General features: G+C 42.3%; 4 protein-coding genes, 1 long non-coding RNA gene and 1 pseudogene across 17 annotated transcripts in view; 3 read left to right on the top strand and 3 right to left on the bottom strand.

Annotated features, from left to right (window-relative positions):
* The window catches only part of LOC106599503 (partitioning defective 3 homolog), a 250,032-nt gene extending 222,961 nt beyond the window's left edge, over window positions 1–27,071 (bottom strand). For 4 of the 6 annotated variants that reach the window (XM_082973353.1, XM_082973352.1, XM_082973350.1 and 1 more), the window contains exon 1: window positions 26,697–27,071. In XM_082973353.1, the coding sequence (XP_082829479.1) occupies window positions 26,697–26,816 (120 nt within the window). In that variant the 5' untranslated portion in view covers window positions 26,817–27,071. The remainder of the gene's footprint in view (window positions 1–26,696) is intronic. The other 2 variants (XM_082973351.1, XM_082973348.1) reach the window with 1 other exon arrangement.
* A 12,948-nt stretch (window positions 27,072–40,019) lies between these two features.
* LOC106599501 (cAMP-responsive element modulator) lies at window positions 40,020–52,040 on the top strand. Of its 4 annotated transcripts, none has more exons than XM_014190769.3 (8): window positions 40,020–40,167; window positions 41,761–41,903; window positions 42,191–42,322; window positions 43,042–43,133; window positions 43,329–43,471; window positions 46,156–46,335; window positions 49,632–49,797; window positions 50,159–52,040. In XM_014190769.3, the coding sequence occupies exons 2-8, from the start codon at window positions 41,787–41,789 to the stop codon at window positions 50,301–50,303; spliced, it is 975 nt and encodes a 324-aa protein (XP_014046244.1). In that variant the 5' UTR covers window positions 40,020–40,167; window positions 41,761–41,786; the 3' UTR covers window positions 50,304–52,040. The 4 variants fall into 4 exon arrangements, with proteins under 4 accessions (XP_014046244.1, XP_014046245.1, XP_045570586.1 ...); XM_014190770.3 differs by having other exon boundaries at window positions 41,766–41,903; XM_045714630.2 differs by having other exon boundaries at window positions 41,783–41,903.
* A 6,409-nt stretch (window positions 52,041–58,449) lies between these two features.
* On the top strand, window positions 58,450–98,997 carry LOC106599493 (cyclin-Y). Of its 4 annotated transcripts, XM_014190761.3 has the most exons (13): window positions 58,450–58,767; window positions 58,958–59,141; window positions 90,539–90,613; window positions 91,036–91,056; window positions 91,792–91,826; window positions 91,960–91,983; window positions 92,345–92,439; window positions 92,543–92,578; window positions 92,695–92,752; window positions 92,897–93,016; window positions 95,042–95,208; window positions 95,540–95,702; window positions 96,044–98,997. In XM_014190761.3, the coding sequence occupies exons 2-13, from the start codon at window positions 58,988–58,990 to the stop codon at window positions 96,158–96,160; spliced, it is 1,065 nt and encodes a 354-aa protein (XP_014046236.1). In that variant the 5' UTR covers window positions 58,450–58,767; window positions 58,958–58,987; the 3' UTR covers window positions 96,161–98,997. The 4 variants fall into 4 exon arrangements, with proteins under 4 accessions (XP_014046236.1, XP_014046238.1, XP_045570587.1 ...); XM_014190763.3 differs by lacking the exon at window positions 91,036–91,056 and having other exon boundaries at window positions 58,452–58,767; XM_045714631.2 differs by lacking the exon at window positions 91,960–91,983 and having other exon boundaries at window positions 58,453–58,767.
* Window positions 98,998–99,229: 232 nt separating this feature from the next.
* On the top strand, window positions 99,230–103,193 carry LOC123741619 (gap junction Cx32.2 protein). Its single transcript, XM_045714633.2, has 2 exons — window positions 99,230–100,093; window positions 100,387–103,193. Exons 1-2 carry the CDS (start codon window positions 100,030–100,032, stop codon window positions 101,568–101,570), a joined length of 1,248 nt encoding a protein of 415 aa, XP_045570589.2. The 5' UTR covers window positions 99,230–100,029; the 3' UTR covers window positions 101,571–103,193.
* Window positions 103,194–104,284: 1,091 nt separating this feature from the next.
* LOC145877554 (uncharacterized) lies at window positions 104,285–106,153 on the bottom strand. Its single transcript, XR_014391861.1, has 2 exons — window positions 105,529–106,153; window positions 104,285–105,332 (listed from the first exon to the last, which is right to left on the bottom strand). It is a non-coding gene; the product is annotated as an uncharacterized LOC145877554 (long non-coding RNA).
* A 2,369-nt stretch (window positions 106,154–108,522) lies between these two features.
* Window positions 108,523–111,005, bottom strand: LOC106599491 (frizzled-8 pseudogene; annotated as a pseudogene). Its single transcript, XR_006769085.2, has one exon. The product of XR_006769085.2 is annotated as a frizzled-8 pseudogene (transcript).
* Window positions 111,006–135,893: the final 24,888 nt, after the last annotated feature.

Below are 135,893 nucleotides of genomic sequence, written 5' to 3' on the forward strand. Positions count from 1 at the left end.
AGCGAGCCCGTTGATGCCTGGGCTATGTACTTAGAATATTGCAAAATGTGCTTTCACCAAAAAGCTATTTTAAAAAATCGGACATTTCGAGTGCATAGAGGAGGTCTGTATCTATAATTCTTAAAATAATTGTTATGCTTTTTGTGAACGTTTATCGTGAGTAATTTAGTAAATTCACCGGAAGTGTTCGGTGGGAATGCTAGTTACATGCTAGTCACGTGCTAATGTAAAAAGCTGGGTTTTGACATAAATATGAACTTGATTGAACAAAACATGCATGTATTGTATAACATAATGTCCTAGGTGTGTCATCTGATGAAGATCAAAGGTTAGTGCTGCATTTAGCTGTGGTTTTGGTTTTTGTGACATTATATGCTAGCTTGAAAAATGGGTGTCTGAATATTTCTGGCTGGGTACTCTGCTGACATAATCTAAATGTTTTGCTTTCGTTGTAAAGCCTTTTTGAAATCGGACAGTGTGGTTAGATTAACGAGAGTCTTGTCTTTAAAATGGTGTAAAATAGTCATATGTTTGAGAAATTGAAGTAATAGCATTTCTAAGGTATTTGAATAACGCGCCACGGGATTCCACTGGCTGTTGAGCAAGCGTCCCACCTAGCCCATAGAGGTTAACTGGTTGTGGAATGTTGATGGTAGCCTAGCATTGGTCAAACAATCGGCACGAGCCTGAACGATGCAAGAAGACTTGATGTCTGTGCAAAGGGTCTTGAAATGAAACAATTAAATATCATGAGTCGATGCATTTTTGCGGAGTGGAGTCGTTCGTACAGTACATCTGAGCCACGGAAAGTTGCTTATTTAATGGCCAGACATTCCTCTGAAACAATCCTCTCCCTGTGCTCAGTGTTCCACACACAGGCCTTGACATTTCAGTGTTCAGTTATGGAGAGCTCTGAACAGGCCAGCCTCCCCACAGAAACGTGCTTCTGAGGACAAGAACACATTTACGGAGCTGGGGAAACAAAACCAAAAGATGGGTTCCATCCCAAATGCCATCCTATTCCCTATACATATTGTACTACTTTTGACCAGGGCCCATAGGATGATAGTCAAAAGAAGTGCAATATATAGGGAATAGGGTGCCATTGGGACACAGTCATGGAACTGGGGAACAAAACCAGAGACGGAGAATGAAACATGTATCAAATTTGATTCAATTTATTTGATTAAAATGAGCCTACATAGTACTGTTAGTGTGGCGCAGCCTTCTAACATTAGAGGACTACACACGAAGACCCATGGCTTATCTCAAATGTGGTCTTCAATATACATGTTCATGAGGGTCCTATGCTGCAACAAGCCAAACTGACACCTGTTTTAATTAGAGTAAACTGGCTTAATGTTACCACAGATACAAGTAAAGTCCAACCGTGTGCATTGTTCATAAGAATGGCCTCATAGATACAATATTTAACCAAGTTTCTGGTGAATTCTGGAAAAACTGTTCATGCTAAATGGCACCCTGTTCCCTACATAGTGCACTACTTTTAACCAGAGCCTAATGGGTATAGGGTGCCATTTGGGACACAGCCTGGATACTGCTGCTATCCAGTTATACTTGGCTACCTCACAATAAATAACTGTTCCAGAACAATTTGAATATTCATGAGGCTTAAACCACAATGATCCTCTATTAAGAAACTCAAACTAAGGCTACATTTCTGAAGACTGTCAGCAAGGAGACCGGCTCCAACACCAATGGCCAATCCTAGATATTGATAAAGAAATAAGAACACTAGAAAAAAAACACCACTGCTAATGCTTCAAGGAGAACAAATAACCCTGCAGGGAAGCCACATTTGGGAGTTTCTTCAGCATCTACAATGGTCATATTCTGCTTGCCAGGGTTAGGCCAAACAGACCACCAGCTTCAGGAACACACCCATGACTTACCACAAACACAATTCTGTGGAGGCAACCGAAGAACCTTATAAATAAACTCAGGTCAGAGGATCTGAGGCCGAGCACCCAACCATGTATAAGAAAGTTCTGCAGACTGACAAAGGTGGACAAAGACGTGCAATAAACTCAGAGCAAAGCAGGGAGCGGATATCATAAAAGCTAAAAAAAAAAATAATAATAATAATAATAATAATAATAATGGCTGCCTCACCCGGTCATGACCAGTTTATATGCAGGCGCGTCCTCAGTTTATGGAAGAAGACCTAAAGCTAGAGCTTCTCAGCAGATGCAAAACTGAGACTTCAAACCAAAAACTAGGCCTACATCCCATCCCAAGACCTCAGCAAAGCCTTGTAAAGTGTCCCAAACTGGTGGCTAGTGAGGGGAGGAAGGCTCATAGTAATAGCTGGAATGTAATGAATGCAACAGTATCGAACTCTTGGAAACATGGGAATAGTATCCCATTTATACACTTCCAGCCATTACCATGAGCCGAAGATCCAATTTTAAATGTGCCACCAGCCACCTCTGGTGTCCCTTCAGCTAGACATAGGCACACATGAAAAGATATGTCACTCATTGACCTGTTTTCTCATGGGAGCATGGACCATATGTAGCTATGCAACTAGGCTTGATTCACATATGGCGACCATGGATGTTGCTAGTTCTGGGCAATATGGCCTAAATATCATATCACAATATTTTTCACATTTGACGATTTCAGGTTTTTTAATAAAAGTTCTAAATATGTTTTATGAGTAGTGTATGACCTTAGAACATATGTGTTGCTACCCTAGGTGTTTTTTGGGTGCTTTCATTCTAAATGATTGAACAGTATAAAACAAACTTGGAATATAGTGGGCACTTTGAATAGAGTTGTTTGACATGTCAATGAATGGAAAAAAACAGGGAGGGGTTATTGTGACAGGGCAGGAACCAAAGTGTTGGTCAGTGTTTCCCAGTGGACCCTAATTAGATGTTAGATTAAATGTTCTTACTTGTGCTGCAGTCCAGAAACATTACCCCCTCACATTTACCCCCTCAACCTTTAAGCTAGCCACTTTCCCTCCGGGGGAATCCCTGTCGAAACCGGATGCAGTTTGATTGCCATCTTAAGTGGAGGTCAAATTTACTAACGTTGTCCCATCGACACTCGATTTGGCGTGAGGGAGCGAGTGAACAACTTTGGTCACTTACGAGGTTGATATGACCCACAATTCAATGCAAACTGTAGTCATGTCAAACTCTGGTGGCCGCGAAGTGTCAAATTAAATCAACAAGGCTGCATTTCCAGCATGTCAGTAAAAAGTATGAAGCTAGCTTGCTAAAAAACACTTTTTTTACCATTGGCAAATTGGCTTAATGTTTTAGTGAGGAGCCAATAAAACTTAACTAGATAAACATATTTTGGGGAATTCAGAAATGTATTGGAATAAAAAACAGCTAAACTATAAAACTAGCTAGCTATGCGTAACTGTAGCTAGCTACCTGACAGGAGTGCTAGCTAGATATGTTAGCTTACTAGGTACATTAATAGCTTTAGGTTGGCTGTTTTTAAGCTCAACTGCAAGATTTCCACCAAGGACATTGCCACTCCGGCATTTAAAGTACACCTGGATGTGACGATATAAAATGTAATTCAAGGGCTGAGGGTTTAGGGGCCTGTCTGCTTTGAGTTTGAAACGCAGCCTTGATGTAGATAAAATATTCATGCCTAACCTATCCCTTTACGATTTAGAATATGCAATTGCACAAAAAAAAAAACATTCTGATCTAGGCTTACACCAGCACTGGTATCAGGCTGTTTTAGCTAGCGACATTTTCTCTGACTAAGAACATTTAGCTAGCTAGCTTGCCAGCTAACTCACGATTAGCATTAGTGTCTAACACAATTTATTTTAGCCACAACATGCTAAATGTTTGCAGACAGTAAGATAGTGTTATTAATATAAATCCACAAGATTTCTATAAAGAAGCAAAGTGGAAAGCAGCATCGTTGTCACCAACATCTTGTTGCATCTGCAGCATTGACCATGCAGACTCCAAGTGGTTGTGACTCATGGTAGAGCCCAAAAACTGCTCTGAGTGACAGTGGGCGGGGCTGTGTGGAAGGAGAGAGACCACAAGTAGCAAACGGAGTAAACCATTTTTTTTAACTGACATTACACGCAGCGGAGTGGCATAACATTTAACAAACACTGTTATACAAGGTACTGTATTACAAGGTATACTGTTATACAAGGTAAAGTAAAAACACAAACCTGTCCATGCATTAATATATAGTGAAATACAGTAGATGTAGGAAACACTCAGCTGACTGGATCTTTGCCAGGGTGCAAGTAATCTGTTTGCATAGCACTCTGTAAACCACTTAAGCAGTCCATGTCATGAAGTGTTATGATTTAACTTCCCGTTAACTCGGTTCCAAGAGGCCACTAGTGCTGCCCTTAGAGATGCCATCCCCTGGAGTAGACCTACTTATCCCTACTACTGTGTCACTTCCTGTAACATGCCTATAAATGGCAGTCAGAAATTGTTTAAAATCAGGGCCTGTATTCATAAATAGTCTCAGTGTGGTGGATCTTGGATGAGTTTTGCATTTTAAATCATAATCAATAAGAACGGAAACCTGATCCTAGCTCAGCACTCCAACAGATGCTTTATGATTATGGCTGCACAAGAACACATTTATGCAAGGTAGTTAACTCCCAACAACTGCTCCCGGGGCACTGATGACATGAGGGGTTGGGTTAACTTCCCTAGGGTAGGGGGCAGTATATTGACGTCCGGATGAAAGGTGTGCCCGTAGTAAACTGCCTGCTACTCAGGCTCAGAAGGTAGGATATGCATATTATTCGTAGATTTGGATAGAAAACACACTGAAGTTTCTAAAACTGTTTGAATGATGTCTGTGAGTATAACAGAACTCATATGGCAGGCAAAAACCTGAGAAAAATCCAACCAGGATGTGTGGAAATCTGAGGTTTGAAGTTTTTCAAGTGATTGCCTATAAAGTGACTTAGGGTTAATTTTGCACTTCCTACGGCTTCCACTAGCTGTCAGTCTTTAGAACGTTGTTTCATGCTTCTACTGTGAATAGGGGGAGAATAAGAGCTCCTCACGTGAGAGTTAACTGTGTTCCTTTTCTTTTTTGAAGAGAAAGGTCTTGTCCAGTTGGAATATTATGGAAAATTTATGATAAAAACATCCTAACAATTGATTTTATACATCGTTTGACATGTTTTTACGAACTGTAATATAACTTTGACTTTCGTCTGAAATTAATTCGCGAGCACAGCGCATTTGGAGTGCTCGACCGAACGCGATGAAGATCAAAGGTAAGTGAATATTTATAATATTATTTCTGAGTTTTGTTGACTCCACAAAATGGCTGGTTTGGTTTCGTGTCTGAACGCTGTATTCAGATTATTGCAAAGTGTGCTTTCGCCGTAAAGCTTTTTTGAAATCTGACACAGCGGTTGCATTAAGGAGAAGTGTATCTATAATTCTTTGAATAACCGTTTAATATTTTATCAACGTTTATGATGAGTATTTCTGTAAATTGATGTGCTCATTCACCGGAAGTTTTGGGAGGCAAAACATTTCACGTCAATGTAAAATGGGGTTTTTGAATATAAATATGAACTTTATCGAGCAAAACATACATGTATTGTGTAACATGAAGTCCTATGAGTGTCATCTGATGAAGATCAAAGGTTAGTGATTCATTTTAGCTGTATTTCTGGTTTTTGTGACGCCTCTCCTTGCTTGGAAAATGGCTGTGTGGTTTTTCTTGTCTAGGTGCTGTCCTAACATAATCTAATGCTATGCTTTCGCCGTAAAGCCTTTTTGAAATCGGACAATGTGGTTGGATTAACGAGACGTTCATCTTTAAAATGGTGTAAAATAGTTGTATGTTTGAGAAATTTGAATTATGAGATTGTTGTTTTGAATTTGGCGCCCTGCTATTTCACTGGCTGTTGGCAGTGTGTCCCGCCGGTGGGATGCTAGCGTCCCACATATCCCAGACAGGTTTTAAAGCTGCAAGACACATTTCGATTGAATGCATTCAGTTGTGAAACTGACCAGGTATCCCCTTCATTATAATGTCAACACTGGAAACTCAAATCTGACGGCTTATGCAAGGACGTTGCATGCAGCTGGGAAACGGTGTAAATCAGTATGGATGCAAAACCCAAAAGGGCTCTGGTCAAAAGCAGTCCACTAAATAGTGTATATGGTGCCATTTGGGACTCAGCCAAGGTCCCAGTCATTGCCAGAGGGATCATCACACATGATCAAATTAGCTCTTAATCCAGCATTGGAGCACGAAGCCAAGCCACTGTCTCACACAGCCCTGTGACAGGATCAAACACTGTTCAGCAGCAAAAGGTGCAATATTATAGCCTGGTTACCAGTGTTAGTGCTATCATGCCACATCCTTGCATGTTTGTTTGGCATGGCAAATAGTGGCATGATAAACAGACTGGTACCAAGGCTAGTGACATTCTATAGACTCATTCTATGATTACATTCTGCATGTACTGTAGGAAGTGAAGACCATAGTCCTTTTGAACATAACAAGAAATTGGACAAGTCCATAACTGAGCCATTGCCTTGGAAAGTCTTGTTTGAGTGGTAATTGGAATGACCACAGACTCTGATCATAAATTTTAAAAAAAGTGGTGCTGAGCAGTAGCCCGCACGTGTGATGCACTGCGCCATACTAACAACCATAGCATCAACACTTTCTTCTCACATGCCCATCCTGAGGCATTGCAGATCAGAGCAAAGGCAGTTTCACATTAATTAAAATAGTAATTTGTGTAATGAAATTATATATACCTGGGCAATACCATCACTTTTGGTGGGTGAAATAATTACGCTGTTATCAGTTTAACCCAAAATAAATTAGAATTAAATTCACCATTGTAAATACCAAGTAGCCCATGTATGTTTTATTAATCACAAAACATTCCAAGTTGTTTTCCTCAGGGTCCTTAATCCATCCTTTTCTATCTGAACTTAAGTAACCAGAATTGTCAGTAACTAACACCAACAATCACTCAGATGAATATGCAACAAAGTGGCGTGCCGCTAGCTGCCGTCTGGTGTGAGCTCTGGAGCTTGGCCACCTGAAGTCCCAGGGGAGGCCGGGATTCAGCCTTTAACATCCGTTACAGACAATGAAAAAGAAACGCGGTCAACGAGTGGTTGGAGCGCTTTTCCTGTACTTTAATACTAAGCCTACATGTCACATCAGGATTTTTTAAATGTATTTAACTAGGCAAGTCAGTTAACCTGTTGGGGATAGGGGGCAGTATTTGCACGGCCGGATAAAAAACGTACCCGATTTAATCTGGTTACTACTTCTGCCCAGTAACTAGAATATGCATATAATTATTGGCTTTGGATAGAAAACACCCTAAAGTTTCTAAAACTGTTTGAATGGTGTCTGAGTATAACAGAACTCATATCGCAGGCAAAAACCTGAGAAGATTCCTTACAGGAAGTGGCCTGTCTGACCATTCCTTGAGCTTCTTGACTCTGTTTATTGAAGACTGAGGATCTTTGCTGTAACGTCACACTTCCTACGGCTCCCATAGGCTCTCAGAATGCGGGAAAAAGCTGAATGATGTAATTCCAGCCCCAGGCTGAAACACATTAGCGCTTTTGGCAAGTGCTCTATCAGAGGACAATGGGCTTAGGCGCGTGCACGAGTCGACTCCATGTTTTTATTTTCGTTCGCCTCTGAACCTAAACAGAGATTCCCGGTCGGAATATTATCGCTTTTTTACGAGAAAAATTGCATTAAAATTGATTTTAAACAGCGGTTGACATGCTTCGAAGTACGGTAATGGAATATTTAGAATTTTTTTGTCACGAAACGTGTCGTGCTCGTAACCCTTATTTACCCTTTCGGATTGTGTCTTGAACGCACGAACAAAACGCCGCTATTTGGATATAACTATGGATTATTTTGAACCAAACCAACATTTGTTATTGAAGTAGAAGTCCTGGGAGTGCATTCTGATGAAGAACAGCAAAGGTAACAACATTTTTCTTATAGTAAATCTGACTTTGGTGAGTGCTAAACTTGCTGGGTGTCTAAATAGCTAGCCCGTGATGGCTGGGCAATCTACTGAGAATATTGCAAAATGTGCTTTCACCGAAAAGCTATTTTAAAATCGGACATATCGAGTGCATAGAGGAGTTCTGTATCTATAATTCTTAAAATAATTGTTATGCTTTTTGTGAACGTTTATCGTGAGTAATTTAGTAAATTCACCGGACGTTTGCGGGGGGTATGCTAGTTCTGAACGTTACATGCTAATGTAAAAAGCTGGTTTTTGATATAAATATGAACTTGATTGAACAAAACATGCATGCATTGTATAACATAATGTCCTAGGTGTGTCATCTGATGAAGATCAAAGGTTAGTGCTGCATTTAGCTGTGGTTTGGGTTTATGTGACATTATATGCTAGCTTGAAAAATGGGTGTCTGATTATTTCTGGCTTGGTACTCTGCTGACATAATCTAATGTTTTGCTTTCGTTGTAAAGCCTTTTTGAAATCGGACAGTGTGGTTAGATTAACGAGAGTCTTGTCTTTAAAATGGTGTAAAATAGTAATATGTTTGAGAAATTGAAGTAATAGCATTTCTAAGGTATTTGAATAACGTGCCACAGGATTCCACTGGCTGTTACGTAGGTGGGACGATTTCGTCCCGCCGACCCTAGAGAGGTTAAGAACAAATTCTTATTTACAATGCCGGCCTACCAAAAGGCAGAAGGCCTCCTGCGAGGACTTAAAATATTGAACACACACACACGACAAGAGACACAACACTACATAAAGACAGACCTAAGACAACAACAACAACATAGCAAGGCAGCAACACATGACAACACAGCATGGCAGCAGCACAAAACGTGGTAAAAACATTATTGGGCACAGACAAGAGCACAAAGGGCAAGAAGGTAGAGACAACAATACATCACGCAAAGCAGCCACAACTGTCAGTAAGAGTGTCCATGATTGAGTCTTTGAGATGAAACTGTCCAGTTTGAGTGTTTGTTGCAGCTCGTTCCAGATGCTAGCTGCAGCGAACTGAAAAGACGAGCGACCTAGGGATGTGTGTGCTTTGGGGACCTTTAACAGAATGTGACTGGCAGAACATGTGTTGTATGTGGAGGATGAGGGCTGCAGTAGATATCTCAGATGGGGGGGGGGGGGGGGGCCTAAAAGGGTTTTATAAATAAGCATCAACCAGTGGGTCTGGAATGGGTAGGATGGTCATCTGAATCAGGGTAAGTTTTGGCAGCTGGGGTGAAAGAGTAGCGATTACGATAGAGGAAACCAAGTCTAGATTTAACTTTAGCCTGCAGCTTTGATATGTGCTGAGAGAAGGACAGTGTACCGTCTAGCCATACTCCCAAGTACTTGTATGAGGTGACTACCTCAAGCTCTAAACCCTCAGAGGTAGTAGTCACACCTGTGGGGAGAGGGGCATTCTTCTCCAAAACAAAGGTAATGTGGTTTTGTAAGGTGTTCAGAACAAGGGTAGAGAAAGCTTGTTGGACACCAAGAAAGTTTTGTTGTAGAGCATTTAACACAAAATCCGGGGAGGGGCCAGCTGAGTATGAGACTATCATTTGCATACAAATGGATGAGAGAGCTTCTTTACTGCCTGATCCATGTTGTTGATGTAAATTGAGAAGAGCGTGGGGCCTAGAATTGAGCCTTGGGGTACTCCCTTGGCGACAGGCAGTGGCTGAGACAGCAGATTTTCGGACTTAATACACTGCACTCTGAGGTAGTTAGCAAACCAGGCCAAAGACAACAATACTCCTTAGCCGACCCACAAGAATGGAATGGTCTACCGTATCACAAGCTTTGGCCAAGTCAATAAAAAGTAGCAGCACAACATTGCTTAGAATCAAGGGCAATGGTGACATCATTGACCTTTAAGGTTGCAGTGACATCCATAACCTGAGCGGAAACCAGATGGCATACCAGAGAGAATACTATAGACATCAAGAAAGCCAGTCAGTTGATTATTGACAAGATTTTCCAACACTTTTGATAAACAGGGCAAAATAGAAATAGGCCTATAACAGTTAGGACCAGCTTGATCTACCCCTTTAAATAAAGGAGGAACTGTGGCTGCCTTCCAAGCAATGGGAGAGACAGGTTAAAAGGGTTGGAGATAGGCTTGGCGATGATAGGGGCAGCAACCTTAAAGAAGAAAGGGTCTAAACCATCTGACCCAGATTGGGTTGTTTCAGGAGCTCCTCTAGCACCTCGGACTCAGTGACTGCCTGCAGGGAGAAACTTTGTAGTGTGGCAGGGGGAAAAAAGATGGAGAACCATTGGGGATAGTCGCATTAGAAAGGTTGGAAGATGAGGAAATGTTGGAAGGGCAAGGAGGCATGGCTGAGTCAAATAGGAAACCTGACTTAAGTGGTGATTAGAGCTCAGCCATGTGCTTCTTGTCAGTAACAACCACATCAACTTTAAGGGACATGGGCAGCTGTGAGGAGTTTATTCTTCAGGTCTTTAAGCGTTTTCCAGAACTTCTTGGGGTTAGACCCACAGAGAGAGAACTGCTCCTTAAAGTAACTAACTTTGGCCTTCCGGATAGCCTGAGTGCACTTATTTCTCATTTGCCTGAACGAGAGCCAGTCAGCCTGAGTATGCGTGTGCCGAGCCTTTCGCCAAATGCAATTATTGAGGTGGAGCAACTCTGCAAGATCACGGTCGAACCAGGGGCTGAACCTGCTTTTAATTCTCATTTTCTTTATGGGGGTGTGTTTGTTAACAATACCATTGAAAATATAAAAAATAAGGTGCAATCCCCTTAGAGAGGATCAAGCTGATTCTATACCATTTTATAGAGGCCAGTTCATGAAGGAAGGCTTGCTATTTTTTTAGTTTTTAGCAATCGTCTATAACAAATCAGGACAGGTTGTTTCACTGAGCAGCCATTACGAACACAGGCTGTAATGACTAAGGTCATTACAGAAAACACCAGACTGATACCCATCAGGATTATTTGTGAGGATAACATCAAGAAGAGTAGCCTATTCTGGGTGTTTGGAGTCATACCTTGTAGGATTGGTAATAATCTGAGAAATATTTAGGGAGTCCTATTGCTTCAGGACTTGGTCAGGTGGTTTAAGCATGTCCCAGTTTAGGTCAACTAGCAGGACAAATTCAGACTTGGAGTAAGGGGCCAGGAGAGAGCTTAGGGCAGGTAGGGTACAGGCCGGTGCTGATGGAGGACGATAGCTGTTTGTTGACAATTGCTGGGTGCTATTTGAAAGTTTAATACTTAAAACCAACAAGTCAAATTGTTTGGGGAGAGACTTGTTGGAGACAACTGAGCACTGAAGGTTATTATTGGTAAAGATTGCCACTCCCCCACCTTTGGAAGATCTGTCTTGCTGAAAAAGGTTAACATCAGTATTCAAAACACGCTTCCTTAACCACGTCTCAGTAATGACCAACACATCTGGATTGGAGCTCTGAACCCACACTTTCAACTGATCCATTGTAGGTAATAAGCTTCTAGTGTTAACGTGCAGAAAACCCAGGCTTTTACGAGAGCAAAAATCAGTGAAGCAGATTTCAGAGCACAAGTCAGAATTGTGGCTAGCAACAGTATATGGGCCAGGGTGTACATGGACATTTCCAGATATCATCAACAGTAATACAATCAAGGCATGGCATAGGACAGGGAGAGCTCTGCAGTGCTGATTTATAACATCTGAATGTGCATTAGATACCAGCAAGATCATATATTTCAGCAATTTCATCAGTTAACATGAATACAAAGCCAGGCGAGAGGTGGTTAGAATGGGATTGGAGGCCAAAAATCTGTGTAACCAATAGAGTCAGAAGCCCGAGTGTGGGAACAAACAGTCTGTCCCACGGTTGGGTAAAGAACGTTTGTAGTCAAAAAAGCATGATGCAGGAGTCATGAGGCAAATAGCGAAATAGCAAACTGCACAAGAAAAAAAAGAATATAACGACTTGGGGCTAGCCATTGTAAGTTCAGAGTCACTCACCCCACCAGTGCTGGACGTGAGCGAAAGCTCGGGGGGGGGGGGGGGGGGGGCAACCAGGGCAAACTGTGAACAGATCGCCAGGTGGAATCCAAGCAGCAGGCAACAGGACTAGGTGTCACACCCACTTGGGAGAAGCTTTAATTTCTGGAGGCAGATTTCTTGTAGAAAAGCTCTGAACAGCAGGAGGGGGCTTCAAGGCCTCTGGATTTGGGTGGGGTAGCCTGCCATTTGTTGAGGTCAAAGGCTTCGACACCTCTCGCTGAAACAATTTAATCAAAAGTTCCAATCCATGGATGTCATAGGCTACTAAATCATTAGTCTTGTCATAATCATATTCGGCAGGTATAGGAGGTCAGGTAGCCAAGCGGTGAAGAGCTTTGGGCCAGTAACCAAAAGGTTGCTGGTTTAAATCCCTGAGCAGACTAAATTAAAAAAAAGAAATGTCAATGTGCCCTTGAGCAAGGCACTTAATAATAATTGCTCTTGATAAGAGCATCTGCTAAATGACTATTCCATCTGAACACCACGTTTGAGGATCTTGTTCAAGATCAACAAAATGAAAAGAAAAAGCTGCCAAGAAAAGCATGTAGGCCTAAGTGGTATTCTCAATGGCATTCTGTCAACACCATTCTCTTTTAGGGAAAGCATTTCAGTATTCGAATAATATGATACTTGTTCCCAATATCCAGAAAGGTACAGGAAAAGTGCTCTGACCATATTCATCTGAGTGATTGTTGGTGTTAGTTACTGACAATTCTGGTTACTTAAGTTCAGATAGAAAAGGATGGATTAAGGACACTGAGGAAAACAACTTGGAATGTTTTGTGATTAATAAAACATACATGGGCTACTTGGTATTTACAATGGTGAATTCAATTCTGATTTATTTTGGGTTAAACTGATGGCAGCGTAATTATTTCACCCACCAAAAGTGATGGTTTTGTCCAGATAGATAGATAGATAGATATATATATATATCTATATATACACACACTTCTATTTCATTACACAAATTACTATTTTAATTAATGTGAAACTGCCTTTGATCTGATCTGCAATGCCTCAGGATGGGCATGTGAGAAGAAAGTGTTGATGCTATGGTCATTAGTATGGTGCAGTGCATCACACGTGCGGGCTACTGCTCAGCACCACTTACTTAACTTCTTGTTAGCAGAGTCTATGCGGTCATTCAAATCACCACTCAAACAAGACATCTTTAAAACATCTCCACTATCCGGATATTGTGAAGAAAAATGTTTAAAAAAAATAAAAATAATATTGAACAAAATAAATATGATTTTTTTCTCCCCCATTTTTTTCCTTCAGTTTCACATTAATCAAAATAGTAATTTGTGTAATGAAATTATATATACCTGGGCAAGACCATCACTTTTGGTGGGTGAAATAATTACGCTGTCATCAGTTTAACTCAAAACAAATCAGAATTGAGATCACCATTGTAAATACCAAGTAGCCTATGTATGTTTTTAGTCAAATACTGAAATATTTAAAATGACCATCCCTAAAAGAGAGAGAAAAAAAATGGTGTTGACAGAACACCAGTCAACACTAGTTGGTTGATCATCGTAGCCTACCCCTTCTCATTTAGACAACTTCATTCTGTAATTTTAATTCAATTTTGCATTCATTAGAAATCTCCCACTTCACTTGCTACACTTGGACCCTATATAGGAAATAGGACTGTCTGAAGAAAAAAAAGAGAAAAATTATAAAATTGGTTGACTGAAAGTTCTATTTTTAAACGTGTATTTTTCCATATATAGACACCCTTTTAATAAAATATATGCATTGAGCTTGTCTGATGCTTTAAGCACACCGTTTGTTGAATTAAGATAAAATGACTAAATGACACCAGAAAGCAAGATTGTTTTTCAGACTATCCTTACCAGACCATCCTTCTCCCGCTCTTGCCGTCTTTCGCAGATTCTGCTATTACTCTCCTGAAGTTGCTGGTATAGGCTACAGAGGAGTCAGCAACCTTTCATGTGGAATGTCAACTTATCCTACTATTTCTACCGATCTGCGTGCCAGTTATGGTTTTCATATGCATATTTTCGTAGAACAGTTTAATTTATTTCATATGTAAAGTCTTCATATCGCCAAATCGTTGTCATGTACTTAATCAAAATTCTATCCAAATGAAAATTATCAAAGTAAAAAGTAACTTCTATTGCCATGTCAACTGTAAAAATAGCCTACATATTGCCAACAAATAAAAACATTGCAGCCTGCAGGTAGAAAATATCCTGATAAAAAAATAAATATATCCTATAAATCACATTGTATAAGATATTCTGGGCCCTCAGAGATTCCCTGTGCCAGTGAGCTCAGGACAGACAGCTGTAGGCTGGCTATTTGCGCAAGGGATAAGAAGTAATCAGGTAGGCCTATTTTATGAGTTTCCACTGGACCAGAGGATTACATTTTTCAATTTCAGGAGCATTACATTTTTCAATTTCACGCTGAGTGGTTATCGAAAGGGAGAGAGACAGAAATGTTTTTCAAATACATCGAGTAACTATTATCATTCTCAAATGGATGAAAAAATACTTTGCTTGCTGTTTGAGGTGAAGAAAACTTTACTTTGAGAAGCTCCACAGCTCTTTAGTGGTGATGCGTTAAGACTATCAGAAACACTATCAGATCCCCAAATGGGCACATTTATATACCTACACTTGCGCACAGGCCGGTAGCCGAAGCTTATAGGCCTACTGCTAGGCGTAATCAGGTGTCCTTACTCAAAATTGACAGGAGCATCCAAACAAAAGTCAATTACTAAATTAACAAAACTCATAAATGGAATTTAAAAAAAATTATAAATAAACTTGTTTCTCACAAGTGTAGCATAGGTTGTGCGCTCTGCAAACAATGTGTCCACTCCGACAATGAGAACAGTAAAGACTAGAATAATAGACTGCATTAACGGAAATTACAGTAACCAAACAAACATTGTAGATTTGAAATAATTGGAATTAACGGTAAATGTACTACTGGTTATATATGTAATGGGGAGTTGATATACTAACAAGCAAACAAACAATTCACAATTCAGTTATGAACAAAGAGTGTGCCCAAATTGGAGGGAGAAAAAGCATTCTGGAGAGAGATGTGCATTGTGCATCTTAGCCACACTCCACTTTTTCCTTGGTGTGCCATGCCCACAGCCGCCGCAATGGATTAGTTCACTGAGATGGGCGCGAAAAAGGCAGGTGTCTTGTGTTATTTTATATACATACATACATACATACATACATACATACATACACAAGACACCTACCTGCCTTTTTCGCACCCATCTCAGTGAACTAATCCATACATACATACATACATACTGCTCAAAAAAATTAATGGAACACTAAAATAACACATCCTAGATCTGAATGAATGAAATAATCTTATTAAATACTTTGTTTACATAGTTGAATGTGCTGACAACAAAAATCACACAAAAAGAATTTATCAACCCATGGAGGTCTGGATTTGGAGTCACACTCAAAATTAAAGTGGAAAACCACACTACAGGCTGATCCAACTTTGATGTAATGTCCTTAAAACAAGTCAAAATGAGGCTCAGTAGTGTGTGTGGCCTCCACGTGCCTGTATGACCTCCCTACAACGCCTGGGCATGCTCCTGATGAGGTGGCGGATGGTCTCCTGAGGGATCTCCTCCCAGACCTGGACTAAAGCATCCGCCAACTCCTGGACAGTCTGTGGTGCAACGTGGCGTTGGTGGATGGAGCGAGACATGATGTCCCAGATGTGCTCAATTGGATTCAGGTCTGGGGAACGGGCGGGCCAGTCCATAGCATCAATCCCTTCCTCTTGCCGGGACTGCTGACACACTCCGGCCACATGAGGTCTAGCATTGTCTTGCATTAGGAGGAACCCAGGGCCAACCGCACCAGCATATGGTCTCACAAGGGGTCTGAGGATCTCATCTCGGTACCTAATGGCAGTCAGGCTACCTCTGGCGAGCACATGGAGGGCTGTGCGGCCCTCCAAAGAAATGCCACCCCACACCATGACTGACCCACCGGTCATGCTGGAGGATTTTGCAGGCAGCAGAACGTTCTCCACGGCGTCTCCAGACTCTGTCACGTCTGTCACATGTGCTAGGTGTGAACCTGCTTTCATCTGTGAAGAGCACAGTCCGCCAGTGGCGAATTTGCCAATCTTGGTGTTCTCTGGCAAATGCCAAACGTCCTGCACGGCGTTGGGCTGTAAGCACAACCCCCACCTGTGGACGTCGGGCCCTCATACCACCCTCATGGAGTCTGTTTTTGACCGTTTGAGCAGACACATGCACATTTGTGGCCTGCTGGAGGTCATTTTGCAGGGCTCTGGCAGTGCTCCTCCTGCTCCTCCTTGCACAAAGGCGGAGGTAGCGGTCCTGCTGCTGGGTTGTTGCCCTCCTACGGACTCCTCCACGTCTCCTGATGTACTGGCCTGTCTCCTGGTAGCGCCTCCATGCTCTGGACACTACGCTGACAGACACAGCAAACCTTCTTGCCACAGCTCGCATTGATGTGCCATCCTGGATGAGCTGCACTACCTGAGCCACTTGTGTGGGTTGTAGACTCCGTCTCATGCTACCACTAGAGTAAAAGCACCGCCAGCATTCAAAAGTGACCAAACCATCAGCCAGGAAGCATAGGAACTGAGAAGTGGTCTGTGGTCACCACCGGCAGGGATGGCCTTGTCCGATGGCGCACTAGCGACTCCTGTGGCAGGCCGGGTGCAGGGCACGCTGACACGGTCGCAAGGTGTACGGTGTTTCCTCCGACCCATTGGTGCGGGTTAAGTGGGCATTGTGTCAAGAAGCAGTACGGCTTGGTTGGGTGGTGTTTCGGAGGACGCACGGCTCTCGACCTTCGCCTCTCCCGAGTCCGTACAAGAGTTGCAGCGATGAGACAAGACAGTAACTACCAATTGGATACCACGAAGTTGGGGAGAAAAAGGGGTTATAAAAAAGAAAATGCTCATCCAAAAAGGCAGAGCTCTTATTGGGCAGTGATTTTAAATGCAGGTAAACTTAAAAATATGTTTAAATTCATTTCTATTAGCATGTCACCTGAGCAACTAGAGGGGGGGAAAAACGACCACCTTTACTCCACACGCAGAGATGCATACAAAGCTCTCCCTCACCCTCCATGTGGCAAATCTGATCATAATTCCATCCTCGTGATTCCTGCTTTACAAGCAAAAAGTCAAACAGGAAGTACCAGTGACATACTTAATTTGAAAGTGGTCCGATGAAGCGGATGCTAAGCTACAGGACTGTTTTGCTAGCACAGACTGGAATATGTTCCGGGATTCAGCCTAAGGCATTGACCAGTTTACCACATCAGTCACCGGCTTCATCAATAAGTGCATTGACGACGTCGTCCCCACAGTGACCGTACATACATATCCCAAGCAGAAGCCATCCGCACTGAACTAAAGGCTAGAGCTGCTGCTTTCAAGGAGCGGAACACTAACCTGAATGCTTATAATAAATCCCGCTACTCCCGCCAATGAACCATCAAACAGGCAAAGCTTCAATACAGGACTAAGTTCAAATCCCACTACACCGGCTTGGACGCTCGTCAGATGTGGCAGGGCTTGCAAACTATCACGGATTACAAAGGGAAACCCAGCAACACAAGCCCACCAGACAAACTAAATGCCTTCTATGCTCACTGAGGCAAGCAACACTGAACTATGCATGAGAGCACCACCTGTTTCGGACGACTGTGTGATGACACTCTCCGTAGCCAATGTGAGCAAGACCTTTAACCTCTATGGGCTAGGTGGGACGCTAGCGTCCCCCCCGTGGTGCACTCCATCAACAGCAGGTGCATTTCAAGAGCGGCAAATTTGAAACCAAATAAATGTCAAAATTCAAATTTTTCAAACATACAACTATCTTACACCCTTTGAAAGATAAACATCTCCTTAATCTAACCACGTTGTCCGATTTCAAAAAGGTTTTACGGCGAAAGCATAAAGTTAGATTATGTTAGGAGAGTACATTGACAATAGCTGTGTGTAATGTTTTGTCAATTCAAAGACAGGGTCACCAAAACCATAAAACCAGCTAAAATGATGCACTAACCTTTTACAATCTCCATCAGATGACACTCCTAGGACATTATGTTAGACAATGCATGCATTTTTAGTTCTATCAAGTTCATATTTATATCCAAAAACTGCGTTTTACTATGGCATTGATGTTGAGGAAATCGTTTCCCTCCAATAACCGGCAGTCAAGTCAGCACCACAAATTAAATAATTAAAATTAGAAAACATTGGTAAAATATTATATTGTCATTTAAAGAATTATAGATTTACATCTCTTGAACGCAATCAACTTGCCAGATTTAAAAATAACCTTACTGGGAAATCACACTTTGCAATAATCTGAGCACTGCGCCCAGAAAAATATGCTTTGTCTGTATAGCAAACGGCCATGTTGGAGAGATCTAAAATCGAAAATACTATGTAAATAATCCATTACCTTTGATTCTCTTCATCAGATGTCAGTTCCAGGTATCACAGGTCCATAACGAATGTAGTTTTGTTCAAAAAAGCTCATCATTTATGTCCAAAAATCTCCGTCTTGTTAGCACATGATCTAAGCCCGCCGGACTTCACTTCATGAACGAGGGGGAAAAATATATTTACGTTCGTTCAAACATGTCAAACGTTGTATAGCATAAATCATTAGGGCCTTTTTTAACCAGAACATGAATAATATTCAAGGTGGACGAATGCATTCTCTTTTATAACGTATTGGAACGAGGGTACCCAACATGAACTCGCGCGCCAGAGTCTAATCGGCCATCACCGTTCCATGGCTCTTGTTCGGTCAGATCTCACAGTAAAAGACTCAAAACACTTTGTAAAGGCTGGTGACATCTAGTGGAAGCAATAGGAAGTGCCAAAACATTAATCAACCCCTGTGTGTTTCAATGGCATAGGCTTAAAGGTAATTCAACACATCAGGTATCCACTTCCTGTCAGAAAATGTCTCAGGGTTTTGCCTGCCAAATGAGTTCTGTTATACTCACAGACACCATTCAAACAGTTTTAGAAACTTTAGGGTGTTTTCTATCCATATATAATAAGTATATGCATATTCTAGTTACTGGGTAGGATTAGTAACCAGATTAAATCGGGTACGTTTTTTATCCAGCCGTGAAAATACTGCCCCCTAGCCCCAACAGGTTAAAACAAGTCAACATTCTCAAGGTCACGGGCCAGAAGGATTACCAGGACGTGTACTGCGAGCATGTGCTGACCAACTGGCAAGTGTCTTCACTGACATTTTCAAACTCTCCCTGACCCATTCTGTAATACCTACATGTTGTTTCAAGCAGACCACCATAGTCCCTGTGCCCAAGAATGCCTTTCAAAAGACGACCGCCCGTAACACTCACATCTGTAGCCATGAAATACTTTTAAAGGCCGGTCATGGCTCACATCAACACCATCATCCCAGACCAACTCCAAATTGCATATCGCCCCAACAGATGACAATCTCTATTGCACTCCACACTACCCTTTCCCACTTGGACAAAATAAAACTATGTGAGAATGCTGTTCATTGACTACAGTTCAGCGTTCAACACCATAGTGCCCTCAAAGCTCATCACTAAGCTAAGGACCCTGGTACTAATCGCCTCCCTCTGCAACTGGATCCTGGACAGGTGGTGAAGGTAGGCAACAACACATCCCTCAACACAGGGACTCCTCAGGTGTGCGTGTTTAGTCCCCTCCTGCACTCGCTGTTCACCCACGACTGCGTGGCCCTGCACGACTCCAACACCATCATTAAGTTTGCCAACGATGTGACGGTGGTATACCTGACCACAGATGACGAGACATCCTATAGTGAGGTCGTCAGTGGCCTGGCAGTGTGGTGCCAGGAAAACAACAACCTCTCCCTCAACATCAGTAAGACAAAGGAGCTGATCGTGGACTACAGAAAACAGAGGGCAGAGCACGCCCCAATTCACACTGACAGGGCTGTAGTGGAACGGGACGATAGTTTCAAGTCCCTCTGTGTCCATATCCCTAAGGACCCATCATAAGCCAAACACACCAACACAGTCGTGAAGAAGGCATGACCTCCCCGCTACAGAAGGTAGCGCGTACGGCACAGTACATCAATGGGGCCGAGCTCCTTGCCCTTCAAGACGCCGACACCAGGCGGTGTCAGAGGAAGGCCCTCAAATCAGCTACCGCATGGCAAGCGGTACCAATGCACCAAGTCTGGAACAAACAGGACTCTGATCAGCTTCTACCCCCAAACCATATGACTTCTAAACAAGGACGGCTAAATAGCTAATCAAATGGCTACCCGGACTACCTGCATTGACCCTTTTATGGACCAACTCTTGCACACACCACAAACACACACACTGCTGCTACCGTCTATTATCCATCCTGTTTCCTAGTCGCTTTATCCCTACCTATATGTACAGCACATAACTACCTCATACCCCTGCACATCGACTCAGGACGGTACTCCCTATATACAGTCATTTAATTTATTCCTTGTGTCACTATATCTTTTGCTCTACATAGATTGAAATTCTTTCTTGCAGGTCCCTTTCCATGTTAGTCTACACCCGTTACACACAATGCATGTGACAAATAAAATTTGATCAAAGAGCTGTGACACGATCACTTGACATCACTCTGCTCTAGAATTCATTTAAAAAAATGCCAGGGTGGGGGAGCAACGAGAGCAGCAATAACTAGTAAACGACTTTAGTGGGTTTCTTTGTTTTAAAGTTATGTTATGGGTGAGAAGCTCAAAAGAAGCTCTGGGTATTTAGATCAAAGCTCAATGCATACATGAGGAGTTACATTTTGAGCCTAATTTACACCCTAGAAGCAGTGGCGTGTATTCATGGGGGAAGCCAGGCGTCGCCCCAAAAATGTACCAATAAATTACATTATTTTGTCTCCGAGTTTAGTGTTCCTTCATGTCACGAGGCTGAATGTATCTCACCAGAGAAAGCATCCGAGCAAGCAAAACAGCACCCCGGTTTTGTGATAAACAAAAGGTGTAGTTGAATTTATTCTGCCACTTCTTATTGTCTCAGCCTTAGGCCTATATATATATCACAATGACAAGGCATATAAACACATCAGTTTAAAAATGAATTCAGTAAATGTCAACGTAGAGAGCCAGGCAAATAAAAGCAATTTTCTAAACAATATTTTGGTTTGTTGCTAGCTAGTTAGCTAGCCAGTTCAAGTAATGACCAGAGTACAGTCGTGGCCAAAAGTTGAGAATGACACAAATATTAATTTTCAAAGTCTGCTGCCTCAGTTTGTATGATGGCAATTTGCATATAGTCCAGAATGTTATGAAGAGTGATCAGATGAATTGCAAAGTTCCTCTTTGCCATGCAAATGAACTGAATCCCCCCCAAAACATTTCCACTGCATTTCAGCCCTGCCACAAAAGGACCAGCTGACATGTCAGTGATTCTCTCGTTAACAGAGGTGTGAGTGTTGACGAGGACAAGGCTGGAGATCACTCCGTCATGCTGATTGAGTTCGAATAACAGACTGGAAGCTTCAAAAGGAGGGTGGTGCTTGGAATCATTACTCTTCCTTTGTCAATCATGGTTAACTGCAAGGAAACATGTGCCGTCATTGCTTTGCACAAAAAGGGCTTCACGGGCAAGGATATTGCTGCCAGTAAGATTGCACCTAAATTAACCATTTATTGGATCATCAACAACTTCAAGGAGAGCGGTTCAATTGTTGTGAAGAAGGCTTCAGGGCGCCCAAGAAAGTCCAGCAAGCGCCAGGACCGTCTCCTGAAGTTGATTCAGCTGCGGGATCGGGGCACCACCAGTACAGAGCTTGCTCAGGAATGGCAGCAGGCAGGTGTGAGTGCATCTGCACGCACAGTGAGGCGAAGACTTTTGGAGGATGGCCTGGTGTCAAGAAGGGCAGGAAAGAAGCCCCTTCTCTCCAGGAAAAACATCAGGGACAGACTGATTCTGCAAAAGGTACAGGGATTGGACTGCTGAGGACTGGGGTAAAGTCATTGTCTCTGAATCCCCTTTCCGATTGTTTGGGGCATCCGGAAAAAGCTTGTCCGGAGAAGACAAGGTGAGCTCTACCATCAGTCCTGTGTCGTGCCAACAGTAAAGCATCCTGAGACCATTCATGTGTGGGGTTGCTTCTCAGCCAAGGGAATGTGCTCACTCACAATTTTGCCTAAGAACACAGCCATGAATAAAGAATGGTACCAACACATCCTCCGAGAGCAACTTCTTCCAACCATCCAGCAATAGTTTGGTGACGAACAATGCATTTTCCAGCATGATGGAGCACCTTGCCATAAGGCAAAAGTGATAACTAAGTGGCTCGTGGAACAAAACATCGATATTTTGGGTCCATGGCCAGGAAACTCCCCAGACCTTAATCCCATTGAGAACTTGTGGTCAATCCTCAAGAGGCGGGTGGACAAACAAAAACCCACAAATTCTAACAAACTCCAAGCATTGATTATGCAAGAATGGGCTGCCATCAGTCAGGATGTGGCCCAGAAGTTAATTGACAGCATGCCAGGGCGGATTGCAGAGGTCTTGAAAAAGAAGGGTCAACACTGCAAATATTGACTCTTTGCATCAACTTCATGTAATTGTCAATAAAAGCCATTGACACTTGTGAAATGCTTGTAATTATACTTCATTATTCCATAGTAACATCTGACAAAAATATCTAAAGACACTGAAGCAGGAAACTAATATTTGTGTCATTCTCAAAACTTTTGGCCACGACTGTATAGCTGACATCTTAAACTTTGGCTACTGTTTAATTCATTATTAGATGAAAATAAACCCACAACGTCATTATTTACAAGGCAATGTCGAGCTTACAGAAAATAGCTTAATGCCACTGCGTGACCAAATAAAAGTAGGTCATTCTACCTGAGAATTTTAGACCTCCTGCATCATTGGTCTAGTTGCTGTGGCAGTCCGGTAACCACGACAATGGAGACGTAAACTTTTTTCCACGTCTGTGTGACAAGGAAACTGACAGTTGCAGTGACAATCTAGATATTCCCCCAGAGTATAAATGAAACATTTTGACCAGCGACACATCACATTCTAATTGCCTACAGACAGACCAAGTATAAACTGCCCAAAACAGGTTATAGAGCAAACAAGTATCACAACACAGGTTGTAATATGGCTTATTTTTTCTGGCTTGGCTTCCCCAGTGATTGTGCCCATGCACCACTACTGCTTAGAAGACCAATTCACTCTCAGCTTGAGAATATTCAGTATTTCCACACTTCTCTCTCTGCCATGATAGAAGTCTGTTACGATTATCATCAGTTACTTTCCAATTGTATTACAAAGTGAGCTTGGAAAAACCAATGACCACATTTCTATCAGAGGGCAAAATAAAAACTTCCAACGTGTAAACTATACTGACAGCACACAGCCAAACACTCAAAGTATATGCAGGATTGTATTGATATAGATAAGGCTAAGTGTAAGTCCCCCAGATATGCTCCACCAGTCTGCCTCCCAGTCACAGCCTCAAGATAGAAATAGGCCCATTCTTCTCCAGCGCTTCACTGTCAGACATCATTGAATTATTGAAAGGACATGCACTCACTGCACCATGTCATCTGGGTTACTAACATTGAAACAAATGAGACTGCTCCGCCACACAACGCTGTGCCATGAATTATTTATTTATAGAACCCTCATGTTCCTGGATCCTACATACATGGCTAGAGCTAATATCAACGTAATCAAGTTTGTTGTCAATGACCTTAAAAAAAAATGTTTATATTTATTAAAGTTACATATGAACTTTTTGGGAGACCCAAACAAATTCTCAGAAATGTGAGTTATAAGTCTGTCATTTGTATTCAAAGCAGGCCTAAGAAGCTGTAGATCTGTTCTGTGTGTGCCAATTTTATGCTTCCTTAAGTTTTGTTCTTGTATCTTTTACTTTCAGTTTTGTACACCAGGTTCAAACAGCTGAAAATACAATAGTTTTGTTGCGGAAAAGATATTTCACAGCGGTATAAATGGTTCAGTGACTACACTATATGTGCTTGCTTTGTCACATAAATAATAATATCCGTTTTTTATTTCACCTTTATTTAACCAGGTAGGCTAGTTGAGAACAAGTTCTCATTTGCAACTGCGACCTGGCCAAGATAAAGCAAAGCAGTGCGACAAGAACAACAGAGTTACACATGAAATAAACAAAACATACAGTCAATAATACAGTAGAAAAAAGAAAACAAAAAGTCTATATACAGTGAGAGCAAATTAGATAAATTAAGGCAATAAATAGGCCATGGTGGTAAAGTAATTACAATATAGCAATTAAACACTGGAATGGTAGATGTGCAGAAGATGAATGTGCAAGTAGAGATACTGGGGTGCGAAGGAGCAAGATAAATAAATACAGTATGGGGATGAGGTAGATAGATGGGCTGTTTACAGATGGGCTATGTACAGGTGCAGTGATCTGTGAGCTGCTCTGACAGCTGGTGCTTAAAGCTAGTGAGGGAGATATGAGTCTCCAGCTTCAGTGATTTTTGCAGTTTGTTCCAGTCATTGGCAGCAGAGAACTGGAAGGAAATGCAACCAAAGGAGGAATTGGCTTTGGGGGTGACCAGTGAGATATACCTGCTGGAGCACGTGCTACGAGTGGGTGCTGCTATATTAGGCAAACGATTCGAATTTTAGCAACCAGGAAATGAAGGATCGATTTCTTCATAGTGCAGCTTTGTGCATTGCAATATGGTCTGCACCCACATACAAAAAGAGTTTATGCTTGTCTCCTGTCTGAGAGGGAAAATTAGCATTCTGTGGAAGTGAATCAAATAGCCAACTACTGTATCAACTTGGCATCTCCAAAACTGAGTAATCAAATGTAACCCATTATCTAGCTCTCAGCTGTCCAGGCATGCCAGTACAACCATCATATGCTAAGAAATTGCACAATATCATTAGTCAGCTAAACCATTTATCCTGACATGGAAGTTTATCTTCAAACAAATATCAATGAAGGTTCTCCTGTCCTCAGTCGACTCTTAAAAATGCAGGGCAAGTGCTGTTTGTTTCCCTCTTTCCTCAAGGGCAAATTGCTCTCAGGAAGCGTGCGGCTCAAGAAAGATTCTTCCCCACTTCCAGTTCAAACAATTGAGACAGAATGGAAACAAACCAAGTTGGGAAACATTCTGACGTTCCACCATGCATCATTCTAGAAGTTTGATTTTAATTTGGGATGTGAGTAGAAGTGAGAGACTCGAGATACAATCTTTATTTGAAGCCCTCTTCCTTGATTGATACTAGCCTAGCTGGGTATAATTTGAAATTGTATTTCTATCAGATAAAGGGCATCATTGACTTTTTTTAAAAACAGTCAAGCTAAGCAATTATTAAAAAAAAAATGTAGGTGCATTTTCCAACCTGTTAGGTTCCATCCTGTTAGGATTATGCAACTAACAGGTTGGAAATCTGGAGCCTAAATTAGACAGCTTTGTAAATGTCCAAGATTGAGCTAGCATAACGGTGAACACATGAATCGGATTTTAACTTCTCCATCAAACATATTTAAACATTTTGAAACGTGGTTAATTTTCTCAATAATTTAGCCTAATAGAGTGGACATTTATGATTGTGACAGACTAACATGGAACATTAAATGTATTAATATTTATCGTGCAAGTGGATGAATAACACCGGGGAACATGGCAAAAAACGCCTACATCTACTACGGAGAAGAAGAAAAAAAAGTGTTCAAAATCCATATAATTCCCTTTCAAGGTCCATATTTTTGTTTTTAAGGTTAAATGGCAGCTGGTTTTATATTTAAAGCATTTTGTTATCTAAGTGATATTTCCTAGGGACAGAAAAGGCACCGCATACTTAGGAATGACCCAGCTAGCAAGCTAGCGACCGCTTCTTAGCTAGCTATGCCAACAACATAATAGGCTAATTAGCTAGGGGTAACAAAGTCAAGAGAAACTCGGGTGCCAGTGAAAATGTAGTATAGACATCTTGGTAGCATAAGAATAAAAAAAAAGGTACAATCGGCAAGACATCGATAGGAAATATTATGCTTTAAAAAAATTACATTGTTTAATTAAGTTAGGCAGTATCCCCATTTCAAAAATATAGAATGCCATCCTGCAGCTTGTTGATGCTAACTAGCTAGCTATAAAACAGTCAGCTAACTAGCAAGCATCCAGCTAGCAGCTTCCAAGGAGTCAAATCTCGGATTGGTTGATAACTAACAACATTATCCTTTTACTTCTAGAACTTAATAGGTTTGAATATTATATCCTAGTTAGATAGTTAGCTAGTTAACTACTTAAATTAGCGTTATGTGCCATCTTTCCATGCACTTCAATTGGGAAAGGGTGAAATCCCAAATTAAGTTTTCGTGGATTTACACAGGACTTTTCCAACTATGGTGATGCATCATCAACTCAGCCTAACATGCATTGTTTGTTTTAGCCAGCAGAATAAAACGAAAGGAATGTTGAATCATTTATCATTTTAGCTAATCTCTGTTACAAATTTGCGCCATATTTGCCTCACGTCCAGTCCAGGCATTGCAACATTGTTTCCAGTCCCAATGCTGTGAATGGAACACTGGAAACAAACACGCCATACAAAGTAAACGCGACTTACCTTTGCAATGGCTTTTTTGTATCTCATGACGGCTTGCTGGATGAGAATATGGATTTTGATATTTCCATCTCCGCACGGTACCACCACCCTAGTCCTTCCAAAACACACAGTCACTTTCATAGTTTAATATCCGATAGATCTTGCCCAGATTCGGAGGAAAACCGAGGATAAATTCTCCCTTTGAAAGTCAGCCGAAACATGAATTATCTTTGGTTATTGAATCTTGTATCCTTAAAAAGAGATGAGACCAAATTATCTTTCACATTTTATCCAGGGACGACACTGTTAGCTGTGTGTTTCTGACCACCTGTTTAGTCTTTCTCCTTCTGTTTCGACGTTCCCAGACTAGTGCAGGGAACAGCTCCAACAGGATTAGATTGGGGAACGGTCTCCACGCGCCGGTCAGGACTGGAACTGTCGAAGGTGATATCTGGCGCGCGCGAGCAATTGCACCCGTGTGCGTGAACAATTGGGTGATTTCGAAAAATATGAGATCTTGACAATATTTTGTAATTAAAAAAATATTTCCTGCAAAGGAACCTCTTTAACATGCAATATTATTGAATCATATCCCTACAAATGGCACACTACTGCCAGTCCCTAAACAGTAAACTAGGCCTACTTTAGTAGTAGACATATCACAGGAACACTCCAGGAGATCAATCTGCTGTTCTATCAACTATGTATTTCTGATACGTGTGTGTGCGCGCGTGTGCGTTCTGCAACAGAAATATATATTCAAACGCTATAAACACGGGTAGGCCTATTTTGATGAATCCAACTTCAACAAAGATATCCAGCACTTAGGAATATAGTTATTTTTGTTTTATTGCATAACTGAAATCTCAAGGACATGTTCTGGCCACAAAACCTTGATCTCCACCTGCCTGCTGCTATTTTGGTGCTTTGTTCTAGTGTCCTAACCTAAAACTGAAACCAAGTCCCAATGAAAACCAGAGCAAATCCATGTGTGAAGCTTGTGGAACAGCTGCCTTGACTTGGCACATAGCTACAGTTCCACAGAACATGACTGTATGCGTGAGGAACCTGCTCTCATCATTGCTGTGTACCAAATGGGACCTTTTTCCCATAGGGTCCTGGTCAAAAGTGGTGCACTATAAAGAGATTAGGTTGCCATTTGGGAGATTAGGTTGCCATTTGGGATGTAACCCATATGAACTTTTTATATGGGCCTGTGCCCCATGAACAATGCTGCCCCAAAAGCGTGGGCTCATGGGTGAGTTACACATGTTCTAAGGCAGAAAACCAAAGAGTTACTGAATACAAGGCAATTTGTCTACCAACTACAATATGACTTACATGGACATGCTTTTTTATATCTTCCTATGCCCCAGGGTTGGGCTCAATTTGAATTGAAGGCAGTCAATTCAAGAAGTGGATTTGAATTTAACATTCACAATTTTTTTTAAACGTAATAATTAGTTCTACTTTTCAGTTTATTCAGAAGTCTGAAAATACATGTCCTTTTTTCAATTATTTAATTGTAATTTTAGTTTACTTTCTGAATTGACTGCCTTCAATTCGAATTGAACCCTACCATGCTCTGCCCCAGAATTGATGAGCATATCTTCGTGCCCCAAAAGCCTGAGCTAAAGCAGAAAACCAAGCTATTCCACAATATCTTGTGACTTTTCCTAACACAGGTTCATGGACTTACAGTACAAACAGTAATGTGTTTATCTCTGTACACACTTTATAAAGTGTATACAATGGGGATGCTTAAAACGTTTGTTTTTTTGCATACTGTTACCGGGGTTACAATTCTGTAAATATTTATCAACATTGACCACCTGATATGTTTTATTATTTATTTATTTAACCGGGTAGACTAGTTGAGAACAAGTTCTCATTTGCAACTGCGACCTGGCCAAGATAAAGCATAGCAATTCGACACATAGAACACAGAGTTACACATGGAATAAACAAAACATAGTCAATAATACAGTAGAACAAAATAAAACAAAAAGTCTATATACAGTGAGTGCAAATGAGGTAAGTTAAGGCAACAAATAGGCCATGGTGGCGAAGTAATTACGATATAACAATTAAACACTGGAATGGTAGATGTGCAGAAGATGAATGTGCAAGTAGAGATACTGGGGTGCAAAGGAGCAAGATAAATAAATACAGTATGGGGATGAGGTAGGTAGATAGATGGGTTGTTTACAGATGGGCTATGTACAGGTGCAGGGTCTGTGAGCTGCTCTGACAGCTGGTGCTTAAAGCTAGTGAGGGAGATACGAGTCTCCAGCTTCAGAGATTTTTGCAGTTCGTTCCAGTGATTGGCAGCAGAGAACTGGAAGGAAAGGGGGCCAAAGGAGGAATTGGCTTTGGGGGTGACCAGTGAGATATACCTGCTGGAGCACGTGTTACGAGTGGGTGCTGCTATGGTGACCAGTGAGTTGAGATAAGGCGGGGCTTTACCTAGCAGAGACTTGTAGATAACCTGTAGCCAGTGGGTTTGGCGACGAGTATGAAGCGAGGGCCAACCAACGAGAGCGTACAGGTCGCAATGGTGGGTAGTGTATGGGGCTTTGGTGACAACACGGATGGCACTGTGATAGACTGCATCCAGTTTGTTGAGTAGAGTGTTGGAGGCTTTTTTATAGATGACATCACCGAAGTCGAGGATAGGTAGGATGGTCAGTTTTACAAGGGTATGTTTGGCAGCATGAGTGAAGGATGCTTTGTTGCGATATAGGAAGCCGATTCTAGATTTAATTTTGGATTGGAGATGCTTAATGTGAGTCTGGAAGGAGAGTTTACAGTCTAACCATACACCCAGGTATTTGTAGTTGTCCACGTATTCTAAGTCAGAGCCGTCCAGAGCACTAGTGGTTCTGGGTGGTCGGGGCCAGTGACCCTGTGACAACAATTTTGGACCCCCTTGTGGCCCCACTAAATGTGGAGTATGAAATCATTTTTACATAACTAATTTTTGCTATCATTCTTTTTTTACATCCGTTATTAGACAGTGGCAACGATGATGATTATGAACATGGTCTTTTGCCTGCAAATGCCTGCGATGCAGTGAAGAAAACGATATGACAACAATAACGTCTAATGTAACTGGCCCCTCTAACAGTACAACTGGCCCCAGCTTGGCCCCCCCAGTTGAAATGGTCTAAAACCGCCACTGGTCCAGAGTAGTGATGCTGGACGGGCGAGCAGGTGCGGGCAGTGATCAATTGAATAGCATGCATTTACTTTTACTTGCGTTTAAGAGCAGTTGGAGGCCACGGAAGGAGAATTGTATGGCATTGAAGCTCGCCTGGAGGTTAGTTAACACAGTGTCCAAAGAGGGGCCAGAAGTATACAGAATGGTGTCGTCTGCGTAGAGGTGGATCAGAGAATCACCAGCAGCAAGAGCAACAGATAGAAGATCTTGACCAAGGCCAGCTGGTGCAAATGCTTTAAAATGACCTTCAAATATTTTTTTTCTTTATTTCTTAATGGGATGTTATACATTTACTCAATAATGTTTGCCTGAAAGAATTGTACTAATAACTGTAATTGGTCAATGAACTCTTCACATCTTGAATGTTCCGTTTTTTACTGTTTTATTGCAATGTCAACATACAGGTTTTGGGTGACACCTTGTGGAATGTTTACGTACTGCACTTGGCTTACTTGACCTGTAAGAAGCATAGAGGCCATTCGTCAATGGCCTATCACACTAAGTTCAGGGTTTTTCCAGTTGCGGCCTCTCTCTTATCAGTTTGGAATGACATCTCAATATGAAGGCATATGCCATCTCTTGGCATGTTCAAACAGCATCCTGGCTCATCCCAGTATTCTCTCCCAGTGCCAGAGGGTCTGGTGGGCTGTATAGCAACTTGGCTTCTCCATCACAACAAACTCATAACACTGTTTGTGTCCCAGAATGCACCACATTCCCTTTATAGTGCACTACTTTTGACCAGAGCTGGGGACCCTGGTTAAAAGTAGTGCACTACATAAGGAATAGGGTGCCATTTAAGATGCATACATAACTCAGCGAGCCAGGGCCCTGGGCAACACAACTCATCATGTCACCATTTAAGGCTTAATCCTGACAGTCAGACACAAATTAGCATCTTTATGGGGAATCAAATGTAACAGATAGCACACAGCTTGCTTAATAACAGTACTGCTTCCTTCCTCACCAGCCCACTCTGGTATTCAATATCGGATCCTATCTCGCAAACATAGGTGGCAGCCCTTTCCCAACAATGCAGCTAAAAAGTAAGAAAAATGTGCAAAATAATTCACATGGAAATAGTAACACAATAAAATAACAATAACGAGACTATATACAAGGAGTTCCAGTACAGAGTCAATGAGCAAGGGTACGAGGTAGTCGAGGTAATATGTACATGTAGGTAGGGGTAAAAGTGGCTAGGTAATCAGGATAGATAGTAAACAAGGCAGCAGCAGTGTGAAAGAGTGGGAAAGTGTCTCTATTTGTGAACGTGTGTAGCGTCAATATGCATGTGTGTTTTGTGTGTTTGAGCGCATGTAGTGTGTGTGTGTGTGTATTTAGATTTATTTTACCTCTATTTAACCAGGTAGGCCAGTTGAGAACAAGTTCTCATTTACAACTGTGACCTGGCCAAGATAAAGCAAAGCAGTATGACACAAACAACACAGAGTTACACATGGGATAAACAAACGTACAGTCAGTAACACAATAGAAAAGTCTATATACAGTGTGTGTAAATGTAGTAAGATTAGGGATTATATGTCCCTCAGCTATGCAAGAGAGTCAGTGCAAATAAAATGGGGTCAATGCAAATAGTCCAGGTAGCCATTTGATTAACTGTTCAGCAGTCATATGGCTTGGGGGTAGAAGCTGTTCAGGAGGCTTTTGGCCCCTGACTTGGCGCTCCGGTACACTTGCCGTGCAGTAGCAGAGAGAACAGTTTTAGGGCTTTCCTCCGACACTACCTGGTATAGAGGTCCTGGATGGCAGGGAGCTTGGCTCCAGTGATGTACTGGGCTGTATGCACTACCCTCTCTAAGCGCCTTACGGTCAGATGCCAAGCAGTTGCCATACCAAGCGGTGATGCAGCCAGTCAAGATGCTCTCAATGGTGCAGCTGTAGAACCTTTTGAGGATCTGAGGGCCCATGCAAAATATTTTAAGCCTCCAGGGAGGAGAGATGTCATGCCCTCTTCACGACTGTGTTGGTGTGTTTTGCCCATGATAGGTCCTTAAGGATATGGACACAGAGGAACTTGACGGTATCATCCCGTTCCACTACAGCCTAGTCGATATGAATGGAGGCGTGCTAGGCACTCCATTTCCTGCAGTCCACAATAAGCTCCTTTGTCTTGCTGACTTTGGCAGGGGGTTGTTGTCCTGGCACCACACTGCCAGGTCTCTGACCTCCTCCCTATAGGCTGTCTCATCATCGCCGGTGATCAGGCCTACCACCGTCGTGTTGACGGCAAACTGAATGATGATGTTGGAGTTGTGCTCGGCAACGCAGTCATGGGTGAACAGGGAGTGCAGGAGGGGACGAAGCAAGCACCTCTGAGGGGCCCTAGTGTTGAGGGTCAGCGTGGCGGATATGTTGCACCCTACCCTAACCACCTTGGGGCGGCCCGTCAGGAAGTTAAGGATCCAGTTGCAGACGGAGGAGTTCAGTCCAACGGCCCATAACTTAGTGATGAGCTTTGAGGGCACTACGGTGTTGAACACTGAGCTGTAGTCAATGAAGGTGTTCCTTTTGTCCAGATGGGAAAGGGCGGTGTGGAGTGCAATAGAGATTGTGCCATTTGTGGATCTTTTGGAGCGGTATATGAATTGAAGTTGGGCCAGTATCTGTGCCATCATGGCGTCTTCTTCTTCATTGGATGATTGCTCCCAACTAATAGGAATACCCACCCAGTTGACTAGGCCTGCTTTAAAATTGTGGAAGCACTCAATGGCAATGTCCATGCTAAAATGGGTTATATCCAACAGGCACAACTCCAATATAAAGTTTGGGCTCCAGAGTGGCACTGCATCTCAGTGCAAGAGGTGTCACTACAGTCCCTGGTTCAAATCCAGGCTGTATCACATCTGGCTGTGATTGGGAGTCCCATAGGGCAGAGTACAATTGGCCCAGTTTGTCCGGGGTAGGCCGTCATTGTAAATAAGAATTTGTTCTTAGGCCGTCGGATTGCTACGACGCCAGTAAATAAATAAAAAATGGAGTATTTTTTTTTCAAAGTTGTCGAAGTGCCACTGATATTTATTTAACTAGGCAAGTCAGTTAAGAACAAATTCTTATTTAGAATTACAGCCTACCCCAGGGCTGACCCTATGGGACTCCCAATCACAGCTGGTTGTGATACAGCCTGGAATTGAACCAGGGTTTTTGTAGTGACGCCTCTAGCGCTGAGATGCAGTGCCTTAGACCCTGCGTCACTCGGGAGCCCCATATCAGTGCATTTGTAGCATAACCATTATGAAACTTCTATTCAATCAAATAAGCCTCGCTTCTATTTGATCAAATAAACCTTAAGTAGCAAATGAGCAATAAAACATTTTGTTGACTAAATTCGACACTTGTATTGACCTCCATACACAAATGTCTCACGGCGTGGGCTTATTTTTATTGACAGATTTTGGGCTGAGTAAAGCCTCTCGCCTATTTCTCTCTGATCGAATTCCAGACACCGCCAAACAAGTCCAAGATATGCCTTCTCTGATCGTTGAGGTTTTGGTTAGTCGTTTGTTAGGAATTTTTGGGGGCTATTTGATATAATTTCTAAACCGAACAGAAATTGGATTAAATGTGATTTGTTATTATTATAACAGTATTTAGAGAAATTCTGTTGAGAACAAACAAAGTGGTTATTAATAAGCTGTTGTTCTGTGAAACCAACAGTTAACGTTAGGCGTTAGCATGTGCCTGTTCCCCATTGTAGAGACGAATGACTATTCAGGCTGGTTTTGTAGTTGTACACTGGAGAGCACTTATTTAAATTACATACAAAAAAGCATGAAGCAATTTGCCTGTCCGTTAATCTTGACTAACGGCATGATCCTGCTAGTGCATTGACAGACCATATTGTGCTACCACGACCCTGGAATATTGATGACAAACATGTTCACCCTTCTCATCTAGGAAACCAAACTAGTTTGATTATATATGTGATGTTTGCACCCAGACATGGATATTTACCAGAGTACAGGTCTTATGAAATGCTGGATGACCAAAGAGTGTTTAGTTATAACAGCAATGTAAGAGATTTTTCCAGTCCCCTGAGACTCTTTGCCTCTCAAACCTCTGTCTGGAGGGACCTTAAGGACTGCACTCGTTTTAAATCTGGCTACTTTCAATCCTTCACAAGACATGCAAATGCCACTCTAGGATTTAATGGTAAGTAAGTAAGCCTTGGACAAGTAAGCCTTGTCTGAGCCAGAACAGCCCACAGGGCCTCTGTAGCATGAGGCAGCTTGATGTACAAGTACAAGTCCCTGGACAGGACATTAGTCGGCTGCAGGGCCTTAGCCCCAATCCATCGCCTTACTAAATGGTAGATTAACAATTATCTGATTACATATACTGCACATTGTATAGGCATATTATATTGTATTTTTTCACACTAAGAACATAAACAGATGCCACAGGAATGTAGCATGCAGCCTATGTGTCATGTATGAAAGGTTATTGGTATGTAGTATGTACGTAAAAAAAAAATTTCATAAGGTCCACTTATTCAGTTAATATATGGTTGTGAATTAGACCATGATGGAACCCAGAGGGGACTGTCCAAGTTCTCTGTCAATGGGAAATACACTCTGTCTCTCTTTGGATGATGACAGCATGCTCTGGAGCCCCTCAGTTCCTCATGCAATGGCATTAGCAATTAAGACCATTCTGGATGGGAATAAACTTTGGAACCAAAGTAATTTGCTGTATGTGAAACGTGATTGTGTTCCAAGATTGAATAACTTTTACACACACAGTAAGATGGCCATCAACAGAAAAGGTAAGATTACTTATTAAATGTTATGTCTCTGACCATGCATTGGTTCAATTGATATAGATTTGTAAAAAAATATAAATAAAAAACCCTCTTACAGCGATCAACTTTTAATATCAGTTGCATGACATTAATATATAGAGAGCTATTGTACATTGCTATAAGAGTTCAGCAAGGCTTCACATGCAGATATGATCTAGTTTTGGCTTGATCAGATATGGGCAGTTTTTCTGTTAGATGTATTTGAAATACTTACTATACTAACTTTTTAGTATTTTGTTATTTTGTATTTAAAAGGACTGAGTTATTTTTTTTACAATTCTAACACCAAGGCAGCAAATCTCAAGTAATAGGGGCCACAAAAGACTATGAACTGTGCCAGTTGTCTGGGCTATTGGTAGTGTTCAACGTGTTAGACAGGTTGTTTTTATAAATGTATTTCCTAAAAATGTATTTCCTATATAATATTATTTTGGTACCAGTATTTTGTAGTTTATTTTGATATGTTGGTCTTTAGGGTATTTTGTAAGAAGACATATTGAATGTATCTTTGCCCATCTCCGATTACAGGCCTAGTTACACCAACTGTTGTCTTATGGCATTCAAACTAACTGTACTGTATGATGCTAATCAAATAATCTGAGACATACTAACATGTGATGGTCCAACCACATTTCAGTGGAATGACACCGGAACAACGTAGGAACAAATAACTCTCTTGTTTGACCCGTTTGGCAGCATTGGCAACCTTTGTACATACACACTGCAATATATTTACATTTACATTTTAGTCATTTAGCAGACGCTCTTCTCCAGAGCGACTTACAGTAGTGAATGCATACATTTTATTTCATGTATTTTTTTTTTGTACTGGCCCCCCGTGGGAATCGAACCCACAACCCTGGCATTGCACACACCATGCTCTACCAACTGAGCCACAGTTGTATATGAATGTGGATATTTAGGCAAAATTTGAAGTTAATTCCTGATTTGTATAGTACAATACTGTATACTATAGTACTGTATTGTACCCACAATTATGAGTAGGTGGGCAATGGTTAGTGGACAAAACTGATGATTGTAGAAATAAATGATTTGGAAGTTCAATTTGTCTTGCAGAGTGCATGGGATTTTGTATTGTAATGTTCTGTCCTTGAATTGACAGTTCGTCCTGAAGTGGTCATTAGACCTAGAACTGGAGAAGACCGGGTTATTATTTGTTTGGTAGCGGGTTTCTACCCCAAGGACATCTCTGTTAAATGGGAGCTGGATGGGAAGCCAACCTCTCTACATGTGACAACAGACATCTTACCTAATCATGATTCGACTTACCAAGTGCATAAAACCATCTTCATCTCTGGTTCTAAACACAACTACTCATGTTGTGTGGAGCACAGCAGTCTACCCGAGCCTCTACAGATCGATCGGGATGAGATAAAGATTAATTTGCGTTCCACTTTAAATCAAATATACAGCTGATGTCCGAAGTTTACATACACCTTAGCCAAATACATTTAAACTCAGTTTTTCACAATTCCAGACATTTAAGCCTAGTAAAAATTCCCTGTCTTAGGTTAATTAGGATCACCACTTAATTTTAAGAATGTGAAATGTCAGAATAATAGTAGAGATAATTAATAATTTCAGTTTTTATTTCTTTCATCACATTCCCAGTGGGTCAGAAGTTCACATATACTCAATTAGTGTTTGATAGCATTGCCTTTAAATTGTTTAACTTGGGTGAAATGTTTCAGGTAGCCTTCCACAAGCTTCCCACAATAAGATGGGTGAATTTTGGCCCCTTCCTCCTTACAGAGCTGGTGTAACTGAGTCAGGTTTGTAGGCCTCCTTGGCTCACACACACATTTTCTATAGAATTGAGGTCAGGGCTTTGTGATGGCCACTCCAATACCTTGACTTTGTTGTCCTTAAGCCATTTGGCCACTACTTTGGAAGTATGCTTGGGGTCATTGTCCATTTGGAAGACCCATTTGCGACCAAGCTTTAACTTCCTGACTGATGTCTTGAGATGTTGCTTCAATATACCCACATAATTTTTCTTCCTCATGATGCCGTCTATTTTGTGAAGTGCACCAGTCCCTCCTGCAGCAAAGCACCCACATAACATGATGCTGCCACCCCCGTGCTTCACGGTTGGGATGGTGTTCTTCGGTTTGCAAGTCTCCCCCTTTTTCCTCCACAACAGCTCTATTTTTGTTTCATCAGACCAGAGGACATTTCTCCAAAAAGTACGATCTTTGTCCCTGTGTGCAGTTGCTAACTGTAATCTGGCTTTTTTTATGGCGGTTTTGGAGCAGTGTCTTCTTCCTTGCTGAGTGGACTTTCAGGTTATGTTGATATAGGGCTTGTTTTACTATGGATATAGATACATATGTACCTTCAGGCGTTTGGAAATTGCTTCCAAGGATGAACTAGACTTGTGGAGGTCTACAATTTTTTTTCTGAGGTCTTGGCTGATTTTCTTTTGATTTTCCCATGATGTCAAGCAAAGAGACACTGAGTTTGAAGGTAGGCCTTGAAATACATCCACAGGTACACCTCCAATTGACTGAAATTATGTCAATTAGCATATCAGAAGCTTCTAAAGCCATGACATCATTTTCCGGAATTTTCCAAGCTGTTTAAAGGCACAGTCAATTTAGTGTATGTAAACTTCTGACCCACTGGAATTGTGATACAGTGAATTATAAGTGAAATAATCTATCTGTAAACAATTGTTGGAAAAATGACTTGTGTCATGCACAAAGTAGATGTCCTAACCGACTTGCCAAAACTATAGTTTGTTAACAAGAAATGTGTGGAGTGGTTGAAAAACGAGTTTTAATGACTCCAACCTAAGTGTATGTAAACTTCCAACTGCAACTGTATGCATTCTATATATTTTAGATGTTTGAGTTTTTTTTCATCCATTTCTTTTATTTCAACAGTTCCACCTAATAAACAGATCATTCATCCTGGATTAACAGTACTTATGTGTCTCTTGTTGATAATTGCAGTTCTGCTTTGGCTGAAATGCAGATCTAAGTAAGTTTGAAAAATTATTATTTAAAAACCAGTGCCATTTGACAAACTTTCATTCAATACCCATATTCTTTGTATAGCTATGTAATGAATGGTAGCCTTCATAAATATAGGCCCATTATACTGTATTTATACTATACTGTTTGTTTTACTAGTATTTTGAGATATGCCGCTACACAAAATGCACCAATCCATTTCTAGAGACAAAGTACAAAATTCCATTATGTAAGGATATTTTGTAAAACAAAGTATTTTTTTAATGTTATCTATGGGCAAAATGTAAAACAGTTAATTCCTGTGAGAGTTTTTTTTTGTGTAGAGGTAGACTCGGTGAGATGACGTTGCAACGAACAATGTACTGAGGAAACTTGCCTTTTGCCGGAACCAGATTAAGAAAGGATAGTGTTAATGAGGCCAGCATGAGGACAACTTTCCTGCCACTGATTCTGTTGATAGCAGATATTGAGTAAGGTCTACTTGCAATAACTGTGAAATGTGGTTGTTTTTCCTTGACTGTAAGTTGCTCTGGATAAGACAAACTGCTTAATTACTAAAATTTCAATGTAATGTTAAATCATGGAAATTGTTTAATATAATAATTTCCTGATAAGAGCTGTCCATTGAGGGTTGTGTTACCCCCTGCTGTTGCTCTTTGTACATCCTGTCCTCCATCCATCCTCCCCTTGCTGTTGTTGGTGACTCACCATCTGGACACTGCCCTACATAGTAGCATCCCAAATGGCACCCTATTCCCTATATAGTGCACTACATTTAACTAGGCAAGTCATTCTTATTTACAATGACGGCCTAGCCCAGCCGACGCTGGGGCAATTGTGCGCCGCCCTATGGGACTCCCAATCACGGCTGGATGTGATGCAGCCTGGATTCGAACCAGGTACTGCAGTGCCGCCTCTTACACTGAGATGCAGTGTCTTAGACCACTGCACCCTATTTCCTATATAGTTCACTACTTTTGACCAGGACCCATATGTTACCTACCCTTTTCTGTGGAAATACACTTTTTGTCATTGGCCCCCCAAGGCCACCATATTGTGGCATTTATGCCAGGTCAGGGCATACTGTTCCTACACCAAGCCAGTTAATGTTAAAGAACGAAGTCATTACAGTAGCGCCCTTATGTTGAAATATATTATGCTACGGCACATAAAATGATTAAATAGTTGGGCAAAGTATTGCCCGCCAGGTCCCTTCAAGTGTGTGTATGTGTGTGTAACAGTATAGCTTCTGGCCCTCTCCTCGCCCCTACCTGGGCTCGAACCAAGGACCCACTGCACACATCGACAACAGCCACCCTCGAAGCATCGTTACCCATCGCTCCACAAAAGCCACAGCCCTTGCAGAACAAGGGGAACAACTACTTCAAGGTCTCAGAGCGAGTGACGTCACCGATTGAAACGCTATTAGCATGCACGCACCACCGCTAACTAGCTAGACATTTCACATCGGTTACACGTGTGTTTATGTGCGTAACAGTGCTTGTGTTGTGTTGGGGGGAGGGCATTGGCTTCCCAAACCACAGTTACAAAATTCCTAAATAAAACACTGACCACAGCTTGGCTTCTGTCCCCTCCTCCACCTTTACCACTCCCTTCTTGTCTAGGAAAATGTACCTGTGTATGCCCCAGATGGCAGCCTATTCCCTATATAATGCACTACTTTTGACCAGAAGCCTATGGGTCCTGGTGAAATAAAGGTTTTATATATAAAATGTAATGATGTGTATATTGATGTGTTTTATGTGTATGCAGGGCTCATTTGAGAAAGAGACCTTGCTCTCAGCATGACTCCATCGAAATAAAGGTTAAATCAATAAAAAATGGATACATTTCAAACCAGAGTTGTTTTCCCATTTACAACCACTAGATAGCACATCCAGATAAAATTGAAATACTGTAAACTTTGCTTGATGACTCAAACTGAAGTTTGGGCAGCCAGGCAACTCTTGGCAAACATTACAAGTTACAACATGACCTGAAAAAAATATGAACAATGTATCAATGTTAAGTGTTCACTGTGCACATGGGATAGAAGGAAAATATAATGACAATGTTTAGGCTAACTCTTTAAACTTCAAAGAGTAAGTCGAAACATTATTATAGTATTTTTAACTCACAGTATTGCTAGTAATATACAGTATCAAAGGTTAATTATATGATTATTATTCGTTTATTACATGCATTGTTGTCTAACAAACATGAACAGAATGATTTGCCCTCAATCTAGTTACAGTAGCAGAGTAGAGTAACTGGAGTAGAGTAACTGAAGTCCCTCCCACGTGTAGTTTCCCTGTGGTGTTCAGCTGCAGAGGACGGGTGCTTGGTCGACATTTTAGCGCTGCATCATCAGGACTGACGTGGGGACTACGTGGCTCGAGCCATCCACTCCTACCATAATTAGTGACGAGTCTGACTACGTAATTTATAACTTTGGTAAGTTATTACACTGTAGCCTACTCGCGGGACAAGCTCAGAAAAAAGGAGAGACAAGACAGAAAGTTCACGGTTTACAATGACGCATGGACAAACTTTCGATTCGCAGTCGAATCTACTTCCTGCTTGCTAGCCAGCTGAACAACTTCATGCACATAAACAAATGCAACAGTGTTTGGCTTGCTAGCTGACATGGTATACAGTGATAATTGGCTTGCCAATCAGTGACCGTATATTATTACTTCACTTTTTATTACTTCACCCTGCTACTAGCTAGCTGCTAGTTACATTATCTAAAGCTAACATTACCACCCTTAATGTTTTTCGGTGGGAGTCGCAATTTCTATCGAACAGCTGGATTGCTAAACGACGCAACTCCATTCGCGTTCTCTTTTTGAAAAGCTAGCTAGCCAGCTACTGAAGAAAATAAATTGTGGTTGTCAACAAGACCTTTTAATAATTGTACCCAATGTATCCTTAGGTGCTTAATATGGCTACAGATGTAGCAGAAAGTTACATATGTAATAACCTCGCTAAAGGTACAAACTAACCATTTCAGACAGCTTAGAAACGACACTCCTCCCATTTCGAATTCAGACAGGCGCCTGTTTGCGCCATGGGGGGGAAAGTTAAGTGAAAATATGAACTAAGGTCCAAGCAATAGCAACTGTCATTTAACACTACATTGCATTGAATACATTAATTTGATTCACAATCACAGCAACCTTTTGGTTGAAGTGTGTTCTTGTAATGCTTGACTTGAAGGCCACTTGACTTGAACTTTATGAAGAGCTCTTGGAACTTTGATGGCATACCAGAGGAGGCTGGAGGGAGGAGCTATAGGAGGACGGGCTTATTGTAATGGCGGGAATGGATTCTATGGAACGGTATCAAATAAATGGAAACCACATGTTTGATTCTGTTCCATTTATTCCATTCCAACCATTACAATGAGCCCATCCTCCTATAGGTCTTCCCACCAGCCTCCTCTGTGGCATATGTTTTCCAGCAAGCGAAGACACTAAAGCATTCCTTGCCTCTATTTAAAACACTTGTATGTATCCCCGTTTATCAATATGATTACAGCACAGGAGAAGACCTAACTTTGTGTACTTTGGGACCAAGTACTAAACTTTTGACTACTTTAATGCACATATAAGTCAGGCTCCCGAGTGGTGCAGCGGTCTAAGCCACTGCATCTCAGAGCTACAGTCCCTGGTTCGAATCCAGGCTGTATCACATCCGGCCGTGATTGGGAGTCCCATAGGGCGCGGCACAATTGGCCCAGCGTCATCCAGGTTTAGACGGGGTAGGCCGTCATTGTAAATAAGAATTTGTTCTTTGCCTAGTTAAATAAAAAAATAAGTGAATTTGTCCCAATACTTTTGGTCCTCTAAAATGTACCAAAAGTGCTTTAATTTCTAAACGGTTCACCCGATATGGATGAAAATTCCCTCAAATAATTAAAGCTGACTTTTAACCTCATTGTCATTGTATAATTTCAAATCCAAAGTGCTGGAGCACAGAGTCAAAAAAACGAAATGGTAACTGTCCCAATAATTATGGAGCTCACTGTATTTTAATTGTGCTTAGCCTAGTTTCCTGACATTTCCAGTCCGATGACCATGGACACAGCGGTTGCGTCGTCAAAGCAGGAGGGACGTTTTGATGACTCTCTGTCTGATGAAGATCCAAGTCAGAGTGAATCCAACTCACCCACTGCAGTAATCACTCAGGTAGATACTTTGTGAAGTGTGTGTTGTGGCCAATGTCACTCATCATCACTCTTATAATTCAGATGTGTATCGGGGTCTAAATAGCCTGGTCCCAGATCTGTTTGTGTTTTTGTCAACTCCATTGCTCATTGTCAAGCCAACCATGACAATAATTGACAAGGCCTTTGCATGATGGCACAAACGGACTGGCACTCAAGCTAGTTTAGACGTACTGATGATCATTTACTTTCCTCAAATATTGTTTAAATTGCTTGTAAAACAATTGAACATCTCTCGTCTTCCTCTAGGTTTCAGGAACAGGAGACTCCGCTGGCATGACAGTGGTGCAGTTACCTAGTGGGCAGACAGTTCATGTTCAGGGTGTCATCCAGGCTCCTCAGGCCTCTGTCATCCAGTCACCACAGATGCAGAATGTACAGGTAGCTAATAGAGCTCCATCCCTTCCCTATACACCCTATTCCCCCACAGGGCTCTGGTCAAAAGTAGTACACTATATAGGGAATAGAATGCCATTTGGGACAGATTATCTGTAATTTAGAGAATAAAGGACCACTAGGATGACATCATGTGCTGATTTGTCTAATGAAAGCAGACAGTGTGTTGTCTTAGAGACAGTCAGACACAATACAACATTCTGTGTACATGAAGGTTAAACGTTGTGCTTTTGCTAACTTCAATGCTGTCATTGTCAAGCCAAGCATGTTTGGAATGACAAAGAGTGACAAGAATTTGGCATGATGGGACAAACAGACTGGCACTCAGGCTAAGAAACTATAGCTACAAGTATGCAAAACCATTCTTGGTTTTTCTATGGGGAAAAATAACTACTCAGTAAAATAACACAATGCAGATTTGACTGAATTTAGCCAAGAAGACTAGAGTGACTTGAGGCTGTATCCCAAAATGGTACATATTCCCTAATATAGAGCACTGGTCAAAAATAATGCACTATATAGGAATAGTGTGTCATTTAGGAAACAACCAGAAATTTCTACTATTGTCCGAATTTGTTTTCAGCACTGGGAATGACTTATTTTTCAGTATTCAGTAAGGTATTTTAAATGGAGGGAGGTGACCCTACACAGGGATCATATCTATGCATTACTTTCAGACTTCATAGTGTTTTCCTTTGCTCCAGATAACCTCCATAGCTGGGCTTGAAGATGGGGAGTCAGCGGTCACAGACACACAGAAAAGAAGAGAGATTCTCTCAAGACGCCCATCTTATCGGTTGGTAGACATTTTTTTTCCCCCAAAGGACACCTTATTCCCTTTATAGTGCACTACTTTTGACCAGAGACCTATGGGCCCTGTTTAAAAGTAGTGCACTATAAAGGGAACAAGATGTAATTTGATAAACAAGCAATGACATTTCAAAGCAATCGAAACAGAGCAGTTTATTACGTACTTTTCTCTTTCTTTCAGAAAAATCCTCAATGAACTATCATCAGATTCCGCCTCAATTCCGAGAATCGAGGAAGAGAAACCTGAAGATGAGGTTCCACCCTCCAGTGTCCCTTCAGTTCAAGTGCCAACTTCAATCTATCAGACCAGCAGCGGCCAATACAGTGAGTTTCATTAGGCTCTGGTCAAAAGTAGTGCACCATACAGGGAATAGGTTGCCATAGTTATTAGAATTCAACTATGGTCAAAATGTTGACGTGCACTCACTATTGTGACATTAGGGGGTTCTCCCCAAAGAGTGTAAGAGTTGGTGATGCACGGGTTGACTCATAACCGCAGTTATATCTGAGGGGTGGGCGGGTTTAGGGTTATTAAATATTGTGTGGTTGAATAAAGTCAAAACAATACCTTAAATACATAAATGTATAATTTGTGTGCAAATTATATCTATAGGCTAAATTTAGGGTTTTCTTAAATTATTTTAGGTTATCTGGTATTAGTGCGTAAGCCTAACCTTTAGGGCCAAACTGGACACGTACCAAATAGACTACACGCCTATCACCAAATGCTTTTTGGAACGGGCAGAAAACGTTACCGTTGCAGAAAATGTTAACGTTGATCCACAGATGCAAAGAGGACAATATTGACATTTAATTAAATAAGAGAAAAGCAGCAAAATGAAGAGTTGAAAATTAAGAGAAGGGGGGGCCAGAAAAGTAATGTTTGGGAAAGATTTGGTGAAGTGGTAAAAGAGGATGATAGCAGTGCCAGCTATGTTATGTGTGATTGTGAGGCACTATACAAATTCTACAGTCACAAGACAGGACTTCAAATAGGCCTATAACATGTCAAGGGAACTGTAACTTACTGTTTAGATGGGACACTGAAATCTGGACACTGACTGTAGGTCTATAACCTCTCACATAGCCTTAATAATAACTCCTGCAGAAGTAAGTATTTCTTGCAGTAAAATTATAAACCAAATGGAGGCTAAATGTTGACTTGGGAACAGGAGTGGAAAAATAGGATTTCTTTCTTTCAGCATCTTGAGAGAATGCTAATGCATGTATCTAATTATAGACAAGACGCCTCACAAGTCCTCAACTGGCAGCTTCATTAAATAGTACCTTCAAAACACCAGTCTCAACGTCAACAGTAAAGAGGCAACTCCGGGATGCTGGCCTTCTAGGCAGAGTTGCAAGGAAAAAGCCATATCTCAGACTGATCAATTAGCCTTTTAAAATGATAAACTTGGATTAGCTAACACAACGTGCCATTGGAACACAGGAGTGATGGTTGCTGATGATGAGCCTCTGTACGCCTATGTAGATATTCCATAAAAATCAGCTGTTTCCAGCTACAATAGTCATTTACAACATTAAATGTCTACACTGTATTTCTGATCAATTTGATGTTATTTTAATGGACAAAAAATGTGCTTTCCTTTCAAACACAAGGACATTTCTAAGTGACCCCAAACCTTTGAACGGTAGTGTATATACACTACGTGATTCTCGTCATACATCTCATTCCAAAATCATGGCATTAATATGGAGTTGGTCCACCTTTGCTGCTATAACAGCCTCCACTCTTCTGGGAAGGCTTTCCACTACATGTTGGAACATTGCTGCAGGGACTTGCTTCCATTCAGCCACAAGAACATTAGTGAGGTTGGGCACTGATGTTGGACGATTAGGCCTGGCTCGCAGTCGGCATTCCAATTCATCCCAAAGGTGTTGAGGTCAGGGCTCTGTGCAGGCCAGTCAAGTTGTTCCACACCGATCTCGACAAACCATTTCTCTATGGACTTCACTTTGTCACCGGGAGCATTGTCATGCTGAAACAGGAAAGGGCCTTCCCCAAACTGTTGCCACACAGTTGGAAGCACAAAATCGTCTAGAATGTCATTGTATGCTATAGCGTTAAGATTTCCCTTCACTGGAACTAAGTGGCCTAGCCCGAACCATAAACAGCCCCAGACCATTATTCCTCCTCCACCAAACTTTACAGTTGGCACTATGCATTCGAGCAGGTAGCGTTCTCCTGGCATCTGCCAAACTCAGATTTGTCTGTCGGACTGCCAGTTGGTGAAGCGTGATTCATCACTCCAGAGAATGCGTTTCCACTGCTCCCGAGTCCAGTGGCGAGCTTTACACCACTCCAGCCGACGCTTGGCATTGCGCATGGTGATCTTAGGCTTGTGTGCGGCTGCTCGGCCATGGAAACACATTTCATGAAGCTCCCGACGAACAGTTCTTGTGCTGATGTTGGAACTCGGTAGTTAGTGTTGCAACCGAGAACAGACGATTTTTCAGCACTCGCCGATCCCGTTCTTAGAGCAACGGGTGTGGCTGAAATTTCCGAATCCACTAATTTGAAGGGGTGTCCACATACTTTTGAGTCCAAAGCGGGACACTGGCCCTTTTCCGGGCCTCCCCCATGCCGTACTCCACAGCACCACCTTCTGAGAAGATCCTGGGGAGAACCCTGACATTCATTTCTATATCCAGTTTGTGTTATTGTGTAAGAGATCTTAAACGGAGGATTCATTGTGGAGGCCAAATTCTCCAGGTTACAGTTGTGCATCAATAAGCCAGTGACCTTACCTTCCATGAAGTACAGTACTTTCCTATATTTCAAGAAAAACATCTAATGGACCAAAACATCTTGCTTAGAAGCAGCTGATAATCAGCTATTTGTAGCAGTGGTCAGAAATGCAAACTCCATTTTAGCTCTGCACATTTACTATCAATATTTTGGTCAGATAACTTTTAATACGATTCACACAAACATACACAATATACCTCTGAGTAACCCATCACTTCTAAAAATGTGTGTCCCTCCTCAGTTGCCATCACCCAGGGGGGAGCCATCCAGATAGCCAGCCCAGGCAGTGAGGGTCTGCAGGGCGTACAGACTCTGGCCATGTCCAACTCTGGTACCCCCCAGATCCTGCAGTATGCAACCCAGGCAGGGGACTCAGGACAGCAGTTCTTCTCTGTACAAGGTGGCCAGGTGGTGATACAAGGTAGGAACAACTGTACCTAAATTAACTCCATTTTGACTCTGGTCAAAAGTAGTGCACTATGTAGGGAAAAGTGTGATTCATCAATTCATAGGTTTGCATTCATTTGGTAAATGAACAAAAGGAAGCTCTTGAAATGGCTGGAGCTTGACTAGTTTGTCTCTAAAAAGTGTCAAGTTTGGCTGGTTGACCTCGTAATGTTACTATGGAAGCAGTGTTATGATTTAACAGTAGAATATATTTGAATGATGTTAGTTAGAGTAATGTCCACCAGAGTAATGTACACTTTTTTCCCTGAGGGGTTTCAGTAAAATGTCAGTATTTCTATCAATCCAATAACTGGAACATTTCCTGTTTTTTATTATTTTAAAACCATTCTGTTAGGCTACTTCTTTATTAGGCTGAACTTATTGACCTTATTTTTCAGAGAAATGAATGAAAAGCTTAATAATCATATAATAATAACAAGTAGTAAAAGTGAGTCCCCAGGGAGTGCTTCAATCAGGGTTCTCACATTAGTACGACTGCTGTCACTTTGACACAATATCCTAATGTTTGTTCTACGTCGCCTAGTTGCGTCATAGGGTCTAAAAATATCCAGCTAACCCTCCCTCCCCTATCTTGCTGCATTGTGTTGCTCCACTTTAGCATTTGATCCAGGAGCAGAGCAGGGGAGGGGCCTAGAGGCAGAGTGTCTTATTGACTTCAGCAGGTCCAGTGATGTCATTGTGATGTCAGTGTCCTTAATTGTAATTTTGTGCGAAGTTGATGGGTGTCCACTCCATGTAGAGAGCAGGCAGGGAGAGAGAAAGACACACAGTCAGATAGATAAAGAGAGAGAAAGTGTGTAATACTGTGGATCCCAGATTGTTAGAGAGTAGAAGATATGGCTGTTACTGGAGATGAGACTGAATCAGGTATGTGACTATCTTTTAGTCCTTTCTCAGTATTTCTCACTTTTATAGCAAGTTAAATGTATCATGCTGGCAGTGATAGACAATGTATACCTGCATTGTTGTTCAATTCAGAGATGTTCTTGCATTGTTTCTGTATTTAGAGGGCTAAATACATGTTTTCTTGTGAGTAATTACTTTAAAGTTTGGATTATTAAGTGTCTTTCCAGAACTTTTAGAATTTATTCAAAAGTGTGTGTAGTCTACCATAGTTATTAAATCATAGCAGTTGGCTTAGTTGGAAGCCTCAAAAGCTGTGTTTCAGAGTATTTTTTTCTCAAAATACTGTATTTTTAAGAGAGCATAGGAAACCAATAGCAAACTGAATGACGTGCACTGACTTACTAATTCAGGTTAATAGATAGCTACTACAGAGGCATCCTGCCCACAGTTCTCTCTCTCTGAGACTTGAAAACGTTACAAGAGTACTGTATAATTACCATTCAACATTCCTATAGTGAAAAGCTAGCCATTATGTTGACCGAACACGGCAGTAAGTGTTTAGTTAGCTTGCTCAACCCAGTTCCTGTCTGTCTGCTTGCCCCCTAAAACACACAAACAGAACGCTTCTCTGGAGCAGCCAGGGAGATGAGGGGGAGGGGGAGGGGTGGCGTTGACGTCACTCCGGTTTCCTGGAACCAGATGGGGCCAGGGAAATGAGAATGCTAACTGTCGAGTGAGACTCACATTGACGTCAGCCGGGAGTCATACTGTGATTCCAGACAGAACAGAGCCCTCTGTGGGAGCAGTGAAAGAGCAGTGATCACAGCTTCAGCGCTACCAGCTTAGTCATCCACTCTGATAACGACAGGAGAGAGAAGAATTCAGCCTCGTTTATCCCTTTAGATCTGCAAGCTGTTACTTGCTCACTCTTTCGTTCAAACACAAGTGCAGTGGTGGCATTTGGGCTATTATAAATTCATAAATGAAAAATTAGTCAAATGTTTTGTTGTGAAAATAGTTGTTTTGAATAAGTGTTTATTCTTGCCATATAAGGATAGTTTTCTCCTGTATTTACTTTGGAGTATCAGAACACTTCAGAGAGACATTTATCAACATATCAGTGGTCAGATCAGAACCACATTCCTACACCAAGGAGCACATTGGAAATACTCTTTCATGTGTTCTCTTCTGGGTTTTTTATACATGTATTGTGTTCTTCTAGTTTTTTTATTGACCGATAGTGGTCAGAAATGTAGATTGGGAGATGGATAAGAGGGATACAATATGGAAAGTGAGTGGGGGAATGGGGGATCAAACCGCGGCTTAGGACTGCTTTGTACTTTGAAATTGTTTTCAAAGTACAAGATTTGACCCAGAAATGAATGAATCATCACCAAATAATATAGGCTGAAACGTAGGCTACAGCCAGTGCTACTGTCACTTGGATGGCAGTTATCCACCCAGTAACTAGAGAAGACGATTGTCTTAACATAATTGTCTAACAAAGACATGTCAAGGAGGTAGTTACATTTAGATTTTAGTCATTTAGCAGACACTCTTATCCAGAGCGACTTACAGTAGTGAATGCATACATTTCATTTCATACATCTTTTCCCCCCGTACTGGTCCCACGTGGGAATCGAACCCACAACCCTGGCGTTGCAAGCACCATGCTCTACCAACTGAGCCACACGGGACTGGTTGTAGTAACCCCCCCCCCCCCCCCCCACACACAGTATACTACAACATTCTATAGAAAGTACTACACATGATCAAGGGATAGTTTAGTGTGTAGTCTAGTATTCTACAGTATACTACAGAATTCATTAGTAAGTACTGTAGTATTCTATAGTAAACTGTATTATTTGTTCATGTGGGTACTCAAACCACACAAAAGCTAGATCTGTGCTTAGGCCCTACTGTCCCTAATTTGGCACCTGTGCTGTGATCTTAAATCTGTCTGTTGAAAAATAACATCATTGAAATGAGGTTTGGTTTGCTTAATTCACGGTCCGTTGGAATCTGGGCTTGTCTGGTTGTTTAACAGAAAAAACAATAAACAAGTGTCCAGTTGTTTTTTGTTGTTAAATGGACCCATCTACATGATGTGTTCAGCGTTTATGTCAAATTTTTGGTCGCTTATCCTCTAAGTAGATAGATGAGAAATCTGTGTGATTGAAGGACTGGAGTAAAAAAAATACAGCACTTGGTTTTTGCCCCAACGAGCTAAATATAGGTAAGTGGTCAATGCAAGCGAGAATTTGTTCTCCAGTGACCACCTTGCTTGAATAAATGACTTAAATCACTTCCAATTCTGATGTCCTGTCTGTCTGTGCAAGTGATAAACTTATTTAAAAGAAGTCCTATTAAAACTAACCCTGGTGTTCTGTCTGGGTCGCCTAGCTGCCACTGGAGATATGCCAGCATACCAGCTGCGTTCGCCCACCTCGTCGGGCCTGCACCAGGGTCTGGTGATGGCTGCGTCCCCAGGCTCCCTGTCCATGCACAATCCCCCGGTGCACACTGAGGAGGTCACACGCAAAAGGGAGGTCCGCCTCATGAAGAACAGGTGAGACAGACACAGGTTGTGTCCCAAGTTGGCACCCTATTCCCTTTATGGTGCACTACTTTTTCCCCAGGGGCCCTGATCAAAAGTAGTGAACTATATAGGGAGTCGGGTGCCTTTTGGGACACATATTAGTTTTACTCTGTTGCTCTGAATTTGGTCAACAACTGCAAAAGGGGGACAGATTTCAAAATCATTCATGGTCCTCATTCTCAGTTTCCTGTAGATTTTAAAGCACCCCTTTGATAATTGATTATCTATAAAGGTTGACTGGATGTTATGGGAAGTCTCTAAAATGTTTTGGATTGGTGCTTAGAGCTGGGATTTATCCCACTGACCGTCTCTTTTCCTCTGTCTTCTCTAGGGAAGCTGCACGGGAGTGCCGCAAAAAAAAGAAAGAGTATGTCAAGTGTCTGGAGAACCGTGTGGCCGTGCTGGAAAACCAAAACAAGACCCTCATTGAGGAACTCAAAGCACTAAAGGACATTTACTGCCACAAGAATGAGTAGCTGCTCTCAGCCTTGTACCAGGAGAGAGAGAGAGATCCTACTGAGAAAGCAGAGTGGAGTTTACAGATTGACTGCTGTAAAAGAAAGACTCTGGGACAAAAACTACTTTCACTGTCTTTGTTTCTCGTTTACTCCGCTTGTTTGGGCCCAGTCAATTTGATGCTGCACCGGAGGTTGTTAGGTGGCCATAGGCTTGTGCTCTCTGGGCTGAAGTCAAGTCCTGCTCCGGACAGGGCCCCTGTCTGTCCTCGCGCTTGTATGTGAATACACAAGTGACTCCCAGCCGCGTTTGCTTCTGCTGTTTGCAGGGAGGCAGCCAATGAGATGCCAGCCTGCAGAGGAAGAGAAAGAGGAAGTAGAAATGCTTCCTGAAGGCACACCGCTCACCACCACTGGCTCACCGCATTGAAGAAGCAGAAGCTGCGAAAGAGCCTCACTATCAGCCAGCAAGTTCACATTAAGTGCACGCAGACTCACCAGCAAGCCAACCTACCTTAGCCTGAGTGCCAGTCTGTTTGTGCTGTCATGCCAACTCCTTGTTACTTTATCACATTTGGCTTGCAAATGAAAGCATTTGAGTTGGCAAGAGTACAAACAGATCTGGGACCAGGCTAAACCTATATGTCTTTACTTGTCACTGCTAGCTACAGTTCTCATATTACTGTACTTCTCTGCTCACCTTGGCTGTTGTCAACATACCTTTGTTAAATCAGATGGACCTCTTCTTTCAGCACAGTGTGATGAGTAAATACACTTTCCGAAATCATTCGAGTTTTGAAATTCTATATTTGTCCGTTTGAGTGTCAATCGGAGTTGTCTAATGACTTCACGTGTTACCTGAATCAATGTGTAAGTCCCAGTGTCAAGGATGTGAGTATACGCCTTTCACTTGCTCTTTTCAAACGACACAGTTCAATGTAAAATAAACATGGCTTGGCCCTCGGATGAGTGTATATTAAATAATTATATATTTCTAGCCATTGGGGGAATCTTATCTCACCAAGACCATCTTGAAATGACTTCTGCTTTACCACACAAAATTGCTACATTTGATGTTTACTGAATCGCTCACCAGTCGTTGTCCCCTTTGTCTGTCTGTCTCAGAACAGTACTGTGCCAGTGTACTGTACAAAAGAAGCACTGAAAGTGCTGATAAGCTGACGTTTGGGTATTTTGATACTCGTTATAAACGTTTTATGTGAATTCGTTGATCATAACAGATCGGATATGTCCCAAATGGCCCACTATTCCCTTTATAGTGCACTACCTGAGTTCTGTGGGCCCAGGTCAAAATTAGTGCACTAAATAGGGAATAGTGTGCCAGTTGGCATGTAAAAATAGTTAATGACTGCGCTGTTTTAAAAGGTATGTCCATGAGAGCACAGACCTGACTATGATGATGATGATGATGATGATGATGATGGATGCAGCTTCGTTTTCTTTCCTCACACCAGTTCTGCTTGCAGTGATTTTGCAGCCTCTTGCTTGCTTTTAATTTCCTGATAACCTTTCTGTTTACAGGTATATGTCCTTTGTATGTTTGTTGTCAGGCCAGTGGTTATACAATTCAGGTGAGATGTAAAATACATTTGATCTCAGTAAATGTTTTGGATAGAATGGAATAGTATGTCAAACAGGTCAGCTCTTAAAACCAGATGTTCACCTCATGTGTATTGATCCCTCTTATGTTTCAAGATTGTCAAAATATACTATTTCTAATAAAATGTCCATACCACAGTATGAATTACAGTGAAATTATTTGTTAGATTAATCCTCAGTCAGAAAACTACACACTATATGGACTGAAGTCTACCACACCATGCCTTTGGGCTCACCTCTGAAATAACAAGCACAAGAATGAACACATACCAGCCAACATCATTTATCTTCACCTCAAACACCATAACATTTCACAACAGACTAGTCAACAGACAACAGAAGTGTGTTACACCTTACATCCTCATGACGCTCTAACATATTTCATTATGATACTCCAGGCATCAGATACAATAAGCAGAAATGCATATAAGAAATAGATTTTCTCCCCTTGGGTCCCCAAGGAATATCACACAGACTGTTACACCCTGATCTGTTTCACCTGTCCTTGTGATTGTCTCCACCCCCTCCAGGTGTTGCTTATTTTCCCCAGTGTATTTATCCCTGTGTTTCCTGTCTCTCTGTGCCAGTTCGTCTTGTATGTTTAGTCAAGTCAACCAGTGTGTTTTTCCTGTATTCTTTTTTGCTGTTCTCCTTTTTTCTAGTCTTCCCGGTTTTGACCCTTGAATGTTTCTGGACTCTGTACCCGCCTGCCTGACCATTCTGCCTGCCTTGACCACGAGCCTGTCTGCCACTCTTTACCTCCTGGATTCTGATATGGTTTTGACCTTTTGCCTGTCCACGACCATTCTCTTGCCTACCCTTTGGATTATTAAACATTGTAAGACTCCAACCATCTGCCTCCTGTGTCTGCATCTGGGTCTCGCCTTGTGCCTTGATATAGACCATCTCAAGTACAAGAACAGTTTTAGTGCTTTATAGTATAGTTAGGAAACAACTTTTATACCTTGTCTCTGCTCTAACTGTTTCTTCTGATATTTTTAAGCCTTGGCTTTCTAATTTCTCTGGAAGTATTAGTGTGAAGGTGTAGTGCATGATTCTCTCCTGTTCTGTGGACACTGCAGAGTGGATGGGCTGGACCTGTGAACAGAGGGGCTTTGGAATGAAACCTTAAAACAACTGTTTTTCCTCACTGTTCTGTTATTGTAAAGCCAATCTGTGACCCTCCACTATATTCTGTGATGTCAACACAATCTACGAGTGCGTATCTAGTACAATGTGTTCGAGAGGTGGTCTGAGTTCAGTTCTCTTGAAATCCTTGGTTCGGTTCCCTTTTCTAGGGCAATGTGAACACAAAGCTCCCCAGGTTCGCTTGTCATTATTTCCGCACCACACACTAGACTACTGCAACAGCATTTCCCCTGACATAACCCCTCACATTGGTGCCACAAGAGAAGATGATCATGTAGGTTCGCTGAAAAAAATGTGAGCTGTATTTGCGTTTTGATTAGCGATTGTCAAGGATGCACAGAAATTCCTAAATGTGTGTGGAGTTTTTAGTTCAAGATTATTTGTTTTCCAATATGTGATCTATAGGCTAAGAGCGCTTCATAAGCTGTTTAATGATTGTGGGGTTTGAATAGTGTGAGAACGACAACATACATGACCAAAAGTATGTGGACACCTGCACGTCAATCTCATTCCAAAATCATGGCATTAATATGGAGTTGGTCCCCCCTTTGATACTATAACAGCCTCCACTCTTCTTGGATGGCTTTCCACTAGATGTTGGAACATTGCTGCGGGGACTTGCTTCCATTCAGCCACAAGAGCATTAGTGAGGTCGGGCACTGATGTTGAGTGATTAGGCCTTGCTCTCAGTCGGTGTTCCAATTCATCACAAAGGTGTTCGATGGGGTTGAGGTCAGGGCTCTGTGCAGGCCAGTCAAGTTCTTCCACACTGATCTCGACAAACCATTTTTGTATGGACCTCGCTTTGTGCATGGGGCATTGTCATGCTGAAACAGGAAAGGGCCTTCCCCAAACTGTTTCCACAAACTTGGAAGCACAGAATTGTCTAGACTGTCATTGTATGCTTTAAGATTTCTCTTCACTGGAACTGAGGGCCCTAACCCGAACCATGAAAAACAGCCATATGCATTGGGGCGGGTAGCGTTCTCCTGGAATCCGCCAAACAGAGATTTGTCCAGACAGCCAGATGGTGAAGCATGATTCATCACTACAGAGAACGCATTTCCATTGCCCCAATGGCAGTGAGCTTTACACCAATCCAGCCGACACTTGGCATTGTGCATGGTGATCTTAGGCTTGTGTGCGGCTACTCGGCCATGGAAACCCATTTCATGAAGCTCCCGACGAACAGTTATTGTGCTGATGTTGCTTCCAGAGGCAGTTTGGAACTCAGTAGTGAGTGTTGCAACAGAGGGCAGACAATTTTTATGCGCTTCAGCACTCGGCGGTCCTATTCGGTGAGCTTGTGTGGCCTACCACTTCGCGGCTTAGCCGTTGTTGCTCCTGGACATTTCCACTTCACAATAACAGCACTTACAGTTGACTGGGGAAGCATTAGCAGGGTAGAAATTTGACAAACTGACTTGTCGGAGAGGTGGCATCCTATGACAGTGCCACGTTGAAAGTCACTGAGCTCTTCAGTACGAGTCATTCTACTGCCAATGTTTGTCTATGGAGATTGCATGGCGGTGTGCTTGATTTTATACACCTGTCAGCAACGGGTGTGGCTGAAATAGCCGATTCCACTAATTTGAAGGGGTGTCCACATCCTTTTGCATATGTAGTGTATTTGGTGAGAATCACAACATAGGGTACACAATCTATTGTAGCTCTTAAAGGGGCAGTAGCCTACATTGGGTGCACAAATTTCAATTACAGCATTATTTAATCTATAGTTATTCTTCTGCTATTTATTCTGTTACCAATGATATTTACATGTTAATAGTATCTTCTGATTACAATGTCATATTTTAACTAAATGCAATCTATTCGCTTCCAAAATGTAAGTAGGTGTATATAACTGTCTGATTACACGTTCTGATGGAATGGCTTATCCTGCACTTTGTAAAAACCCAGAATGCATTGAGTGAATGTTAGGAAAAAGGTCTTGGTTCCTTTCTAAACACAGCAATGTGAATGCAAAGAGAACTCAGACCACAAAATAAGTGAAGTGAACCTGCATAAGAGTTGGGTCCTCAGTCAAAGCCAAGGGCAGTGTGAATACAAAGAGAACTGAGTTCTCTCATTTTTACCACAGAGTTCACTTTAAAGAGGTCTGAGATTGGTTATTTTAAAGAGGACTATATGTGAATAGATTCTCCCAGAATTTATATCCAACTCTAACTTACACAGAAAGTGCTCATTTGAAGAGTGAATGTACGAGCGTAGATGAGAGTTTCATTGTCATACGGAAAATCAGCAACTACTGTATATTTAGCAGCTTGCCTACAATGCTTACTATATGAGGATTGCATCCGTCAGATAGGAACTATCAAAACTGAGAAGTTGAACAACTTGAAGTGGGTGTATGTTTAATATTTTATTAGCAGCATTGCAACATCTTCCTGAAGTTCATTCTGTGTGGTTGAAGTGGAAATTTCCACTACAGGAAAAGGCACCCTCCAGCGGTCAATAATGTAGTTATACACTGGTCTAATCCTGAAGCCACTACCTTCACTGATAGTTGATCAACACTGGCCTCTTGTGGAAAGAAGGTATTATTACATTAAAGATCTTAAATGTAGTTGAGACATTTACATTTTTTTACATTTTAGTCATTTAGCAGACGCTCTTATCCAGAGCGACTTACAGTAGTGAATGCATACATTTCATACATTTTTCTCTCCGTACTGGTCTCCCGTGGGAATCGAACCCACAACCCTGGCGTTGCAAACACCATGCTCTTCCAAGTGAGCCACACGGGACAAAACTACTTACAAGGGCTCTAACATGCATAACAATAAAACATCTCTGGTTGAGCTATGTCACAACTTAAAACAGATATTGCATCTATATTTGTTTGCATCTCGATTGACATTGTCTGTAAACGAGGGAACACCTGCACTTCTCTATCACGTTCACACTTTCGTATTGAAATGTACAGCTGAAGTCGGAAGTTTACATACACCTTAGCCAAATACATTTAAACTCAGTTTTTCACTATTCCAGACATTTAAGCCTAGTAAAATTCCCTGTCTTAGGTCAGTCAGGATCACCACGTTATTTTAAGAATATGAAATGTCAGAATAATAGTAGAGATAATTAATAATTTCAGTTTTTATTTCTTTCATCACATTCCCAGTGGGTCAGAAGTTCACATATACTCAATTAGTGTTTGATAGCATTGCCTTTAAATTGTTTAACTTGGGTGAAATGTTTCAGGTAGCCTTCCACAAGCTTCCCACAATAAGATGGGTGAATTTTGGCCCCTTCCTCCTTACAGAGCTGGTGTAACTGAGTCAGGTTTGTAGGCCTCCTTGGCTCACACACACATTTTCTATAGAATTGAGGTCAGGGCTTTGTGATGGCCACTCCAATACCTTGACTTTGTTGTCCTTAAGCCATTTGGCCACTACTTTGGAAGTATGCTTGGGGTCATTGTCCATTTGGAAGACCCATTTGCGACCAAGCTTTAACTTCCTGACTGATGTCTTGAGATGTTGCTTCAATATACCCACATAATTTTTCTTCCTCATGATGCCGTCTATTTTGTGAAGTGCACCAGTCCCTCCTGCAGCAAAGCACCCACATAACATGATGCTGCCACCCCCGTGCTTCACGGTTGGGATGGTGTTCTTCGGTTTGCAAGTCTCCCCCTTTTTCCTCCAAACAGCTCTATTTTTGTTTCATCAGACCAGAGGACATTTCTCCAAAAAGTACGATCTTTGTCCCTGTGTGCAGTTGCTAACTGTAATCTGGCTTTTTTTATGGCGGTTTTGGAGCAGTGTCTTCTTCCTTGCTGAGTGGCCTTTCAGGTTATGTTGATATAGGGCTTGTTTTACTATGGATATAGATACATATGTACCTTCAGGCGTTTGGAAATTGCTCCCAAGGATGAACTAGACTTGTGGAGGTCTTCAAATTTCTTTCTGAGGTCTTGGCTGATTTCTTTTGATTTTCCCATGATGTCAAGCAAAGAGGCACTGAGTTTGAAGGTAGGCCTTGAAATACATCCACAGGTACACCTCCAATTGACTCAGATGATGTCAATTAGCCTTTCAGAAGCTTCTAAAGCCATGACATCATTTTCTGGAATTTTCCACGCTGTTTAAAGGCAATGTCAGCTTAGTGTATGTAAACATCTGACCCACTGGATTTGTTATACATTGAATTATAAGTGAAATAATCTGTCTGCAAACAATTGTTGAAAAAATTACTTGTGTCATGCACAAAGTAGATGTCCTAACTGACTTGCCAAAACTATAGTTTGTTAACAAGAAATTTGTGGAGTGGTTGATTTTTTTTTTTTTTTTAAATGACTCCAACCTAAGTGTATGGTAACTTCCGACTTCAACTGTATAAGGTTACTTTTGTCTAATCCTTTATCTGTGCATGGGCATATTTTTAAGTTCCCGAGCTTCATGGCAGTGAGTTTATGATTTACAAGACAGATATCTGTGGAGCCAATGCTCACCTCACCAATCCATTCCAGGCTGTATAGGGCTTTTGGAATAATTATACTACTGTTGTTATATTGTAGTGACACAAAGCCACATCTGATTTGGTCTTTTTTTATTTGCCTGGGGACTCCAAATCGCTAAGTCCGCCCCTGCGCGCGCGCGCACCACACACACACACACACACACACACACACACACACACACACACACACAAAGTATTAGAAATTAACAGTAAACATTGCACTCAAAAAAGTTTAAAAACAGACATTTCAAGTGTTATATTTAAGCAATAAGGCACGAGGGGGTGTGGTATATGGCCAGTATACCACTGCTAAGGGCTGTTCTTATGCACAACGCAACCCTTAGTCATGGTATATTGGCCATATACCACAGACCCCCGAGGTGCCTTATTGGTATTATAAACTGGTTACCAACATAATTAGAGCAGTAAAGATAAATGTTTTGTCATACCCCTGGTATAAGGTCTGATATACCACGGCTGTCAGCCAATCAGCATTCAGGGCTTGAACCACACAGTTTATAATATCAGCTATGTGCAGTGTAGCAATGTGTAAATAATTGTAGTAAGAATAGTGGGGAAAGATAAATAATGTTTGTTTATTTTGCCTTTTGTACTTTAACTATTTGCACATCTTTACAACACAGTATAATATGCCATCTGAAATGTCTCTATTCCTTTGGAACGTTTGAGTATATTTACTATTCATTTTTTTATTATTTGTTTCACTTTTGTTTATTATCTATTTATTTCACTTGCTTTTGCAATGTAAACATATGTTTCTCATGCCAATAAAGCCCTTTGAATTAACAGAAAAATATTGGTGGTATTTACGATGTTGTTTGTGCTCCATTGGTTGCCCTTTTCTCATGGCAACGTGCCACAAATGTTGCTGCTGTGATTACACATTGCGGTATTTTGCTTAAAAGATATGGGAGTTTGTGGAATTCTTTGTGGGTCTGTGTGATCTGGGAATATGTGTCTCTGATGTGATCATGACAGGAGGTTCTGAGCTAATTTGTAACCACCCACTTGAACCGGAACCTTTTCAAGCTACAACTGTGTTGCCTTCACGATCATGTGTATCGCAGAGCTCCATTTACATTCCCTTTACAACTGATAAAAACGCGATGTCTCCTCCTCATCAGGCATGGATGATTTAAATGTTAACCTTAGTCATGTTCAAAAGCGTGGTCTTGGCCGACTGTAGAAGCTTAACCGACTTACTTAGAAGAAGGTAGGCTGGCTACAAACAGTTTACAGTGTAAAATGCTTAACATTTCTCTGCTTAGTCGCAGATGGTGTTGGAGGATTTATCAATGACAGTATTCATGTGCTGGTCGCGGCGGTGGTTTCACCCTCGTTGCTTTGATCCTCCTCCCCGCTTCAAGTAGCGATTTGAACTACCGGTGTCGTTCTTCCAATAGGTAATAGCAACATTGTAACGCATTGGAAAGATGGGGAGCACGACCTCTTGCTGTGTGTCTTCAAGTCCGAAGCTCCGGAGAAACGCTCATTCGAGGCTGGAGTCGTACAACACGGAGCCGGAGTTGAGTAGGGAGGATACGGGCTGTAACCTGCAGCACATCAGCGACCGAGAGAATGTCGACGGTAAAGTATAAAATAATTGCCTAATGTAGACCTATTCATGTTTAATGTTCTCGTGTGATGGTGGTGAGTGTTTTGAAACACGACTCAATATTTTGAAGTTCACACTGAATGTTTTATTGGTTTGGCTTGCCAAGTAGGCTATAAATATAACATGTCGCTGCAACCTGGTCTCAGAGTATTTCGTATTATTCTGTACGGAAAACAAAACACTCCATTTAATTATTTTAAGTTTCATATTTTTATGCATTAATTTGTAGATGTCCAGCACCCATTCCGTACGATATGTTAGGAATTCTGTCTAGGTGGCTAACGTTAGCTAGGTTAGGAGTTAGGGTTGAGGGAAGGTTTAGCTAAAGGGTTAAGGTTATGGTTAGTGGAGGGGTTAGTTAATGTTAGGGGAAGGGTTAGCTAACACAGTAAGTAGTTGCAAAGTAGGTAAAAAGTAGTTGAAAGGTTGGATAATTAGCAAAAAATGCTAAAGTTGACTGTGATGAGATTTGAACTTGCAACCTTTGAGTTGCTAGACGTTAATGTTATATGCCCACCCATCCACCCTGACCAACCACCCTACTTAATGTTTTTACTTAACCTCTATGGGCTAGGTGGGACGCATGCGTCCCACCTACTCAACAGCCAGTTGAATCCAGTGGCGCGTTATTCAAATACCTTAGATATGATATTACTTCAATTTTTCAAAAATATGACTATTTTACACCATTTTAAAGATAAGACTCTCGTTAATCTAACCACACTGTCCGATTTCAAAAAGGCTTTACAACGAAAGCAAAACATTAGATTATGTCAGCAGAGTACCGAGCCAGAAATAATTAGACACCCATTTTTCAAGCTAGCATATAATATCACATAAACCCAAACCACAGCTAAATGTAGCACTAACCTTTGATGATCTTCATCAGATGACAACCCTAGGACATTATGTTATACAATACATGCATGTTTTGTTCAATCAAGTTCATATTTATATCAAAAACCAGCTTTTTACATTAGCATGTGACTAGCATTCCCACCGAACACTGCCGGTGAATTTACTAAATTACTCACGATAAACGTTCACAAAAAGCATAACAATTATTTTAAGAATTATAGATACAGAACTCCTCTATGCACTCGATATGTCCGATTTTAAAATAGCTTTTCGGTGAAAGCACATTTTGCAATATTCTCAGTAGATAGCCCGGCATCACAGGGCTAGCTATTTAGACACCCAGCAGGTTTAGCACTCATCAAAGTCAGATTTACTATAAGAAAAATGTTATTACCTTTGTTGTCTTCGTCAGAATGCACTCCCATGACTTCTACTTCAATAACAAATGTTGGTTTGGTCCAAAATAATCCATCGTTATATCCAAACAGCGGCGTTTTGTTCGTGCGTTCTAAAGACTATCCTAAAGAGTAAATAAGGTTGACGAACACGGCGCAATTCGTGACAAAAGAATTCTAAATATTCCATTACCGTACTTCGAAGCATGTCATCCGCTGTTTAAAATCAATTTTTATGCAATTTTTCTCATAAAAAAAGCGATAATATTCCGACCGGGAATCTGCGTTTAGATAAACAGACAAAGGAAAAGAAAGCATTCGGTCGAAGCGGGCACGCGCCTAAGCCCATAGTACTCTGAGTGGCCACTTGCCAAAAGCGATAGTGTTTCAGCCAGAGCCTGCCTCGATATCGTTCAACTTTTTCCCGGGCTCTGAGACCCTATGGAAGACGTAGGAAGTGTCACGTTATTGCACAGATCCTGAGTCTTCAATAAAAAGAGCCAAGATGAAACACTACTTCTCAGACAGGCCACTTCCTGCTTGAAATCTTCTCAGGTTTTGGCCTGCCATAGGAGTTCTGTTATACTCAGACACCATTCAAACAGTTTTATAAACTTTAGGGTGTTTTCTATCCAAAGCCAATAATTATATGCATATTCTAGTTACTGGGCAGGAGTAGTAACCAGATTAAATCGGGTACGTTTTTTATCCAGCCGTGTCAATACTGCCCCCTAGCCCTAACAGGTTAAGTAACCAGCTGTCTTATATAACCATACCAAATGTAACATACCATACGAATTTTAGTACCCAGGATTATATTTACTATGTTACATCTAGTGTATGAGACCAGGCTGCATGTAGGCAACATTTACTAGTGTGGGACCTTTATTGGTGATTTATAATATATGCATATTCCTATCAGCAAGGCTTTCTCCTCCCCCTGGCAATGGATCTCTGTGATTGACTTAATGCATACATTATGCCAGCCTGATTATCTGAATGTGTGTTGTTACATATGTTATTACATAAGTATTTCTATACATGGGGGCAGGCAGCATGGGCATCCAGTCTGCCTCTCAGTCCCATGTGACATGTTGAAATATGGGTTGACCCAAATAGCACACTATTCCCATTAAAGAGCACTACTTTTGACCTGAGACTGAGCCCTATAGGTCCTGGTCAAAAGTGGTGCACTATAGGGAATAGTGTGCCATTTGGGGGACAGCCTTGGTGCACCAGAGCAGACAACATCCTGTTCATAAATGCTTCTCTTTGTTTTCACTTGGAGCATGAAAGACACACCAACGGTGGCATGGTATAGCACTCTTTATTGAAACATATTAAAAATTCATACATTTACTCTCAAAGTGTCTACTAAATGGGTATAACCTACTCAAGCTGGACCGACTCATGTAGAGATTAAATTGTCTGAAGTGAAGTATTGTAAGATCTGCTCTGCAACATGCGTGTCTGAAAATCCATGAACTGCAAAGTCTGCACATTTGACATCAACTGCTATTGGGGTTTCCCCCATTCCCTATCATGACATCAGGCCACTGAACATTCATCAGTATTTCTTATGGGTATGTCCAGTGTTTAAAGTAGATTTAAATATAGGCCGGTACTCACTTTGTGTCCCGCCCAGTATTGTATATATTTAGGTGACAGTACTCCACAATATTTGATCCAATATTCTATAAGATATTCTGTTACTCAAGCAGTAGAATATTTTGAGGTGGCGGTACCAGTGTGTACCGGTCCAATTCAAACACTGGGTATGTCCAAGCCACAGTGAACCTGCAGTGGTGGATAGAAGCTGTGACTGTCTGTACAGTTTTAATTATAGGCTGTGTCTCACTCTGCCTTGGCTCTTACTTCTGAGAGCTGGAATGGACAGAACAGCAAGCCCATAATCTGGTGGTGTGGGTTTAATGCACCCAGCATGTTATTCTGGAGCAGTCCCTAGAAACACCAAAGCAGCAGCTACTCTTCCTAGGGTCCAGCAAAATTAAGGCAGTTTATACAATGTTGGGTGTCTGTCAGACAGCATCCAGAGCCCTGGTCAAAAGTAGTGCACTAAATAGGGAATAGGGTGCTATTTGGGACGAAGTCTGCGAGTGAGGTCACAGACAGGATGGCGATGTGCTTCTGAACGACAGACTGATCAGGGGGCTGTCTGTCGCTGTCCTACCACAGCAGTTGTGTGTGTGTGTGTGTGTGTGTTATCTGTAGCTGTCTTACCACAGCAGCAGATGAAGCCTGTAGATGCAAATTGCATGCCCAGCGGGACAAATCACTACTGAGAGAGACAAACTAATGCCTTCATTTAGATGGGGAGTCTTATGAGACACTATAAAAGGGTTATTCTCTTCTGAAAGGATGGACTGTTAACCCCAAGACTCTCATGGACTAAATCTCAGTATTTGTTATTAGAATACTCTTGTCAAAATAGTTCTGGGTCCCTCTTTTAAAAGAACTACAGGGTCGTTCCATGAATAGAGTACATTTTGTGTAGTGTAACTTGGTAAAAAAATTAATTTCACCTAATTATGACATTCTGTCATAACGAGCACATGTTCAACTTCATAAAAAACATGTTGTTTTCCCATCTCAAGGGCTTGAATAAAAAAATGTGCCAATAGTAAGTGCCAATAAAGTAACAGGGTTGACCATAACGGGGTTGACCGTAACAAGATTGACCGTAACAGGGTTGACCGTAACAGGTTGAGGTTTTCATCTTAAATCAGCCATAAATCTCCTTGTGACAGGGGAGATGGAAGCTTGTTGTGGCAACCGGGAGTAGCAATTGAATGCAAGCTTCACCCCAAAAATGACATAGGCTAGAAATATATATGGGTAACAGGGTTGACGTGTTATGCTCGACTCACTCAGCTCAAACACCAGAAAATTGCTAAAAATAGTAGAACCAGCTTCTACACTATTATTTAAATGATTTTTTTTTTAAAATAATTTTAAATGGAATAGTTCTGTTCACATAACAGGGTTGACCTTAAAATGAGGGACAGATGTAAATTATTCACTAATCATATTAAATAAATAATTATCTTCAGAAATGACTGTCAAAGCAAGAACATTTGCAATGATGGTAACAATTTGAAGAAAAGTGTGTTAAGTGTGTTAAAAAAAAAGACAAAATTGATTTGATTTAAATCAATTGATTCATTGAATTTCCATGTGGTAGAATTAGTAAGCTTCATTTAATATAACATAATTGTTTTATTTAATATTGGTGCTGCACATTTTTACTTAAAATATCCTCTTCGTGAAACGACCCAACAACTTTGAAGAATTCATCTATAAAGGCCTTATGAAGACTTCATCAAGCCTTAAAAGTTGTTTGTATAAGGTTGGATCTAGTTCTGTTTGAATGAGAAGCCAGAGTCTGACCCGGGCAGCCTGGGTTATGTGATGTCTGACCCGGGCAGCCTGGGTTATGTGATGTCTGACCCGGGCAGCCTGGGTTATGTGATGTCTGACCCGGGCAGCCTGGGTTATGTGATGTCTGACCCGGGCAGCCTGGGTTATGTGATGTCTGACCCGGGCAGCCTGGGTTATGTGATGTCTGACCCGGGCAGCCTGGGTTATGTGATGTCTGACCCGGGCAGCCTGGGTTATGTGATGTCTGACCCGGGCAGCCTGGGTTATGTGATGTCTGACCCGGGCAGCCTGGGTTATGTGATGTCTGACCCGGGCAGCCTGGGTTATGTGATGTCTGACCCGGGCAGCCTGGGTTATATTATGTCTGACCCGGGCAGCCTGGGTTATGTGATGTCCCATTTATGGCTTTGTGGCCCTTTCCCAAAGTGACTCTCCATCCTGTGTTTTTAAGCAGGGGTCATCACGACACTATTTCAAACCCCATGCTTGCCCTGTATGAACTGATCTCTTGGCTGATACTAAGATTAGATTTCAGACTGACGGGCCAGGCAGGCAGGCTGCTTTTGAAGAAATTCAGAGCATGTCTTACTTTGTCCAGAGATGACTCCTGGGTAGATCTGCCTCACATACGCGCATGACAAATGGTACCCCATTCCCTTTATAGTGCACTACTTTTCACAAGTGTCTGGGCCCTGGTCAAAAGTAGTTCACTATATAGGGAAGAGGATGCCATTTGGGACACAATTATTCTGTTGAGAATGGTGCCGACTGGCAAGGCCCTTTTTTCTCATTACCCGAGTATAGAAGACATGTTCAATACCAAAGATCATGTGTCCTATATTCAGGAAATATCCTAGAATAAATATAATTTCTCTCTAGTTAAAATTTGAATAATATCTTTGAGCGAAAACGTATTTTGTAGAGAAAGAGAGGTAGGGAGAGAGAGAGATGGTCACAAAGAAAGAGACACTCTCAGAGGGAGATGGGGGGGGGGGGGGGGGGAGACAACGCAGTCTTATGTTCTCTCTGTCACACAAAGCTTACTGTGTTCCTGAATCCTGCCTTAAGATGATTGTTCATTCTGCAGACCAGGGCGCCAGGCAGGAATCAGCTGACGCTCCTATTTAAGTTTATGGATGCAGGGAGTCTCTCCTCTCTGTGAGGTTTGTGTAATGGTATCTTGTTATTAAGTCCATAATGGGCTCTCAGTGTTGAGTGATCGAAGACACGGCTTGCGTCCCAAATGGAACCCTATTCCCCATAGTGCTCTGGTCAAAAGTAGCACACTATATAGGGAATAGGGTGCCATTTGGGACTCAAAAACCTAACATGCTGGGGGCTTTGAAATCGACTTATAGCTCATTACTTGGGAGTAATTGATGATGAGTGATATCATCTTGAATGTAATGGGGAAGAACTGTAGCCTTCTGGGGGTGTTCTAAACATGTCCGCTCCTTTGTATTTATCAGTGTAGTGGCTAGATACCATTCATTGCACTAACTATTTGGTGCAGAAGGAACATCCTTCATGGATTATATGGTCAGAAACTGTCTAAATAATTATTATGACTCTGCATGAATCCCTTGCCATGTTATTCTCTCCCCCCCATGTGACTAGCGTGTGCATTGTACATGGAGTAGTCAACAGGAAGTAAGTAAAACTAGAAACCCTTTCCTCAACTGTCTTTATTCTCTCTTACATTTATCACAGCCTATATATGTCAAATAGACTGGTTTATTATCAGATAAGATGATGCTCACTACTCATGCCTTGAAGAAAATGTCTTGTAATGTGTCACAAGCTCTGTGTGCTTCAGGCCTGTTGAGATATACAGCTGAAGTCGGAAGTTTACATGCACCTTAGCCAAATACATTTAAACTCAGTTTTTCACAATTCCTGACATTTAATCCTAGTAAATATTCCCTGTCTTAGGTCAGTTAGGATCACCACTTTATTTCACATTTAATTTGAAATGTCAGAATAATAGTAGAGAATTATTTATTTCAGCTTTTATTTATTTCATCACATTCCCAGTGGGTCAGAAGTTTACATAATCTCAATTAGTATTTGGTAGCATTGCTTTTAAATTGTTTAACTTGGGTCAAACGTTTTGGGTAGCCTTCCACAAGCTTCCCACAATAAGATGGTTGAATTTTGGCCCATTCCTTCTGACAGAGCTGGTGTAACTGAGTCAGGTTTGTAGGCCTCCTTGCTCGCACACGCCTTTTCAGTTCTGCCCACAAATTGTCTATAGGATTGAGGTGAGGGCTTTGTGATGGCCACTCCAATACCTTGACTTTGTTGTCCTTAAGCCATTTTGCCACGACTTTGGAAGTACGCTTGTGGTCATTGTCAATTTGGAAGACCCATTTGCGACCAAGCTTTAACTTCCTGACTGATGTCTTGAGATGTTGCTTCAATATAGCCACATCATTTTCCTACCTCATGATGCCATCTATTTTGTGAAGTGCAGCAGTCCCTCCTGCAGCAAAGCACTCCCACGGCATGATGCTGCCACCCCCGTGCTTCACGGTTGGGATGGTGTTCTTCTTCATGCAAGCCTCCCCCTTTTTCCTCCAAACATAACGATGGTCATTATGGCCAAACAGTTCTATTTTTGTTTCATCAGACCAGAGGACATTTCTCCTAAAAGTACGATCTTTGTCCCCATGTGCAGTTGCAAACCATAGTCTGGCTTTTTTATGGCGGTTTTGGAGCAGTGGCTTCTTCCTTGCTGAGCGGCCTTTCAGGTTATGTTGATATAAGACTCATTTTACTGTGGATATAGATACTTTTGTACCGGTTTCCTCCAGCATCTTCACAAGGTCCTTTGCTGTTGTTCTGGGATTGATTTGCACTTTTCGCACCAAAGTACGTTCATCTCTAGCAGACAGAACGCGTCTCCTTCCTGAGCGGTATGACGACTACGTGGTCCCATGGTGTTTATACTTGCGTACTATTGTTTGTACAGATGAACGTGGTACCTTCAGGCATTTGGAAATTGCTCCCAAGGATGAACCAGACTTGTGGAGGTCTACAATTCTTTTTCAGAATTCTTGGCTGATTTCTTTTGATTTTCCCATGATGTCAAGCAAAGAGGCACTGAGTTTGAAGGTAGGACTTGAAATACATCCACAGGTACACCTCCAATTGACTCAAATGATGTCAATTAGCCTATCAGAAGCTTCTGAAGCCATTACATAATTTTATGGAATTTTTCTAGCTGTTTAAAGGCACAGTCAACTTATGACCCAGTGGAATTGTGATCCAGTGAATTATAAGTAGTGAATTATAAATAAAATAATCTGTCTGTAAACAATTGTTGGAATAAGTACTTGTCATGCACAAAGTAGATGTCCTAACTGACTTGCCAAAACTATAGTTTGTTAACAGGAAATTTGTCGAGTGATTGAAAAACGTGTTTTAATGACTCCAACCTAAGTGTATGTAAACTTTCGACTTCAACTGTACAAGTTACCTGAAATGGTACAGTTTGTCTGTCCCCCATTTCTCCTACTGTGTCAATCTCACTGTTCTTTCATACATTTTCCACCACTTTCAACTCCATTTCTGTTTCTTCTCTTCCATCACTCGCTCCCTATTCCTCCCCTCCTGTCTCCTACTTCCTACTTCTCTGTCTGTAGACACCGGTCTCATCTGAAATTATGCAAATGTAGAGGCTCAGACGCTGTCCTATTTCCTTTTAATAACCCCTCTATTAAAACTGCTGGTTTTGAAGAGGAAAAGGTAAGCATTTTTACATTAAATATTGGCTGTAATCACAAACCAATCATCTCTGTACATGGAATTAGTGTGCCTTAAACCATTGAAAATGTCAGTCCAAAAAGAAATGTCCAACGTTTGCAGGGAGGAGAGAAGTTAAATTCCAACTTACTGCTACGTCTTCCCCTTTACTGCTACTGAATCATGTCTAACAGTTTAAGCCTTGGCAGGAGTACGAGAGGTGGCTGATTGATTTATTGACCAGTTAAGGGAGAGTCATTTATTCCCATCAGTGAGCATCTCATCACATGAATAACCCCTTTAGAAGCATTGGTCTCATTGGCCTTCAATAACGTGCTCAGAGGAAATAATTTACTGGCAATCTTATTTTCACTTGCCATTATACAAATAATGCAATTATACAAATCTGAGTTGACATCCCTGTCTGATGTTGAGTAAGAGTCTTGGATTCTTTAGTCGCAGAGAAATAGTCTTCTCAGGGGAAGACTGAAGCAATTAGTTACATGTCTGATTGACAGACTAATGGTGCTTTGGCTCAGTCTGGCCCTGTCAGTGCTACCTGTCTCACCCATAGGGCTCTGGTCAAAAGTAGTGCACTATATAAGGAATAGGGTGCCATTTGGGACACAGAGCCTTTCTCTCCTAGACAGAGCTCCGCAGCTCAGCGTTTTGTCTAAACTGGACCCACCACCATCCACTACACTCTTACAGTCAACTTTTGTAGCCCAACAATGGGCTGTCGGTTGGAACAGTATTAGGGAGATTAGACAACGGCCTGATGATGGGTCTGCATCCAAAAATGGCGCCCTACTCCCTTTATAGTGCACTACTTCTGACCAGAGTCCTATGGGCCCTCGTCAAAGGTAGTGCACTGTATAAGGGATAGGGTGCTATTTTGGACACATGCTGTGTTTGCTAAGTGACAGGATGGATGATACAGACAGTAGTTTGGGAGTAGTAGCTGTTTTTGTTCATTCTCACTCTTCTTACATTTGCATGTTTTGCTTTGGGTTAGGAGTTTATAAAAGGAAGTGTCATTCTGTTCAGTTATTCTGTTCAGTTGACACAAAGATGAATTTATGTGCAAAGTAGTTGCAGCAACTGTCAGTAATATTAAGAGAATCCTTTTAGCGTAGAGAGAGCCACACAAAAGAATGGCAGGCGGTAACCATCTGGTCAACACTAACTACTCATGTTGACATCACCGGACTGGATCCTTAGGAGTCCTCTTGTAAAGTATCAAATGCCACAGAGACAGAGGGCAGTGGAAACAAGTGTTGTTGTTATTTCTTCAGGGATTTTGTAGCGTTGCCTCACACTTAAGACCTGTTGCAATCATATGGAAAAGTTATAGCTTTACAAGTATTTTACAGCTTACTTTTTTTATTTTATTGACTGCTCTATCATTCTCCCATTATCTTCATACCAGTATTCTCAAACTGAAAACTTGATTGTTTTGGACCAAATCTAAATTTGTTGTTGCTGTAGTGAATCTTTAAATCTATTCAATCCCTGCTGTTAAGTCCAACAGAAACAACATAAAAATGGCCCCCTCCCTCCTGCCTGCCCCAGTCACCTGTCACCCGCAGGCATCCAGAGTTTCCAAACAAACATGTGACTGTGATATGTGGCCTGTGTTGTGGTAGCCCCAGCCTCTGTTCTTTCCTTCTTTATGCCTCTCTCTCTCAGTTCACAGCACTGTTTAACAGTCCCATTCTTAATTCATAAAGCCTATCAGAGAACAGCAGGCCTACGCTACAGGCGATAGCCTTCTCTTACACAGGCAGCATCCCAAATGGCACCATGTTCCCTACATAATATTTGGTGATTTTCCACCTGAGACTTACCCAGCACCAGTGTGTCACCAGTGTTTATGTTAATGTTAGCTGTAGTGTTATTTTGTTTCCATCAGGAGTGGGACACTAAAGACTTGGGGAGAGTAAACTACTGGTGACTTGCAAAGAGCAGAATAAACAACCTCTGCATCATCAAGACAGTTGCTTTGTGAGATTTTAATTATAGAAAGGTGTTAACAAGGGCTCACTGTGAACATGGGTTCACTGTGAACATGGGTTATGTAAATGAAAGCTGAAAAGTACCAGTTACCAGGTCTTGACCTCCAACTCAGAGCAGGTCCACCGAGGCCATGACCCAGTGAGACACGTGTGCCGGGGCCGTGGAGACAGAAACAGAGAAGTCACACTGGGGTAATTCTCAGGTGGAAATTCTTCATAGTGCACTACTTTTGACTAGAGCCCTATGGGCCTTGGTCAAAAGGGCTCTAGTCAAAAGTAGTGCACTATAAAGGGAATAGGGTGCCCCTAAATCTTTGTTAAAGTTTACCAGCAGTGCTGGCTGTGAATCCCATTAATGTTCCACAGTTGACTCCCGATAAGTGTGCTGCAGTTCACCACAAGTCCCAAATACATACAGGTTCTATAATATACTCTGTGTCACCTTTAACCAAGGTGATGAATTTACCTAAACGCACCATGTTTACATTAAGCTGTACAGTAAGCCTGTGGTCACTTTACATGTGTTTTATGAATGAATGGAATGTCAAAGAAAACACGGGGTAAATGGCTGACTTAAAGCACCTTTGTTTCCACCGCTCTATCTCATGAAGAGAACATAACTGAAACCAGTTGAACCATACTATTCATGCCAAACCATTTTTTGTGTCATAATACTTGTTTTGAGTAATAACATGGACTAGTTGTCAACACTCTCAGGGCTGATTTCCCAGACATAAATTCTCCATTGAAAGTTTTTCTTAGTCCAGAACTAGGCTTAATCTTTGTCAGGAGTTTAGCTGCTTTCAGATACTCTACTAATGCCTGGGCCATAAACGTTACATTCCTGATATTCACACTACTCTTCCACAGTCTAATGCATTTCCTCAATGACCTACTATTTATATTTGACCATATAAATCAATTAAAGAAAACCAGAAATGTCATGAAGCTTTTACAGTAGTTCGCCCTGTAATGAATAATTGTATTGCACATCTCAGTCTTTGCCAAAAATACTTCACAACTGGTCCTTACATTGAACACACGCGCTCACTCACCTTATTTACATAAGTATTCAGACCCTTTGATATGAGACTCGAAATTGTGCTCAGGTGCATCCTATTTCGATTGATCATCATTGAGATGTTTCTACAACTTTATTGGAGTCCACCTGTGGTAAATTCAATTGACTGGACATGATTTGGAAAGGCACACACCTGTCTATATAAGGTCCCACAGTTGACAGTGCACGTCAGAGCAAAAACCAAGCTATGAGGTCGAAGGAGTTGTCCGTAGAGCTCCGAAACAGGATTGTGTCGCGTCACAGATCTGGGGAAGGGTAGCAAAAGATGTCTGCAGCATTGAAGGTCCCCAAGAACACAGTGGCCTCCATCATTCTTAAATGGAAGAAGTTTGGACCACCAAGAAATCTTCCTAGAGCTGGCAGCCCAGCCAAACTGAGCAATCGGGGGAGAAGGGCCTTGGTCAGGGAGGTGACCAAGAACCCGATGGCCACTGACAGAGCACCAGAGTTCCTCTGTGAAGATTGGACAACCTTCCAGAAGTATAATCATCTCTGCAGCACTCCACCAATCAGGCCTTTATGGTAGAGTGGCCAGACAGAAGCCACTCCTCAGTAAAAGGCACAGGACAGCCCGAGTTTGCCAAAAGCCACCTAAAGGACTCTCAGACCATGAGAAACAAGATTCTCTGGTCTGATGAAACCAAGATTTGGTCTGAATACCTTCACATCTGGAGGAAACCTGACACCATCCCTACGGTGAAGTATGGTGATGGCAGCATCATGCTGTGGGGATGTTTTTCAGCGGCAGGGACTGGGAGACTAGTCAGGATCGAAGGAAGGATGAACGGAGCAAAGTACAGAGAGCCCCTTGATGAAAACCTACCCCAAAGCGCTTAGGACCTCAGTCTGGGGCGAAAGTTCACCTTCCAACATGACAACGACATTTACACCTGGATCTTGCAACTAGCTAGCTGCTACCCGAGTGACTATTGGCTAACGTCGGTCCCGGAGCTAACATCAATTATTCCGGAGCTAGCCAGCTGAAGAGTTCCATCAGCCACTCCTGGGCTACAATCACCTATCCGGACCCGTTTTACTGCCGATGCGGAGCCCCATCGGGCCTTCACGATTGGACTATCGACGTTATCTGCCCGAGGGAGTTATCCAACTGGCCCCTCCGTCGCGACGTAACCCGAACGCCCATCTGCGGCCCGCTAATCGTTAGCGGTCTTATCGTCTGCTATCTGAATAGGTCTATCGGACAATTTTCTTGGGCCACTATAACTATAACTATTTTGCCAATTGGATTGGTCCCCTCTACCACACGGAACTCCACTAATCTACCGACGGAAACGCACGAGGTGGCTAAAAACAGACCTCCCTCCATCTTCTGCCAGCTTGCTACCTATGGTCCGGCTAGCTGTCTGAATCTCACTGGACCCTTATGAACACTCGACTAAGCATGCCTCTCCTTAATGTCAATATGCCTTGTCCATTGCTGTTCTGGTTAGTGTTTATTGGCTTATTTCACTGTAAAGCCTCTAGCCCTGCTCATTATACCTTATCCAACCTTTCAGTTCCACCACCCACACATGCTATGACATCTTCTGGTTTCAATGATGTTTCTAGAGACAATATCTCTCTCATCATCACTCAATGCCTAGGTTTACCTCCACTGTATTCACATCCTACCATACCTTTGTCTGTACATTATACCTTGAAGCTATTTTATCGCCCCCAGAAACCTGCTCATTTTAATCTCTATTCCGGACGTCATAGACGACCAATTCTCATAGCTTTTAGCCGTACCCTTATCCTACTCCTCTGTTCCTCTGGTGATGTAGAGGTGAATCCAGGCCCTGCAGTGCCTAGCTCCGATCCTATTCCCCAGGCGCTCTCTTTTGATGACTTCTGTAACCGTAATAGCCTTGGTTTCATGCATGTTAACATTAGAAGCCTCCTCCCTAAGTTTGTTTTATTCACTGCTTTAGCACACTCTGCCAACCCGGATGTCCTAGCCGTGTCTGAATCCTGGCTTAGGAAGTCCACCAAAAACTCTGAAATCGTCATCCCCAACTACAACATTTTCAGACAAGATAGAATGGCCAAAGGGGGCGGTGTTGCAATCTACTGCAGAGATAGCCTGCAGAGTTCTGTCCTACTATCCAGGTCTGTACCCAAACAATTTGAACTTCTACTTTTAAAAATCCATCTCTCTAAAAACAAGTCTCTCACCGTTGCCGCCTGCTATAGACCACCCTCTGCCCCCAGCTGTGCTCTGGACACCATATGTGAACTGATTGCCCCCCCATCTATCTTCAGAGCTCGTGCTGCTAGGTGACCTAAACTGGGACATGCTTAACACCCCAGCCATCCTACAATCTAAGCTTGATGCCCTCAATCTCACACAAATTATCAATGAACCTACCAGGTACCACCCCAAAGCCGTAAACACGGGCACCCTCATAGATATCATCCTAACCAACTTGCCCTCTAAATACACCTCTGCTGTATTCAATCAAGATCTCAGCGATCACTGCCTCATTGCCTGCATCCGTAATGGGTCAGCGGTCAAATGACCAATGTCAAACGCTCCCTGAAACATTTCAGCGAGCAAGCCTTTCTAATCGACCTGGCCCGGGTATCCTGGAAGGATATTGACCTCATCCCGTCAGTAGAGGATGCCTGGTTATTTTTTTTAAATGCCTTCCTCACCATCTTAAATAAGCATGCCCCATTCATGAAATATAGAACCAGGAACAGATATAGCCCTTGGTTCTCTCCAGACCTGACTGCCCTTAACAAACACAAAAACATCCTGTGGCGTTCTGCATTAGCATCGAACAGCCCCCGTGATATGCAACTTTTCAGGGAAGTTAGAAACAAGCAGTTAGAAAAGCCAAGGCTAGCTTTTTCAAGCAGAAATGTTCTTCCTGCAACTAGAGGTTGACCGATTATGATTTTTCAACGCCGATACCGATTATTGGGGGACCAAAAAAAGCCGGTACCGATTAAAATCGGACGATTTTTTTAGAATGTATTTATTTTTAATAATGACAATTACAACAATACTGAATGAAAGCTGGTGGTTCATTTTAACATGAGTCTTCAATATTCCCAGGTAAGAAGTTTTAGGTTGTAGTTATTATAGGACTTTTTCTCTCTATACGATTTGTATTTCATATACCTTTGACTATTGGATGTTCTTATAGGCACTTTAGTATTGCCAGTGTAACAGTATAGCTTCCGTCCCTCTCCTCGCTCCTACCTGGGCTCAAACCAGGAACACATCGACAACAGCCACCCTCGAAGCAGCGTTATCCATGCAGAGCAAGGGGAACAACCACTCCAAGTCTCAGAGCGAGTGACGTTTGAAACGCTATTAGCGCGCACCCGGCTAACTAGCTAGCCATTTCACATCGGTTACACCAGCCTAATCTTGGGAGTTGATAGGCTTGAAGGGGTGAGTATAATTTGTGCAACGTTCCAACAGGAATCTGTTCCAAAAAACGTGAAGTAAAAGGTTGCCAACCAACAACGCATACAAAGTAGCAACACATACAAACCTAGCTAACTAGCTGCCGAATAGGCTTCAACTCACTACGTAGCTTATTCTTAATGTTTGTCCATAGGCAACCAGAGCGAGTACAGACATTTTTTGGAATAAACGTGATGAGTGAAAAACGCAATGAAATAGACCACTCCCTACCCGGTATCTTATTCTGCCGCTATACAACTTTGTATGTGTTGTTTTTTGGCAACCTTGTTATTTCCGAAGTTTTTGGAATAGATTCCTGTTGGAACGTTCCGCAAATTATACCCACCCGGCTTGAAGTCATAAACAGCTTGAAGCATTGCGAAGAGCTGCTGGCAAAACGCACTAAAGTGCTGTTTGAATGAATGCTTACGAGCATGCTGGTGCCTACCACCGCTCAGTCAGACTGCTCTATCAAATATCAAATCATAGACTTAATTATAACATAATAACACACAGAAATACGAGCCTTAGGTCATTAATGTGGTTGAATCCGGAAACTATCATCTCGAAAACAAACGTTTTTTCTTTCAGTGAAATACGGAACCGTTCTGTATTTTATCTAACGGGTGGCATCTCTAAGTCTAAATATTCCTGTTACATTGCACAAACTTCAATGTTATGTCATAATTACGTAAAATTCTGGCAAATTAGTTCGCAACGAGCCAGGCGGCCCAAACTGTTGCATATACCCTGACTGCGTGCAATGAACGCAAGATAAGTGACACAATTTCATGTTAGCAGGCAATATTAACTAAATATGCAGGTTTTAAAGAAAGGCATTGATGTTTATGGTTAGGTACATTGGTGCAACGACAGTGCTTTTTTCGCAAATGCGAGAAATTAACAGGCACCGCATCGATTATATGCAACGCAGGACACGTTAGATAAACTAGTAATATCATCAACCATGTGTAGTTAACTAGTGATTATGTTAAGATTGATAGTTTTTTCTAAGGTACTTTTTTTTATTTTTTTTATATATTTTATTTTTGCATTTTCCAATTAAGAACATTCAAAACAAAAGTGAAAATATGTTAGACAACAAAGGACAAAGTGACGGTAACAGACGAGCGTAATAAAAAATAAAAATTATATATACGGGCATACATAATACATAAAAAACATACATGATACATAAATCACAATAAAATAAATCATAATAATAATAATGAGACATTGATTCATATGGTCACCTGCTGTAAGCTACATATTATACATTACGTGTGAAACATTATATAAGAATTATATAGGAGATTCAATCAATGTGGTGTGGGGGGAGATTCTCCATATAGTCAATAAAAGGTTGCCAAATTCTGTAAAATGTCTTTAACTTATTCCTCAAGCAGTAAGTGATTTTCTCCAGTGGGATACAACTATTAACTTCCGATAGCCACATTGCCACTGGTAGGGGGGAATCCGATTTCCATTTCAAGGCAATACATTTCTTGGCAATCGCTAGCAATATTTCTGTTAGCTTTATAGTATGACTTTGCCTAAGATTGGTGTTAGTATAGTTACCCAGTAGGCAGACCTCGGGGTCTAAAGGGAATGCAACCCCGTGGATTGAGGATATGGTATCGCATACCCCCTGCCAGAAACCATGTAGTTTTGAACACTGCCAAGTGGAATGGAGGGATGTTCCTTCATCTGAGCCACATCTAAAACATAGGGAGGAGATATCAGGATTGAACTTGTGCAGTCTAGATGGGGTGATATAGAGCTGATGGAGGAAATTAAACTGGATCAATCTGTATCTGGAGTTCAATGTGGATGTAACACCATCCCTGCATAGGTCACTCCATAGGCCCTCATCAAGATCAATACCCAGATCTTTTTCCCATCTAAGTCGGGGTTTATCTAGCTCAGGCAGTGTTAGTACTGACATTAGAGCATCGTAAACACGGGAAATGGTCTTGAGTAGTGGTTGGTCTGCATGGCAGAATTGTTTAATAGGTGACATCTTAGGTAGGTTCCATTGTCCCTTGAGAGTCACCCTAATAAAGTCTCGTAGTTGTAGGTAGCTAAAGAAGTCCCTGTTAGACAAGTGGTATTTCTGTTTCAGCTGTTCAAAAGACATAAGAACTCCCTCCTCATAACAGTGTTCCAGAAGAGTGATCCCCTTATCAGACCATGGTCTAAAGTTACTATTCTGGAAAAACATAGGGATCAATCTATTGTTCCATAAAGGGGTTTTAGGGGAGAGAAATCCCCCTCGTCCGAACAGCTCATGCAGTTTACACCATGCCAGGACAGAATGTATGATTAAAGGGTTGTCTGTGATGGTTTTTATAGATTTTCTGTCCCATTTGTAAAACAATTCTGCCCCCGTGTCATCATTCATCTCAAGCTTTTCAATGTTCAACCATGAGGGGGAGGGACCATTGTCAAACCTCTGAGCCAGAAACCTAGACTGAGCAGCCCAGTAGTACATTCTAAAATTGGGGAGGTTTAAGCCCCCTTGACCGTAATCCAGGGTCAGTTTGTCCAGGCTAACCCTCGGGGTTTTGCCATGCCAGATAAACCGTCTGGTCAGCTTGTCAAGAGAGGAAAAGAATGCTGCGGGCACAGGGATAGGGAGAGATTGAAACAAATATAGAAATCTGGGCAGGATATTCATTTTAATCACATTGATTCTACCCAGTAGGGTGAGAGGCAAGTCCATCCACCTACACAGGTCACCCTCCACCTTCTGCAACAAGCCGGCCAGATTGAGTTTATAGAGGTTGTTCAGGTTACCATCCACCATTATGCCCAAATATGTGAAGCCCAGAGGCGACCATCGAAAAGGAAACTTGTGCTTGATGGTATGATGGTCAAAGACAGACAGCGGTAAGATTTCGCTTTTATCGAAGTTAACCTTATATCCAGAGAAAGAGCTATAACACTGTAGTAGGATCTGCAAGTGAGAGAGGGAGTGTTCTGGGTTTGTTAGAAATAAGATAAGGTCGTCCGCAAAGAGTGATAGTTTATGGGTATGGGGGCCCACCTCAAAGCCATGTATGTCAGGGCACGATCTAATAGCCTCAGCCAACGGTTCGATGGCGAGGGCAAAGAGGTGGGGGCTAATTGGGCAACCTTGTCTGTTCCCCCTATAGAGAGGGAAAGAGGAGGAAGTAATCCCATTGGTAGCAATCCTAGCTTTAGGAGATTTGTAGAGTGATTTTATCAAATTTACAAAAACAGTACCTAAACCAAACTTTTCCAAGACGCGAAAGAGGTATGGCCATTCAACCCTATCAAAGGCCTTTTCAGCGTCGAGGGAGACTGCGACACTAGGTATTTTGTTTTTGTTAGCAAGGTGAATTATATCAAAGAACCTTCTGAGATTATTGGAGGACAGTCTATTAATTATGAAGCCAGTCTGATCTGGGTTGACCAACAGGGGAAGACATGACTCCAGTCTCTTAGATAGCATCTTGGTGACCAGTTTACAATCTGTGTTAAGGAGAGAGATTGGTCTATAGGAGGCGCACTTTAGCGGGTTTTTCCCTTTCTTGTGGATTACAGTAATCACTGCTTGAGAGAAAGACTCTGGAAAGCAGTTGTCTTCCCCGGCTTTTTTAAGTACCTCCATGAGGTAGGGGACCAACAGCTCCCTAAATTCTTTATAGAACTCTGGAGGGAAGCCATCCTCCCCAGGAGATTTATTAGAAGGTAAGGATTTAATGGCTTCCACCAATTCAGGAACAGAGAAGTTTTCACTCAGGCGCTCTCTGTCTTCCTCTGACAGGCATGGGAGGTTGAGAGAGGAGAGAAAGGAGTCGATCTCCGACAGATCATCGCTTGATTGGGAAGTGTAGAGGTCTTCATAGTATTTCTTAAAGGTATTATTAATTTCGGTAGGGTCGAAAGATATCTCATTAGTAAGGGTTTCTATAGCATTAATTGTCCTCTTATTTTCCTCTGCTTTCAGTTGCCATGCCAGTACTTTGTGAGCTTTCTCTCCAAGCTCGTAATAACGCTGTTTTGATTTAGTGATGGCCCTCTCAGCTTGATATGTGTTCAGAATATTATATTTCAGTTTTTTATTTACCAAAAGCCTATATAGATCTTTAGTCGGGCCTCTTTGGTAGGTTTTCTCCAGCTCAGAGATTTCAGATTCAAGGACATTCAGTTCCGCACCGTATTTTCTCTTCAACCCTTTAGTATAGGAAATGATCTGTCCCCTCAGATAGGCTTTCAATGTGTCCCAAAGAATGAAACTGTCAGGAGCGGAGGGTTTGTTTGTCAAAGTAAAAATATTGATCTGCTCTTTGATAAATGCACAAAATTCTGGTTGCTTTAGGAGTGTAGCATTTAGTCTCCATCTATATGCTCCGTTTACCTTGTTAGGAATGGAGATTGATAATACCAGAGGAGAATGGTCGCTAAGCAATCTGGGGAGATACTCGATATCTAACACTCTATGAAACAGTTGGGTCGATAGTAAAAAGTTATCTATGCGTGTGTGTGTCTTGTGTGGGTGTGAATAAAAAGAGTAGTCCCTATCCTGTGGGTGCAACTGTCTCCAGATGTCTAGTAAATTAAGATCTTTCATGAATGACATGGTGAGCTTGGCGGCTTTGGTAAGAAGGGAGGGTTTATCCGAGGACCTATCAAGGACTGTATCTAAACAAAAATGTAGATCTCCTCCAACCAGTAGCCATCCTGGTGGTGCTTGAGCGACCTGAAGGAAGACATTCTGTATAAACATATGGTCATCGAAGTTAGGAGCATAAATATTCAGCAGGGTCCAAGACTCTGAAAACATATGCCCCTGCACCAAAACAAACCTGCCCGAGGGATCAGAGATGGTGTTGTTGACGCAGAAGGGGATGTGTCTACTTATCAAAATTGCAGTTCCTCTTGCTTTGGAGTTAAAAGAGGACGCAAAAACTTGTCCTACCCATTCCCTCTTCAATTTCTTGTGTTCGCTGGCTGTAAGATGTGTTTCTTGTAGAAACACAATATCGGCCTTTAATTTCTTAAGGTATGTATAGACTCTTTTCCTTTTAATCGGGCTGTTATGGCCTTTTACGTTGAATGTGACATATTTTAGTGGATTAAGCATAGGTTGGGTTTGAAATATGTAACCGAATGGAAATCTCTCATATGTAAATAGTCAGGAAATGTTTCAACTTTGGTTTGAACACAGAAGTGACCTATGTGCCTCTTTAGGAAGGAAACAACAATAAACATGGAAAAAAGGGGGGAAAAAAACCCACCCACCCCGATTGTCAGACTAAAACAACAATCCCAACAATCAAACATGAATACACTTGTAGAGATACGTTGCTGCTCGCTTTCCACCTTACTCTTACTAGCTAAACCTTGGCGTAAACTAAAACCTGCGAGCTCTCTAAATTGAAAACAAACGTTGTGAATAGGCATTTATGGCTGAATAATTGCTGCCCACGGTAAGGGCTGCTTGAGTCTCTTTTCGGGAGAGGAGAAACATAAATGGGGGGGAAGCGGTGGGCCTAAACCCACTTATTGCTTCGTCCAGTGGATATTGACTAAACCAAAATATAGTCTCCTGTAAATGTAATAGAACTCACCCCGGGGAAAAACGGTTAGTTGAAAATGTACAAATCAATTATAGCGACCGGATAGCGGGGTAGACGGATCCGATATCAGCAGATCAGTCCAGATAAGAGAAAACAAACAGATTGGATCTTATCCCCCAGAGAGACCGTTTTTCAGTCGCGGTTCGGTTCTTTGAGAAAAGTGAATACTTCTCCCGGTGTGTTGAAGATATGGCATCGGCCTTTGTACTGAACTTTCATCCGCGCAGGGTGGATGAGGTAGCCGGTGATGTTCTTCTCCTTCAGTGCTTTGGCGGCAGGTCTGAACTGCTTGCGACGTCTGGCGAGATCGGCACTCATATCCGGGAAAAGGCTGACCCTCTTGCCATCGAAGGTGATGTCCCCTTTGGCTCTTGCGAGTTGCAGTATCTTCTCTCTGTCTTGGAAACGGAGGAACCTGACCAGAACGGCACGTGGGGGCTCCTCTGGCCGGGGTTTCGGCGCTGATGTTCTGTGGGCGCGTTCGATTTCCAGCGGCTTGGTGAAGTTGATTATGCCTAGGACATCCGGGATCCATTGAGTGAAGAAGCGGACCGGGTCACGGCCCTCGCTGTCCTCTTTCAATCCCACCACACGGATATTACTGCGTCTGCTCTGGTTCTCCATCTGGTCTACTTTGTTTTTGAGGTAGGCATTATCCTTCTGCAGTTCTATCAGAACCTGGTCATGTCGAGCGACGGTGTCCTCAACTGTGCTAATGCGCATCTCGGCCTCAGTCGTTCTCAGAAGGAGATCATTCATGGAGGATTTCAGGTCGTCGATGGAAGAATGGAGTTCAGCCGATTTCTTGTCAATTTTCATAGAAAGACCTTTGTTACCATCCTGAATTTCCCGGAGGAGAGTAGCCAGCATGTCTTGCGAGGCTGCCGAGAGCAATAGTCTGGAACCGTCGTCTGAGATATGAGGGCTAATGCTAAACTTGCTAGCTGTGGCGTTATCGTTGTCTTGGGATTCAACGACGTTTTGGTCGTCCTTCTTGCCTCTCGGTCGGAGGTCCATGGCTCTTTGGGAAGGTAAGTATTTGACAATTTATCAGCCGATGTTAGAATATTGTTTCAACGTTGTTATTTAGGTAATAATAGGATAAATTTCAAGAGCTCGGTTTGTCAACGTCTGTTCAGCTCCGCGGCATCACGTGTCTCCCTTATAAGGTAAGTTTAATGCTAGCTAGCAACTTACCTTGGCTTCTTGCTGCCCTCGCGTAACAGGTAGTCTGCCTGCCATGTAGGCTCCTCGTGGAGTGCAATGTAAGACAGGTGGTTAGAGCGTTGGACTTGTAACCGGAAGGTTGCAAAAACGAATCCCCCCTGAACAAGGCAGTCAACCCACGTTCCTAGACCGTCATTGAAAATAAGAATGTGTTCTTAAATCTGACTTGCCTAGTTAAATAAAGGTGAAATAATAAAATAAAAAAATTGGCAAATCGGTGGCCAAAAATACCGATTACCGATTGTTATGAAAACTTGAAATCGGCCCTAATTAAATCGGCCATTCCGATTAATCGGCCGACCTCTACCTGCAACACAAACTCAAAAAAGTTCTGGAACACTGTAAAGTCCATGGAGAATAAGAACACCTCCTCTCAGCTGCCCACTGCACTGAGGATAGGAAACTCTGTCACCTCCGATAAATCCACTATAATTGAGAATTTCAATAAGCATTTTTCTACGGCTGGCCATGCTTTCCACCTGGCTACCCCTACCGCGGTCAACAGCACTGCACACCCCACAGCTACTCGCCCAAGCCTTCCCCATTTCTCCTTCTCCCAAATCCAGTCAGCTGATGTTCTGAAAGAGCTACAAAATCTGGACCCCTACAAATCAGCCGGGCTAGTCAATCTGGACCCTTTCTTTCTAAAATTATCTGCAGAAATTGTTGCAACCCCTATTACTAGCCTGTACAACCTCTCTTTCGTGAGATTGGAAAGCAGCTGCTGTCATCCCCCTCTTCAAAGGAGGGGACACTCTTGACCCAAACTGCTACAGACCTATATCTATCCTACCCTGCCTTTCTAAGGTCTTCGAAAGCCAAGTCGACAAACAGATTACCGACCATTTTGAATCCCACCACACCTTCTCCGCTATGCAATCTGGTTTCAGAGCTAGTCATGGGTGCACCTCAGCCAAGCTCAAGGTCCTAAATGATATCGTAACCGCCATCGATAAGAAACAATACTGTGCTGCCATATTCATTGACCTGGCCAAGGCTTTCGACTCTGTCAATCACCACATCCTCATCGGCAGACTCAATAGCCTTGGTTTCTCAAATGATTGCCTCGCCTGGTTCACCAACTACTTCTCTGATAGAGTAAAATGTGTCAAATCGGATGGCCTGTTGTCCGGGTCTCTGGTAGTCTCTATGGGGGTGCCACAGGGTTCAATTCTTGGACCAAGTCTTTTCTCTGTATACATCAATGATGTCACTTGCTGCTGGTGAGTCTCTGATCCACCTCTACGCAGACAACACCATTCTGTATACTTCTGGCCCTTCTTTGGACACTGTGTTAACAACCCTCCAGATGAGCTTCAATGCCATACAACTCTTCCGTGGCCTCCAACTGCTCTTAAATACAAGTAAAACTAAATGCATGCTCTTCAACCGATCGCTGCCTCCACCTGCCCGCCCGTCCAGCATCACTACTCTGGACGGTTCAGACTTAGAATATGTGGACAACTACAAATACCTAGGTGTCTGGTTAGACTGTAAGCTCTCCTTCCAGACTCAAATCAAACATCTCCAATCCAAAGTTAAATCTAGAATTGGCTTCCTATTTCACAACAAAGCATCCTTCACTCATGCTGCCAAACATACCCTTCTAAAACTGACCATCCTCGACTTCGGCGATGTCATTTATAAAATAGCCTCCAATACCCTACTCAATAAACTGGATGCAGTCTATCACAGTGCCATCCGTTTTGTCACCAAAGCCCCATATACTACCCACCACTGCGACCTGTACGCTCTCGTTGGCTGGCCCTCGCTTCATACTCGTCGCCAGGTCCCGTGTGGCTCAGTTGGTAGAGCATGGTGTTTGCAACGCCAGGGTTGTGGGTTTGATTCCCACGGGGGACCAGTATGGAGAAAAAAAATGCATGAAATATATGCATTCACTACTGTAAATCGCTCTGGATAAGAGCGTCTGCTAAATTACTAAAATGTAAATGAAAACCCACTGGCTCCAGGTCATCTACAAGACCCTGCTAGGTAAAGTTGCCCCTTATCTCCGCTCACTGGTCACCATAGCAGCACCCACCTGTAGCACGCGCTCCAGCTGGTATATCTCTCTGGTCACCCCCAAAGCCAATTCCTCCTTTGGCTGTCTCTCCTTCCAGTTCTCTGCTGCCAATGACTAGAACGAACTACAAAAATCTCTGAAACTGGAAACACTTATCTCCCTCACTAGCTTTAAGCACCAGCTGTCAGAGCAGCTCACAGATCACTGCACATAGGCCATCTATAATTTAGCCCAAACAACTACCCCTTCCCCTACTGTATTTATTTATTTTGCTCCTTTGCACCCCATTATTTCTATTTCTACTTTGCACTTTGTTCCACTACAAATCTACCATTCCAGTGTTTTACTTGCTATATTGTATTTACTTTGCCACCACGGCCTTTTTTGCCTTTACCTCCCTTATCTCACCTCACTTGCTCACATTGTATATAGACTTATTTTTCTACTGTATTATTGACTCTATGTTTGTTTTACTACATGTGTAACTCTGTGTTGTTGTATGTGTCGAACTGCTTTGCTTTATCTTGGCCAGGTCGCTATTGTAAATGAGAACTTGTTCTCAACTTGCCTACCTGGTTAAATAAAGGTTAAATAAAAAAAAAAAATTAAAATAAAAGGCACAGTCACCTTAGTGTATGTAAACTTCTGACTCATACACTGATACAGTGATTCACTGATACAGTGAATTATAAGTGAAATAATCTGTCTGTAAACAATTGTTGGAAAAATTACTTGTGTCATGCACAAAGTAGATTTCGTAACCGACTTGCCAAAACTATAGTTTGTTAACAAGAAATTTGTGGAGTGGTTGAGAAACGAGTTTTAATGACTCCAACCTAAGTGTATGTAAACTTCAACTGTAGTACATTCTATGCATGGTCTTAAACTGCAGTAATTTATGTCTGAGATTATATGAACATGATTGGGCATTCTAACATAACAACCATTCGTCATCATGAATAGCGTCTCCCAAGTCTTCCTCACATTTTAGTTTGACATGTTTTGTGTCATCGGGAAAAGCCTTTATCAATCCTTGACACAGTTTGGAAATCAACTTTAGAGGTTTGTCAGACGGTCTTACAATATTTTCAATCTTTTTGCTTGTCCAGTGTTTGCTGCACAGAGAAAAATGTTGTCTGCTACAATTCACCTCAGCTCAGTCACAGACTGGTCTTCCCTGGCTGCCTGATCCCGATGAGACCCCTGTCACCATCTGATCCTGCTCAGATGAGGCATGACAAAGAATTACATTGGTGTACATTTATACATGGTATTAGCCATGAATAGAATCAATGCTTCAACAATTGAAATTACCATTATTCCCAGATCCCAGACTGTAGTCTACCCATCAACTCAAGATGGAACTTTGTATCCATTCACTGATTGTTATAATATAATGCAAAATTCACCTGTGCTCTGTAGACTGGTCTTCCCTGGCTGTCTGATCCTGCTGGGACACCTGTCACCATCTGATCCTGCTAAGACATGATGAGCATAGTGTTGTGTACTTTCTGCGCACCATGACAGTGAAGCCTGTAGAGCTGTTTATACCGTGTCAGTGGGAAAAATAGGGAATTAGCTAGGGAAACTGACATATCAATAATGTTACATTGCCATACTGACTAATAAAAACTCGCATTGTGCTGAAAAACGTCAGAATATCGGTCTTTAATCGTTTGGACACTGGTTTCATCGTTTGATTCAGGTCTAGTGTGATTGAGGCAAAAATAATAGCTAAAATTTGCTAGCTAGCTAACGTTACCCATCTTTTGGCTAGCTCTGCTAGCTAATGGTACATCATCAAATTTACTTCTGTTGAAACAGGACAAAAAGGCTACAAAACATTTCCATATAACAACAGCTGTTAGATACTGCTACCTGACATATAGCTAGAGGCTAGCTAAAGCTGAACTGGCTGTGGTAGCTACTAGTTAGCTAGTAGAGGGGATGAAACATTATCTAAAGTAACATGTCAGTTACACTACTAGCTCAGAACTAGGAATATTTTTTTTTCCTTCTGTCAAACAGCAGTTACCTTGCCAGCTAGATTAGTCAACTGAAGAGAAGCCATTTTCTGCTCTGCTTGCTTTTACAACTCAGAGAAAAAGCACAACACAGACAGCAGCTGCCTCTGTTCATCTCTTCCGTGCCTGTCCTATACGCCAGCCTTTCAGAAGCTTTGCCTTCACACAGCCTGTCTGCAAGCTCTGGTGACTGTGCGGTCCTAAATCCAGCTGTCTGAAACCGGAAAACAGCCTTCCCAGAATGTGGGTAGGCTGTCCCCAGTAAAAGTTGCACCCCTGGGTTTAAGTATAACTTTAGTATGACTGAAGCTTTTAGTGAGAGGTTTAATGCTTTAACATTTAATATTTTTTATCCCCCCCAAACTCAGAATCATTACATAAATAAGCACATTTAATTTTGTCTGGCTTACCATTCCAAATAAAGATAAATATATACACTGAGCAAAAATTATAAACGCATGTCAAGTGTTGGTCTCATGTTTCATGAGCTGAAATAAAAGATCCCAGAAAAGTTATAGGCACAAAAAGCTTATTTTTTTGTTACATCCCTGTCAGTGAGCATTTCTCCTTTGCCAAGATAATCCATCCACCTGACAGGTGTGGCTGATTAAACAGCATGATCATTACACAGGTGCACCTTATGCTGGGGACAATAAAAGTCCACTCTAAAATGTGAAGTTTTGTCACACAACACAATACCACAGATGTCTCTTGTTGAGGGAGCATCTAATTGGCATGCTGAGTGCAGGAATGTCCACCAGAGCCGTAAGCAGAGAATTGAATGTTCATTTCTCGACCATAAGCCGCCTCCAACGTCGTTTTAGAGAATTTGGCAGTACGTCCAACCGGCCTCACAACCGCAGACCATGTGTATGGCATCATGTGGGCGAGCGGTTTGCGGATGTCAACATTGTGAATAGAGTGCCCCATGGTGGGGTTATGGTATGGGCAAGCTAAAACTATGGACAATGAACACAATTGGATTTTATCGCTTGGCAATTTGAATCCACAAAAATACCGCAATGAGATCCTGAGGCCCATTGTGAGGCCCATTTTTTTTTGGAGGTATCTTTATTTCCAGTCATTAAATCCATAGATTTGGGCCTAATGAATGTATTTCAATTGAATGATTTCCTCATATGAACTGTGAAATCTTTGAAATTGTTGCATGTTGGTTTATATTTTTGTTAAGTATAATTTGAAAAATGAGTCGTCTGGAGTAGGCAGCGACATAAGTAAACTGTGATATGACTAAAGCGTTAATCAGTGTAATTTTACGTAAATAGACAGGTATTTACCTCACCATGGTTGCAAGGTCTTGTCAAAAAAAGTTTGTTCCTTGCTGTAGAAGGAGCAGGCTGGCCACAGATGGTGTCTCAGCTGCATTAGATCCTACTGCTTGACAACCTGCTGTCTGACAACAGAATTATACTCAGAGTAAGAAAAGAAGGACAGTGTCAGAATGAGACAGAGGGAAAGAGGTAGACCTATGATGCTGATTATCTCTCTGTCAGTTCAGTTGTCAGTGGTGTTGAGCCATGTCTCAGGCGACTCTCTCTCATGGAGCCCAGAGATGGGTGTGGCTGCATACTTTGTGATAGCATAGGCTGCTGTTTCCCCTCTCTCTGGTAGCGCTCTGTGATAGAGGTCTTCATGGGACCAACAAGTTGGATCCGTTCCGTAATGGACCTGGGGCTTTCCTACCTGGACCAGATATGCATAAATACATTTGTTAAATATAGAGACCCGGAAGAGGGAGAGGGGTGCCGCTCTAGCAGGCAGGGAGGGGCCGTACTGTGAGCGAGTGACACGGGGAGGAGGGAGTGAGAGACCGCAACTAACCAAGCCGACTCGTGCTATAGTAGACTAATCGCTGCCATAGCTAGGTTATTTATCATCAAATACTATTTACGTAGTACATGTGTTGGCCTGCATCAAACCGGGAGAAGCTAGTTAAGCTAGCTAGCTAGGCTAACTGAGGTTGCAGTGCATGTGCTTTCTCATCCTACAGTTACAAATGACAACTCCATTCAGAATATTAAGTAGCAGCCTACCTGTTGGCTCCTGGTCGTTGTATCCTCCATTAACTTCTAATTCCATCATTTTAATTCCATTGATTAGATATCTCCTAATTTCTGCTACACACTGAGCGAGGCTCTATGACCGTAGCCTTTTGCCGCTTTGATGACTCATGATTGGCCAACAACAAGCTCCACTCTCGTGAAAAGCAAGAGGAGCAGTATAAATGATAAAATATCTCTCTCTTTATACACTGCAGCAGTCTCGTTCTGATCTGTACGGTCCCTTCCGGACAAGTCAGTTAAAATTACACATACCTGAGACCCTTGACAATCAGATCAGACCTCTGACATTATTTAGAATTCTGGATCCGGACCCGCTCGAGTCCCGGATCGAGTCTGTACTCTGTGGTGGTGCTCTGTAGTAGTGAGTGGGCATCAACAGGCATGGATTAAAATGCTGAGCTCTCATATCCTTCCTGTCTGCATGCTGTCAGGGAGGATGCCAATTCATCTACACTGGAATGTGTCCCAAGTGGCACCTAGGGTTCTGGTCAAAAGTAGTGCACTAGGGATTTGCGATGCAACCCACTGTGTACTGCAAAGTGAAAGGGGAAAATTAAGTGTGAACGATCTTTTATTGAAATTGATTGATTGCATATAAAATGAATGGATGAAGGTTAATGGATTTACTGTATTGTGTACTTTAACCTGCTCTACAGAAAAGATACTTATGTTGGTACCTTGTCCATGGTGTAGAACTGCAGGGTATTAGTTTCTGTCAGGGGATTACCTCTGAATAACTCCTGGTCCTAATTTCTGAATGTGTTGAAACGTCTCTCTGTAATACTATGGGTTCTGTGTCCGAAATGGGACCCTATTCCCTATTTAGTGCACTACTTTTGACCTAAGCCCTGGTCAAAAGTAGTCCAATATACAGTGAATAGGATGCCATTTCAGACACAACCCAGGTTTCTGTTGCATAAGTGTGCTAAATTGACGGAATGGCCGTGTTTTATGCAAGACTAATCCACACTGTCAGTTCATTTAGAGTTGCCCCACGTCTCAGCGAGCTAACGAAAATTATAACCAAAAGGGCCTCTCTCAGCTCTGGCACACCCCTCCGGGTCAGTTGACCTACAGCCAGCCCAACATGCTCTCTGTCTGGGTTGCCGCCAGGTCATATCCCTCTGCTGCTGACTAACACCTCAGACCTCTTCATCAGCAGCAACAGCACCCCCAGGTCTCTCCATCCATCACAGTAGCCATTTGTTGTATTCAAATAAGATGATAAGAAAAAAGAATGAATAAATGACACGAGGCAGAAAGCATATTTTTCCTTTTTAACACCCCTCATAGCAACTCCTTTGCAGCTTGTCATTGAGTGTCCAGTTATGTGGTATATTGTTCTGTAATCTACTGGCTGGGTCTGGGTCTGCCTGCCAGGGGAAGGGATACAGTAGGGCTGTGTGCATACCAAATGCCACCCTATTCCCTTTATAGTGCACTACTTTTAACCAGGGCCCAATAGTGCACTATATAGGGTGCTGTTTGGGCCACTGTGGGAGTTAGAGGACCTCCCTGCATTCCTGGCAGTTCTTTATTCAGAATTGACCAAAAAAGGCTCTTCAAGGTACTTCATTTCAGTACAAGGCTATCTGAGGGACTTTTCTCACTCTTGAGTAGGAAGTTGGCTTAGCTTTGTGGTTTGAGTTTATTCTGTTCTATTATTTAAGGTAGTACCTATAGTCCAGTTGTTTGAGCATGAAACCCCAATTTCCTGGTGCTGTTGAGATGTTGTTGTTGAGGTGTTATTGAGGTATTGTTGAGGTGTTGTTGAGGTGTTGTTGAGGTGTTGTGGAAGTGTTGTTGTGGTGCTGTTGAGGTGTTGTTGTGGTGTTGTGGAGGTGTTGTTGTGGTGCTGTTGTGGTGCTGTTGAGGTGCTGTTGTGGAGGTGTTGTTGAGGTGTTGTTGTTGAGGTGTTGTGGAAGTGTTGTTGTGGTGCTGTTGAGGTGTTGTTGTGGTGCTGTTGTGGAGGTGTTGTTGTTGAGGTGTTGTGGAAGTGTTGTTGTGGTGCTGTTGAGGTGTTGTTGTGGTGCTGTTGTGGAGGTGTGTTGAGGTGTTGTTGTTGAGGTGCTGTTGCCTCTGGAAAAGTGACTCCGTGATGGCTAGAGTAGCGTTCAATGGTATCAAATGTATATTTTGACACATTGCAGACATTATCATGGAGACTTCATTATGATACACAGTCCAAATTAAAGGTAGCTATAGTGGCTTATGAGTATCCTTCAGTACCTTTTTCTCCATCAGGGTCATTTACCATACTATAGCATATGAGTGTAACTATTTGTTTGATGTGAGACATGAACGCCCATCCGGAGCTCATATACCCAGGCCGTGATGTAGATAATGCTCTGAATCACAAAGCATGAATCATTCTTCAGTGTCTCTGTGAGAGTGAAGAGAAACAAACAACAATTTATATATGAGTACTAGAGGGGACAGCAGATAACAAAAACAACACACAGGACTCTGGTCAAAAGTAGTGCACTATGGAATAGGGAATAGGCTGTCATTTGGGACGCATCCTATGGCGCTTCACTGTTAAGGCTGCTCACTCTTTCATTTCCTATAGCCTGTGTGACTGTGTCCCCTGTGTTTTTCAGAAAAACTATTAATTTGTGTTTTAATTATATTATTATTATTATTATTAATCACCGTCGGCAGGTAAGAGCCAATTTATGCTTGATCCGAAAATGTGGTCGGAGGCTCCGTATTGATGGTGTGACGCAATTGCGAAGCCTCCGGAGGCATGCAGAGGCCAAATTGAGCTTCATACCGCACTACCGTGTGCCTCTCAAAATGTGTAACAATGCAGAGGGCTCCGTATAGCTCCACATTGACATGATTGGTTGAGGTAGGTGAGGTCAGGAGGTCCTGTATAAACACAGACTCATCTCCTTAACAACTTCCTTCACAACAGCTCTATATGTATGACACATATAGCCTCCTGTCTGTGTATGGAGTCCATCTGAACTGTACTGTGCTGGTTTGGATATTTTCTTTTCACATTGTCCTTTCCAGTACGCTTCCAGCAACTATCGTGGATGTGTAATCAGGCCAGCCCAGTACAGCTCGGCTTGGTTTGCCTCGGTTTGGCCCTATTGTGTGAATTAGGCATGTGGCTATGTTTTGTCTGATGCCATATACTGGCTGGATGAGTTAACAATGAGGCCAATGCATGGATGAGAGAGAAACCTTGGGCATAAATGTAACCTTTGAAATGATGTCATCTCACCCCTACATTTTGGCGGTCAGTTGTAAGTTGCATGTGTTTGTCTACAATGAAATGTTTTCATATTCAACAAGAGGGTGTTTTTCTCTCTTGCAAAACATGTGTGTTGTAACTTGAGGAACTCTACACATCTGATCTGACAGGTTAATTTTTAGGTGTGTCTCAAATAGCACCCTATTCCCTGTACCAGGGCCCTAAAGTGAAGGGAATAGGGTGTTCTATTCAGTTACTGACAGAGTGATTGATTGTTTTTGTTTTCTCAGAGCTGAACATGGAGTACAACCCCTCTGACCATCCTCGGGCCAGCACAATATTCCTCAGCAAATCTCAGACGGATGGTGAGTATAATACAGTATAACCTCTGTATTGTTATAAAGTAGGATATTCCCAGATCACAAGACTGCTTCCAGTGAACACAGACAGCTCAGCTCTGTGTGGTAATGTATGCCTTGCCCTGGGGTGTTTCCCTAGAAGTACTACAGCCTCAGGGATTCTCATCCTATCACACTGTTTTTCACTGATAAATCTTTCCATTTTACTAGGAAGGATTTTAGAACACCACAGTGATTCTAGGAACTTTGAGTCATGCTTAGCTATGTTATACTGTATCAAGACAGTATTAGCATAGCAGGTTAAGTGACACAATTGTCCAGGATAGAAGCTACATTTGATACATACTATTGTTAAGTGAGAGCCAGTGATAGTTGTGTGTTTGAGTTGAACAGGTAAATTAAGTAGACGGCTTTTGGTTGTTTTTCAGTGGAGTTGTCTAGCAAAAATGGTGAGTAGTGTATATGTACAGTAATACTGAGTGCTTCTGTTTCCCCCTAGCTGTGGAGTAATGTCTGCCTCTAATACTCTCTGTTCGTAACCAGCCCTAACCATAATGAATCATCTCTGATAGTGTGATATTAACCACTTTGTCCTCTTTGTGCACACTTTGATACGCTTCTTGCTGTACAGTATGTTGCAAATAACGCATGTAGGGTCCATAGAAGCGTTGCTGTTTCAGTGCAGAATGTCTTGCTGATCATGCTGAAACTCATCTACCATTGTGCTTTTTTCTATTGCTTACGCAATCTCTAGGACAGTGGTATTCTAACTTTTTCAGCGGGGACTCAATTTTTTTCACCAGAATTTCTGGGAACCCCATTTTTTGGGCACGAATTTCTCGCAAACCCACCCCATCCAAAATCTAATGACAAAACCTTAAAATCTGTACATTTAGATTTTTACATCAACAAATAACCTTCAACTCATTACATTTTCATCTCTTATCAACCAATAAATACATTTACTCAATAACATTTTATTTTTCAAAATGTATCTTTCTCAAAACATTTCTATATTGTCCCATAAAATAACCTGTACTCTTCATTTTTTGTAAAAAAACAACCTCATTTTGGCGACCCCACTGCAGTTCGTGACCCCGACTTTGAATCCCGCTGCTCTAGGACAATGTTGATAACAAAGGATTAAAGCCTTTCTCAATCCTTCTCTTTTTATCTCTGTTTAGTGCGTGAAAAAAGAAAGAGCCTCTTCATCAATCATGTGAGTATTCAATACGTATTAAATATAGATTCAGGCTAATATATTATTTCCTTATATTGGACAGTTAGTCTTTGTAACTGATTCATAATCATGTATGAATTGCCCATGGTAATTCCTTATATTGTTTTACAAGTTAACACACATTGACGAGTCAAAGGTAAGGTACAACATGATTTATGTGTGTCCTCCATGGATCCATTTCATTGCTACTCATGTGACATCATGTTAAATTCATATAGTTAGGGCCGACTTGCATCATTCATGGTAACATGTTAGAGGTGAAGGACCCTCTGCATTATTGACAATGATTAGCAATCTTTAAATAGTTAATACACAATTATCTCTTAATTTGCCATGCATGTTCATCGCATGCTACATTTGAGGAGGTAGCCTCAGTAGAAACCTTATTTAATGTATCAATATGCCCTCTAGTAACAACATGCCCTCGACTAATGGTCAGCTTTTATAATTGCAGCAATATAGGGATGTGTATTTGTAATTCTATGTTGTTATTGTAGCATGGATCAACTAGAAGGAAACATAGCTCCTGTTCCACCATCTTCCTGGATGACAACACAGTCAGTCAGCCCAATCTTAAATTCACCATCAAATGGTGAGTGTATGTCCCAGTTCCGTTTACATGGGTTGACCAATGGGACAGACAGAAAGTACTAGTTGTGACAAATGCTTTAACAACTACCCTTCTTTCTTTACAGTGTATCTCTTGCAATATATTACCATATAAAGAATAGGTAAGAATACCCTATCACTTTGAGCAAGCAATGCCTTGAATGGAGAGTTTGGTTAGCTAGTGTAACAGTCCAGTAAAACATTTGACCTTTGAGCGTTCCTGAATGACCTGTTTCAGGGACACAGATGGAGGAATGCGGCAAGACATTTTTGACGAGAAGCTTCACCCTCTCTCGGTAACAGCCAATGCAATCAGTTCCTGTGTTCATATTGACCCACTGTGTGTGTGTGTGTGTGTGTGTGTGTGTGCCTTTGTATAAATCTATCCATTTAGTTTTATACAGTGACCATGTTCGTATCATGTTCTTCTACTCTCTTAGAAATCTGAAGTGCCGTCTGACTATGACAAACACGACCCCGAGCAGAAACAGATCTACCGCTTCGTCCGGACGCTGTTCAGCGCTGCTCAGCTCACTGCAGAATGTGCCATTGTTACACTGGTAAAGGAGGGGGACTGGTTGACTCCATTGTTTGCGTCCCAAATGGCACCTGACCCTATACCCTACATAGTGCACTACTTTTGACCAGGTAGCTTACCAAACTTGTTTCATCAGAGGTGTCATAAATTAGACCTATATATTTTTAGAAAAGTTAATTCTCAACTCGTCTGACACCTTCTCAGACAGGGCAGACAGAACTCTTGTCCACCAAGTTATTCTCTCCCCTTTAGCTACAGCCTTTTATGTTTGATCAACTGGTGTCCTGTTGGTTACTGTCTGTCTGTCTATCCTCGGTCAGACACGGGCTTGGAGTGTTCCTGTCTCAGGCTGATCACCATGTGAGTCAGTCTGTCAGAGGCTGCTAACTAGCCTGTGGTTGCTTCCCAAATGGCACCCTTTTCCCTATTTAGTGCACTTCTTTTGACCAAGGCCTATATAGGGAATTGAGATGCAGGCCAAATCTGTCAGAAGCCTCCTAACTAGCCTGTGTCTGTGGGCGGCTGGCAGCCAGTTTCAGAGCCTGTGATAGTCACTGACATGAGCAACAGTGGAGGAAAATTAGGCCAACCGCCAGGGGCCAAAGCCAGTTAGCCACTGTGTCCTCTACTGCACAAGCGTACAGTAAAAGGCCTGGGACTACTACTCTACTGCCAGAGGAACACACAGATGGTCTGCAGCCAGAGCAGAGTAAACGTCAGAATCACAGAAGCACATTCTCCACGTACCAAGTGACATTTCGATGCACCAACATTGTGGTCTTGTCTTCAATTTACACACATCCTTGTCTTCTCTCAGGAGGTCATCCTGGGAGGGGGCTGAGGGGGAGTAGGGGGAGGGAGGGGGGAGGGCCCTGGGGGCGGAGGGGAGCTGTGGGGAGCTGTGTGGGAGTAGGGAGGCTGTGTGGGAATAGGGGTGAGGGAGGGGGTCAGTGGGTTGGAGGAGGGATGGGGGGGCTGTGTGCGATTAGGGGGGAGGGAGGAGGGATGGACTGGCTGTGTGTGATTGGGGGGAGGGAGGGATGGGGCTGAGGGGGGCTATGTGGGAGTGAGGGGAGGGTGTGAGGGATAGGGGGCTGTGTGTGGCTCTATGGGAGTAGGGGTGAGGGATGGAGGAGGGATGGGGGGCTGTGTGGGGCTCTATGGGAGTAGGGGGGAGGGATGGAGGAGGGATGGGGGGCTGTGTGGGGCTCTATGGGAGTAGGGGTGAGGGATGGAGGGCTGTGTGGGGCTCTATGGGAGTAGGGGTGAGGGATGGAGGAGGGATAGGGGGTGGTGTGGGGCTCTATGGGAGTAGGGGTGAGGGATGGAGGAGGGATAGGGGGTGGTGTGGGGCTCTATGGGAGTAGGGGTGAGGGATGGAGGAGGGATGGGGGGTGGTGTGGGGCTCTATGGGAGTAGGGGTGAGGGATGGAGGAGGGATAGGGGGCTCTGTGGGGCTCTATGGGAGTAGGGGTGAGGGATGGAGGAGGGATAGGGGGTGGTGTGGGGCTCTATGGGAGTAGGGGGGAGGGATGGAGGAGGGATAGGGGGTGGTGTGGGGCTCTATGGGAGTAGGGGGGAGGGATGGAGGAGGGATAGGGGGCTGTGTGTGGCTCTATGGGAGTAGGGGTGAGGGATGGAGGAGGGATAGGGGGTGGTGTGGGGCTCTATGGGAGTAGGGGGGAGGGATGGAGGAGGGATAGGGGGCTCTGTGGGGCTCTATGGGAGTAGGGGTGAGGGATGGAGGAGGGATAGGGGGTGGTGTGGGGCTCTATGGGAGTAGGGGTGAGGGATGGAGGAGGGATGGGGGGTGGTGTGCCTCAGGTGAGAAGAGGTGGGTTAAGAGGGAGTTCACAGAAGGTTAATGTATGAATCAAGCTTCAGATACGGGTCAGATTTTGAATATGGCTCTGCGTGTGCCACGCATTATCAGGAGATGAACATACTAGTTAGGTAATAGGGTGTTATTTGGGAAGCAAATATCACAAAGTTAATTGCCTCAATTACCTCATGACTTTAGTATTCATTTTCCCACTGTGTTTTTCAGGTGTACGTTGAGAGGCTGCTGACGTATGCAGAGATAGACATTGGCCCAGAGAACTGGAAGCGTATGGTCCTGGGAGCCATTCTGCTGGCCTCTAAGGTCTGGGACGACCAGGCTGTTTGGAACGTAGACTACTGCCAGATCCTCAAAGACATCACCGTGGAGGACATGTAAGAAGAAAATAAATCAGGATGTTATTTTCAATAGGGACTCTTCTGCTGGCTAATTTTAGCTGACCTGTTTTGCTGCTCACATTTAGTGTGTACACAGTTTTTCTGAAAAGCTCAGACTTAAAGCTTTACTGACTTCCTGTAGGTCTGACACTGGACCACATTGTGAAATCAAAACCATGTACTGTACATTCAACAATTTGTTTTTACACTGATGTTTTGGATACGTGGCCCTAATATGTTGGTGTCGATCTCTAGGACAGTGAGCCGTCTCTGTATGACTGCCATCAATTGTTGTGAAAAACATATATTCTCCCTTTTTTCTCAACAGGAACGAGCTGGAGCGTCAGTTTCTGGAGCTTTTGCAGTTCAACATCAACGTTCCGTCAAGTGTTTATGCCAAGTATTACTTTGACCTGCGCTCACTGTCAGAGACCAACAACCTGAGCTTCCCTCTGGAGCCCCTGAGCCAGGTCAAAGCCCAGAGACTAGAGGTGAGCCACCACTCAATCTAGCTGTCTATCAATAACTACATTTATTTAGAAAGCCCTTTTTACATAAGCAGCTGTCACAAGGTGCTTTTACAGTAGCCCGGCCAAGTCCGAAAGACAAAGCAGAGGCTATGCAGTACAGGGTAGGCCGGGTTACTGTAGAGCACTTTGTGTCAATGGCTGATCTGAAAATGGCTTGTGTTGATGGCAGCTGATCCTCTGAATAGTCTTGGTTTAACACTTTAACTACATCTTCTACATCTTTTAGTCTATGCCCGAAGGGCAGTAACAATTCCGTTCAAGCGAGTTTGTTTATCGATTCATCATGTTTGTTGCTCCTGCAGGCGATCTCAAGGTTATGTGACGACAAGTACAAGGATGCCAGGAGAGCTGCCAAGAAGCGCTCAGCGAGCGTGGACAATCTGGTCGGGGTGCGATGGGTCCCTGCCATCCTTTCCTAACAACCAGGAACATAGACCATACCTGAGGCTGGGCCTGAGACTGGGCCTGAGGCTGGGCCTGAGGCTGAGACTGGGCCTGAGACTGGGCCTGAGGCTAGCATGGTAAATTTCCCAAAATTCCCAGGTTTTCCAGAATACCTGATTGGAGGATTCCAGATTTCCTGCTGATTCCGGGAATCATCCAGTCTAGATTCCTGGGAATTTTGGAAAAGTTACCCGAATTCTGCAACCCTAACCTGGATAGACAGACCGACCTTGTCCCTGTCACAGATAGATGCCTTCACAGTGCCTCCGCTCCTGTAACACACAGAAGAGCTCTCTACAGGACTGGTAGTTCACTGACTGTTAAGAGAAAGAAAAATGAAAGCTGCTTTGTGATACAACACAAAGATGACTGTTAATAAGAGATCTCATGACATCACAGTTTCCTGTGGACAGCAGCAGCCAGGTGACCATCAAGACCATCAGAAGTAGCCAGCCAACCATCACTGTGGCAACATTAGCTTTATGCGTTGTAGCAGCAAACCAGAGAAGTTGTCAGAAAACAACATTTCAGTGACATTTGACCTCTTTTCCTGGGTCGTACCAAACAAAAGAAAAAGGACTGAAACAGGTGGACGACCTGAACTTGTCCATTGAGAAACATGTTTTTTCGCGGTTTCCATTGAAAACGTTTTGCTATGGCGTGCACTAATGAATAGGATCATCGTCCTAGACTGTCCAAGCTGGTGTGGCACGACAGACAGTTGGTTGCCTTTGGACATGGTTCTGTAGCTTTTAGTGAAAGGGTTTTTATTCATTTTGTGTTCATAAGGTTGTTTTCACTGCCTACTGCTATAGCCGACCAAACCCAAGTACCTGCAGACAGTATTTGATCAGGTAAAACAGCATTCTAGCTGTGCAGGCGTTTCTACTGGAGATCTACATTCAAATTCCAGAAACATTTAGTTCTTAATGAACACAATTATTTTGTTCATGTTCAAACAAGTTGACCATATGACTTTACTACCCACTGGGCAAAAACTGGTTGAATCAACGTTGTTTCCACATAATTTCAACAAAAAAATTCAATGTGATGACGTTGAATCAATGTGGAAAACTGATTGGATTTGAAAAAAGTATTCTTTTTCACTGAACTTATAACCTAAACTTTTTATGTAAATAAGAAATAGACGTTGTTCCCAGTGGGTACCTTTCCACTAGTATATCTCCCTAGTTACTGTACATCCCAATACTCAGAATGTTATATTCAAATCTGCATTCATCAATGATATACTACATGGCCAAATGTATGTGGACACCCCTTCAAATTAGTGGATTCGGCTATTTCAAACACATCTGTTGCTGACAGGTGTATAAAATCGAGCACACAGACAAACATTGGCAGTAGAATGGCCTTACTGAAGAACTCAGTGACTTTCCTTGTGGCGCCGTCATTAGAAGCCACCTTTCCAACAATTCAGTTCATCAAATTTCTGCCCTGCTGGAGCTGCCCTGGTCAACTTTGAGTGCTGTTATTGTGAAGTGGAAACATCAAGGAGCAACAACGGCTCATCCACAAAGTGGTAGGCCACACAACCTCACAGAAAGGGACCGCTGAAGTGCGTAACGCGTAAAAATTGTCTGTCCTCGGTTGCAACACTCACTACTGATTTCCAAACTGCCCCTGGAAGAACGTCAGCACAAGAACTGTTCGTCGGGAGCTTCATGAAATGGGTTTCCATGGCCGAGCAGCCGCACACAAGCCTAAGCTCACCATGCGCAGTGCGAAGCGTCGGCTGGAGTGGTGTAAAGCTCACCGCCATTGGACTCTGGAGCAGTGGAAATGTGTTCTCTGGAGTGATGAATCACATTTCACCATCTGGCAGTCCAACGGACGAATCTGGGTTTGGCGAATGCCAGGAGAACACTACCTGCCCGAATGCATAGTGCCAACTGTTAAGTTTGGTGGAGGCTGTTTTTCATGGTTCAGGCTAGGCCCCTTAGTTCCAGTGAAGGGAAATCTTAACGCTACAGCATTCAATGACATTCTAGACAATTCTGTGTGTCTAACTTTGTGGCAACAGTTTGGGGAAGGCCCTTTCCTGTTTCAGAATGACAGTGCTCCCGTGTACAAAGCGAGGTCCATACAGAAATGGTTTGTCGAGATCAGTGTGGAAGAACTTGACTGGCCTGCACAGAGCCCTGACCTCAACCTCATCAAACACAATTGGGATGAATTGGAACGCCGACTGAGACCCAGGCCTAATCAAGAAGAGTGGAGGCTGTTATAGCAGCAAAGCGGGGACCAAAATTAATGCCCATGATTAATATGTGTCCACATACTTTTGGCCATGTAGTGTATATGTGAGTGATTTAGCTACTGTGAATGTGTCATCCACAGGATTCCAAGTAGGTTATATTGACAAGAAGGTGACCATTGAAAGGATAGAAATGGGTTATCATACTTGATACACCGTGTGAAGCATGACTTGTGTTTTTGTTTTAGAACTCGATGTTTTAAGCTACAATGTTTCTTTATTTGTTTAAGAACAAAAACCTGAACACTGAGCCAACTTCTATATAACATAGCTCCTCCAAACGTTATACAGTTTGATTTTGTCTTATAAATATATTAATATTGTTATATTCATGATCAACTTTTATTTGTGTTTTTATCATTGTCAAGAAGACCCTACTGACAACTGAAGCACTACAATTGTATGAATTATTTTGAAATTAAACTTTGTACAGTGCATAATCAAGTATTAAAGTGATGATGCGATCATTAACTTAATTTTGAAATATTTATATGGAGGCGTTGATCCATGTTTGTAATAAAAGAACATGTCTTTTGATTTTGATTCATTTATTTTTGGGTGAAAACTATTTGTACAGTTTAGAAATCCAAGAGGACAACACATGAAAGTGTAAAATACACTTATTTCCAAAGCGTTTGTCTGACTGTTGTATTAATTTATGTTTATATGTGGAGAACTTGTTAGATCATGTGTGTATGCTAATCACTAAATCCCCCTATTAGCAGTCTATTTGTAGCCAATGTGGAGTTGCGAGCTAGTTAGCTGTGTGCTAGGAGGGACAGAAGCCATACTGTTACATATCCAACATGTAGCAGCTGTCGTCTTGACATGACCATTAAAATGGCTTCATGGAGATGTAAACTCGCGTTACCATACCCCCAAAACTGCGTCCTAATAGCACCCAATCCTTATGTAATCCACTACTTTTGACAAGGGCCCATACGGCTCGGGTAAAAAGCAGTGCACTATATAGGAAATAGGGTGCCATTTGGGATACACGCCAAGTATCATTAATAACTCTGCTATTTCCGAACGTATGTGAGGAAGCCTGGATATTGAGGTTAATGGACAGGAGGCCAAGATCACCACCATTTGGGCACAAAGCTACAATTCTCATTATTGTCCTATAACCTTTAACCTGGTAACCTCAATTTGAATAGCATTCTATAATCACTATGCTTCTTTTATGTAGACCCGACCAGTTGTCTTAGCTCAGTGTGTTTTGTTGAAATATCCTAGCAATGGTTTGATGGTAACATGATTTGGACGTGATAATAATAGCAGAGAGAGAACCCTGCCTGGCATCACAGAGCTGTTTATAACACTTGAGAGACATCTATAGTCTAGTAGACATACACTCTGGGGAACTGAGAACTTACTCCGGAGCCACTTCTCTACAACCAAACGAGGTACTTGGATTTTAATTGGACTGAATTGAATCAAAGTGAATTGATTGAGTTGAACTGAACTGGATTGATTGGACTGAAATGGACCCTTGCTGAGTAATCTGGATTGGATCAAGGTCTACAGACAGGATCTCTATGGGATGAGCTGCTTGTTGTTTTTAGCATGGAGAAGACGGGCCTAATGGAAATACTCTTCATTACTTTCAATCACAACGTCACTTTTCTGGGTAGGTTTTCCTTTCCGCCATGTGGACATACTGTACTGTATGTAAATGAGCCTGTAGATGCTGTATGTATGGGATAGTTAATGTTACTAACATGAAGCTTTTTTCCCAAGAGTATCTAACACTAAAATAATGTTTGTTTTACTTGCAATGACTGTGATATGTGGTTGTCTTACCTACCTTAGTTGAATACACTGACTGGAAGCTGCTCTGGATAAGAGCGTCTGCTAAATGACCAAAATGTAAATGTTTAAATGTGTGTGAGTGAATATTTAATTGATTTGCTGTTCCTGCAGGGAAGACATGGATGATCTTGATGGTCCTGAGGTTACTCATCCTCCTGTTCTCTGGCTATCCCCTCTTCCGGGACGAGCAGGAGCACTTTGTGTGCAACACCATCCAGCCAGGCTGTACCAACATCTGCTTCGACGGCTTCGCTCCCCTCTCCCTCTTCCGCTTCTGGCTGTTCCAACTGATCACGCTCTGTCTCCCTCACCTGATGTTCATCTCTTATATCATCCACAAAGTATCGTCAACGCTCCGTATCAGAGGGAACTATTTCTCTGGAAGCAGAAGTCAGACCGGAACAGGCACTCTGTGTACCCCTCTACACGCTCTACCAAAAGGAACACCTAACTTTGTAAGTGCCTATCTTCTGGATGTGATACTGCGGATTCTGCTGGAGGCAGCGTTCAGTGCCGGCCAGTACTACCTCTATGGCTTCTCTGTCCCCAGGAGCTTCCAGTGTTATGAATTCCCCTGTACGTCCATGGTGGAGTGCTACGTATCCAGTCCCACAGAGAAGACCATCATGCTCAACTTCATGCTGGGGGCTGCCTCCCTGTCTCTGCTACTGAACTTGGCAGATCTTGTGTGCTCTGTGCAATGGATGGTGACACAGAGGACCAGGAGAAAGGGCAGACGGTTGATGAACGGTGGGGTTGGGGAGGACATGGAAGCCCTGTACAACCAGAACCACAACACCCCCAAAACTGTCCTCAAGAGAGGACAAAGTCACATTGACAAACCAACCTCGAACTGTAACCCAAATGGTGACGTTTCACACAGAAGAGTCAGAATAAATGATGAGACTCGCATTAGGGTGGCTGCCCAACCACTGCAGGGGAGCAGGCTGCCGCGGAGGGTTGCAAAGATTGAACCGCCTTTTCACCCCATACCTATGGGGGCTCCATGGAGCGGGCGCTTTGTTCATCCCAACCACATCTCCCGTTCATCTTCCGTCCCTCTCTCTCGGCGGTTAGAGGGAGACCCAGTAGTAGTGTCACGCCAATTTACACCCTCACCAATGTACAGTGGTCGGAGGCGTGGCCAGTCCACCATGGTAGACGCAACACTCCTGGAGCAGCATTATGATAGCGCAGAATCCCGTGATAGGCTCCTAGATGACGTCAACCTGCAGGAAGTAAGGGGATCCTCAAGCTCTTCCAGTGATTCTTCTTCCTCATCAGATGCTCAGTAAAGTAGATTGTTGTGTTGCTGCCTTGCATATAATTACATAGGTATAAATAAAAACAATGGGAGTGCTGTCTTTTTAGTTCAACAACTAATGATTTACTCTTTACATACACTTAAATTCATTTTTCCCCAAAATGTAATAATAGGCTACATTGCATTTTGCTGTTGTGACTTCACACTTTCAGCTCTACAAACAGAATGTGTTCACTGTATGTGTTAGCTAACAGAATTAGAATGGGTGATCCAATGAATGCCAGTTAGTTGACCTTTAAGAGCAATGATGGCCGCACTCCACTGTTGTTCAGCTCACACGGTCTTTCATTGGGTTCCCAAACAACAGTCAGACAAGACTGACATGCCCCGACTCATCAGAAGCTAAGACCACATGGAGAACTGAGGGTAACAAAGGAACATTACTCCTCCACCAGGGTGGCAGGTAGCCTAGCGGTTAAGAGCGTTGGGCCAGTAACCGAAAGGTCGAATCCCTGAGCCGACTAGGTGAAGAATCTGTTGATGTGCCCTTGAGCAAGGCACTTAACCCTAATTTCTCCTGTAAGTCACTCTGGATAACAGTGTCTGCTAAATTAATACATTGTAAATGTCAGGAGAGGTTTTACAGGAGGCCAGTGATGGAAAAGTTGAGGTGAATGCAAGGCCACCTACTGTCAACAATGCTGTGGATGTCAGCTCAAGTGTAAATTACATTTAAAAGTCAAACACAATGCGCTGCTCTACAACGTGCCTTGGATTGAATCCTGGCCAAAGCCTTCATGCGGTTTTGAGTGTAGGGGAGAGCCATTTGTTACATTCAGCATCACTCCGTCAAGGAAAATATAGTATTCTTTCTAACAAAGATATTAACATATATTTCAGTATGTTGTGTATCCCTGGAAATATTTTTTTTAAAAAACAGTTTTGAAAACATACACTATATATATACAAAAGTATGTGGACCCCTTCAAATTAGTGGATTTGGCTATTTCAGCTACACCGTATATCTGTCAGCACAAGAACTGTTCGTCGAGAGCTTCATGAAATGGGTTTCCATGGCCGAGAAGCCACACACAAGCCTAAGATCACCATGGGCAATGCCAAGCGTTGGCTGGGGTGGGATAAAGAACGTCCACATACTTTTGTAGTGTGTCTTGTCCAAAGAAAGTGGTCTCTTGGAACAACTTACCCCATGTAAGTGGGTGATGATGCTAGTAGGTCAAAGGTTAATTCATGGAATGGGGTTGTGGTATATGCATCTTAAATGTATGCCTACATTTAGATATAGTTGTCTGGGACAGGGATGTTGTTTCGTTGTTCAATTCGTAGGCAGGATTTCTGTATTTATATAATTCGTTTTTTAAGTAATTGTACAGACTATTAAACATTTAAGTACACATGGGGCAGCCATAATCATTACCTTGTTTGTTTTAGGGCTCCCGAGTGGTGCAGCTCAGTGCTAGAGGCGTCACTACAGACCCTGGTTGAATTCCAGGCTGTATCACAACCAGCTGTGATTGGGAGTCCCATAGGGCGGCACACAATTGGCCCAGCGTGGTTTGGGTTAGGGTTTGTAAATAAGAATTTGTTCTGACTTGCCTTTTTAAATAAAAATATATTTTTAAATCCATTGAAACAGGGTCTTGTAACATCTGAATAAGTGTATGCCATTGTCTTTACTGCCCTCCTCTGGTAGATAAATGAAAGTGCAGATACAAGAAAGAACCACTCTGCCAGAGATGAGAAATTCTTAATCCATTTGAAAATACCTGTACATACTGTATGTAGATATTTTTCCTTAACTGTAAATTGTAATTTAACTATTTTTATATTTTAATCATCATTTTTATTTTCTGAATTCGTTTTGCAAGGATGATGTTTGGTGTTCACATGGGAAAACCACAACAGTGAGTCAGCTCCTACTCAACCTTATTGATCCACTGTTCAGATGCATCCCAAATGGCACCATATCCCTAAATAGTGCACTACTTTTGACCAGAGCCCTGTTCATCTGAAAATGATCCAACCCTCACTGGCCCTATATGCTATTGGTAAAGTACTCAGATCTCATGGTTGACAGAAACTAGTGATAGAATAATTTAGGCAGAGAATTCAGCATAAGCATAAGAGTACATCAAAAATATATATAAAATATCAACCTGGCCTCAAAGCAAATTTGTAAGATTTGGTACTTCAATCCGTTCTCCTTAATTTAGTATGATACATAACGTTAGGTTACATTATGAATGGAATAGCAGTTGTACAATATCATAGGAATGAGAGGACGTATAGTATATGTTTTACCTGATCATACAATGAATAGCATACGAACTGGATGATGTAACTTATAATACATCTTGGAGGACATATAGTATTATACGTCTTTCTCTGAGACCAGATTGCATGTTGCGGAGAGAATTCAGCAGGATTATATGTTTGTTGTCCTTGGTGACAGAAAAATCCATTCTCACTCCTTGGATGTTGATGTCAGAGTAAATGTAGAGATCACTACATACAATGGACTATTCCCAGCAAGTCTACAGGGTTGCATTCATTAATGCGAACCGTATCAAAACGTAGCAAACTGTTTTGCAACAGAAAACAAAAACAAGCATTTCTTACAGGACAAAGTCAGGAAGTCCCTTCCTGTTTTAGTATGTTTTCTTTGTTTGGTGCCTAGTGAATATGACTCTGTTGTGTAAGGGAAATAAGTGGAGAGACAGTATACAGGCTATTAGTGTTCTCTGTGTATTGAAGAATTAGAAAACACTGTCAGAGTAGAGGCAACATAATATAGATATACAGGAAAAACATAAATGTTGCATATGGAAATGTCATGCATACATTGACTTACTCACAAACTCATACATACACACTTTCACGAACATGGACTGACGGATATAGCTATAAGCGTTGACCTTTGCAACCCTCACCTCTAGTCTAATTTTGAGTGATGAATGAACGATGTCCAACCCTGTCTGAAGATATAGTGGTAAAGGAATTAGAGAGCCTGCTTCACTGAACAAACATTTAAACGCAACATGTAAAGTGCTGGTCCCATGTTTCATTACGTGAAATAAAAGATCCCAGAAATGTTCCATACGCACAAAAAAACATTTTTTCTCAAACTTTGTGCACAAAATTGTTTACATCCCTGTTAGTAAGCATTTCTCCTTTTCCAAGATAATCCATCCACCTGACAGGTGTGGCCATAGCCATGAGAAGTATTAGTGCAGAGGGTTCTGCAGCACGCCCTGAAAAATTGGAAGAAAATATATATATATATTAATAGAAAAATCATTTCTCACAAAAGTAGTGCACTGGGCCTTTAATAGTCATGTATTAGCAAGACCGATACAGCAGTCTGCAGCGCCAGCATGGGAAAAAAGATTTGTACAGCACCTGCGGGATCGTCTGAGACCAGCCACCTGGGTAGCTGATGAAACTGTAGGTTTGCACAACCGAAGAATTTCTGCACAAACTGTCAGAAACCGCCTCAGGGAAGCTCATCTGCTCGTCATCCTCACCAGAGTCTTGACCTGATTGTAGTTCGGTTTCGTAACCGACTTAAATGGGCAAATGCTCACCTTCAAATGGTCACTGGCACGCTGGAGAAGTGTGCTCTTCACGGATGAATCCCGATTTCAACTGTACCAGGCAGATGGCAGACAGCCTGTATGGCGTCGTGTGGGCGAGCGGTTTGCTGATGTCAACATCACATCGTGAATAGAGTGCCCCATGGTGGTGGTGGGGTTATGGTATGGGCAGGCATAATCTACGGACGACGAACAAAATTGCATTTTATCAATGGCAATTTGAATGCACAGAGATCCTGAGGCCCATTGTCGGGCCATTCATCCACCGCCATCACCTCATGTTTCAGCATAATGCACGGCCCCATGTCGCAAGGGTCTGTACACAATTCCTAGAAGCTGAAAATGTCCCAGTTCTTCCATGACCTGTATACTCACCAGACACTCATTGAGCATATTTGGGATGCTCTGGATCGACGTCTACGACAACATGTTCCAGTTCTCGCCAATATCCAGCAACTTCGCACAGCCAGTGAAGAGGAGTGGGACAATATTCCACAGGCCACAATCAATGGACTTCCTGATGGGCCTCCCCCAGGTGGTGAGGATAGGCAACAACACATTCGACACGCTGACCCTCAACACGGGGGTGCGTGCTTAAGTTTGCGTGCTTAGTCCCCTCCTGCACCCGGTTCACCCATGACTACGTGGCCGCGCACGACTCCAACACCATTGTTAAGTTTGCTGACGACACGATGGTGGCACCATCTTACTTCTGAATTCAATTTCAACAGATGTTTCTCAATCAATCAGTAGACAAAGACACCATTCAATGTGCCCTTATTAATAAATGGCACCCTATTCCCTATGTAGTGCACTGCTTTTGACCTGGGCCATTTGGGACACATGCTGTGGACGGCCTCTAAGTGATGGGCCCTTCCTGCACCCACTAGTAAACTTCCTGTTTATCTTGACAGGAGGTGGATCTGGCGTGACCTCCATGATCTCATTTCCTCTGTTGATTTTAGCCTAGAGTGTACACAGCCTGACCTGCACACACACACGCCCTGACCTCTCTGCATTGGATTGGAAGAATCTCTGGCTACTTCCCAGATGACTAGGGCTGGTCAAGAGTAGTGCACTATATAGGAAATATGGTGCAATTTGGGAAGCAACATATAACTTTGTCTCTGAGCTGAAGCATAGTTGCATCCACATGTTTGTTCACTATACATTGTTAAGAATAGCCTGTAGGCCTACCAATTGTTTTATATTTTATTGGAACGTCAATTACTTATAAAAGGTATTGAAAAAACAAAATAATTAAATTGATAGTGCATATTTAATACATTTGTATTATTTTGAAATAACGTTTAATAAGTGCTTGTTACAGGTTTGTTGAAAGCCTGTTACTCATGGGGATATTCTTTGTCCACAAGGTGGCAGTATGATATCACTGACTGTAGTAGACTATCAACTTGGCTATCTTTTAAAGAAATGTAAAATAAAGTCAGGATTGCAGTTTATGAACTAGGATGAGAGCAATTACAACTGAGTCCCAACAACATCATGCTGTAAAGTTCCTGTTTGGTTGGACAGTTTTAAGAGGTAAGCCAATGATTTGTGATGGACATGATCTCTTCTAAATCTCCAAATGGATAAGAACATTTTCATTTATAAATACATTTTTATATATCTGGGTATCGGCTAAACCGTAAACACACTGGTTAACTTTGCTAAAGTAAAAACACAGGCCTCATTTTGAAGGCTTGGGCCTCTAAAACACAAGTGTGTTCGCAACAAGCGGTGGTCCTATTTGCAGTTTTCAAATGCAAAAGTTTCTTATGTTTGTTAAGAAAATAATCCACCTGTTTAAGCGCTTTTATGATCAGATACACAGACCACACACTGAGTCTTAATTACCTTTTAACCATGAGCTGCAGCCTGGTCCCAGAGCATTTTGTGTTATTTGGTTCCAATTTGAAAAATTAGCAAAATGTACAATATCTTACAAATTTGCTAAACGTATAATATGTTATGAATTCTAAAGTTAACTAGGCTAAGCATTAGGGTAAGGTTAGGAGTTATGTTAAAGGCTTAAGGTTAGGGTAAAGATTAGCTAAAAGGGTTAAGGTTAGGGGAAGGTTTAGCTAAAAGGGTTAAGTAGTTGCAAAGTGGCTAAAAGTAGTTGAATAGTTCTTACTTAGCTAAAATACTAAAGTTGTCCGTGATGAGATTCGAACTCACAACCTTTGGGTAGCTAGACATTCATCTTATACACCTACCCAACCACCCGGACAAGTAACCATCTGTCTTATGTAACCATAATCGCTTGCGAGTGGCGCAGGGGTCTAAGGCGCTATATCGTAGTGCTAGAGGCGTCACTATAGAGCTTGGTTCAATCCCGGGCTGTATCACAACCGGCCGTGATCGGGAGTCCCATAGGGCGGCGCACAATTGGTCCAGTGTTGTCCGGGTTACGGGAGGGTTTGGCTGGGGTAGGCTGTCATTGTAAATAAGAATTTGTTCCTAACTGACTTGCCTAGTTAAATAAAACCACACCAAATGTAACATATCATACTGATTTGAGTGTCCCGGATTAGCGTGCACTATGAATTATCTATGAGACCAGACTTGGAACACATAGGGTCACCTAGTGAGTCTGGCTTGAGTCGCAAATGGCACCCTATTCCCCATATAGTGCACTACTTTTGACCAGGGCCCATGTCAAAAGTAGTGCACTATATAGGGAATAGGGTGTCATTTGGGATGCAAACCAGTCCTCCCTCCCTCACTGTCTGGCATCTTAATTATAAGGCCTATGACATCTTGACAGTGAGAGGGGTGAGTATCCAGAACTCTGCCCCACACAAAACCTTAAAAGGAATAGTAGTAGAATCCCTATGATTTCATATTCATATGCAGGTCAGAGTGTGAAATGTTTCACTGGGTCATCAGTATTAATTGGGGGCAGATTATGCTGCGTTTGTAACATAATTGTTGCACAGAGGGGTTCCCTCAAGAGAGGATTACTCAAACAGACCACATGTAGGGCTTTCACTGCCATTTCAACGTTTTTATGAATCCTCCTCGTACCCCACTGCTTGTGGTTGCATCTAGAATACCTAACAGGGATACCCACCATAACAAAAAGGAACGCAACAGCCAACCACCACGGTTCGTTACAATGTGTAAAAGTGTACTTTTTTCCACGAATGCTACCCAAAAGGAACCCAACAACCAACTGTTGTGTATGCCTTTTACGTTTATATTAATTAATAATTAGATCACTATTTGACAAATATGAATAGGGGGTTCTACTTATCCAAAAATCTCGTATCACGGCATGAAGACAGAAAAGCTAAAATCACATTTGCAAAATATAGGAGTGGTGCGCAGCTTTGGCGCAGAATGACTATCAAGACGCACAGGTAAAAATGTAATAAAAGTCGTTTTATTACCAAAATAAAAATCTATCAAAGTGAATTATACATATATTCACTCTCGTATAAATTGTATATACACATTTACAATGTTTGTACATCAATAATTATATAAATACATTAAGCACCAACGAAACCCGTATGACATTAAGGCATAGCCTACTTCAAATCATCTTTGAAAAGCTCATTTTGTAGGTGAAAAGCTCATTTTGTAGGTACAAATTAGACAAAGCCTCTAATTCTTCTGATTATATGGTTCTAAACTGGATGCGGGTCTCATTGTGCAAGAAAAATCATTAGGTGCTCGTTAATGTGCTAATTGGAACACGCTGATGGTCAATCCCAACGCAATTAGTGGTCCATTCTTCCTTTTCAAACCCGTGACAATGGCATCTGTTTGGGACAAGAGACAGAGCTCGCAGTACCGGACCTCCACGTCAATCCCGTACTAACATCACTGTACATTGACCCGCTCGTGGCCTTGCTGCCCCAGCAGCAGCGGGTACAAAAAGTCCTCCAGGATTCTAGAGTTTTTCCCGACCAGACCCACGCGCCGGACGTGATGCCAACCAAAAGGCACATGAAATATTTCAGCATGAACACAGCATAGTCCGGCTTCTGCATTTCATGCTCCGACAAGCATGAACAGTTGTGGGTTATTTCCCAAGTCTGTCTGTTGTGCTGCTCATAGAAGTAACATGCTACTATAATCGTGGCTGGGACAGTGTAAAGCACTGTAAAAACACCTATCCTGATCATCAGTCTCTCCAACTTGTCTGTTTTCGTCCCTCCTTGCTTTATAACACTCCGGATCCGGAACAGTGACACAAACCCAGCCAGGAGGAACATAGTTCCAATGAAAAGATAGATCACCAAAGGCGCCAAAACAAAGCCCCGGAGATTATCCAAATTCTGATTGCCAACATAGCATATTCCAGCCACAGGGTCACCATCCACTGAACTCAACGCCAACACAGCTATCGATTTCATGCTGGGTATCAGCCAGGCAGCTAAATGAAAATACTGGGAGTAACTGGCTATGGCCTCATTTCCCCACTTCATCCCCGCAGCCAGGAACCAGGTAAGAGAAAGAATAACCCACCAAATAGAACTTGCCATGCCGAAGAAGTAGATGAGTAGAAAAACAATGGTACAAAGCGCAGGGCCGGTGGTCTCGTAGTGAATGTGTTCGGTATCATGCTCCATGTTACAAGCCACTTGTTCATGTCCGGCAATTAATCTGACAATGTAGCCGACGGAGACAAACATGTAACAAGCAGAGAGGAATATAATGGGTCGCTCCGGGTATTTGAAACGATCCATGTCGATTAAAAAAGTTGCCACTGTTGCAAAAGTAGAGATAAAACATAAGACGGACCATAGTCCTATCCAGAATGCAGTAAATGTTCGTTCGTCTTGGGAGAAGTAAGGGTTGCGGCAAGGCATGGCACAGTTGAGTATCTGTCCTGTTTTAACTCTGTTATATAGAGGATTACTGTTGCTGACTGGAACCATGGGAGCGCGGCAGTGACACTGCGGTTCGCATGGAGAACTCGGAGGTTTGTGTTTACTGGGGTCGTTAGAACGGCCTTGTCCGTTTTTCTTTCGTGGGTTTACTGGTTTAACAGGACGATGTGTGGGCTTTGCAACCACTGGAGAAACAGTCGTCGCACTTCTGTTGTAGTCCATGCATAGTGTATCTTGGTTACCTTGCACTGGTAATAAGTCGCATCTCATTCTGTCTGGCCACGGGAACCCGTACTGTCTCATCAGAGGCGCACAGCCTGCCTTGGCTCTCTCACAGACACTCCGACACGGCGGCAGGGGCTTCTTGTAGTCCTCCAGGCAAATAGGAGTGTACATACTACAGAGAAAGAACTTCAGGTCCGGCGAACACTTGATTTCCACCAGGGGCCAAAACTGGTGCACCTCCAACCCTGCCTCGTCCTGTGTGTCGTGGTTGAACTGGTTGGGCATGTAGGTGTAGTTGTAGCCGATTCCTTTGCATAAGGGCACGGATATCTCCTGGCATTGTAGTTCCTTCGCCGCGGCGCAGCTCGACCTGTGTAGAACGAGTGCAAAAAACATGCACCACCCCAAACCCAGCAAGTTACACCCCATCATCACTCACTGTTGAATTCGTCTGCTTCCAAGTGCCAACGAACTTGCGCTTGCAAGTAGGCTGTGAAGTCCGATTAATCCAGAGATGCTGGTAGACTCATCCTTGGCGCAGACGGTGTTCTTGGGGAGTAGCCTGTGGGTGTCTTGTCTGTCTGGTAAAATGGTAGGGAATCCACACAGCACACCGCTTTATTATATCTTGATTTAACGTTATTCTGTAAAAATCGACCACTCTTCTCCGTCTGCTATTGACTGCCAGACTATAATTTACGCGCCGATACCATTCGGTTTCTCCCCGTGTTCGTAAATGGCACCATTGTTTTTGATCGCTCTGCATGCTCTGTTGTTGGCGGATGCATTGAATGGGATATATATGGGGGAGGCGAAGTCACTCCCTCTATTGGAGCGCCTAATCACAGAGCGACGGGGGCGGGGAACTAGCGTAAATCAATCAAGTGTTTCTCAAAGGTGTTTGTTTACATGTTCCCCTCCATAGAATAATATTTTTTAAATGACTTTGTCTTTGTTTATTCTTCTCGTTATGGAGTGAATTTAATTGTACCTTTACACGAACTTGTGTTATGGGTAAATTAACTAACACAGGCATACGCTTCCGAAATAGAATTTTTTTTTCTGTTTGATTTGTTGCATTGCAATAACTGTTAGGTAAATGAAGGGTGACAGGGTCCTTATTAGGTCACAGTGTAATCATGCACAAGACCAGGGGTTCCAAAACTTTTTTGACCCGCGACACCATTTTGATGTATAGCAAAAAATCACGACCCACCATGTAAAAAAAGTGATGTAATCAATGGTCAATGTACTTTTTAATTGGGGCTATGATGATTGCAAATCCTTCTGACAGTACTTTTGGTACTATTTCAATCTGAAGGAAGTATGGTTTGAAGTGACTGAAATGCATCAGAAAGGTATTGGGAAATTCAAAAAAGCATCAGGCAATAATGTTGTATGATATTCTGTGTAGAAAAGAACATCATTGAGATGGTGTTATTTTCCCCCATCACATTTAGTGCCTGGTCTTGTCCACTCTGTTCTAATGAGACTTGTGGGCATTGTAGAAGAAAACAGAAGACACATGCGTGTTCCTGATAGTCTTATCTTTCAGTTATGGAGTCATACTATTTTGTAGCTCAAACCATTCAAAAGATAGAGCCACATTTGTAGGAGGAAAACAGAAACCACTCTGGATGTTACTGACATAACACTGAGTTTTTCTGTGACCCCATTTCCAAATCAGGGAAGCACTGTACTAGGCACACCTAAAGGCGTCAGCATGCTTCAGTTCGGCTGGCGCCAAGCTGAACTGAAGCATGCTGACGCCTTTACACATTCAATAGGATATTTACATTTCAGTCAATCATGGATGCAATTTGAGAAATATGGAGATATTCATGACGTGGGGCATATCTGTGATTTTAAATGTAACACATTAACTGAAAACCTTTAACACTGTGCTAGGTATAGACCCAAGGAACACATTTAATCGAACTTTGGGGCAGTGGGGAGACAGTGGGGTTAATGTGGGATAGTTAGGAGACCCCAGGGCTTTGTCCGAAACTAAAGAAAGAGGTCTTAATTGTGGTGCCAATGTTTCATTTAGTGCTTGTCTAGGCCCCATGCTGAGGAGGTGATTAGCGAAATGCCTGCCAACGCCCAGCAAACTTCCTGAGGATATGTGTCAATAGTCTAAGCAGATGGATTATGGGGAAATAGATGAGCAAAGCTGATAGCTTGGAAATATATGTGATGGCTGTCATTAACGTGATTCTGTTGGCGCACTAATTGGTTAGGGTAATCTCAAGCAAAGTCACAATGTTATTTTACTACAGTGACCAACTGCCCAAGTCTCCTGGTCTTATCTACATATTTCCTCTCTTTCACCACCATTCTCCAATAGGCTACTATCGGCATAGAATAGAGGAGGACAGGCACGTCATTTAAAATATTGAGGTATGGCGCTTACAGTGAGGGAAAAAAGTATTTGATCCCCTGCTGATTTTGTACGTTTGCCCACTGACAAAGAAATGATCAGTCTATAACTTTAATGGTAGGTTTATTTGAACAGCGAGAGACAGAATAACAACAAAAAAATCCAGAAAAACGCATGTCAAAAATGTTATAAAATGATTTGCATTTTAATGAGAGAAATAAGTATTTGACCCCTCTGCAAAACATGACTGGCAAAACCCCTCTGGCAAAACCCTTATTGGCAATCACAGAGGTCAGACGTTTCTTGTAGTTGGTCACCAGGTTTGCACACATCTCAGGGGGGATTTTGTCCCACTCCTCTTTGCAGATCTTCTCCAAGTCATTAAGGTTTCAAGGCTGACGTTTGGCAACTCGAACCTTCAGCTCCCTCCACAGATTTTCTATGGGATTAAGGTCTGGAGACTGGCTAGGCCACTCCAGGACCTTAATGTGCTTCTTCTTGAGCCACTCCTTTGTTGCCTTGGCCGTGTGTTTGGGGTCATTGTCATGCTGGAATACCCATCCACGACCCATTTTCAATGCCCTGGCTGAGGGAAGGAGGTTCTCACCCAAGATTTGACGGTACATGGCCCCGTCCATCGTCCCTTTGATACGGTGAAGTTGTCCTGTCCCCTTAGCAGAAAAACATCCCCAAAGAATAATGTTTCCACCTCCATGTTTGATGGTGGGGATATTGTTCTTGGGGTCATAGGCAGCATTCCTCCTCCTCCAAACACGGCGAGTTGAGTTGATGCCAAAGAGCTCCATTTTGGTCTCATCTGACGACAACACTTTCACCCAGTTGTCCTCTAAATCATTCAGATGTTCATTGGCAAACTTCAGACGGGAATCTATATGTGCTTTCTTGAGCAGGGGAACCTTGCGGGCGCTGCAGGATTTCAGTCCTTCATGGCGTAGTGTTACCAATTGTTTTTTTGGTGACTATGGTCCCAGCTGCCTTGAAATCATTGACAAGATCCTCCCGTGTAGTTCTGAGCTGATTCCTCACCATTCTCATGATCATTGCAACTCCACGAGGTGAGATCTTGCATGGAGCCCCAGGCCGAGGGAGATTGACAGTTCTTTTGTGTTTCTTCCATTTGCGAATAACCACACCAACTGTTGTCACCTTCTCACCGAGCTGCTTGGCGATGGTCTTGTAGCCCATTCCAGCCTTGTGTAGGTCTACAATCTTGTCCCTGACATCCTTGGAGAGCTCTTTGGTCTTGGCCATGGTGGAGAGTTTGGAATCTGATTGATTGATTGCTTCTGTGGACAGGTGTCTTTTATACAGGTAACAAACTGAGATTAGGAGCACTGCCTTTAAGAGTGTGCTCCTAATCTCAGCTCGTTACCTGTATAAAAGACACCTGGGAGCCAGAAATCTTTCTGATTGAGAGGGGGTCAAATACTTACTTCCCTCATTAAAATGCAAATAAATTTATAACATTTTTGACATGTGTTTTTCTGGATTTTTTTTGTTGTTATTCTGTCTCTCACTGTTCAAATAAACCTACCATTAAAATTATAGACTGATCATTTCTTTGTCAGTGGGCAAACATACAAAATCAGCAGGGGATCAAATACTTTTTCCCCTCACTGTATGTGGTCTTCATGCATTTTGTTTCAAGGAAAGCTGGCAGAGCCGTGCTTCCAACGCCATTCACTGTCTACTCTGCATTGACATTTTTTTATAGATTTCTGTGAGTGCTTCACCTCCTTCCCTGCCCCCATTACAAGGGTTGTGTCCCAAATGGCACCCAAATCTCTACATAGTGCACTAGTTTTAACCAGAGCCCTATGGGCATTGGTCAAAAGTAGTGCACTATATGGGGAATAGGGTGCGATTTAGGATGCACACAAGCTGTGAACTGGAGGTGAAAGCTGCAGAAAATAACAGGTGTCCAGTCTCAGGGCCAAAGGCCAACATAATGGAGACTATCAGATGAGGATCAGCATCAGTTACCCTGATTGTGTGTGCATCCCAAATGGCACCCAAAAGTAGAGCACTAAAAAGGGACTAGGGTGCTATTTGGGATGCAGCCGGTGTATATTAGAGTCATAGGGCCCTGTATTGATTAAAAGACAGATAGAGGTGCAGTCTAGCCACCAACTGTTGAAACGCCCCCCTGTTTGTAACTGCGATAGGAAGTGTTGAGTTACATATGGCCCCCTGCATTCCACATTTAAAAGGGTGGAAATTGAATTACTGCATCTGTTTAAAACTCAATTTCTACTCTATGTTCTCTGGCCTGTTCTCCCAGGGCTCTCACAGTTCATGATGCCAGGGAGAGAGAGAGAGAGAGAGAGAGGAGAGAGAAAGAACTAGAGAAAGGGAGAGAGAGGTGTGGAGGAGAGAGAGAGGGGTGGGGGAGAGACACAGAAAGAGAGAGAGGTAGAGGAGAAAGAGAGAGAGTGAGAGGTAGAGGGAGAGACATAGAGAGAGAGGGGTGGGGAGAGAGGGAGAGACATGGAGAGAGAGAGAAGTGAAAGAGAGAGAAAGAGACAGAAAGACAGAGAGATGGAGAGGGAGAGACGCATATAAATAGAGAGAGAGAGAGAGGGGTGGGGGAGAGGGAGAGACCGAAAGAGAGAGAGGTGGAGGAGAGCGAGAGAGAGAGGGAGAGACAGAGAGAGAGAGAGGTGAAAGAGAGAGAGAGATAGAGAGACGGGTTGGGGGAGAGGGGGAGAGAGACAGAGAGAGAGAGGGGTGGGGGGAGAGGGAGAGACACATAGAAAGAGAGAGAGTGGGGTGGGGAGGGAGAGAGAGGTGGAGGAGGAGGAGAGTGAGAGGTAGAGGGAGAGACACATAGAGAGAGAGAGAGAGGGGGTGGAGGAGAGAGAGAGAGAGGGCCCTGGCAGTAAACCCCAAAAATACTAAAATAATGATTTTCCAGGGAAGATCCAGATCTCAGGGAATTAGACCAAAGTTCTCAATTGGTACAAAATATATAGAGTACTGCACACACTACAATTACTTAGGTTTAAAAATAAGCTTAACTGGACACCTTAATGATGCAGTGAATGAACTGAGAGAGAAGGCACGCAGGGCATTCTACGCCATTAAAAAACAAATTCAAATTCAAATTTGGCTAAAACTAATTGAATGTGTTATTGAACCAATTGCACTTTATGCCAGCAAGGTGTGGGGTCCACTTGCAAAACAAGATTTCACCAAATGGGACAAATACCTCATTGAAACCCTGCATGCAGAGTTCTGTAAGATTCTCCTACATGTCCAGAGGAAAACTACAAACAATGCATACAGGGCAGAATTAGGCCAATATCCACTAATAATAAAAACTCAAAAAAGAGCAATTAAGTTTTGGAAACATCTAAAATACAGTGACCCCCTCTCTTATCATTACCAAGCCCTGCAATGCCAAGAGCTGAGCAAAGAAAAGAGTCCCCTCATCCAGCTGGTCCTGGGGCTGAGTTCACAAACCTGTTCTCCTAACACACTGAAACCTCAGGACCCTCATCCAGCTGGTCCTGGGGCTGAGTTCACAAACCTGTTCTACTAACACACTGAAACCTCAGGACCAGAACATCCAATCAATCAGAATAAACCAAATTACAACACAGTCAAAATAAAACTACATTGCTTATTGGGAAACACAAGCACAAAGCAAAATGCAGTGCTATCTGGCCCTAAATTTACAGTACACCGTGGCTAACTATTTGACCATGGTTACTGATCAAAACCTTAGAAAAACCTTGACAAAGTACAGGCTCAGTGAGCACAGCCTTGTCATTGAGAAGGGTAGACACAGGAAAATCTGGCCCCATGTAGAAGAAAGGCTGTGCAACCACTGCACCACAGCAGAACCTGAGACAGAGTTGCATTTCCTGACTAAATGTAAAAAATATAAAACAATTAGAGTGTCATTTCCCCAAATTTGAAGCCTTTATTCAAGGTTTCAAAGACCTCTCTGATGAGAATAGGCTACCCATCCTGTTGGGGGAGGACACAGAGAGCTGTGGGTTGGCAGCGCACTACATTGCTGCCTGCCATAAGATGAGGGACAGTGTCTTGCAGACCAATCAACCTGCACATGTCCTCTACTGTATGCTTATTGTTATTGTTCAATGTATGGTTATTTTAACCCTTGGTTATTGTTGTTACTGTTGTCCCGTTGACAATTTTGATTCTTTTTTATTTTAATATTGTAAATATCCAAAGTAAGCTTTGGCAATATGTACATTGTTATGTCATGCCAATAAAGCAAATTGAATTGAATTGAATTGAGAGAGAGAGAGAGGGGTGGAGGGAGAGGGAGAGAGACACATGGAAAGAGAGAGAGAGAGAGAGAAACGGGTGGAGGGAGGGGGAGAGAGAGAGAAGGGTGGAGGAGAGAGGGGGGGGGGGGGTGGAGGAGAGAGACATAGAAAGAGAGAGAGGTGGGGGGGAGGGAGAGACACAGAGAGAGCGAGAGAGAGAGAAGTGGAGGAGAGAGACAGAGAGAGAGGTGGAGGAGAGAAAGAGAGGGGGAGGGGAGAGAGGAATAAGACTAATTTGAGACACATATAGACGTTGAACCACAGCGACCATGTTCTTTTTGGGAAGCGTATTTGATTCTGAGTTTGGACATATAAAGGTTTTATGCGAAAACTACTTCTAAGACGCATACATTCAGTTGTTCCAAACTCGCGCTAAAGAGGGAGCCCCCCCCCCCCCCACTAGTGGTAACACCAGCGCAGATCAAATACACAACTGGAACACAGATTAAGGTGTTTACATGTCCTAATAATTTGAAAGATTGCTCATAAAACCAGGTGTTTTAATCGGTGTATACTTACTTAGATTTTGACCTTACGCCCATTAAAATGAGGTGAGTAAAGTGTTTACATGACTATTGAATAATCTGCCCACTGCCATAATCAGTTTTATATCGAATTATTATTGTGCATGTAAACGTACTCAATGACAGTTATTTGTAACATATTGGATATTTCAACCATTTTACAAGGATGATACTTGTTGGCGATTGTTGTGTTACGAATGATTTATAAATACACAATTTATGACTGATTTCTGCAGCACTTAGTCTAGCATTTCCTCTGGATTTTTCAACTGAGCATCCTGGCCTATTTTGCTAACTAAATCAGGTTTCAGAATATCTTTTGAAGTCTGGAAAAAGTAAATAAACGTGTCATTTTGGTCCTAAGGTAAAGCGGAATCATATGTGTATTAGGAACGTGGGCTGACAGTAACTACATCTCATTTAGGACTGAAAAGAGATTGGGCCTCCTCTCTCTCAAAACAACGTTTACTTTAGTTTGAACACAGTCTTTAGGATGCCACCCTTCATCTCTGAAGGGATACTGCCCTGTTGCTGAGTTCTCAGCACCCAATGAATAACCAATTTACAAACATAGCCGAGCTGTGCCTCTCAGTACTGCCCACCTCGCTTCAGGGTGAAGTTCTTCCTAGGTACAGATCTAGGATCAGCTTTCCCTTCCCCAAAACCTTAACCATTAGTGTGGAAAATGCTGTACCGACCCAAGATCAGCGTCTAAGGTCAACGTCACCCTACACCCACAACACCAACACCTTCCAAGTGCTGATTCACTCCCCAACCTGTAGTTGTAGCAGACGGTTTTGTATACCCAGAGATTTGCTGCTAATCAGTTTTATTTCTCATGTGTTTTCTATTTTTTCTTATTTAACTGCCTCGTTGGGAAAAAGCCTGTGAGTAAGCATTTCACTGTAAGGTCTTTCACCTGTTGTATTTGGTGCATGTGACAAATAAAATAGTATTTTATTTTAGGTGTATCTGGGCCCCCAACGACACGCACACACGCTTCCCTCCCCTGTTCCCCTGAGGTGACAAAGCGTGTATCTATTGAATGAGCTTACCTCCAGCTAGTTATCTTAACAAAGAGGGCCCACCCCTCCAATCAACCTACTGCTGAGAGGAGCAGAGCAGGTCAGTGAACACAGTACTCTGCTGAGTAGGCATAGCGCTCGCTCACATAGTAGGATAGTATAAGAGCTGGCCAGCATGCATTGCCTTTTACAAAGATGGGATTGTTGTGAATGTAGTTTCTGAAAGTACCTGACTGGTAAACATGATAATGAAGTAAATAATGAAAAACATACTGTAACAGGTACATCAATAATAGCTAATAAACAAATCCATTGGAAAGCGAATGATGGATCTCTGAGAAAAAAATAAAGAACATGTTCCTAGTCTTGTCATAAAGTTCATCGTCTGAAGAGGAGAAATCATCGGACCAATATGCAGCGGTTATATTGCTCGTCTTCTTTTTATTAGAAGGGGAAAAAAATACTTATACAAAACAAATGACGAAAAACAGTCCCGTTAGGTGCTCAGACTATACGAGGAAACAACTACCCACAAAACCCATGAAGAAAAACCCCTACTTAAATATGATCTCTAATCAGAGGCAACGAGGATCAGCTGCCTCCAATTAGAGATCAACCCAAACATACACAACATAGAAATAGAAGAACTAGAAAGGAACACCTAGAAATAGATAACATAGATCAAACACAAAATCCCAAAACACACAAAACAAACACCCCCCTGCCACGCCCTGACCATACTATAATAACAAAATAACCTCTTTACTGGTCAGGACGTGACAAGTCTACATAGTTAATTTAGTAACATGTGAGCCCAACACAACTAGGGTGCCATGTGTGCCCTTCTAAATTAACACTTGCTCTCTAAACATCAATAAACCCTGAAGCATGGGGCTATTTTAAAGGGAACAACTGGAAACATTTATGCCATGTTTATAATTATACTCTTTTTTTCTGCTGCTATGACGTACTCTGTAAGGTAAACAGGGCCGTTCCGGCTTCACACAACCAGGGATTCATTAGAACTGTGACGACAAGTTGGAATCCTACTAGCTAGTGCACTTTGACCTATTCATGATGGTTTATTGCTAACCTCTCATCTGAGGGAATGACCGGGCTAGACTACTCAGTGGCCCACAGTCCCAAAACACACCCGATTTCACTATATAGTGCACTACTACTTTTCACCAGAGCCCTGGTCAAAAGTAGTGCACTAAATAGTGAATAGGGTGGGTTCTGGTAAAAAGTAGTGCACTATATAGCGAATAGGGTCACATTTTGGAGGCAGTCAGACTGCTCACCGAGATAATTTCTCTGAGTAATTAGGCAAACCCACTGTGGAAAAGGAAGACATTTTGTAATGTAACTTTTCTCTTTTCCCAGCATGGTAGAGATTTCAGCCAGCTTGGAATCGAACTAAAATGTTCTGGACATGATACAGATGTGTCACACAATGTCTATGCAGGGTAACATTTCAGTTGCCTCGGAAAGCCCAGGCTTCTCACGTTCTGTTCGAAATTGTCGAGTCAGTGAGGCAAGATTTGGAAGGATGGCCATGAGAGACTAGGAGCTCAGTAATAATGGGATCCTAAGCAACAGTATATCTTGTCCTGATTTAACAGTAGTGACCTCTGGGATAATGTGCCCCCTCAGTCTCTAAAGTCAATGTGATTTATTACAGCAGATTTCTGATAAACAGAGTTAGTACTAGTAAATACTGCTATTGGAAAATCTTTATACTCTCTTATACTCTTTATACTCCGGAAGCCATTTTGTTTTATGGTTAAAGAGGAGATTTGTAGCATCCCATCACTTTAGAACTAAAAACGCCTTGCCCTCATCCTCTCAGGCAAGTGGGGAGTTGGCATCATGCCCTCTGTGTAGACTGTGGGTTTTTACCACTAGTGAACCTGTTGCCCCCTTTACCTCTGGGCTGAGTCCTAAATGAAACCCAATACCCTATTTAGTGCACTACGTAAAATGTAGTGCACTAAATAGGCAATAGTGTGCCGTTAGGGATGCAGCCCCTGGTTTCCAAAGCTGCAGGGCTGAACAACTCATTCAACATGGTTATCAGATCATATGTAACAACATGAGAGAAGATTGCAAATCAAAAGGCTCAGCATATTATTTTCTGGTACTTTTAAATAGGCATGTGTCCTCATTATCTTGGAACACCTAGACACCTCAAACCCAACTCTGGACCTCGAAGCCAGTTCCTCTGCATTTTTTCATTGTTGCCCTCTAATCAGGGAACAATTTATACCTTGAATACCAGGTGTGTGCAATTAATTATCACGTAGAACAGAAAACCAGCAGGCTCTGGACCTCATAGGCTAAGAGTTGAAAACCCCTGACCTAGACACAAACATGCGCATACACGCACGCACGCACACAAACGCCCCACCCTGGTAATGCAGTCCAGGGCGTTGACCGACCAGCTTAACCTTCAGCGATGCCCTGCTATGTTTGCCCATGTCAGGGTCCAAACAGCAGCCTAACAGCAGCCCTACTTCAGCATGTACACGGTGCAGGGACCTATGGGTTGCACCCACTCGACACATTCCACACAGCCGTGACAAGCCGACCAGGCCAGACGGCACCGGGCAGCCCCGGCTGTGGGCCAAGCCCCTTGGTCCACGGGAGAAATAATCCTGACACACTGGATGAGTCCCAAATGGCACCCTATTCTCTATAGAGTGCACTACATTTGCCAAATGTAGTGCACTGTATAGGGAATGGGGTGCTATTTGGGGCACAGCCATGGACTAACACACTGACAGCTTCACATTGAACCGAGAGCTCCAGAACCAACCTCCCTAGACGAGCATGAGGAGAGAGGGAGGACTGGGGGAGAGAGGGAGAACTGGGGGAGAGAGAACGAGAGGGAAAGGAAAGGGAAAGCCAATCATAAAGTGTTAATATAAACTGGGAAAAGTTGTAGTTCTGCATACCTGCTTAACCAGCCTGAGACAGCACGGCTGAGGCTCTAGTGGCTGGAATGGGAGGAGGAGGAGGAGGAGGAGGGAGGGGGAGAGGGAGAGAGAGAACCAGTGTGACAGAATTTGTGTTTTAGAAAAACCAACACAGAGCAGTGTGTGTGAGAGCGAGACGTGTCTGTCAGTCTAGGAATGACTAAGTACACGTCCAGCGTTCATTAGCTCAGTCGTTAAAGCTATCTCACCACAGAATAGGCCTTACTATCGCTGTGTTAAAGTGTCAATAAAGGGTGCAGTTTCCTCTGATGCCAGAACCTGCATTAGTGAGATAACATTAGTGTTGTCATAGGCTAAGGAAGAGAGAGGGAGATGGCTGTAGACCTACAATACAGGCATTAAGACAAGGTATGAGGAGGCTGTTCCCAAGACTAGGTCAAAGGTCAGGAGTATTGCGATAGAATCTTTTTAAGTGTGTACTTGCGTCTGCACTTGAAGGAAAATGGTGGCTTCTTTGAAGAATCTCAAATATAAAACACCTTTTTGGTTACTAGATGATTCCTTATGTGTTATTTTGTAGTTTTGATGTCTTCACTATTATTCTACAATGTAGAAAATAGTTTAAAAAAAATTGGACTGAGTAGGTGTGTCCAAACTTTTTACTGGTACTGTACCATCAACTATTATATTGCAAAGTTATACAGTCCAGTCCTGATTCCAGACTGCCTGTACCTACTATTCTGAGAATCCCTGAATGCTTCTATCCTGTGTTTTGTTAGCATGGATATTGTGTTTCTGTTATTCTATAGTGGGTGCTATATTTATCCTTGACATAAGGATGTAACGTGGTGTTTACTGTCCAGGAAATAGATACATATGTTTGACGTGCACTCTGAAAGTGATATAGAGGCTCGTTGCCAATTGTGAATGAGAGAGAATCAATCTGGTCATATGTTGATAGTACTATTGCTGGTTCCACATAGGCTATGTACGTTCAGTAGCATAATGCACTGTCCATGAAACTATCAACAGATACAGTGCCTTCAGAAAGTATTCACACACCTTGACTTATTCCACATTTTGTTGATACAGGCTGAATTCAAAATGGACTAAATGGATACGAGGGGGGAGGGAGAGAGAACGGGGAAAAAGAACCTGTATGGAATCCCTTTTCTGGCCTCTGATAGAAACACCTATTGACTTGGACTGCCTGTGGTTGAAACCTACATTAACTATGGAATTACTCCCTGTGGTCCTCTGTGAGATGTCATAGATATTTTTAGTGTCACACTGATTTTTACTAAACACCCAATTATTAGACAGTTCCCATTTCAGCAGTCACACTTCAGCATGTCTTTAAAACATCTAAATGTGGTTTATCATTGTGTGATATATTCCAATATAGATTTACAGTTTTGAGGGATTGTAAACAACACCACGCCGTGATTGAGTGGATGTCATTTTGGTTTATGGCATTTATAGAAGGACCTTTGAGCCAGTAGTAAGAACTCAACTCTGTTCTTATTGCCCATGTTGTTCAGCCACAACGTGGACCCTCTGGGCCTGTCTGGAAGGTACGCCTGTAAAAGTTCTGCACATGACTGTCTCTGGCTGCCTTGCTAAGTGTCCACGCGTGCTTCTGTTGAGAGTCCATGTTTTACTAGATAGGCATCTCCTGCAGTCAGACACATGCAAAAATATTTTCTTGCATATGGTTCAATGTGTACTCATGCAGTGAAAACACATAGTATTTTGAGGGAGGTTTTGTACAATACACTTTGTTATAGAGATTGACCCGTTGAGCTGTTACAACACTTTGCATAAAGGATATAAAGATATGAAATACATGCTAATAAAACCATGAAGAAATTCTTTATTAAAAAGTCCAGAAACTGCAATAAATCTATATGTGTCCAATAGAGTGGCTGGATTCTGATCCATGTGCGTCATAATGTAAATCTACTATTTTTATCACCAACGGGCTTTACGTCCTAAATGGCTAATTTTTTAGTGCACTACTTTTCACCAGAGCTCATAGGGCACTGGTCAAAAGTAGTGCACTAAATACGGTGCCATTTGGGATGCAGCCCTGATTTGCAGGAAGCAACAACAGAACAGTAAATGTTAACACATTTTTAAATGGGACATCATTGTCAGCCATGGAAAGTGACAAATGACGGTATCCATGCACTTGAACAACGGAGTATGTTTTTATTGTTTTTATTTTAGTTAATGATTACACCATTATGCAGCGTGGCATGCTTATCATTTCACACGTATAAATGCCATGATGTTTTATGGCCATATTTACTACACTGTTGTTGTATCATAGTTGCCAATAACCAAGGAGAGACCATGTGACAAATAACACTTTGTCCTCCATGCAGAACTACAGAAAGACAATAGAGCAATAAGTATCGACCAAACAATATAACTAAATGCAATGAGACACACAACTGTAGCTAAGCAATAGTACTATTCAAACATTATAACTAGGAGAAATTGGTGTGAACAGACTGCTGTGTTGACGGCCCTTCACTAGGACAGGGAGAGACACAGAGAGCCATGTGTTGCAGACAGGACAGGCAGGCAGACAAGGAAGACATGGCATACAGGGGAGACAGGGCAGGCTGGAAGACAGGGGAGGCAGGCAGACAAGCAAGACAGGGGAGACAGGGGAGACAGTGCAGGCTGGCAGACAGGGGAGACAGGACAGGCAGGCATACAAGGAAGACCGGGCAGGCAGGCAGGCAGGCAGGCAGGCAGGCAGGCAGGCGGGGAGACAGGCAGGCAGGCAGGCAGGCGGGGAGACAGGCAGGCAGGGGAGACAGGACAGGCAGGCAGACAAGGCAGACACGGGAGACATTGCAGGCTGGCAGACAGGGGAGACAGGACAGGCTGGCAGACAGGGGAGACAGGACAGGCAGGCAGACTAGGAAGACAGGGGAGACAGGGCAGGCTGGCAGACAGGAAAGAGACAGGATAGGTAGGCAGACAAGGAAGACAGGGCAGACAGGGGAGACAGAGCAGGCTGGCAGACAGGGGATACAGGACAGGCAGGCAGACAGGGGAGACAGGGCAGGCTGGCAGGCAGGAAGACAGAGTAGACAGAGTAGACCGGCAGGCAGCAGTAATAAGATGACAGGTATGTGGAGTGAAGAGGAGATTCAGCAACACTTGGAGAACAGTGGCAGTGGATTAAACAGCTTCTTTGTTGTTAAAACCTTTAACAATAAAGACACACTTTTATCCACTTCCATTGACCTCCAAGAGTTGCTGAATTTCCTCTTCACTTCAGTTTTCTACTCATTTAATTCACCTTGGCTGGAGAGCGAGGTAGCGGTAGTGTTCCCCACCCTTTGGACAGGTATGGGGAGGACAGGACAGACTAATGGCACTGACTGGCCATCCTGGCTGGCTGAATGGAGTGAGGCCCAGGCCTGGTCTACTCAGCAGTGTGATACATGATAGGGTCCAAATCCAAAGTGGAATGGCTGCAGGCTGCAACCTGTGCTAAAGAGGGTCACAGGAGAAACAAAGGGGGTTCAGTCAGGAGTTGAGAGGCAGCACTCACTAAAAGAACTTGGCCAGGCACTAAGGTACATCTCAAATGGCACCTTATTCCCTATTTAGTGCATTACTTTTGACCAGGCCCCATAGGGCTCTGGTAAAAAGTAATGCACTATATAGGGTATAGGCTGCCATTTGGGATGCACACTAAGGTGTGTGAGGGACTAGTGTGTTTTTTGCGAGAGCTGCAGACAGACTGAACTTTCACTGAGATCGTTGTCTCATTCGCTGTTGTGATCAGTCAAAGGCAAGAGATGTGACTGAGGGGGTTTGAGATAAAATTACAGCCAGAAGACTGAAATTACTTTCCTGAATGTCTTGGGATTAACACACAAAATAATAAATGACTCTACTCTACTGCATTGCCAAGCTAGTAAAAAAATACCACCCTGAAATCCTTCAGCTCCTCACTTCAGTTATCATTAGTAATTCTAAAATAGCTGTAATCTAATATATCCTGTGGTAATTCATGATTAAATAAAGGACAGTAGTTGAACTGAGAGGCTTATTGAGGAGAATCTGGATTGATTTCATACTGATAGTCATCATACGTATATTTTGCCATCATTACCCATAAAGAGCTATAGGCAGAGTGGGTATCATATGTATTCACACCCCTTGGATTTTTTTTACATTTTGTTGCATTACTAAATGGGATTGAAATATATTTAATTGTGATTGTTTTGTCAATGACCTACAGAAAATAGCCTACTCATAATGTTAAAGTGAAAATATTTTTTTTCATATATAAAATTAATCAAATTAAATAGGACCTAATTAAAATATAGTTGTTGCATAAGTATTAACCCCCTTTGTTTAGGCAAGCCTAAATTAGTTCAGGAGTAAAATTTGGCTTAACAGGCTTAAAAGTTGAGCAGAGGCTTAAAAGTTTGGTCTAATTTATCGAAAGTCAACAGTGGGACTTTGTCTTCGTGTTTTATTCACAGTTGTTTTTCAATGTTAGTTTGAGTCTGCTGCTTCTTCAACTGATAGCGAAGAGACACTGTCTGCTAGTCAGATCCAAAATCTCACACAGACAGACACACCATGACATGACCCAAGTGGCTCCGGAACCATGGTAACCTCCCACTCTTAAAGGGGCAGCTGAACATTTTGTCTCTGATATTTTGGATAAAAGAAATGCTGAATGCTGATTGGCTGACAGCCGTGGTATATCAGACCGTATACCACGCGTATGACAAAATATTTATTTTTACTGCTCTAATTACGTTGGTAGCCTTGGGGGTTTGTGATATATGACCAATATATACCACACCCCCTTGGGCCTTATTGCTTAAATATACCACATTACTTCTTACTAATGCATTTCTTGTTTTAGAAACATTCCAAAGCATGGTCTTTTGTTTTTTTTGTTTTTTATGTAATATTTTGACTGAGATTGTGGGAGATTTTGGCTGGTAGATTTTTTTTTAATCTACAATGAACAAAAATATAAACGCAACATGTAAAGTGTTGGTCCCATGAGCTGAAATAAAAGATCCTTGAAATGTTCTGTACACACAAAAAGGTTATTTGTTTACATCCCTGTTAGTAAGCATTTCTCCTTTGACAAAATAATCCATTCACCTGACAGGTGTGGCATATCAAAAAGCTGATTAATCATCATGATCATTACATAGGTGCACCTTGTGCTGGGGACAATTAAATGCCACTCTAAAATGTGCAGTTTTGTCACACAACACAATGCCACAGATGCCTCAAGTTCTGAGGGAGCGTGCAATTGGTATATTAACTTCAGGAATGTCCACTAGAGCTGTTACTAGATGATTTAATGTTAATTTCTCTACCATAAGCCGCCTCCAATGTCGTTTTAGAGAATTTGACAGTACAATTGACTGCTTTCCTTATAAGAACTGTAACTCAGTAAAATTGTTGCATGTTGTGTTTATATTTTGGTTCAGTATACATGCCACAGTGGCTGGTGGACCAAAACATACATTTTAGCCCCTGATTGCCATTATTTTTTTAATTACTACCCCTTACTCTGTCCCCCATACATGCAACATCTGTAAGGTCCCTCATTCAAGTATTGAATTTCAAGCACAGATTCAGCTACAATGACCATGGAGCTTTTCGAATGCCTAAGAAGGGCAGTGATTGGTACATGGGTAACAATAACAAATCAGACATTGAATATCTCTTTAAGCATGGTCAAGTTAATAATTATACTGTGGATGATGTATTTAACCAGACATATCAAAGATACAGTCCTTCTGAACTGAGATGCAGGATAGGAAGGAAACTGCTCAGGGATGTCACACTGAGGACATTGGTGATTTTTTAAAACAGCTATGGAGTTCAATGGCTGTGATGGGAGAAAACTGAGGATGGATCAACAACATTGTAATGACTCCACAATAATTACCTAAATGAAAAGAAGATGAACAATACAAAGAAGAAAACTATTCCAAAACATGTATCCTGTATGCAACAAAGAACTAAAGTAATACTACAAAAAAACACAGCAAGGGAATATTTTGGGGGGGCTTAAATGCAAAGCCTTATGTTTAGGGAAAACACAACACATCACTGAGTAAATGCCTTCCTATTTTCAAGCATGGTGGTGGCTGCATCATGGTATGGATATGCTTGACATTAGCAAGGACTAGGGAGTTTTTCATGATAAAAAGAAATGAGATGGAGCTAAGCACAGGGAAAATCCTTGAGGAAAACCTGCTTCAATCTGCTTTAGGTGCAGGGGTACGAGGTAATTGAGGTAGATATGTACATATAGGTAGAGATACATTGACTAGGCAACAGGATAGACAATAATCAGTAACAGCAGCGTATGTGATGAGTCAAAAGAGTTAATGCAAAAAGGGTCAATGCAGATAGTCCATGTAGCTATTTGGTTAACTGTTTAACTAACTATTTATCAGTCTTATGGCTTGGGGTTAGAAGCTGTTCAGGGTCCTGTTGGTTCCAGAGAGGACAGCAGGACAATAACCTACAACACAAGGCCAAATCTACACTGGACTTGCTTACCAAGAAGACAGTGAATGTTCCTGATGTGCCAAATTACAGTTTTGACTTAAATATGTTTGAAAATCTATTGCAAGACTTGAAAATTGCTGTCCAGTCATGATCCCCAATATCTTGACAGAGCTTGAAGAATTGAAAAGAATAATGGGCAAATATTTCACAATCCAGATGTGCAAAGCTCTTAGAGACTTACCCAAGAAGACTCACAGCTGTAATTGCTGCCAAAGCTGTTCCTAACATGTATTCACTCAGGGGGGTTAATAGTTATCTAATCAAGGTATATTAGTGTTTTATTTAGATTTTTCTTCCACTTTGACAGAGTATTTTGTGTAGATCGTTGACAAAAAAATGACAATGAAATCTATTTTAATCCCACTTTGTAACACAATAAAATGTGAAGAAATCCAAGGGGGTGAATACTTATGATACCCACTGTATATATTATTTAGATTTGCTGTTCACGTAGATTAAGAATGCATGTGAGACTGGATATGTTTTCAAGCAGAGAGGAATTTTGCATACAATTTAATAGACAGAAAGTCTAACAATGACAGGTGTCATTCTCAGGAGTCTCAGACTGCCACCAGACAGTGGAAAAGCTATGTATATTTCACACAAGAACTGTTCAAAATCGCCAGTCTTGAATGACAGAGAAAAATAACATTATAACTTCAGCCAGGGGAACAATGCTGTGAGTTGTCCTAGTCAAGAGCTGCTCTGTAAAGATGTGAGTGTGTTCTACATGGCACTCTATTCCCCAGGACACTACTTTTGACCAGATCCCTATGTGCCCTGGTCAAAAGTAGTGCGCTAAATAGGGAATAGAGTGCCATTCGGAAGAAATGCTCCAACTCCTCCTCAGCACCAGCCTAGCTTGCTTCCCACACTGTGCTCCTGCCTGGAGAACACAGGAACATTTCCCTCTTGAGTCAGACTATGGGCTGGTCTCAAAGGTCCCTTTAACATGCTGTCTACTTCAGCCTTTCTTTCACTCTCAGAATACACATCACTCAATGCCAGGGCATTCCCATATCCTAATGGTCTCACAAAGAGGAAAGGTGCTGTCAGGTTTTTATTCCTTTTGGCTAGCTGTGTGTTTTCACCTCTCTATCTATTTGTCCCCTTTCTTCCCTGTCCTCTCTACCTCTCATTCCTCCACCACTCTCTCTCTTCATTTCTCTCCTCCAGTCATTTGACATGTCATTCTTTTGCCTTTGTACCTACAGGCCTTTTGCAATTGCCTATTGAACACCCCTTTCCCTCCCTCCCTCCTCTTCTCCTTTCTCCCCCTTTTCTCTCCCTCTCTCAGGGGCCTAATTATGAGCGACTTTGAGTAAAAACACCTATATTACTAAGAAAGAAACCGGCACAGCCCTTTTTGGGACAATAGGTCTGAGCTTCTCCCTTCCTCTCCCCCTCACCCTCCTTCTCCTCTCTCCCGTCCTCTCCCCTCCTCTCTCCCATCTCCTCTTCTCTTCTCTTTTCTCCCCTCATATCCCCTCCTACACTCTCCCCTCATCTATCCCCTATTTTCTCCCCTCCTCTCCCCTCCTCTTTCTCCTCTCTCTCCCCTCCTCTCATTTCTCTCCCTCCACTCTCCACTATTCATGGGAGTACTCAGGGATTTGCTGAGGCCCAGGACTTGTAGGGTGATTAATTGTGTCTCATTCATTCTTACAGTAGCGGAGCCACACAAAGCCACAGCAATTAGAGAGGCTGAGCCTGGAATGGGCCAGCTTAATCAGGCCACAATGGCTGGGGCTCCCTGCCCATTAGGCCAAAAAGGAAGGGTTGCCATTGTCGAAAAACACAAGGAATGTGTATAGAGACATGGTGGGGATGGGTGTTGGGTGGTGGGTGCCTCCATTTAAGAACCATTAGATGGAGAGATGTGGACTTAAAGAGCCTTCATTAGCTTAGTCAAACTTCCTACCATTTCTGAACAACGTGTATCTTGAATGTGTCTTCACAAAGACCCCCTCATTAGTAGCTGGTAAATACAATGCGTTATATTTTTTTTCAGTGCATCAGTTATTTGCTCATTTGTCATTATTTTGGTGATTGTCTTTGGTGTACTCTTCGAACCTCGTTCATTATATGTGTCACGACTTCTTCCGAAGTCCATGCCCCTCCTTGTTCGGGTGGTGCTCGGCGTTCGACGTCACCGGTCTTCTAGCCATCACTGATCCATTTTTCATTTTCCATTGGTTTTGTCTGGTTTTACTACACACCTGATTTCAATCCCATTCATTACATGTTGTGTATTTAACCCTCTGTTTTCCCTCATGTCCTTGTCCGAGATTGTTTTGTTTATCGGTTTCGTGTATTTTTGTATTGGTGAGCTACGGGTATCTTTTACCCATGTTATTTTTTATATTCGTTGGTTTTGGAGTTCGTGTTTGTTTATTCTTTATTAAATAGCTCCAGTTATACCAAGTTGGTTTCTCCTGCGCCTGAATTCCATGCCACCTACACACACGTCGATGACAATATGTTGTTATAGAGGCACGTTCATTAATTGCAACATCTGTCTATTATATCTCACAGGCTAAATGACTGTTTTGATCAGCATAGCTGTTCCATCAAACTATGCCTACCCATAAAATCATGCCTCCCCTCTTTCTCGTGATGTAGCAGTCACACAGCCTTCACAACCCATATGTACAATACCAGTCAATAGTTTGGACACACTTACTCATTCAAGGGTTTTTCTTTATTGTACAATAATAGTGAAGACATCAAAAGTATGAAATAACACACATGGAATCATGTAGTAACCAAAAAAGTGTTAAACAAATCAAAATATAAGCTGATTGAGAGAATGCCAAGAGTGTGCAAAGCTGTCATCAAGGCAAAGGGTGGTTACTTTGAAGAATCTAAAATCTAAAATATATTTTGATTTGTTTAACACTTTTTGGTTACTAAATGATTCCATATGTATTATTTCATAGTTTTGATGTCTTCACTATTATTCTACAATGTAGAATATAGTAAAAATAAAGAAAAACCCTGGAATGAGTAGGTGTGTCCAAACTTTTGACTGGTACTGTAAATATATGTATGTAACAAAGGTTTAGGTTAGTTTAGTACCTGGAATTTATAAAAACTAAAATATGATTATGAATATATGATAATTTAATGGAAATAAACTCTATTTATTTAACACTACCTGCATGTTTTACACTAGCGTGCTAATCCGTAGAATTAACAACATTTGTAAATAACTCAAATCTAATTTACTCTATTGAGACATCTATTTGGGTTTCATAGTATTTATAAATGTCTATCTACAGTGTTATAATACCAATTCATTTAGCCTTTTACCCTCCACTATTCTATTCAAAGAGCTAGTTGTTTATTCTGGCTTTGTTGGAGAGTTCACATTCAGTGTGGGTTGATATTTTCTTATTTCAAGGTTTTTCATTGATGAATATGAGAAATATTGCAAAGATACACCAGAGGAACTAAAGGGAAGATAAGTGAAGTGAGATCAGTTTTCTATTCCCCTCTCTAACCAACTCTGTCATGCTGTTTACCACATTGCCATTTTGGAGCAGATTTTGATCTATATCTTCTGCTGGGATAGGTTGTGTATTCATATTCTCTCATTTCATTGCCATGTTTTTACCCAGCTGACCTCGGTGGTTTATATTGAGAGTAGAGCCAAGACCCACTCGCAAAGCAGAGGCTTTGAGGTAGTCCTGTGCTTCCATCTCAAATGGCACCCTATTCCCTATGTAGTGCGGTACTTTTGACCATATGGCCCATAGGGCTCTGGTCAAAAGTAATGCACTATATTGGGAATAGGGTGCCATTTGGTACACAGCCTGCGAGCCACTGACTAACCCTGGGGTTTCTTTAGTCCACTCTCAGGTTTGTGTAAGCACTGGAATTGACTTAGTTTCAGTGCATGAATAGGCTTATGATGATTTCAGCAAAGTTTATCTAATTTTCTAGTTTCGCCTCTTGATTTCTCTTGTCATCAGCCAACTACCTGTGTACAGTTGAAGTCGGAAGTTTACATACACCTTAGCCAAATACATTTAAACTCAGTTTTTCACAATTCCTGACATTTAATCCCAGTAAAATTCCCTGTTTTAGGTCAGTTAGGATCACCACTTTATTTTAAGAATGTGAAATGTCAGAGTAATAGTAGAGAGAATTATTTATTTCAGCTTTTATTTCTTTCATCACATTCATCACACTCAATTAGTATTTGATAGCATTGCCTTGAAATTGTATAACTTGGGTCAAACGTTTCGGCTAGCCTTCCACAAGCTTCCCACAATAATTTGGGTGAATTTTGGCCCATTCCTCCTGACAGAGCTGGTGTAACTGAGTCAGGTTTGTAGGCCTCCTTGCTCGCACACAGTTTTTCAGTTCTGCTCACACATTTTCAATAGGATTGAGCTCAGGGCTTTGTGATGGCCACTCCAATACCTTGACTTTGTTGTCCTTAAGCCATTTTGCCACAACTTTGGAAGTATTTTCAGGGTCATTGTCCATTTCCAAGACCCATTTGCGACCAAGCTTTAACTTCCTGACTGATGTCTTGAGATGTGGCTTCAATATATCCACATAATTTTCCTACCTCATGATGCCATCTATTTTGTGAAGTGCACCAGTTCCTCCTGCAGCAAAGCACCCCACAACATGATGCTGCCACCCCCGTGCTTCACGGTTGGGATGGTGTTCTTTGGCTTGCAAGCCTCCCCCTTTTTCCTCCAAACATAACGATGGTCATTATGGCCAAACAGTTATATTTTTGTTTCATCAGACCAGAGAACATTTCTCCAAAAAGTACGATCTTTGTCCCCATGTGCAGTTGCAAACTGTAGTCTGGCTTTTTTATGGCGGTTTTGGAGCAGTGGCTTCTTCCTTGCTGAGCGGCCTTTCAGGTTATGTCGATATAGGACTCATTTTACTGTGGATATACAGTGCCTTGCGAAAGTATTCGGCCCCCTTGAACTTTTCGACCTTTTGCCACATTTCAGGCTTCAAACATTTTTTGTGAAGAATCAACAACAAGTGGGACACAATTATGAAGTGGAACGAAATTTATTGGATATTTCAAACTTTTTTAACAAATAAAAAACTGAAAAATATTCAGTGCAAAATTATTCAGCCCCTATACTTTCAGGGCAGCAAACTCTCTCCAGAAGTTCAGTGAGGATCTCTGAATGATCCAATGTTGACCTAAATGACTAATGATGATAAATAGAATCCACCTGTGTGTAATCAAGTCTCCGTATAAATGCACCTGCTCTGTGATAGTCTCAGAGGTCCGTTTAAAGCGCAGAGAGCATCATGAAGAACAAGGAACACACCAGGCAGGTCCGAGATACTGTTGTGGAGAAGTTTAAAGCCTGATTTGGATAGAAAAAGATTTCCCAAGCTTTAAACATCCCAAGGAGCACTGTGCAAGCGATAATATTGAAATGGAAGGAGTATCAGACCACTGCAAATCTACAAAGACCCGGCCGTCCCTCTAAACTTTCAGCTCATACAAGGAGAAGACTGATCAGAGATGCAGCCAAGAGGCCCATGATCACTCTGGATGAACTGCAGAGATCTACAGCTGAAGTGGGAGACTCTGTCCATAGGACAACAATCAGTCGTATACTGCACAAATCTGGCCTTTATGGAAGAGTGGCAAGAAGAAAGCCATTTCTTAAAGATATCCATAAAAAGTGTTGTTTAAAGTTTGCCACTAGCCACCTGGGAGACACACCAAACATGTGGAAGAAGGTGCTCTGGTCAGATGAAACCAAAATCGAACTTTTTGGCAACAATGCAAAACGTTATGTTTGGCGTAAAAGCAACACAGGCCATCACCCTGAACACACCATCCCCACTGTCAAACATGGTGGTGGCAGCATCATGGTTTGGGCCTGCTTTTCTTCAGCAGGGGCAGGGAAGATGGTTAAAATTGATGGGAAGATGGATGGAGCCAAATACAGGACCATTCTGGAAGAAAACCTGATGGAGTCTGCAAAAGACCTGAGACTGGGACGGAGATTTGTCTTCCAACAAGACAATGATCCAAAACATAAAGCAAAATCTACAATGGAATGGTTCACAAATAAACATATCCAGGTGTTAGAATGGCCAAGTCAAAGTCCAGACCTGAATCCAATCGAGAATCTGTGGAAAGAACTGAAAACTGCTGTTCACAAACGCTCTCCATCCAACCTCACTGAGCTCGAGCTGTTTTGCAAGGAGGAATGGGCAAAAATGTCAGTCTCTCGATGTGCAAAACTGATAGAGACATACCCCAAGCGACTTACAGCTGTAATCGCAGCAAAAGGTGGCGCTACAAAGTATTAACTTAAGGGGGCTGAAGTTTGAAATATCCAATAAATTTCGTTCCACTTCATGATTGTGTCCCACTTGTTGTTGATTCTTCACAAAAAATTACAGTTTTATATCTTTATGTTTGAAGCCTGAAATGTGGCAAAAGGTCGAAAAGTTAAAGGGCGCCGAATACTTTCGCAAGGCACTGTAGATACTTTTGTACCTGTTTCCTCCAGCATCTTCACAAGGTCCTTTGCTATTGTTTTGGGATTGATTTGTACTTTTCGCACCAAAGTACGTTCATCTCTAGGAGACAGAACGCATCTCCTTCCTGAGCGGTATGACGGCTGTGTGGTCCCATGGTGTTTATACTTGCGTACTATTGTTTGTACTGATGAACGTGGTACTTTCAGGCGTTTGGAAATTGCTCCCAAGGATGAACTAGACTTGTGGAGGTGTACAATTTTTTTCTGAGTTCTTGGCTGATTTCTTTTGATTTTCACATGATGTCAAGCAAAGAGGCACTGAGTTTGAAGGTAGGCCTTGAAATACATCCACAGGTACACCTCCACTTGACTCAAATGATGTCAATTAGCCTATCACTAACTTCAAAAGCCATTACATTATTTTCTGGAATTTTCCAAGCTGTTTAAAGGCACAGTCAACTTAGTGCATGTTAACTTCTGACCCACTGGAATTGTGATACAGTGAATTATAAGTGAAATAATCTGTCTGTAAACAATTGTTGGAAAAATGACTTGTGTCATGCACAACGTAGATGTCCTAACCGACTTGCCAAAACTATAGTTTGTTAACAAGAAATTTGTGGAGTGGTTGAAAAACTAGTTTTAATGACTCCAACCTAAGGGTATGTAAACTTCTGACTTTAACTGTATGTTATTGTAGAGCAGAATTGCATGATGTATTGTAGCCTATTCGATATGACATTACAGCTCTTCCTTTCAACCTCATGTGTTTTTGAAATGAATAGAAGAGTTGGGCCTGTATTACTGCAGTCTTAAAGGCTGGCTGTGTATTGCAGGGGCAGTAATGACTACTCTTTCTGTATGTCCCAAATGGCATACTATTCCCTTTATAATTATTTTTAGAAAAAGTAGTGTACTTTATAGGGTAGGGCTTTCCAACCCTGTTCCAACCCCGCTACCCTCCTGTAGGTTTCCGCTCCAACCCCAGTTGTAACTAACCTGATTCAGCTTATCAACCAGCTAATTATTAGAATCAGGTGTGCTAGATAACCTACAGGACGGTAGCTCTCCAGGAACAGGGCTGGAGAGCCCTGATATAGGGAATAGGGTGCCATTGCGAACAAAGGCTAGGCCTTTGCTGCAGGAGACAGAGCGGTTAGTCTTTGGGTGGCACTGGAGGAGAATTCACCAGTTAATCGGTTTTGTCAACAGTCTAAACATACATTTCCTCCCACTAATTGTAGGTGATAATTATAGTTTGGGAGCTAATTTACACAAATCAGATGTGTGCTGACAAATAGCCTCATTGATTCTTTACAAACCCTCCCCATTGTCTTGTTAATTGACCCCAATGTAAGCAGATTCTCCCTGACTTCTCATTCACACTGAATCCTATTCCTCCAAGCCCCTG

Source organism: Salmo salar, chromosome 03, assembly GCF_965601325.2.
Source record: "Salmo salar chromosome 03, fSalSal1, whole genome shotgun sequence".
Classification (NCBI taxonomy): Eukaryota; Metazoa; Chordata; class Actinopteri; order Salmoniformes; family Salmonidae; genus Salmo; species Salmo salar.

Excerpts from the sequence above, each read along its gene's own strand:
- LOC106599501 (XM_014190769.3), top strand. The coding sequence starts at position 41,787 with ATGACCATGGACACAGCGGTTGCGTCGTCAAAGCAGGAGGGACGTTTT. Across the intron at positions 42,323-43,041 it reads CACAGATGCAGAATGTACAG|ATAACCTCCATAGCTGGGCT; the intron begins GTAGCTAATAGA and ends CCTTTGCTCCAG. Across the intron at positions 49,798-50,158 it reads GTCCGCCTCATGAAGAACAG|GGAAGCTGCACGGGAGTGCC; the intron begins GTGAGACAGACA and ends TGTCTTCTCTAG.
- LOC123741619 (XM_045714633.2), top strand. The coding sequence starts at position 100,030 with ATGGAGAAGACGGGCCTAATGGAAATACTCTTCATTACTTTCAATCAC. Across the intron at positions 100,094-100,386 it reads TCACAACGTCACTTTTCTGG|GGAAGACATGGATGATCTTG; the intron begins GTAGGTTTTCCT and ends CTGTTCCTGCAG.
- LOC106599493 (XM_014190761.3), top strand. The coding sequence starts at position 58,988 with ATGGGGAGCACGACCTCTTGCTGTGTGTCTTCAAGTCCGAAGCTCCGG. Across the intron at positions 90,614-91,035 it reads CAGCAAATCTCAGACGGATG|TGGAGTTGTCTAGCAAAAAT; the intron begins GTGAGTATAATA and ends GTTGTTTTTCAG. Across the intron at positions 95,209-95,539 it reads GACATCACCGTGGAGGACAT|GAACGAGCTGGAGCGTCAGT; the intron begins GTAAGAAGAAAA and ends TTTTCTCAACAG.